At 39.1% G+C, this 139405-nt stretch overlaps 16 protein-coding genes and 1 pseudogene across 29 annotated transcripts in view; 7 read left to right on the top strand and 10 right to left on the bottom strand.

Annotated features, from left to right (window-relative positions):
- The window catches only part of LOC124404359 (transcriptional regulator ERG homolog), a 42536-nt gene extending 26959 nt beyond the window's left edge, over positions 1-15577 (top strand). For 3 of the 6 annotated variants that reach the window (XM_046878437.1, XM_046878438.1, XM_046878441.1), the window contains 4 exons: positions 4458-4517; positions 11472-11531; positions 12998-13274; positions 14031-15577. In XM_046878437.1, coding sequence (XP_046734393.1) covers positions 4458-4517; positions 11472-11531; positions 12998-13274; positions 14031-14364 — 731 coding nt within the window. In that variant the 3' untranslated portion in view covers positions 14365-15577. The remainder of the gene's footprint in view (positions 1-4457; positions 4518-11471; positions 11532-12997; positions 13275-14030) is intronic. The other 3 variants (XM_046878439.1, XM_046878442.1, XM_046878440.1) reach the window with 2 other exon arrangements.
- Positions 15578-20538: 4961 nt separating this feature from the next.
- LOC124404362 (telomere length and silencing protein 1 homolog) lies at positions 20539-22202 on the bottom strand. Of its 2 annotated transcripts, none has more exons than XM_046878444.1 (6): positions 22017-22202; positions 21765-21870; positions 21537-21685; positions 21236-21454; positions 21021-21154; positions 20539-20780 (listed from the first exon to the last, which is right to left on the bottom strand). In XM_046878444.1, exons 1-6 carry the CDS (start codon positions 22133-22135, stop codon positions 20614-20616), a joined length of 894 nt encoding a protein of 297 aa, XP_046734400.1. In that variant the 5' UTR covers positions 22136-22202; the 3' UTR covers positions 20539-20613. The 2 variants fall into 2 exon arrangements, with proteins under 2 accessions (XP_046734400.1, XP_046734402.1); XM_046878446.1 differs by having other exon boundaries at positions 22022-22193.
- A 647-nt stretch (positions 22203-22849) lies between these two features.
- LOC124404371 (YEATS domain-containing protein 4) lies at positions 22850-24121 on the top strand. 2 transcript variants are annotated; one of them, XM_046878457.1, is made up of 4 exons: positions 22850-23009; positions 23166-23447; positions 23674-23752; positions 23828-24121. In XM_046878457.1, exons 1-4 carry the CDS (start codon positions 22962-22964, stop codon positions 23998-24000), a joined length of 582 nt encoding a protein of 193 aa, XP_046734413.1. In that variant the 5' UTR covers positions 22850-22961; the 3' UTR covers positions 24001-24121. The 2 variants fall into 2 exon arrangements, with proteins under 2 accessions (XP_046734413.1, XP_046734412.1); XM_046878456.1 differs by having other exon boundaries at positions 23572-23752.
- Positions 24122-24284: 163 nt separating this feature from the next.
- On the bottom strand, positions 24285-25505 carry LOC124404646 (testis-specific serine/threonine-protein kinase 3-like). Its single transcript, XM_046878980.1, has 4 exons — positions 25317-25505; positions 24823-25225; positions 24477-24749; positions 24285-24388 (listed from the first exon to the last, which is right to left on the bottom strand). Exons 1-4 carry the CDS (start codon positions 25503-25505, stop codon positions 24285-24287), a joined length of 969 nt encoding a protein of 322 aa, XP_046734936.1.
- A 68-nt stretch (positions 25506-25573) lies between these two features.
- Positions 25574-28605, bottom strand: LOC124404370. Of its 2 annotated transcripts, XR_006928998.1 has the most exons (3): positions 28186-28605; positions 27398-28101; positions 25574-26235 (listed from the first exon to the last, which is right to left on the bottom strand). XR_006928998.1 is itself a non-coding variant. In XM_046878455.1 (2 exons), exons 1-2 carry the CDS (start codon positions 28267-28269, stop codon positions 27481-27483), a joined length of 705 nt encoding a protein of 234 aa, XP_046734411.1. In that variant the 5' UTR covers positions 28270-28605; the 3' UTR covers positions 25574-27480. The 2 variants fall into 2 exon arrangements, 1 of the variants encoding a protein (XP_046734411.1); XM_046878455.1 differs by having other exon boundaries at positions 25574-28101.
- Positions 28606-28818: 213 nt separating this feature from the next.
- On the top strand, positions 28819-32743 carry LOC124404332 (ATP-binding cassette sub-family F member 3). 2 transcript variants are annotated; one of them, XM_046878382.1, is made up of 9 exons: positions 28819-29027; positions 29113-29218; positions 29529-29724; positions 29883-30223; positions 30529-31018; positions 31098-31321; positions 31427-31794; positions 31884-32104; positions 32190-32743. In XM_046878382.1, the coding sequence occupies exons 1-9, from the start codon at positions 28955-28957 to the stop codon at positions 32343-32345; spliced, it is 2175 nt and encodes a 724-aa protein (XP_046734338.1). In that variant the 5' UTR covers positions 28819-28954; the 3' UTR covers positions 32346-32743. The 2 variants fall into 2 exon arrangements, with proteins under 2 accessions (XP_046734338.1, XP_046734339.1); XM_046878383.1 differs by lacking the exon at positions 28819-29027 and having other exon boundaries at positions 29113-29213.
- Positions 32718-37434, bottom strand: LOC124404354 (formin-like protein 3). 2 transcript variants are annotated; one of them, XM_046878431.1, is made up of 5 exons: positions 37292-37434; positions 36822-37002; positions 36188-36498; positions 35408-36038; positions 32718-33569 (listed from the first exon to the last, which is right to left on the bottom strand). In XM_046878431.1, exons 2-5 carry the CDS (start codon positions 36979-36981, stop codon positions 33457-33459), a joined length of 1215 nt encoding a protein of 404 aa, XP_046734387.1. In that variant the 5' UTR covers positions 36982-37002; positions 37292-37434; the 3' UTR covers positions 32718-33456. The 2 variants fall into 2 exon arrangements, with proteins under 2 accessions (XP_046734387.1, XP_046734386.1); XM_046878430.1 differs by having other exon boundaries at positions 32718-33572; positions 37292-37431.
- A 1861-nt stretch (positions 37435-39295) lies between these two features.
- Positions 39296-40779, bottom strand: LOC124404376 (LITAF domain-containing protein). Of its 2 annotated transcripts, none has more exons than XM_046878462.1 (4): positions 40623-40779; positions 40121-40249; positions 39698-39854; positions 39296-39602 (listed from the first exon to the last, which is right to left on the bottom strand). In XM_046878462.1, the coding sequence occupies exons 2-4, from the start codon at positions 40233-40235 to the stop codon at positions 39497-39499; spliced, it is 378 nt and encodes a 125-aa protein (XP_046734418.1). In that variant the 5' UTR covers positions 40236-40249; positions 40623-40779; the 3' UTR covers positions 39296-39496. The 2 variants fall into 2 exon arrangements, with proteins under 2 accessions (XP_046734418.1, XP_046734417.1); XM_046878461.1 differs by having other exon boundaries at positions 40121-40252; positions 40623-40778.
- A 636-nt stretch (positions 40780-41415) lies between these two features.
- LOC124404377 (transmembrane protein 258) lies at positions 41416-42348 on the top strand. 2 transcript variants are annotated; one of them, XM_046878465.1, is made up of 3 exons: positions 41416-41536; positions 41778-42017; positions 42160-42348. In XM_046878465.1, the coding sequence occupies exons 1-2, from the start codon at positions 41534-41536 to the stop codon at positions 42015-42017; spliced, it is 243 nt and encodes an 80-aa protein (XP_046734421.1). In that variant the 5' UTR covers positions 41416-41533; the 3' UTR covers positions 42160-42348. The 2 variants fall into 2 exon arrangements, with proteins under 2 accessions (XP_046734421.1, XP_046734419.1); XM_046878463.1 differs by having other exon boundaries at positions 42109-42348.
- Positions 42349-42510: 162 nt separating this feature from the next.
- LOC124404352 (tumor susceptibility gene 101 protein) lies at positions 42511-45184 on the bottom strand. Its single transcript, XM_046878423.1, has 8 exons — positions 44970-45184; positions 44596-44680; positions 44336-44401; positions 44040-44203; positions 43823-43943; positions 43482-43711; positions 42996-43351; positions 42511-42912 (listed from the first exon to the last, which is right to left on the bottom strand). Exons 1-8 carry the CDS (start codon positions 45021-45023, stop codon positions 42726-42728), a joined length of 1263 nt encoding a protein of 420 aa, XP_046734379.1. The 5' UTR covers positions 45024-45184; the 3' UTR covers positions 42511-42725.
- A 15396-nt stretch (positions 45185-60580) lies between these two features.
- On the bottom strand, positions 60581-63780 carry LOC124404645. The gene is made up of 5 exons (XM_046878979.1): positions 63561-63780; positions 62922-63220; positions 61598-61879; positions 60989-61150; positions 60581-60886 (listed from the first exon to the last, which is right to left on the bottom strand). Exons 1-5 carry the CDS (start codon positions 63778-63780, stop codon positions 60581-60583), a joined length of 1269 nt encoding a protein of 422 aa, XP_046734935.1.
- A 5-nt stretch (positions 63781-63785) lies between these two features.
- LOC124404338 (cytosolic endo-beta-N-acetylglucosaminidase) lies at positions 63786-71272 on the bottom strand. 2 transcript variants are annotated; one of them, XM_046878394.1, is made up of 8 exons: positions 70915-71272; positions 70389-70841; positions 70102-70273; positions 69718-69936; positions 69081-69466; positions 68816-68989; positions 68615-68718; positions 63786-64189 (listed from the first exon to the last, which is right to left on the bottom strand). In XM_046878394.1, exons 1-8 carry the CDS (start codon positions 71166-71168, stop codon positions 64137-64139), a joined length of 1815 nt encoding a protein of 604 aa, XP_046734350.1. In that variant the 5' UTR covers positions 71169-71272; the 3' UTR covers positions 63786-64136. The 2 variants fall into 2 exon arrangements, with proteins under 2 accessions (XP_046734350.1, XP_046734351.1); XM_046878395.1 differs by lacking the exon at positions 69718-69936.
- Positions 71273-74649: 3377 nt separating this feature from the next.
- On the bottom strand, positions 74650-83737 carry LOC124404363 (annotated as a pseudogene).
- Positions 83738-85380: 1643 nt separating this feature from the next.
- LOC124404644 lies at positions 85381-97407 on the top strand. Its single transcript, XM_046878978.1, has 16 exons — positions 85381-85453; positions 90016-90420; positions 90568-90938; positions 91010-91232; positions 91307-91526; positions 91617-91879; positions 92744-93121; positions 93187-93560; positions 93632-93854; positions 93896-94148; positions 94240-94432; positions 95073-95559; positions 96017-96390; positions 96465-96687; positions 96762-96981; positions 97072-97407. The coding sequence occupies exons 1-16, from the start codon at positions 85381-85383 to the stop codon at positions 97370-97372; spliced, it is 4581 nt and encodes a 1526-aa protein (XP_046734934.1). The 3' UTR covers positions 97373-97407.
- On the top strand, positions 92499-94634 carry LOC124404343 (UDP-glycosyltransferase UGT5-like). Its single transcript, XM_046878405.1, has 5 exons — positions 92499-93121; positions 93187-93560; positions 93632-93854; positions 93929-94148; positions 94240-94634. Exons 1-5 carry the CDS (start codon positions 92647-92649, stop codon positions 94538-94540), a joined length of 1593 nt encoding a protein of 530 aa, XP_046734361.1. The 5' UTR covers positions 92499-92646; the 3' UTR covers positions 94541-94634.
- Positions 97408-107282: 9875 nt separating the features above from the next.
- LOC124404642 lies at positions 107283-138874 on the bottom strand. Its single transcript, XM_046878977.1, has 8 exons — positions 138840-138874; positions 136072-136151; positions 134341-134428; positions 133025-133197; positions 120460-124070; positions 119630-119952; positions 110362-110365; positions 107283-107296 (listed from the first exon to the last, which is right to left on the bottom strand). Exons 1-6 carry the CDS (start codon positions 138872-138874, stop codon positions 119692-119694), a joined length of 4248 nt encoding a protein of 1415 aa, XP_046734933.1. The 3' UTR covers positions 107283-107296; positions 110362-110365; positions 119630-119691.
- Positions 114052-118173, top strand: LOC124404361 (serine-threonine kinase receptor-associated protein). Its single transcript, XM_046878443.1, has 5 exons — positions 114052-114511; positions 115230-115528; positions 115619-115848; positions 116425-116561; positions 116951-118173. The coding sequence occupies exons 1-5, from the start codon at positions 114394-114396 to the stop codon at positions 117157-117159; spliced, it is 993 nt and encodes a 330-aa protein (XP_046734399.1). The 5' UTR covers positions 114052-114393; the 3' UTR covers positions 117160-118173.
- Positions 138875-139405: the final 531 nt, after the last annotated feature.

Below are 139405 nucleotides of genomic sequence, written 5' to 3'. Positions count from 1 at the left end.
GATTAATTATTCAAAAGGAATACGCGTAATAAATCGCAAAGTATTCAAATATCGAGATGAAAAAATGTGATGATTCAAAGCTAGGATTGTTGGAATATATTTAACAATTCTAGGACAATTGTTTAGATGCACTCAGACAAATCTAAACTCAGAGATTTTCTTTGGCATAAGTAACAAGAGTATATTTATTTATTTATTTATTTATTTACAAATGATCTATACATGAGGAAATGAAGAAAAAAAACAGATATAATATTTGTTACAATTGAAAACAGACATAAGATAAAGAAATTAAGATACAAAATAAAAGACAGTATAGTTGAAACAAAAAAAACAACAATCAAAGACTCATAGAAAATTACATAAAATTGCTTGACCAAAACAAAAAAAAAAAAAAAAAATTTGCATAACACAATAATAGAAAGAAATGTTCACTTAACGGTATATTGTTTTGATATTTTTGTTTCTGATAATGATCTTAAAATTCTATTTGTTTTGAGAAGTAGGTATTTTATACGTTGTATGTTTTGTTCTTTTTTTTGCAACAATATATCAATAATTCAGTTTCTCTTCAAACCTTACATTTAAATAAAAAAATACCTTCCTACTTTGCATCTGACTTGTCAAAATCTCTAGCAAAGAAATACCGGTCGAAACAGTTTAGGAACGATTTTCAATAACGTCAAAGTATCCAAATTACCAAATCATCGTGATAACAACCAATGGCTGAAACCTAATTGTTTATCAGAGTTGAATGTTTAACCTTAATAATTATTCAACGTATAGTTTTAATGCAAAGTAGTATAAAATACCACACAAACCAGCACATGTCGTCAAATTTACGTTGCTACATCTTCGCAATTTGTAAAACAACAACAAAACAAAAAAAAAAACAACCTTAGAGGAGAGGAAAGGGGGTTAAAATCGATTTCAGTAAAAATGTAATGACTATAGCTGTTTTATTGTATTACATACCTATACATACATACATACAAAATTTTTACAATTATTTTGTTTCATTTCATATCTTGTTTAACATCTCATTCGTGTTTATAGTCTCGAGTTGTAAAAAAAAATGGCCTAATTTTTAGGGTGTACAGTGTTGATGTATATAGTTTCGTACGTATATTGGGGTACGTAGGTACACTTTTCGTATTACATAATTTTATGCAGCAAGCAACGTTCCCTTTACGACAAGCTGCATAGATTTTAACATATTATAACACGTAGAGCCTATCACGTGATTGTGATTCGTATCTAACTGAAATTCAGTGACTGATTATTTCTACAGATTGCGACCCAGATACAAAAGAAAAAAAATAAATAAATAATCCGTCCCTTTGATCATACCAGTGAAACAAATTACGTACACGTTTCTGCAGATCGAATAGCGATAAACGTATTCTCGTATAACTAATACCGGAAATTACTACGTTGATTCGTTGCGGTACGTACGATTTTAATACACACAAAAACTCCAGAAACCTAAAATTGAGGTAAAGTCAAGTAGAGAAAGAACGAGAAAAGTTATAAAAATATAAAAAAAATAGACATAATAATTCAACTTATATGGCGAAATAATTCTGCCACAATATTGTGAATAGAATATATATATACATATATACTATATTGCATAAATGGTGATCATTTGTACACATAACGCCTATTAGCACGCAGTGATCGATGCTCTGATTTTCGAATTAACCTTTTAAGGGGGTTAACGCGGATCACTGACTTTTCACACTGGACCAATTTATGACTTTTCCGGACGACGTAAGCAGCATAATGCATCATATGCAGCGGCGGCGTCGAGACCCCCGAAAAAGCTACCCCGACACACGACCCTCTGAATTCGGTCGTTAGCCGACGCTTCATTCGCTCCTAGATAAGTAGATACAGAATATGATATCTGGAAGGCCGTTTGACCTTGGCGTGCCCTCTGCAGAATCGGTCGTCTTCGTCGTCATGAATGCGAAATCAAAGCTGGATCATCTCGGCTGCAATAAAAAATTGGCGGAATCGTTTCTGTAAGGGGTGGGGGAGGGGAGGGAGAAAATATTACCACGTGGTTTTACTTTTCACAACCGAAATCAGACGAGGCACGAAATTTCTTTCCCCGATTTATTGTTCTCTCGTCATTCTGGGACTCGTGGTCAGACAATCATTTCCTTTTTGCGATTCTTGTACGTATAAGGGTTGATTTTTACCGCCGCACTGTCCCGAAATAGACCTTCGATTTTTACGACCCCATACACGAGCCGTAAAACCGGACTTTCGGCCTACGTGTCGAAATGAAATACGCAAACACCGTGCGAGAAGACCAAGCATCGATTTTTTGGCTTTCATTTTATGCATCTAGGAGGGAAATGAAATCATCAATTTTATTTTTCCGGTTAGTGTGTTGTGCGTATCTTACACCGACTGTGGAAATCGAATTTTCGAAATATAGCTGCACTCGACGAGCTCGAAGAAGTTCTGCAACCGTTGAACCAAAATATCGAGAGGTTTTTTCAAACAGCTGATGGATATTAAAAAAAAAAAACTCTTAACTCACAAAGAAGGTATCCAAGGACTATATTTCCTTGGCAATACTTGGGATTTCTTTTGCAATATGTTATAGTAGACAAAAAACTAAACGATGCGTATTTTTTTTTTTTCTTTTATCTGTCGTTAAACACTTTAAGAGGGTAAACCCACCCTCCAAATTACGGCATGTCAAGGAGCGATTTGGCAGTTTATTTCTTTGTTTTCATTGAGAAAATTACATTCGTCATTTCTCGTTATGAGAAAACTTTTCCACTTGGATTGGTTAAAAAATATCATGTTCTTGGCGGTGAAATTGCCAAATCGCTCCTTGACATGCCTTACTTTGGAGGGTCGTTTCACCCCCTTAAAGTGTTTAATGGCAAGTAAAAAAAAAAAAAATTACATATCGCTTAGTTTTTAGTCTACTATAACATAACACAAAAGAAATCAAATCGGAATGACGACTTGAGATACCTTCCTTATCAGAGTCCATTTCATATTACTAATTCTAACCCCATTAAGCGTATACTGCAAAAATCATAATTCCACATGATTTTCCCCCGCCATTAAAAATCTGACTGCAGCAAGTAGTTTCGTGATCGTGAAATAATCGGTCGATCATACCTCCATTACACATATCATAATCCCATAAGCCCGCGCGAACCCATCGAGAAAAAAGTCAAGTGGATCACTTGAAAAAATATTACAGCCGTAAGGATTATCCGGATTTTGGTATTCCCCGTAGAAGAGAAAGAGAGAGAGAGAAAGAGAAAAAAAAAGGGAAAGAAGAGGAAATTTCTTATGCCGTGGCGGTATTGTTATATAGTTCTCGAGTAACTGCACCCTCCCCCTCGTCGCAACACGTGAAATTCGAGGCTGTATTAATGGACCGAAAGAGGCAACTCGGAGGGGGGATGAATCGGACAGTGTTTGCTTCGAAGGTCACCCTGGACTTTAGCCGGGACTTCGGTAGCCGGGAAGAACTCGGCGTTGCCGTCCTCTGGCACCGCGTATGTACACACTAGGGTACGAGGGGACACCCCCGGCGCGCCAATATCTGCCAAATGAAAATATATCTGTTGGCAAACATGCCCCCCGGGCTGACGAGCTCGAACCTTGGGAAAATTCATAGACAGAAATTCCCGAGTCGTTGGGACTCGTTCCTCTTTCACCCACGCGTCGACTTATACCATGAAACAGCGATAACAAAGATCTTCCAGCACTTCGGAGACTTCGTGAAGTCTTGACCAAGCCTGCAGTCGACATTGGTTGAAGAGAAACAGAAAGGCACTTTTGAAGCCAATCGTGAGTACCTACGCAAAGTCTGCTCGATCGGTAACTCAAAGTGAACTATTAGGTACAGGTGGTCTGTGAAATGACTTGTTGTTGTAGTCAAGTAATGGTCAAGAGTGGCTATAATATTGGGGTAACTACGATTTTGTTCACCCTTATTTCCAGTGCGCTATTGGAACTTGGGAGTACTGGACCATATTCTTTTTTTTTTTATAAATTTCTTTTGATCTCAGCGTTTTCGAGGACGTTTTAGGTCGTAAGATTGATGCTACTTTGACTTCAGACTTGTCAACCGTCACGATTCGATCTCAAGTGACTAGTCACCACAGTTGAGAAGCTTGGATCGAGCTTTCCGAATAGCAAATGCATTCGGAAGATGCGAAAAGCGAGATTCAGACGTTTTTTAAGCAACCTTTTGACATAATCCAATGGATGTATGAATTCGCCTAAGAACTGAAATATTATCGTGAGGTTCAATTTTTCACAATTTACTGATCAGTCGAAAAATCCACTCTAATATTGACAACGTAAGAATTTTATTTTGGCCTATTTTCAGACAGTTGATTTGTATACAGAGAATCTTACATTCTAGTACATTGTTTCTATTAATAATTCCATTTATTTTTACGATGTTTCAGATGCCAGCAGTTCGTACAAAGGCGGCTGGAGTCACGCCGCTTCACCAGCCCCTGGCCAGGGTGAGTTTATTTATCAACACGATTATGGAATGCATTTTCGTCCCTTTTGGGACTTTTCCTTTCCACTTCTGGTATTGTATAACCCAATCGTTTATACTGGATTAAAATTATTAGAATAAAAATGTCAAAATCATGAGTTCTGAATTCGATTCACGTTCTCGTCTGAGTTAAAATTGATACATATCTTAAAATTAGAAGGACTCCGAAAAGCATGCAGCGGAATTTTGAGGTCGAATATGAACGGTCTGGGAATTAGTTCGCGAATCGAGTTTGGGCGTCGCGACGTCGGGTGGGGGCGATAGGAGTCTCCGGGGTTTCACCGAGTCGAGTAGGGCGTGGGCGTCGCGACGCTTTGTGGCGCGTTCAACCGCGACCTCTTTGTCGCGGAGTGCCTGAGGCATGCAAACGGGTGTGGAGAGAGACGCCTCGGCGAGCGAGGAGCGCCGGAGGCTGCAAAGCTGTGCCCTGTTGAAGGCACAACTCGCAATCACGGTGGAGAGATCAGAGCTGCAAGCCGCGGGGCAGTTTGTTATAAACAGCTTCCACCAACCCCCGTTGCTCCTCCTCTCCCTTTGCCTCTGCAGCATTTGCCGCATGCATTGGAGGAGCGAGAAAGGGCGAAATGACGCCAAAGGACGTACCTCATCCCGTGTCCTGGTCCTGCGTTGTTGTCTCGCTGACTGCGTTTACACTTTACAGAGCACACCGTTGTGGCACCCCCATCTCGCGGTCACTGAGCTTATGAAATTAGACCCGTCGCGGTTGCCCGGGGCGTTGCCACCCCAGTTTTACACCCTGGTGACGGGTTCGACGGTTGGTTCTATCCAGAAAAACAATCGACTGTCAAAGACAAACACCGAGGACCTTTTTGAACGTAAAGCTTCCAAGAGGATTTTCAACTGTGAAATTATGTTTGCTAGGGCTAAGAAGCAACTCGGGTCTTCATCCTTCTGATCAAACTACTAGACTGCACACTGTTTTTGGATACAAAGACACTTTTGGGAATATAAGAACTTGATGAAATAATTTTGACGGGTTGACAGTTCTGATCCGAAGAAGATATTCTACTTTCGAGGTAGTCACTTGATTGGAAACTAGAAAATTCAGCCACAAACCGACGACAGTAATAGGATCACAAACATCCCGAACATCAGCAGGATTCCAAAGAGACTTTTTCATTGTTCTCAGTTACTGAAAAGCATCGTATAATTGAAGTTCAAAGTGATCTTCTCCATCATTGCCTCCGTGAAGTTGTTGAACTACAATAACGGAACAGGCAACAGTTAACCTGGGTTAATCCGCTGAAGTTTTGGTTTACCCCTGACATAATAACTCTGTAGAAATCTATTACCAAAAGTCAAGTTGCACCTGCGAGGTGCAACGATGAAGTTTGCGGTGTTTAAACACCGGAGGTAAATATGCACCCCGAATAGTGTGGACATCCGTACGCAGGGAGCAGGTATCCGGGTGTACAAAAGCAGGGTGTGCAAAGCGTTGAACAGTACTACAGGTAAGAGGGCGCCTAAGGTCAGGAAGTTGGTTGAAGCAAGCTCGCCCCGAGTTAGTGGTGTACAATAAAAAATGGGTAAGAGTGGCCGCGGAGCAGTCAGGGGTCATTCGTGGGGTCAGAGGAATCGAGGAGGGTAGAAGGAGGTTGGACTACTAGCGTGACTTCTCGACCCAAGTCGAGGCCCCAGAGACCAAGCAGAGTCGGTTCACCGTTGTACAATAATTATACGCCCCACGTCGACGCGTGCCTCGCTGACGGCTTACGCGCCTCATCGCGTATCGCGTGACTATCTTACCAACTCCTGGGTAACGATCGGCCCCTCCGGAGTACCGTCGACACGGAGGAAAACAGCCTTGGCTAATCACGCTTTTCGACTTCTTGGGAGGTGAACACTTTGTCTCCGCTACCACCGCTCTATGCCTTGTATGTTGCATGGCAGACCATTCCTTTGCTTGGAATCATCATACATCACACCATCCCGCAACGAGCTCTGCACTCGACCCTCATTAGTTGACGTTCTGATGTTCCATTGCACGTGGAAACTAATGTGGTTACGAGTTTGGTGAATCGAGAGTTGGGCACAGTGTTCCAGTTCGAAATGCTTTTGTGAAAACTTCTTTTACATGCATACCATGAGAGAACAGAGTTTTATTCTTCTGCCGTTCTTTACTCGCTGATGTAGCGACTTTGATCGACGCGCGTGAAGCTCTTGACGAGGAGGCTGGATACCTTTTTGAGAGAAAACAGATTCCTCTGCTCTTTTATGGAAGCATTGGAAAAAGAAGTTGAAACGACAAACGTTATATACGTGTATATATATGTGAGACAATTTCCAGAAGAACCCCTCTGTTCAGCCAATCGAACGAACCAACCGGGAAAGTAGGTATATATGTACACGAATGTTTCGGCTTGATTCGTTCTCAAATCCTATACACAGTCCGAAAGATTCGTCGACGCTGTTACATGCCTCTCTGAAAGTGACACGAGTGGCGGATATGGCTGAGCTTTTTACACGCACTTAAGCAGCAACGGATCGCCTCATTCTCATGATCAATCAGACGTGCAAATGGAAACCATACCGAGTCGTGTTTCACAGTTTGAAACATAATTCCAGGCTCAGGAGGACAAGTTCCGTCGACAAGTAGGTATGTACATCTATTTGCGGGATGTTTCACACGAAGCAATTCCTTTGCGCAAAAACTGAAGACCCCAACTACAGATGAGGGATGAATGTAGCTATCAGAGTCCTTCGAACCGGAGTTGGCTGATCCTTCCAGGAGGAAGGAAATCGTCGGAGAACAACACCGTGGAGTGTAACTCGGGCAGGGGGATGACGATCAAGTCGAAACACAACCGACGATGCGTGAACGTGTCACGCATTGGCACGTGGCCATGTGTGTACTGGTGAAGACATAATACAGTCTCTCCCCCATATGCTCACGCATTCGAGCCATTCGAATTGGGGGATGGCGACGCGTTTCCTTCGCCGTTATACGTCACGCGCGTACCGCTAGCTCTACGCACCGTTTCCCACTGACTTGTTGCCCGATCCGTATCCCCCGACTCCCTCAGGATCGCGTCGGAGCCCGGCAGTTCGGAGCCCGCACTTCCTGCCCGGGGGATGGGAATGGGAATGGGGATGGGGATTGCGGACCCTGATCGAAGGGTGCAACGTCGCGTGCGTTTCGTCCACCCCGCCTCTATCTCCTCGTCGCGTGCGTTAAGTCTAGTTACTCACTTAGCTCTGTACTTATTGCTTATATATGTACCATGCTTCTACTGCACCGTCGTGATTTGCACCCTGTAACCAGGGGTCGCTTATGGGTCCTGGTCATACAGTGTCTGCTCAGGATTCTGAGGCCTAAGGTCGTCGGCGTTTTTTTTTTAACCCCATGCATTGAAAGTTCAGTATTGAGCTGAGAACTCCTTTCACTCACACATGCAGTGCCAATTTTCTACAATCACAGTTTGTCCATGGTAATAATGATTGTAAGATAGAAATGTGAAGATCCTGCGTAGATTTTATTTCAGTTTAGTAGAAAATCTAGTGTTCTTGCAAATCCTCATAAGGTTCTGGAAAAGTTTCACCATTTTATTAGTTAAAGATTACTGGATGTCTGGTTCTGTTACTGTAACCGTAACAGATTCACGCACTCAATTCTTCAACTATTTTATTTTTAAACGCTTCACGGCTCGCCTGGACCGCAGCAGCAACAACCTGTTTCAGTCTACAAGAGCAATTATACCAGCTCCTGCTTTTCTCTGCCTAGTAGTAATTTTCGTTTTTCATCGCAGCTGCACGGCTAACGTTTTCACAGTATTTTTCAACGTTATAAGTACCTACTTATTATACACTAGAGCGTCATGATTTGTACAGTGGATGGTTAGCGGGGATTGTAAAAGCCGGAGGGTCCGCCGGTCTGGAGGTCGAAGTTCATATAACTCGGTCGTCCTCCTCCTCCTCCCCCCAGCGGTTAATGTGAAATTCTCGCTTTTTAATTATTCGCGTTTTTATTATTCATTCTGCTCGTGACCCTCACCGGCCTCTTTCGCGCTTCGATATATGTATTTTCATCTGGATTCTCATTCATATTTTTTCTTTTCTCATTTTCGTGCGGAGGATTTGTTACGGGTTTTTCCTGTTTCTCTTCATACACACGTCTGGATATCACGAGTCTTGAATTTTTCACGTTCATTTCATCCTCCTCGTGGCTTACGTCGTACGTTGTATACCGTCGTACCTCATACATACACGCTGGCTAGCCACCTCACTCACGGTCTTCGTGACTAGTTCAAAGCCCCTTTGACTCACGGAACAAAGATTTCAACTCGTCACAATAGCAATCGTAAAGCGGAATTGCGGCTCGCGTTCTAAAGGGGTTCCCCCGAAGTGGATCGCCCCCGCAAGCCCGCAACCTTCCATTCCCCCAAAGTTTCGCTTCGCCTCTGACGCGATCTCAACATTGAACCATGTAATAACTAACTTTTAATAGCTCTGTTTTTTGCCCAGTTTCAATCGAGACGTGATCAGTATATTCAGTCCCAACTAAATGTAGAATTTTAGAAACCGCCTCTTTTGCTCATTGCTTCGTTCCCGAACGTCCATCACTTTCCAAATTTTGAAAAAAGCTATTCCACCTGCGGATCCATTCATGGTATTAACCACAATGAATATACAATGAACGAAGGGCAAGGGTGGATGCTTTAAGGGTGGTTTCAGGGCAGGTCCAGCCTTTCGAAAAAGCACAGTGGCATGCTCGTCCGAATCGCGAAGGTGAGCGAAGATGGTGATACAATTCTCCAGTGTGAGAGTGAGCCAAACGAGCTAGTTATCCCGACAAGAGAGGGAGCTTGGAACATTGTGCTGTTGGAAGCGTCGTCTCGAAAGTCGAAGGGGCGGCATTCGCGCGGAAGGACAAGGTCCTTTGATCCTGCGGCGGTAGGAGGCGAAGGACGAATTTTGGAGGGAAGATAGGAGCAGGGTGCAGATCCGTCCGGGTCCCAGACGCGTAACCGGATTACTCCGCCCCGCGTAATTGCTCGTGAATGCAGGACGAGGATCCGAACGACAATGGGAATGTCACGGCAGCTCGGGGTGTCCAGGAGTCGGTGGTGCCCTTGGACTGGGGTTCGAGGAAGCCCCGCGGCTGCCCTGATTGCGGCGGACCCCCTAGGCGCCGCTCGACCTCGAGGAAGACGGCGTTTCGTCCGTCCCCCGAATTCCCAATCACGCCCGAAATCAAATTGTTTAACATAGCGGACACCAACTGCTACTTAACCGTGACATCTGCCCGTTTCAATCCCCTCGAATAGAAACAGCGCGATTGTTTTTATCTCGGCGTGTTATTTTCGATTCAAATTACTCCTGCTGCAGCACAGAGAGAAAATAACGTTAGGCTATAGGTATAGTCCTGATAATTACCGCCCACGTCTACCTATACAAAAACAATTTTGCCTTGTATATTCTTGTTACAATATTCGTCCGGAGTTTCTGTTTGTCCTCCAATTCCAGCCTGCAGTACGGATCGTCAGGAAACTTCCTCGACGTTGAGACCAAGGTCTGATCATTCGGCCGTAGCGCAATCATCCGTAATTAAATTTAGCTCGTTTTCTCGTACGCGGTGGGCAGCGGCTTATGCCAGAGTTTATTTCGTCCGACTCCGATGACTCGGCTTGACTGAAGAGGTGCTCTCAGTTCCTTCGGATTCCCTAACAAAGAGAGAGATAGAGAGAAAGAGAGGCGGGTCGGTTTGATAAGGCAGTTGTAACTGTAGAGACTCGAGAGCAATCGGACTCCTGGTAGTATATACGTGACGTCGGAGGGTAGGAGAGAAAGAGAAAGCGAGATAGAACCGAGGAGAAAAGCACTCAGCCGGTGTTTGCCTACACGGAAATCCTCTCCGGCAAATTCTGCCGCTCGAGTGGGTCATCTCTTCATCTTGGTCTTTACCGTTTACCTTAAACCCTCCGAGTTCTCTGATCATTCCCAGTTGCTCAGGTGCTTGACACCATGAAAAATATCGTCGTTCCATGAAATTTAAGTGAGCCAGGTTTCGATTGGTATTGAACACTGTTTCGGTGACAACGCTTCGAAATCGGAAGTATCAAGACGATACCTGATTAAGTTTCAGAGTCTTGCAAAGACAATTGGCCATATTGTGTGGTTAGGAATTTTGGCTTCCGTTACCAGTAATATTCCGCGTCAAAGTTGTTCGCATAACATGATCACTGGGATATCAGTCTCTCCGCGTATCGCCGGAAGGTACAGTTTAAACTAAACCTCGACCAAGGGTGTTGACCAAAGTTATCTCGACTGTTTCGCTCTGTCGCTTCGCCATACATACCTACTCTGGAAATCATGCAGGGAGGTATGAGGCAACGGGCTCAGCTGCTGTCGACGGATACTTACAATCGATTGCACCCAAACAAAATACCTTCTTCCAACCCAATACCGCCATTCCTGCTCCAGAATTCACCTCGAAAATCCTATGTCTCTAATCTCTTCGAAGAGTATGCGACACGCTACCAGTGCCAGAATAATTCCCCTTTTGCAGATTGATCGCACTCGTTTTGTACGCGGAAATTCATTTCGCCGATTCATTCCTCTCGTACATAATATACGACTTGCGTTGGAAAACTGTATACATTCGTACAAGCCACATTAAATTCGAGCACACAGGCATTTATGAAATTCATAGTTTGCATGAGCTTGCCGTGCATGTAATTGCCGCTTATTCACCTGTAATTTTCGCTGCTCCGCGTAATTTTTTCACCTTTCATTCGCGATTCATTCAGAGCGTAAAAAATTGACCGTGGTCCGTTAATGTTTCGATTCGGCATGTATTATTCGCGATGGCGGATGACGATAAGAGCCCAAATTGCCGAAAGAAGTCTAAAACAGCCTTGTCAATGTTCTCAACGCAAGTTTTTTTCTCTCCTTTCAGGATACGGCAGTAGTCTTTCAAAGTCTACGCTCGACACGCATTCGCACCTCAGACAACCCGGTGAGTACACTCAAGTAGTAAGCCTGCAGCATACACAGATTCGCATATTTCACCCAACATGCAGGGTTAGCATCAAGGGGGTGGGTAATAGCCACAAATCACAGCGGTGAAAGCAAAGTGAGGTAATAAAATTCCGTTACACAAAGATGGGCTCCTCCCGCGGAAAACGCCTTCGAATACGAAGCTCACTCGCACACGAATCCTTCGCTCTTACACACGCGCAAGGGCGGGTATTGGAATCGATATATTTCACGGCTATTGCTTGTGTAAATGTGCAGCAGTCGGGCGGTAGTCGCAACTCCGAGCTCCCCGGTGCTCGAGACGATCATCCTGCAGGCCTTGTCCCTCCTCGTATCCACCAGATAAATGGGAATGCCGCCCCTCGATCCCCGCCACCACCCCCCGTCCATTATTAACTTGTAAGTGAATTACCGTTCGATCAAAAGGCGATCAAAAGGCGATCACTGCTCGCATTCACGGGGACCGTCGACCCGGCTAGTCGACCCTCGGCCTAGTCCGTCCTTGTATCACGGACTGCAGTTTACAACAGTCTATAAAAACTTGCAAGAGTTAATGGTTAGACAGAATGGACAAACTGGTTGTGCATAGGGACTAATTCCTCGTCTTACAGTCCATGTCGATTTCATGATTTTTTCCCTAGATTTGGTTACTTTTTAGGGTTTTTGGTGGGGAGATTTTACCGTCTAGCGGTTGGCGAGAAATCTGGTGATTTTTGGATGACTATAGTACTTTGGTGCGTAAATATTGTGCATGAATCGCACTAAAAATTGGTCTCTCTTGCTCATGCTTGACTTGGAATTATCATTTTCACTTTCTCTTTTTGGGGAGCACGCGAGTTACCCTCCAACGTGGTACAAGATATAACCCAAAGATGTTTTCCTCGTCGTCTTTCCAATTGAAATTATTACGAGCCAAATGAAGTCCATTCTATTGTAGGGCTGCTATTATATCCTTTGTGTAGACTGTAGGGTGCTCGTCGAGCTCGTCGAGCCACTGCACCGTGCACTGATGACGCATTGTAAAGCTTTTAAGGGCGATAGCCACCAACGGTGGCTCTGCGGAACTCTCTAGCTCCGAGGGGATTTCGCTCCGGTTTCGCGAGCCACGGAAATGTAAGAAATATGTCGCCGTTACGCCGAGAGAAACGTTGAATCCTAATTCGACTGAAATTTCCTAGATTCGCGACTATACGTTGATCGCTAGGGATATTTTGAAATAAACGAACTGCTTCTCACTTTCAACCCAACTTATAACCGGGTCGCAGTTTCTTCATTTTTTGCGTTTCCAGGAGTTTTTCTCAAGGTTGAATCCCATTTCGACTGAAATCCCCTAGAATCGCTGCTATATCTTGATCGCTAGGGATTTTTTTAAACAAACGAACTCTTTCTCACTTCCAACCCAGACTTAAAATGGGGTTGCATTTTCTTTATTTTTCGCGTTTCCAGGAGTATTTCTCACGGTCGACATATTTTGGTATGTTCCAGATCCGTACCAAATGTTCGGAGCGACCAGCAGTCGTCTGGCCAGTTCAGGCTCGGGGCAAATTCAGCTGTGGCAATTTTTACTGGAGCTATTATCCGACTCGAGTAACGCTGCCTGCATCACGTGGGAGGGTACCAACGGTGAATTCAAACTGACAGATCCGGACGAGGTTGCCAGGCGGTGGGGCGAACGGAAGTCGAAGCCGAACATGAACTACGACAAGCTTTCGAGAGCTCTCAGGTGAGTGACGATCAACCGATGGATCCCAAAATAGCGGATCAGACACATCGTCGTTGAAAATTTTTATATTCCATATCTTTACTCGACCTAATTTTCAGGCGTTGTTCCTTCAGAATTATTAGTTACTTCAATAATCGATAAATGCAAGGATCGATTAAGTTTACAAGAAATTGCATCGGTCGAATCAAAGAATGCAGTGAATGTTTTAATTATCTCAGACGATCGCGTGAGGCTCCCTCGGTCGAAAAAAGTAGGTTTGATTGTTCCGAGTTGTGAAATAGTATATTTTGTAACAAGGAGGCAAACTCGGTCTTTGCGGGTCGAGCGTAAGTTTGCAATATGAGTCGTAGGTGAGCTGAGGACGAATATTGCATATACGCTAGGCGAAGATGCCGTCGCCTCCTGCTTGCACACGATTATTCATATGAAAAGAGTACGATACGCGTTTTTTCACAAAGCATAAAATTGAGGTTAGGGTCGTGTAATGTCAGATTTGTTTGCGACAGCGCATGCGCAGGGTACAAAAAAGACCACTTTTTACTCCTAGGACTTAAAAGTGGTATTTTCAGTACTCCGCGCATGCGCATTCACAGTCTCACTCTACCGTGATAGAAACGGTTACTTTGTGTACGGGAAAAACGCGTAAAATATGCTGACGTATATCCTCGAAGCGATTCGTCGAGTTATCGTCACAATATAGATCCATCTACAAAATCAAATTAACTTACGAAAACCGCTGTCGTTGAATGATTTCAGGTACTACTACGACAAGAACATAATGACGAAAGTTCACGGCAAGAGGTACGCCTACAAATTCGACTTCCAAGGTTTGGCGGCGGCGACACAACCGGCGGCCGCAGATCCCGCGGCGTACAAGTACCAGAGCGAGCTCTTCATGTCTGGCTATGGCCACGCGAAATTGAACCTGATGCCGCCGCCGGCAGCCTCGGTCTCCGTCTCGGTCCCCGGGGGCCTCTTCCAGTCGGCCTCGAGCTACTGGTCGAGCCCCGGGGCGAACCTCTACGCCGGCCACCACACGGCGAGCGGCCACGTACCTCCGCACCTTGGTACTTACCCCCATTACACATGACCCACCGCCGAGCACTGGGGCGCTCTTGGAGCCCCGCGCTGATTGTGAGTCGAGCCCTTGATGGCGCCGCGCCACGTGCCGCAGTGTCCTACCCTGTGCTGTGCCATACCGTGCCATTGCCGTGATAACTCATAACCGCCAGTCGAACCTGCACCCTTTCCACCCTTTCCACCCTTGGACCCATCCCCTCCCCATCCTCGTTTGTTCGTGCAGAAAATTCCCCCACCCCTCCGACAACCACCGAAAAAGATCCTCGAGCCGGATCTTGTGCTGTGTAATTGTTATACGTATAGTATTACATATAGTATTATATATAGCTATATGTATAACGTGCAGACCAAATCTCTGCGATCGTATGTGCACGCTGTATGATAACACAGAGACTTCGGCTTCTACACGCGATTCACTCGCGATTGTAAGGACGATTTAAAGACTCGTTATATTTTACTGCGCTGTACTACTCTGTACGCGTGTAATGCGTTACCAGTGAGAAATTACCGACGCAACGTCTTGTAAATACACAACAAAATCTCTGCAGCGCCGGGATCCGACGGACGTCGTCGACCGTCGCCCCGCGGGCATCGCTAGTCTTAAGTTATTATAAATATATTGTGTGTATTATAAAGTCTCTTTATTTATTTCCGTTGATCGTTTGTATACCTGCAAGGGTGAACCGTCGTTCGGTGTTCTCAAATCCGAGGGCTGGTCGGCTAATCGCGTAAACGCCTGTACCGTGCACTCTAATTCCGCGGTTCAAAATTTTCAAAGCCAAAATGTATAATTGAAAAATTACACAGAATCACCTTGTCGTTTTAACGAAAATTCCTAACGAATCAATTCTCTGCTCCATATAATGTTTCACCTTTTACACGATACTTCTGTATTATTGATGTTCAAAAAATCGTGTACATTTTTTTTTTATGCAGTCCCGCGCGTAATTTCAACAGGGTCAGAAGCATGAAGCTTGGACCTGCAAGAACCAATAGGTATTATAAAAACACTACGAAAAATATCGAGCGACGTGTTCACTTCTGAATGATAAGGGAGAAGAAAAAAGGAGAACAAAGAATAGAAGGAAAATGATTAAAACATACCTCTGTCAACAGAAAACAAAAAAAAAGAAACCAAAAAAAAAAATCGTAAATTCTAAGTCGTATATTGTACCATATTACTACCATAAGTATAAAGTGCGTAAGCATTAACGTCATAATTAGATACTAAAAACAAAAACAAAATCAATATATATTATATATGTATGAGTCATTTCACGTCAAATCGCGCACTTTTGAAGCAAAATTTACATCAACGGTTCAAAATTTCACAAAATTTTGTGAATGTATTATTTTTGCCCCTAGACAATTTTTCTGAATTTTTTTAAATTTTGGTGTCAGTATTTTCGATCCGGTGTAACTCCGAAAATATTTACATTAAACTTGGAAAAAAATTAAGGGGGATTCCTCTCGAGTCAAAGGCGAAAAGTTTTATAAAATTTGAATCCTCGATCTTTTCGAGAGTGTGTGGTTTGAGGTCAAATGACTCAAATATAAATATTTTAACGCGCTCAGGGAATTTCTCGGGCTGGATTTTTTAGACGCACATTCTGGATGTATTAATTGAAAAATTTATACTCGTACTGCGGAAATATTCGACTTCCGATCCGGGGAATTCCTGTGCGACACCAATGTAGATAGGGTGTTTTCATGTGTAGTGTATTTAAATATAAATTATATACAATAATAATAATTATTATTATTATTACTATAACTAAGCGCGTAGCGATCCTAGTCGAGTGCGTGAGAGTTTGCGCTGCAAGAACGGTGAAAATAATTAATAAAGACAAGTAAAAGGTGTGCGTGAGTTAGTTATATACATATAAATATGTGTATATATATGTGTGTGTGTGTGTGTGTGTATATATGGACGATATACATACGCGTGAGAGTCAGCGAAATAACATTATACTTATTATTACTATTATTATTGTATTATTGATATGAGTATTATTTTTATTATTTACCATGTGTTAATTACTATTATTACTATTAAAGTGTATAGTATACCTACATTAACGATTAAGAATCAAACCGCAATAATTATTTTACGGAGAGCGTGAAATTACGAGGAGAAAAGTGTCTACTATAATGCAATTGTATAATATACATGTTCGTTTCGTTCTTGTTATTGTTTGTTTTTCTCGACACTCCTGTTATTAAGCTTATTTGTTTCTTTTTTCTTTCTTCCTTTACTTTTTTTCTGCGCCGGATGTCTCAGTTTTAAGCGTAGGATACGATACGTTAGGTAGATACGCAGCCCTCCCGAATGACGAAGTAATCAACGATCGAATGAATTTTAAAATGCTTATTATTTATTTATACTTTTAATATTTTCGTCAACAAATGCAGGAATGTCCAACGTCAGATCTTTCGACGACGACGACGACGACGACGACGATGATGGTGATGATCATGATAAGTGTAACTTGTGAAACGAATACGTGTAGGTCGGGTGGGCTTGCCGTTGTTGTTCTTGTTGTCGTGCGCTTGTATTAAAGCCGCCATGTTCTAATTAAATGAGCCGATGGGGTTGTATCAGTCGTCGGCAAAATCAATGCAACCTATATCTCTTCTATCGCGTACCTCTTCTAATTTTGTGCTGTATAAAATTCTGCGCTTTGGTACGTAGGTAAACCTAGTAAGGAACGTAGAATTCGACTATTTTCCACCATTTTAACGTAGGTTTAGTCGTTCAAAGTTTTTATTCTATGTTCTGTGTTCCAGTTTCCGGTGCGTCGTTAATAGCCATCCACTCCGCACATTACGCACAGCGATGTCTTAGGAGAAATCAACATTTTTCGGTTAGAAAAATTGGTTACAAAAAACCATCATCATCTGCTCACGCGATCTGTATTTCTTTTTCCCAGAAATTTTTCTCAAACAAAATTATTGCAACAGTTTCAGTTTTGTGAAATTTTTACACGTGTATCATTGTTTGTCGTGTACTTGGAAAAAAAAGAAATTTCTGGACTAACAGTTGTGAACTATAAGGTTGTAGGACTGAATTTGAACTTCTTTGAAAGAAATATTCTTTAACACTACAAAATGACTGGTCTTCGAAAAATTGTAATAATAGAAAATGTTTATACTAATATGATGTGAAAATTTTTTGATATTGAGTAATTTTCGAAGACCAGTCATTTTTACTTGTTTGGTGAAAATAGCTTCGTCTTAAGCAAGCAAACTATTAATTCGATCGTTATTTTGATTTCAAGAGAAAATCCAAGTTATCAATACTTTTGACGATCATATAATCGTCTCACAATTGCTCTCTCCTTTCTACATAGATTTCCAAAAAATCATTTCATACAATTAATCAAAAATTCATTTACCAACATCCGATTAACATACTTTAAATTAACTTTTCAGCCGCGTCAAGTTTGTTCCATAAATTTTCTGCTTCAACTTGGTGTATTGAAGAGCTAGTGCAAAAAGTGGAAAAATCTGGATTCACTCTGCGTGCATTCTCCCGTGAAAAACAATGATAAGGTATCACGCCATGAACTGCAGCATCTATACCTATATGTACACATACATACACGGTTAGAAAAAAAACGACCCAGCAAATCCACAAAAATTTCTGGGTTGATTTAACCGTTCAACAATATATTAACAAGTGAAAAAAGTTACAAAGTCCAAATTAAACGTTGATATGACAATTTAAATGTTAAAATTGCACTAATTCGTATCAAATTTACTAACAGAAATTTAAAAAATAATTCACATCAAACATAAAGTGGACCTGTAAGTGGAACATCATGCTTTTTTGAATTTTTATAACCGTCTATATTGTATTGAAGAGTCATCATCAGGGCTTCTGCCTACCTGGCCATAGACTATCATGGATACCCGCAGCGCATATTTATGCATAGCTGGTATTATACACAACGTGGCCGCGACCCTCATCGAGAAAGGGATTCCCATTACCCGGTGACGGTGCGGCGGGGGAAGACAGCATAGCGAAAGAGGCGCGCAAGCGGGGTTAAATGAGGGTTGCCATGGGAAACGCGACGGTGTGGGACGTACGGCCGGAGGACGGAGGGCTGGGGGCGGGACCAACAGGAAACCTTCGGCCGGGAAATTCGCGGCGTCGCCGAAACTCCGGCGGAGGCGGCGGAGGTGCCTCAACGGCGGCTAATCGATTCCGCTACCAATCAGAGCCTCGCTGCCGCGGCGCGTTCCCTCTGCCTCCATTCCATTTCCCCTCATTTGGCCACCCCCGGCGAGTCCTCCACCTCCTCTGTCTCTGCCACGGTATCCATCCTGCGTCTGTGTACCTACCTACGTCTGCGCTATTTTATTTTTTATTTTTATCTTTTTCTTTTTTCTTCCTTTTTTTCACTCGGCTTGCTTTACGTTCTTCTGCAACCCTTCGCTTTCCTATCATCCCTCACTTATATATACTAAATTCGTTTTCCACCAAGCGCAGCAACGTGTATAAGGCGAGACCTCAGACCCACCTCCACGATCCCATGCATCGTATAAATACTTTGGTGGGTACACAAAAAATTAGCCCTGCTATATATCACTACATTTAGTGAAAACCTGCATTTGCCGGCTGAGATTTCACGACTGCGTGAATGTGTAGTTTTCTTTTCTTTCTGTTTTTTTTTTTTTTTTTTTTTTTTTCTTTTAATTATTATTATTCTTATTCGACTCTTCCTTTTATTACTTGTCTTTTTTTTTACGCTTTTTTAACCGTTGTATCGAATTTTTATAGCAAATTCCTTCACTTTGAAATGGTAGACTGTATATAGACGCTCTGATGAATACTAACTCGTTATGCTCTTTGACCGTTTAAAGTACAGGGTAGGTTTTTACTCATCATGTACGATATATGTCTTCAATTTTTGCTCCTAATGTCGTATATATTTGTTTGAACATTGTGGAAGCAAAATAATTTTTTAATCCCAAAATCATTACAGGTTGATCAGTTTTCTAGCCGAACATATCGAAATGAATCCTAGCCGGTGGCGGTAAGTAGTGAATTCAGCGTTTAGTCAGACGGAGAGGAGAATTACGACACGGACAAAGTAAAATCGATAGGAAAGAATTTTAAGCCTGTATTTAGCGATATCGATATTTAAAATACCTAAAGATTGAACCGCAATGTCAATGTAAATCTTTCACACGTTACAACTTTGTTGAAATGATAGTTTTTCAGGTCTTCTCTTCATCACCAGTAAAATCCTGCTATACGATCGCTACTTCTGTCTCAGGACTTGAAAGGCGTGTCAGATTTAAAAACACATTTATCATGATATTTACCTATTGTATATTGATTGTCATAATCAATTGTTAGTTCCGTTACGTTAACAACTCAATTTTTCAGAATCCTATGTGCAAATTTTGAAAAATAATGTTATTGCGCTTAACTCAATCGTTCAAAGTCTAATATGTACTCCAGAAGAAACTCCTTTACAGTTAAGCAAAAATTTTTATCTTAAGAAAAACGTGATTCGAAATTATCTTGCCGTATGATACCCACCGACTAGTGGTGGCCACTAAGCTAAAAATCATCGATGCATCGATTAATCGAGTCCATAAGAATAACCGAACACTGTTTGATTAAATCGGTAAAAATTAATCGATCAATCGATTATTTCGTTGTTTTTTTAAACAGGGCATTGGAAATAAAAATTTTATGAATTACATAGATATTTTTTTAATACTTCATAGTGTCGTTGTACATATTTATCAATTCCAGGTAAAAACATTGATTTTTCTTTTACTAATTATATCAAATAGGTAGTAAGTAAGTAAGACAATGATATAAATTGATACTTTAATACCATAAATTGATATTGTGTTACGTCGTTTGTGGAAGTAAAAAACAGAAATCGATTCTGAGAAGTGATCGAGTCGGTCGATTACTCGAATTTGAAAAATAATCGATTATACTCGATTGATCGGTAAAAAAATAATCGATTCAATCGAAAATCGATTTTTTTCGTCATTCCGGGCACTTCGAGCACTTGGAATCTTATTATTATCACCGATCGTCTCACACGTGAATAACTTATTTGCAATGGTAAAAAATTGACAGATCGCCTGCGGTTTTGTTTTCTGACGTATGATATGGATGAGTTTTCTTGACAGGAATGAAATGCAAAATATTATTATAATATATATTTATCCTGGATTTAAATCCAAATGTACAGCAAATACATTACACCTAGTGTTGTTTAGTAAAAGTTTAAAATCTTCGAAATTGTTTCTTAAACCGTTCGTAATGATAATCGTCCGTCGCCTTTTCTCCATTATCTTTCCGCTTTCCATTAGCATCGTCTTTCCGAGCTGCGAGTCTCTTTCTTTCCTCAGCGTCTCGCTTTCCCTTCTGTACATCCGAGTCTTCGATATTGACTGTAAAATTGTTTGAAAGAAAAATTACTGTTTATTTTACATCTCATTAAAAATGTATGATAGAAATCATATTTTTATGCGACAGGCACAAAATTTCACAGATACACGGAATATGCGATGATTCTACTAGTCGTTACTCAAATTCTTTGGAACCTGCATTCATTGATTGCGGTTCAAATCAAATTTGCATAATTCGACTGTTCAGTGAAAGTATGTGTTCTAAATTTTGAAAGTATTTACATCTATTGTGTTGAACGAAATTAACAGCCATGTTTGTGGGAACGAATTGAGAAGGTCCATCCTTTTTCCTGTGTCTTTCCCAGAGCAGTTTAAGTTTGGCTTCTTCGGTAGCTTCTATATTCCGTATCTTGGCTCTGAAATACATTATTTTAGTGATACGACAAAGTATGCCAGAGAGAAATACCTAGAACTGTTCACAAGGCGATTGTACTCACTCTATCCCTAAATCAACTTCTGGTATACCAGAAAGCATTTGATTGGAAAGCATTTCCTCGCTTCTGTTAGCTGAACTTTGTCGCAAGTGTTCAGGTACAGCTTGTAGAGCTGCTTCTTCCGGTGAGCAATAACTACCTCCGTCTCCATCACCATGGGCATCGCTTGTGCTGGGATTTTTATTTTTACGCTTCGACAACTGTTCCTCAATGTATTTCATCCTGAATTCAGTTAAAAGTCATTCGTTGAAAATTTTTAAACAATAACACCAATTGTACTCGAAAGAGATCTAGATTCACGCACATTTCTTCATCTTCATCTCGCTTATTTGTTTCAGCACTAAACTGCGTGCCGATTCCAGTATCATATGCATCGTCCGGCTGCTTAAGCTTCGTATTTTTCAGTGCTGCCATATTCACCATTCCTCCATTTTTAACGTTGAAAGGATCAGACTGAAGTATGAATTCGAGTTCAAAAAAGGTATGCATTGTCATGTCTGACTTATTCATTGAAATCAATCAGTCAACCTACCGTCAAATCTGCAGTCACTTTTTCGCCAAGCGCCAGTCCAGCGATATTAACACCATGGGGTCGTTGGCGGAGTTTTTGAATAGTTTTCATCTCATCTAATCGATCTCTGTAAATTTTAAAGCTTAGCATTAACGTGGTTATTTAATTTCTTGCATGTGATCAAACAACAGAACGTTGTTATTAAATAATTTCGAATTGATTTTGTATGTCCTCCTTAACATCCAGATCCAAAATATGAAAACGAATTCGTACCTGACCGTCTCTCTTTCACCATCAGAATCATCATCAGAAGATCCAGTTCGTTTCCTTAACGATTTAACTTTTTTCTTCTTAAATTGTATCTTGCTAGTCGACTCCTCAGTACTTGACATTGTTTCTCCAGTCGTTTTTCCTTAAACCAAACTAATTATCGTATTAAATCGTTGTAGCTTCTTGTTTATGAGAAGGAATTTATTCAATGCAATCTATAATTGCTGTACTTTTGCCTTTTCAACACAATAACATAACCATTTATCAATGCGTCAATTTAGTGCTTCGTATTTTTTGGTTGTGTTATTTTTGTCTTCACTGTAACGTAGGTTCATCGAACTAATTTTTCTACGGCAAAAGGATGTCGGTAATCGTTCTACACTTACCTTAAGAGCATGTTACACACTACCATAGGTAGCTTCGCAAGTATACGGAGAGTGTGGCGGAGGAGTGAGAGAGAGAAAGGTATATACCCGTTTATAATCTGTCTCTCTTACCGTACACCTGATTGGTCGATGCGTTTCGTCTCAGCCAATCAAATGCAGAGTGAGAGAGACAGAACATTCCGAGTATATATGCCGATCTCTCATCACTTCGGCAACAGTTTTCGCGATGTGACAGCAGGGGTGGGTACCTCCGGACCAGTAGATAATGCAGAGCGCATTTACCACAAGGAACAAATTCCTTGTATCGAAGAAACACGCCTGACACAACGGGTAGCGGCAATTCTGTGTAACTGCAGGCCGCGTTCTGCGCATTCGCCCACAAATGCGTATTACGAGTATGCGCACAATCAGAATTCAGAACTGTCTGAACAGTGAACAGTGGAGTTTGAACTGTCAAACATTGAAGAATGCAAGGAATAAAAACTACTCCGTAAACGCAGATTTTTCACTAAATAATTATAATCCGACTACTTATTAATTATGATAATAACTGCTTCAAATTATGGCAACAGCTAGTGAATTTGGACCAGATTCAGGTGGAAGAGTGAAGGTAGGAATCTGCCTTTATAACCTACAAATTTCATCACAGATGTGACAGATCAACAATACATTGTGTGGTATAGGATAGTGCAACGCGCATTCAAATTTGTGTCGTGATCTAAGGTTTGCACTGTAACTTAGCTATGATATCTGCTTTTCTCTACAGGGTCTCACCATCGTGAAACCCATCGTTTATGGAAATGTGGCTCGATATTTTGGCAAAAAGCGAGAGGAGGACGGTCACACGCATCAGTGGACTGTTTACGTTAAGCCGTACAATAATGAGGATATGTCGACATATGTGAAAAAAGTTCATTTCAAACTACACGAAAGTTATAATAATCCAAACAGAATCGTCACCAAGCCACCTTACGAATTGACTGAGACAGGATGGGGAGAATTCGAAATCGTCATTAAGATCTACTTCCACGACCCAAACGAGAGGCCGGTATGCCTATCATAGATATCTAATTTTAAAAATTTTGAAAATGATGAATTCTGTACTTTGTTTGAAACACTGTTGGCCTTGTGTCTTCCGTTGTAATAGTCCGTATACCTTACGTTTATTGCAGGTGACTATTTATCATATATTAAAGCTATTCCAATCAACACCAGAAATACAGTTAGGGAAAAAGAGTTTAGTCTCTGAATTTTACGAAGAAATAGTCTTTCAAGATCCAACAGCTTTAATGCAACATTTGCTAAGTTCTTCCAGGCCTATGACACTTGGTGTGTGGCGCCATGATAATGATTGTGAGTGTAATTATTACAAGAATAATTTTTTTATAATCATGTGTATTTGTAATGTAATGACTATTCAATTTGTAGTTGAAGCCAAAAAACAGTCGACCCTTCAAGAGATTATGGAGGCAAAAAATAAAATCAGGGGAGAAGTAACAGAGCTTAAAGAAAAATTAACCTTGGCAAAAGAAACTATCGCCAAGTTCAAGGAAGAGATTGCTAAAATATCCAAAACAAATGGAGGTTTAAGTATTAGTTGATGTTGACAGTTATTTTAATTATAAGATTGAATAACAATAGTTTTGTAATTGTACTGTAACTAAACTAATTGACAAACTCTTCTGTTATTTTAAAAATCGTTTAGTACTTTCTTGTATAACAGCATAAATAAGGGTATAAAATAATATTTACAAAAAATGTACCTAAAAGAATAAAAACTTAATCAACGCCACATTGAAGTGCGATTGATTGATAGAAAAGGTAACTAAATTTCATAAATTTACAAAAGTAACTGCCTACTTGGATATTGAATTAATGGCTCTATTTACAGAATCACGTAATACAGTGTTGGAAGGGTGACGCAACCAGGTTGATCTTGCCACTTGTCTGATAGTTGCACGTCGTGTAACATCTGGTTCCAAGAGATGCCTATTGAAATAAGAAACTACTTTAATTTAGCTAATGAGATAATTAGATCTTGAAATTAACAATAAAATGACTCACGAAATTAATTTACAGACTGCTGAGCCAACTTGAATTTTCTCATTAAATTTGATCAGTCTATTTGTCTGCGCTCGAATCATGCTCGGCATATGTGCATCGTCAAATGGCATTGACGCAGTCAACATAATGAACAAAATGCAACCAAGCGACCAAGAATCGTACATCTTTGGATTGTACATTGTTCCTTGTAAAATTTCTGGTGCGGCATAAGCTGCACTACCACAGAAAGTGTCTGATAAAATTCTGTGTCCTTTATCGTCGTGACACCATCTGGCAAATCCGAAGTCTATAAACGCATTTAGCAATTAAATGCTATCAACAATTGACTAATACTAAGATTAGAGTTAATATCGAATTACCAGCAATTTTCACATGATCCTTTGTGGTCAACAAGACATTTTCACATTTCAAATCCCTGTGAGCAATATCCAGCGAATGTAAATGTTGAACCGCGGACACTATCTGTCTGAAGAAATGTCTTGCCCTAGATTCAGTCAGAGCACCTTTTGCCCGAATATAATCCAAGAGATCACCTCTCTCGCAGAAGTCCATGAAAATGTAAACATGACGTGGTGTGCTCAGGACATTCAATACTGTAACTATGTTTGGATGCCTTAATCCTTGCACCATCGACAATTCGCGTGGTAAGAATTTGGTGACAAATTCATTGGATGCTTTATACTTGTCGATGATCTTGCAGGCAATCTTTTGAATGTGATTTTTTCTGGCCCGTTGATATACTATCTTGAAAATCCAAAAGTGCTACTTTTTTTCAAGACTCAATAGTTTATATATGTTTTTATGTACATACGTGACGGAACGCAGATTCCGATTTTTGTTACAACGTACATACTTTGACTTTGCAGTAGGAACCTTCTCCTATAGTCTTTCCAAATCTGTAACCCTGATCTTGTAGATGTAGGTCAATAGAATTAGAACTAATGTCTTTAAGTCTGGGAGATTCTACTTGGGAACTCGATGGCCGTAAAGACATTTTGGTAAGTAGCCCACTATTTGCCTTGCTCCTCATGCAGTGCAACATTATTGGTCACTGCTTACTGTTTATGGAAATAAATAATAATATCATTGAAGTGAAATGAATGTAAAGGATTTCGTTCAGAACATGTTTATTTAAAATCAGATCTGAATTATCAAATAACTTTCAGTATTTATTGTTCTACCTCACCTTGTTCGGACGCTATAATATGAATGTCGTGTCCCATGCAAGGCCACACTACTAAAATTTTTTTTTTACTGAAAGATGTCAATTGAGACAAAATCTTTGTCTGCTACAAGATGGTCATTCCATTACAAATTAGAGTAATTTCGTATTTCTTAATAAAAGTAATCAAAAGACTTTAACCAAAATTCATTGAAGAAGGTGCTCTTTACAAAAAATTACTTTCCATGATTAACAGTTGAATTGATTGACAGTATTACATGATGTTAGATAGCTTCATGCAACTCATTTTCTATTTTTAAAAAGCATATGTGGTAATCAAGATAAAAAGAAAATTGTTGATTTACATTAATGGATAAGGATACAATTGCAAGCCCAACGAGAAGCTTCTTATAGTATATACATAAATGAATTATATTTTATTTTGTTATAAAATTTACTGTCAATATAATAATCTCTATAAGTCTATTAGGTTTTTCTAAATTAAAAATTAAAATACTTGATGTAACTTAACTCGGAATTATTATTGTATATTATTCAATTAATTACAGCATAGGAACTGTCAAGATTCTCCATGATTTGTTGTTGCATCCTCAGGCATGATTTAAAAGATATATGTATATATATATATATTTAAATGATCTATTAATTTTCATGGTATTTTTATATGAACTTTTTAGCCAGCGTTCTAAATGCGAAGTAATATTGGTGATTGATTTATGCGTGAAAAATACATCCAATAGACAATGGTGGAATATGACCAACAAATGGATGAGAAGAATTATTTTTTCAATTAAAAATATATATATAATTCAACATTATGCAATGATTAATTTTACTCACTTGATTAAAAATTGATTACATTATATTTATAACGGATTGCAACATTTAAAACTAAATAGATTCTAAGGCAATAACAAAGATAGGATCAGTTATTTATTTTATACAAATATGATAAGAATAATGTTATTGCCTTTAATTCATATTTCCTGCTTTGAAGGAAAGAAATTGTATCTCACATTGATCAATATAGCTAATGCAATTTCTAATTCTAGGGTATTGGAATGGATAAATTATACCCAGTATTATGTGTTCACGTACAAGGGTACGTAAGTTTAACATCAAGACTTGTGTGTGGAATACCATATCGTTCCGAGTATAAGCCGATCCCTTATACAAGACAACCCTCAATTCTGAGATAATATTTCGGGGTGTTCTTCTTATTTAACCATGTATAAGACAAGAACAATTTTGGCAGGTGCTATCAACGACAATAAACCTCTGCGAACATTCGGAAAAATACGGTATATAATATTGGGAAGTTTGTTTCTTCCTATTTATTTTCGTACTAGCGATATAAAAAAATAAAACCAAATATCGATCTAAACTATGAACTATAAAATCTATATCGTATTACTATAAAACTTTGTTTTACAATTCAGAGTCATATCGTTGCTGGAAAATATCTCTTAGAGATATCTAAATAATTTGATAGTGAATTAGTGTGACAAGAAAAAAAATGAATTCCAAGTTGTTAGCTAAAAATTGTTTAAATAATTATCGTTAACAAAGTGAGGAAAAAAGCTGATAATCCTGTACTGGGAATAGCATGATAGGATTGATTGATGTGAATGATATGATTACAGAACATGCATTAGCAACTATTAATACAAGTGTTGTCTTCAATTAAAATCGAAAAGTTATGAAAAGGTAGTCAGTGATTGCACGCAGCTAACGTAAAGTACCGTATGTACCCAGCCGTTTGCCAATATAGATGTAAAATAGAGAAAAACGAGTACAATAGAAGCAACACGATAATTGTTAATTCAAACTGATGTCAACCATAGTCTACGCTGAGTGCACTGAGTCCTTTCTTCTTTATTGCTTCGGCGACTGCTCGTTCAAGAAAATCCTGCTGCTGATTATTCTCATCTCCTTTGTCACCGACCCAGCAAGCATTTTCCTCGTCCTGCTTTAAACTTCCGCATGTTTCATCGGCAGAAGCAGCGGATCCGGCCAAGTTGTCTGCTTTGTTTTTTTGCTCACTGCTCAAAGGACACGTGCATCGACCTTGCTCAATTACTCCGTCCTCCCGAACCCAATATTCATTTACCGGGTTATTGCGACGGGCAGGAGGATCTGCACTGGGGACATAATTTACGGTCGGTTGTACCAACCCATGATTTTGAATGGCCATCGCGACTGCCCGGTCCTCCATATCATCGGTTCGTGGATTGAGGCGAGGATACATCTCGTTGAACGGTAGAGAGATTACATAGTTTTCTAGCACGCGGTTTATCGTGTTGTCTACAAAACCTTTTGCCACTTGTCTTGCCTGCCATTTCTTGAGACGTTCTCTGGCTCGTGTTTCAATCTCATTGTTTTCCTCTTCCTCGTAATTCTCCTCTCTGCTTGCATTTCCTGCAACAATCTCTTCAGTTTCTATCTCTTGTTGATCCTGAGGAAAATAATTACGAATGAACAACACGTGCTTGAAAAATTGTGCTTCGAGTTAATTGTTTACAGGCATTTTTATACTTACCATTTGTACACGATCTTTATCTCCGATACGCAGTCGTTTAGTGGGCCGTTCATCGGTGTCCGACTCCTCGGCGTCTGTTGCCATTATTTGTTTACATATAGTCGGATAGAAGAGTGTTGAGACAATAGTCAAAGATGCACGCCAGTTTATAAGAAAACAAAACAGTGGGTACTTTGTAACCGAATAATATTGACCAAGCCCTAGAAAGTTGGAAAAAAAGCAAACTTTCACAGACGTCGACACATTATTTTAACGCGCATTATCATTCTCTTGTTGAAACGCGAATCCTGAGTCCCACCACTTCACATCACTTCATAGAAACAAGTACATAATTAAGAGTAATTAAAAACGTACGCGGTACCGACAGATTGCTGTATTATTGATATACACGCCGAACGAACGGAACACGGGAATTGGGAAGCCCACTACCACTTTTTGACAGTTCTAAAATGGCGAATCTGGTCATACGATTAATTTATAAATGATACAATCAAGAAAGTATGTTTCTGTTGTACGGTCAAGGAATTACGGTATGAAAAAAAATTATTTCATGCGTAAACGCTTGGCGGAATTTATTCTAAATAGAAATCAATATTCTTTAACAGTAGTTTGATACGCGGGGCTATATTTCTTCAGTCCCAAAATTCAAAATGGCGTGAACATGTGTTCGTGAGTTTGATGGTGCTACAGTTTTGTCGGTTTTTTGATATAACGTTAGAGTTAAATAATTTATTAAGATATCGTGAGGCAGAAATATAAACCGATCACCATGGCCGCTTGTGGCGATTATATCAGGACTGAATTTCCCTCTATAGATGACGATTTGTATCAGTATGTCGAAGGTACGGTTTACCAAGTTAACCTAGAACCGATTTTATATCGTCTCGGCAAACGGCACATTCATATAAATACGCTGAAATTTTTCAGGCATTCTCGACAGTTCTCGAGATGACTTCGAGGATGGCGACGAGGTTTACGAAGCTATTGGTGAGGTTTTGCACGAGGTAGCTGATAAGCCTGAGAAAGAGGTTAGGTCGGTAAAATATTCCGTTAAGCTCGGTGCAAACCACGTCAAACTGTGGGTGATCTTTGAATTTTATCGTCAGTGATTTCCCATTTTTATCTGAAAATTTCAACGTTAAATGCATATTGAAAATTCCAGATTGGGGTCAAATTTTTTGACACCAATTACTACTACATAAAAATGTCATCCTGACAAAAAAAAAAAAACTGTGGTCTTTGCCAATTTAGTTGTCAGAGTATCTGTGATAAGGTTTACATCGCTGACAGTAAAATTTGAAATGAACCCTGAAGACAAAATCATAATCTGGATCATCTTGCAGAAAAATATGCAGGAGACTATTGGCAATGTTAAAAGGGACGTCAGATGGGGAATTACATGCTGGAAATGACAAACGTAACAATGGCGTGAACAAAGTATTAAATGCTCCAGTTAATTTGGGAGCAATGGCCGCAACCCTTGAGGATCAAGTTGAAGATATCAAAAGTATTTGGGTTACAACCAGGGATGATGGATCGGTAATTTTTTAAAATCACACTCAACTGTTAATGAATTTGTAAAAAAAAAAGAAAATCTTGCATGTATTCTAATGATTTTGAATGGATCTATAAATTCTTGCCAGCACATTTTTTATAAATTTATACTGAGTCAGGACCTATTCAAACTCATGTTTTAGAAAGTAGATGCTAAAAAGTTGGAAAAGGCAGAAGCGAAACTGCAACAAAAACTTGAGAAACGAGTTGGTGGTGATTCAGGATCTGTAAATCGAAATGTCAATGCGACGGTTGCATTGGAAACTGCCAGTGCTAGTCAAATGACCAGTAAGAAAGACAGTCGAATGGAGGGCAAAGGTGGAGTCAATAAAACACAGGATATCCGAATAGAGAACTTTGACGTGGCATATGGCGATCGAGTCCTGCTGCAAGGTGCTGATCTAACACTTGCATTTGGTAGGCGTTATGGTCTTGTTGGTAGAAATGGTCTCGGAAAAACAACTCTGCTTAGAATGATATCCAGGTAAAATAAAACAACCAGTGGTCCCTGATATTCTTGGAGTAACCTGAAATTCATAATTTCTTGACATAATAAGAAAACATTCACAAGATTTACTTGTCTGATTAAAATTTCTGGTACTCTGTCTGATTGATTACTTTTTGCAACGTACGAACTTCATTAGTTACTATGAAAACAAGCTGCAAGTGTTTACCGGTAAATCTTTTCTCATTCATTTTAGTGTCTTACGTTACTAAAATCCATAGGATCACTGTTTCATGTAAGTCAGAAAATACTTATCATCAATATATTTTCCCCGCTTTCCTCAGCAAACAATTACGGATTCCTTCACATGTACGGGTTCTTCATGTAGAGCAAGAGGTTGCGAGTGACGATACCTCGGCGCTACATTCCGTGTTAGAATGTGACCATGAGCGCAGTGAGTTGCTTAGCCGTGAAGCTGATCTCCAGTCAGCTTTGGATCAGGGTGGAGGTGATTCTATTGGTGAAGAGTTGGCACGTGTTTATGAAGCCATGAGGTTAGCAGAAGTAGATAAGGCTCCTGCGAAGGCAAGCGCCATTCTTTCAGGTCTCGGTTTCTCTGTCGAGAGGCAGGCATGGCCCACAAAATCTTTTTCTGGTGGATGGCGCATGCGCTTGGCCTTGGCTAGGGCGCTATTCTCAAGACCCGATCTTCTGCTCCTCGACGAACCTACCAACATGCTTGACATAAAAGCCATTCTCTGGCTTGAGAAGTATTTGCAATCCTGGCCCACGACTCTTTTGGTTGTTTCTCACGATCGAAACTTTTTGGACACAGTATGTATCAAAGGATTCAATGAACGAAATGTATCTTTATAATTATGCTAATGAATCTTTGTGATACCTTTGAATATAGGTACCGACAGATATCCTGTATCTAAAAGCACAAAAAATTGAAGCTTATAGAGGAAATTACGATCAATTTGCAAGGACAAAAGGCGAACGGGAACGAAATCAACAGAGAGAATTTGAGGCACAACAAGCCAAAAGAGCCCATGTACAAGAGTTCATTGATCGTTTTCGTTACAATGCTAATCGTGCATCCAGTGTTCAAAGCAAGATCAAGATGCTGGAGAAATTGTATGTTTTCTTCTAACAAAATCTTTGCTGTACACTTTTTGCTTATATTTTCGTTGCTTGTTTCTTAGTAGATCGGATATTAAATGAAGTTTCAAAAATTTTCAGACCTGAGTTGAAACCAATGGAGAAGGAGGGAGAAGTTACCCTTCGTTTCCCAGAAGTGGAAGCTCTCAGTCCTCCAATTCTCCAGCTGAACGAAGTTTCATTTCGATATGACAGCAGTGGAAACAACGCTGATTTCTTATTCACTGGTGTAAATCTCACAGCTACTTTGCAGTCGCGCATCTGTATAGTGGGAGAAAACGGAGCGGGAAAGACAACGCTTCTCAAAATAATTACTGGGAAATTGAGTCCGACACGCGGCACAGTACATCTTCATAGAAACTTGAAATTCGGATATTTCAGTCAACATCATGTGGACCAACTAGATATGCGTGTCTGTCCTGTTGAACTACTACAAAATCACTTCCCAGGTACATGTTACCCAATTTACGATTCTTGCCGGAAACCTGAGTTGTAAGATGTAAAGTGCAAGTTGACCAAAGAAATTATTTTTTTTCAGGGAAACCAATTGAAGAATACAGACGAATGTTGGGCAGTTTTGGAGTCAGTGGAGACTTGGCATTGCAAACGATAAACTCATTGTCTGGAGGTCAGAAATCAAGAGTGGCTCTGGCTCTTATGTGCGCAGCAATGCCAAATTTCTTGGTACTTGACGAACCCACGAATCATTTGGATATCGAGTCTATCGAAGCTCTTGGGAAAGCACTTGAGGTTTATCAAGTACGGTTGACAATCATTCATGAAAGTAAACTAAATTGCTTGTTCCATGCGTTTGAAGTTTAACAACATTTATCCAATTTTTCAGGGTGGCGTCATATTGGTATCGCACGACGAACGCCTTATCCGTATGGTATGTCACGAGCTATGGGTGTGCGGTGATGGTGGTGTGCGATGCATTGAAGGTGGCTTCGATGAGTACCGCAGAATTATAGAAAAAGAACTTGAGGCACAAAAGTCGTGATTGGTTGACGTTCTTTACGACCAATCACTCGTGCCAACCAAAAACCAATGCACTGTGCTTCATAGTGAACGCACTTTTCAATCTTCGTTTCCGTGGTTAATCTTTCTCATTGGTTGTTAAAACTATTTTTGATTGGCGATAAAATTAGCAGAATTACAGACAACAATTCTGCATAAAACCTGTGTAAAAGGCGACACTTGATAATGAAAATTTCATAAACGAATTCGAAGAGCATAATACATAGGTACTTGAGAGTCATGGGTTCATGACGTAGGTAAGACAAGCAATCAGTCACGTTTCATACTGAGTTTGGGGTAGGTTGGCTATCGACGAGAAATATATACAAACAAAATATATAAAAAAAAAAGTAAATTAAAAAAGTAAACTTATTATATTATCGTTGCTGTACATCTAATTTAATAAATCAATTATTGATCACTCTGCTAAAACAGTCCGTCTAATTTAACCGCCTTACCCAAGGGTTTTATAATTAAAGTATTGTAAGAAAATGTTCACAATTAAAAACAGGTAAAATATTCACATTGCACGGTTTAAACTAGAAATGAAATCAACTAGAGAATCAAAGTTAACAGATCATTGAATAATCATTTAGTATTACTAAGTTTTTTGAATTTTTAAAACTTTACTAATGAACATGAGCTCATTCAATGTAGTGCAGAATTAGTGACTAGACAACAGAGTGCATTAGTTTAGTAGTTTCTAATATTGTAGTTAATTTTTATTAAGTTGACTGAAACGTAAGTAACTGCGTTTTTTTTTTTTTTTTTTTTTGTTTAAATAAATAATTTCAACAGTACTAAAGTAGCTGATGAATTTGCGGAGGATATCAAGATAAGTTTTGACCATTTAGCATTGATATACGTATGATTCTAAAATTCGAAATTTCATTTAGCGCACTTACCTCTATCCCTCTATAATACAGACTCTAACTTAAAATGGTCTATTATTGATTAATACATTCCGTATCTTTGTAATGACCGTAACACAATATCATATTGGGAGATAAAAATGAAAAAAAAATGTACATAAAGATCTTACTGTCGACTGTTCGGTGAAATAGACGTATGGAAGACTAAATTTAGTGAAATATTTAACAGGCGGACGAAGCTGCATCGCGTGGCCACTGTCTTTCTCCATGAGTTGAATTAAGTTGAAGCATCGTGTTGGGGGTTGTTGGCGGTGGAGCAGGAGCCTGTTGTTTAGCTGCTGTAATATCCCGACATTGATTCATTGATTCATTCCTTAAATTTTGTTTCCTTGTCAATCACCAAAACGCCCATTACAGCTAAATACCCATCAAATTATTTACAACTGTATATGCAGCATGCAATTTTGAGTTAAATAAATGTGTGCTCTCTAAATACAGAACAGTCATTCGGTTAGGTGCTATATAATTGAATTAGTAAAGATTATTAACACAGTTATACATTTATCATTTTTTAAAGTATTAACTACAGCCCATTGAATGAAACCAATTTACCGTACGCACAAGTCAAGTTTTGAAATAAAACTTCGAATTCAATACATTTTGTATTAGAGAAATTATTAGTTGTGTTATATAAAATTATTTTGTTGAAATAAAGCTGCGTTCAATATTAACATCTGATTCCTCGATTACCTTGCAACACTTCGCGAGAAGAGAGAACACCTCGAAATGCATCGCAAGAAGAGAGATGCATCGCGTTTCGAGGTAATTGAGAAATCAGATATAAATACCGAACGCACTAAGTATATGAGTGAAAACTTGAATAATGGAAGTGTTAGTTGGATCAGATATGCGGCATGTTATGTTAATAATTAAAACGCACTAGTTATTTACAACTTAAAAGTAAACACTGCAGATCCACTACTTACTTGAAATCTTTCCTATAGAGATGTGAAATCAGACAATGATAGTGAAAATTGAAATAGTTATAGTACGGCTTCGTTTCCCATCTTCTTTCTTATCTACTGATACCGAATAATACTATATTACCATGCACATGAACGGAAATGTATAGAAAGAAAAATCAGTCAAATACTAAATTGTGATCACTGTAACTGTAAATATGAAGTATACGTAGTTTTGAAGAAGTTTGTCATCGTACAAGTTTTGCCTTGTTTGTAGTTTAATGTAACAAATATGAATCTGTATATTAAATAGAATTGTACGGCTTCATCTAATATGTATCATTGAAAGAATCAGTAACATAGATATATTGAACTGTGTAATACTAACAATAGTAATGGCAATACGAATCTACAAATATTATTGTTATTCCATTAGAACAGAACAGGTTTGCTTTTCTCTCATAAAATTATATCTTAATAGTTTCCAAATCCACAACGATTTGTGATGAAAGAGGTAAGGCACGTTTCAGTTTCTTTGTTTTTTTTTTCTTAATCTACTCATGGCTCTCGAAATATTCAGAACATTTTTTTGAGCACCCTTTTTTTCTTTTCTATAATTATCAAGACTATACATTGATCGTTTATTTACTAAAATAAACGTTAAATCTACCATATCTTCTGGCATCATTTTGCATAAATGTGTAGTACGATCGCTAGATGAAATGGTACAAATCATTGATTGTCCCTTGGTCGAAAAATTTCTGGTTTCGCTACTCTCATTAAGATCAGTGATTAAATAATGAATAGAAAATTCTGTCACGAACCATACGATTTTTGTGGACCATCCATATGGACAGTTGTATTACAAATGCAATACCACAAACACTCAATTTTGAATATTGCTATTTGTTTAGTTGAGAGAGTCTAAACACCAAAAGTAGTAAATAAAAATCGCCTGCGTTACCTGTCTGTGCAATAGCATGCAAAACGAAGAATAGAATACTAATGAATACGTATAAAGCTGGTAGCGTAAATTATATATACATATAAAGTGTTATACAAGCTCCAGTGATTAGTCAACAGCAGGGTATTATAATTCTGATAAGCAGCTAGACGTGAAAGGACAAGTCATGCATCAAACTCTGAAGAATGACGGCTAAGATTGAAGCCAAGGATAGACTGTGGACTGAAATTTCTGGGGCTGGTCTCACCGTTTCTGCTATTGTAGACTTTTGGGAATCCCTTGAAAGGTTCTGGAGGTGGAAATGTTGAGGCAGAATGAAACGTGTCGGCGAATCTTGTCTCAAAATCCAACCAGCTTGAAGATTGACCGTTACGCATCATCGAAGAACCTCTTGTGGGAGGCGTTGGTGGAGACGGAGGGGGTGGAGCATGTCTTTGATGCGAATTGCCAGATCGATGAACGGGTGGCGGCGGGGGAGGAGGCATGCTAGGTGCAGCTGTTATTCTAGAGGGAGGAGGTGGTGGCGGTCTAGTGACGGGTGGTCTTAAATGACGAGGAGTTGGCCTGGGAGGTGGAGGTGGATGTGGATCGTTCAAGCAATCTTGAGATTGATGAAGAGAAGACAAGGTTGGTGCAAGAACTGGAGGAGTCCGAGGCACTCGCATGCTTTGGGCTCTTGTTACGCCTCCGCTAGATGAATGAAGACTGCTTAGATTAATCTTTTTTGGAGGTGGAGACGGCTTCTGTGGAGCAGCAAATTGAGGCGGTGACGGTTTCTGTGGAGCCACAGATGAGGGTGGAGGGGGTTTTGGAACAAATGTTGGCTTTCCAAACCCTCGTGATTGCTCTGAATTCGTTAAAGCTGAGTCAGATACACTCTGTAATCGAAGGATTGATCAATTTTAATGCTTATTGATGAGAGTTTGTTGTTTGGGATAGGTCACTGGAAAATTGTTTGATCGACAAAAACTTTTCTGAATAAGAATTCCACCATCCAAACAACGAACCAAAAAGACATAGATTATACCTGGAGTATTTGGGGCTTCTGTGTAGCTGGTGGAGGAATGGGTGGCGGACCCCTTTTGGTATTTGTATTTGCATTATTACTGTGTGTAACATTGGAGCTAAAATTATCACGTTCTGTAACATTTCCTCGATCCGTAACGTTTCCTCGCAGGCCAGTCGGTTTCAGCTTTGGCATACCACCAGCGAATAATCCGCCAAGACCCATTGGACCAGTGTTACTATTATTATTAATACTACTGCCGTTAGAGCTGGAGTTATTATTATTTCCACCAACAGATGATGAAATACTAGAGGACTCGCCTCCAATTTTTCCTGAAAGTAAAATGACATCAAATTCTCCAAGAAAATAAATTGGATTTTGAAATATTATACATGATTGAAATAATAACAATTTGTGGATTCACGAGTGATATAATAACACGAAACAAGATGTGCCATATATTTGTACAGACATTCCAATGCGAGAGTTCTACTTGCTGCCAGATATACAAAGAGTATCCCAGGAAACGGACCTGAGGTGACTCAACGCCTTACATCAATTGTCATCAGTTTACCCTCGATTAGGTGTGATGGGCGATGGAATTAATGAGATTTTCTTTGAATGAATGAAAATCTGTGAGTAGCTTAGACGATACCTGCAATAGCTGGAGCACTTTTGTCGACGGTAACGGTTTTTTTTAATGGTTTGCCGGCTCGAATTGATTGTAAGAGCATATTTCTGCCTTGATCGCCACCAGAATCCGATGAGACTGGTAACTTCATCATTGGAGGTGGAGGAGGCGGCGGGCCTGACATCGTTGAATTTTGTAGAGTTAACTGAAAAAAATATGAACCTTTGTAATAAAGATTTGGAGCAATTGTTGACCGAGAGAAATATCAAGGGATCGTGATGCTGACGATCTTTTGAATACCGTATGAAGCAATGTGACAAGAGTGATGATTTAATTAGGGTTGGGTCATTTTCCCCCCTACAAGGATATTTAGGTTAGAAGCGACTGAGGTTCTATGTTTTGAATACCGTGCTTGTCGGGCGTAAATTTTTAACAGGTGAACTCGAGATGATATACTCAACCAAAGGGCAAATATATTATTGCTGGATAATTACCGTTAATTCAAATAATATTGAACCACTGCTCCGTCAAGTATGCATAACAAAATTATATGCTAGATAAAACAGCGATTTCTGACAGGCTACGTTGCATGTGTCATCGCTATCGGTAAGAAAGAGCAATCCAATTTGAATTCCATACACGGACTGACACTAGCCATTGACGCGAAACAGCAGCAGCAGATAGATTACGTATACATTTTTAACAAATAACACGATTATACTTCGCCCACATCGAATATTTTGATTGTTTAATCTATTCAATTATTCTATCCCACGTAGCGAATTGGATTTATTTTCTCTTGACGCAATGCAAAGTAAATTGTGAAACGCGTATGGGCGTATGTACATTTTTTTTTAAAGAGAATTTTCAGCGGGTACACGAAAATATAGGTACTAATATTGATAATTGGTTTATTAAGTACACCAAGTATATGTATATATAATTTATATATTTTTTTTGTATTAACGTTTTTACAAAAAATAATAACAATTTTATTAGTTGTTATTAGTGTAAAATGGATAAATACACGTAAGCAATGGACAATGCAATTTGCTTTAGTTATCCTTATATCGCAATACCTTACATAAAATGTCGCTGTATCCTTTGCTTCTTTGCAATAATGTCAAATAAGACGTGGATAGCGTTTCCAGTTTGTGCTCCACTGAACACTTTCAAATCGTCACTTAGAAATGTAGAAATCATTCAACTACATTGTCCGTGATTATTATATTAAAGAGACAGTTTTCGCTTGAAAGGCACTCACGTTTACACATTTCTTACGAAATACTTGTTTGCTTTACTTTCGACATTACAATAAAATGAAAATTCATAACAAATTGTATTTTGCTAAAAATAAAACCACTGTTTCTTTATACCTCTCTTTTCGGATTTGATAAATCACCGCGGAAAAATAACAGTGCGTGTATGTATACGTACATACATACTATACATAAACATGCACCATTGTTTGGGAAAAAATGGTAAGAATTATCGAAAGTAATACAAAATTTACTGTATTATACTCTAGTCTTGTTAGCCACAGTTGACTCTGTTGGTTTTTTTTTTCATCGTGGAATGAGATAAAGCCCAACATTTGTGTAGGTGAGAAATGGCACATTTACGGAATTATAACGTAATTGACATAGTAGATTTGTAGAAGAATATACTTCAATATTGTAATTAGTTTTTCTTTTATTCTTAGTGTGTCGATAAAAAAAAGTGTGTAATGTAGCTATAATATTAGGTATATTGGCTATATTACATCCGATATGTATTATTCTCTGTGTGCATACAATAAAATTATAGCATTCAAGTGATTGAAAGATAGACAAGTCAGTATCAGTCAGACCTGATACATGTATCACTAGTGTATTACTTATATTGGTAATACAATGAAATAAAAAGAAGCAATCGTCTATAATGTGAGAGAAGAAATTGCCTAATGGCATAAAAATAACAATTGCGAGGAAATGTAGAGTTTGCAGTTTTTCGAGTAGTTCATTATACCTAATTAACATGTAACGACATGCAGTTCGTTAATTGTATTTATCAAGCCGAACATCAATGTTAGTAATAGATAATAGCGCTACATTGACGAACTCTTATTTAAAGTCCATTAAACGAGCGGCAAGAAGGGCTATATAATGAATGTAGAAATAAAATATGTGACTATTTTGTACGTAAAGCTACTGACCTACTTTATTTTAATTTCATATTTAATAAGCGAGATTAGGTAACTTTTGCAAATGATTACTTGAAAGAAGCTGCCTTCAATATAGGTATCTATAGCAACCAACAATAGCTTAACCACTTATAATTGTTCAAATTCTACAAACATTTCGTATAATAATGTACGTGCGAATCACGTATGTTCATATCTCACTTCTCCGAGTCAACGTATTTGATATATTGTTACAACCTGCTTTGAATTATACAGGGTAGCGACGATTTTTCTTGAATGAAATTCCCTGACTTTTCCCGATAGACGAAAGTCCCTGACTATTTTCGGCTTTCCCGGTCGACCGCGACCCTGTTATAGATATGTAGCTGCGAAATTCTATATGTGCTGCTAACTGCAGCAGTACTTTTAGCTACCATGCTTGGATATTTTACCTTTACGTTTTTATTTTACTCGTCTTATATTATATATACCCTCTGTCAAAATGCAGCGATTAAAATTTCACTTTTCTGTACATCGTTTATCTTCGATGGCGACCTAAGTACGCCTTGCAATGCGGACAGCTGTGATGAACATCCATGCATTCATCAATGCAGCACGGAATTAGACAGCATCCTAACCAGCATCTAAAAAACAATCCAATTAAATTTGAATGTTGTAAATCGAGATAACTCCAGACGTTCATAACGTTTTAAAACTACTTGAGAAAAAGATAGTGTACCCGAGTAGTGCGATAATGACTCCAGAAATATATGCAATCATTCCAGGCTCTGTTTTGGTTGCTGTATCGATCTCAGTTCCACATTGAGGGCATATCATATGTGTCGGATGCGGTCCAACCGGTACAACTGTTGTAACTATAGTTGGACCTCCTGCAACTGTGAAAGGAAAAAAATGCTAGTTTGAAGTGTTTGGACAACTTCGTTCTCATATTCAATCATCACAATTGTTCAAATAATTTCAACATAAAAGTATCGTAAGTTTGCAAGTAGTTGAGAGAAGAGATATGAGATGTCCTATTGTTGATCCTCAGAGATGAACAAGGCGTTTTAATTTTGTGGCATTTGAAATATGCAGATGAAGTTATAATAATAATTTTGAGGTCATACGTAACGGTTGCATACAGGTTACATTATTGACTCACACGATTGTATTGGTGTATAAGGACTGGCAGGTGGTACACCTCCCACACTTTGAGAATAGGTAGGCGGTGCAGTCGGTGGTGGTTCATATGGAGGCGGTGGGCCGTTCTTATTCATTTTGGTCAATTTAGCTGCTGATAAAAAAAGACGATATGAAATAATTTCCGATATTATGCTGCGTGCACCTAGATACTAGGGCTTCTAAGCTAGGGTCCAAATATAGATGACCTAATTAACAAATTTATATGCCATAGACCCGAACTCAGTGTTAGACTGCAGATGAAGTCTACAGAGAATCAAAGAAATGTCTTATTTTTCTAGTTAGAGAATCTTCAAATATAGCGTATATACATATGTATATCCAATACGTCACTGTTCGACCTTGATTAATTTAACATGACTTTTAAATAATTGAACGTTACAAATGTAAACGCGGGCATTAAATAGGTATGCGAAATTTGTATTGACTAAAATAGCAAACAGTTTGAAAGGGTTATTACTTACTTCAATTGCTTTGTAAAATCTTCAAGCAAAAGTGCAATCACACAGTCAACACGAGATTGCGTCAACTTTCCTTCTTCTTCTTGGAAATCGCACGCGTGATTCGATGTTAACACACGAGTGTTGTTGCGTGCGAGTGTGTATGAGAAAAAAATGTGCGTAGTGATCACCACGGTGTATGAATAAAAGGTGATTTGACTGCCACGACGGCTTATACTCCGCATATGAAAACATGTAAGACTCATTATTTTACTAAAGTCCCCTGATCCTCCGCCAGGCGTCGCACATGAGTTATCCTATCTCTGTCCAACGCATAAGATCAAACAGAGAAACAATGATACTCGAGTTAGGTTTCAGTATGCAACTCCGAAAGTATCCAGCGCGAGTTGGACTTTAGTCCGAGGTTAGACCACCTCATATTCTAACACCGTGGTCATCACAAATATAAAACATTGGCTAGCGTCGCGTATCAAGGACTACTAACGTTATCAAGTATTAATATGCGTGGCGTGGTAAGTACTGTAGTTCGATGATTCTGAGTGCTGTGACCTTAGAGTCGGTAAGGCAGGATATTGCGCACTACATATAATTCCATATTTCAATAAAATGAAGCTAAATCGAGTTCTAGTTTCACGTTGGCATAAAAAATATAAAAATCGTCAAATACCGAGGTTAAATTAAACAATTACCTTCATTCGAAGATCATTATTTTCAGTGGTATTTTCATTTTTCGATATGATCGAAATCCTGTAATCTTACTTATCGACTGTGCAAAAGTCTTCCATAAAGTGACATCATCCACGGGCTAAGTCAGTATTAAGGGTCAGGGGACAATCTACTATCAGGACAACCATTGGTACAAGCTACATGTCTAGTACTACCGGTAGGCCACGTCAAAATATACATCCACTAAAATGGTAAGAATATAATTTGGTATTATTAGGTACGTCGCTGTATTGCAAACCGTAATAGCGCATGTAATTTAAATATTATATTTTTTTTTCTCTCATATCCATTGCCAGAACAGTTGAAAACTAATTTTTCCCGTATGGCAACAACCAATAACCAAGCAGTTGAACTGTTCCATTAGTAGTTCTAATCGCTTCATCCGTGCTTTTGGTTATTCGTTATTTTATTCTTACTCGTAATATTTTGCAGATTGAAATCGAGTCCATGACGAGGTACGTCTCGCCGATAAACCCAGCCGTGTTTCCACATTTGGCTGTAGTCCTGTTAGGAATCGGTATATTCTTTACCGCATGGTTTTTCGTGTATGAAGTAACCAGCACCAAGTTTACCAGAGACATATTCAAGGAATTGCTGGTCTCCTTAGTTGCTGCAATATTCTCCGGATTCGGTGTACTGTTCCTACTGCTTTGGGTCGGAATTTATGTTTAGGTAAATGTTGACAGTATAAATATAGATATAAATATAAATTTAGGTTCTTGCCCATACGAATATTTTAATCCTGATCTGCGTTTGCTTTCAGTGATGGATCATAACCCATTTTGCTACACCAGACATATTCAAATTTCTACAAGTTGAACAGTGACTTGCATGTGATTCTTGTGACTTCAAGGAACCGCGCTATACATCTGTAACATTCCGTTGAACCAAAGTCATTTTTCTAACTATTTATAATAAATATGGTAAAATAGATTCGACTGTGTATTATGGCACAGACTCTTGACACCTCATACAGTGTTCCTCACTTCTGTTTTTGACAAAAGAAATAAAAATATATAAACTGTAATAAAAACGAAATAAAACACTGTACATATTCATACTAAATGTAAATATATAGTTTACAAATTTTATTCTCAAATATATGTCGACTAAGAAGTTGTAAGAATCGTAAATTTTTGTTTGAATTGAACCATGTGGTTTATGGTCATTTCATCAGGACTTTATTTTATTACAGAGTTATTACTTTTTATTTGTATTCATTCTGTGGTATAATGTTATCGATAAATTTTTTTTTCTTAATATACATGGTACGTCGTAAATAAATCTTTGTTCGCATATCTTGGTATAACATGTGTAGGTATAATTAATTACATTTTAAAGCCAATAGTTCATCATCTCAGCACCAAGATCAATTTCTATTCATCCTGCCAGACCAGCCTTCTGTCTGCAACGCAACATTAGTGCCCGGAGCATAAATTGCCGACGTGACAGCTGTCGAACTTGCTTCAAAAATGCTTCTAAATCTATGATCCCTCCGCGCAGCCCTTCTCCAAGATAATAAATCGCATCTTCGATAGCAGCTTCCTCCGCAAAGGCATTCAGCATCCTTGATTGGTAAAAAAATGCTCAGTTTAAATTACAACAAATCTATACGGTATACAGTCGTAAGAACAAATCAAATATACATACTGTTTGTACAAGGGAGCAATTGTCGTTACTGCTTCGTCAACATCGATGGTTTGATTGTCGGAAAGTTTACTAATTTCTCTTTCCAATTCGCTCTCCTTTTCCTCGAGTATATTTATATTTTTCTCAAGTTCAGATTTCTCCCGATTCAGCTTGTTGAGCAATTCCTCTAACCGAGCTGATCCGCTCGCTAGTTCCTGCTCGGTGCGACGCAGAGTTTCTAGTTCTGCTTCTCCCTGAGATAACTGCTCACGCAAACGGCGTCTTAATTTATCACCAACAGCGGACAACAGAGACTCTCGGATATGTTCCTCGGATATCGTATCTGTGTTGCTAGAATTTCCAGGCACCCTCGGCGACTAAAAGATTAGAAGTTTCGAAGTAGGGAGACATTATTACCAAATAATTAAGCAATCAGTGAAAAAACTTTTTGCTGGTAAAATTAGCTGACACTCCAATTCAACTACAATAAGAATTGATGTGACATACTGGTTGTGTGACTGGCGGATATGGCGTTGGGTAAGAACCCGGGAACACGGGTCCCCCGTAACTCGATGTGCTACCGGGGTATGGAGTGTACCCAGGATATGGCATTCCAGGTGTTCCAGATGTTGGATAAGGTGGATAAACGTTACTGCCAGTTCCGTACTGTGAAGCGCTAGGATAAGGTGGAAAACCACTAGTAGAAGTTCCACCACTACCGGGAACTGGCATGAAGGCTACAATATCATTACATGGATTAAGAAAATTTAATGAATAGCAGAGATCAGATATTTGTTTTATAACTGAACAATAACAAGATTGGATATTCAGTTTTTATTGTAACTCACACTGTACAGGATACGGCGTTGAAGAAGTCTGATTGTCGTTCTTGGGTTTAGCATAAACTGGTGGCTGTTCTCCAAAAGTTATTCTCATCACTTGAATCAAGCTTAACAAATCTGATTTTTGCTATAAAAGACAAGTTCTTTGTATTTTGTGCAATTTTAGATATTCTGCTGCTAATGTGAAACACAGAATAATTGAGTAAATACGATTTTTACTTACAGGGACCCATTCGTGAAGATAAGGAAGGTAAATTTTTCCATTGTGATCCACATACATGCTGACCTTGATGTTCATGTCTGCTGTAGGCTTAACGTAACATATTGGTGCGTTATTGGGATGGGTATCCATCAACCATACGCAGATAGGAATGTTGTAGACATTTCCTATAAGGAAAAATAAAGAAGGACCACGATTTTGTAACGCGACAACCAAAACTGTAGCTTTCTATATGTATGAGTATTGTAAAGATAATAATAGGAAGGAATATTTTAGGATTGTCAACTTGATAATTATACCTTTATAAGTAACTGGTATCGTTCCTTGTAAGCTGAATAATTCTTTGCGTGTTCCATCCGTGAATACTGTGAAATTGAATCATAAATGTTGAAAAATATTAATTACAATTTATTGTGTGTCACTGAAGTGATCGAACTTTAAATTGTCTATTAGGATTAGCAGAGAAAGCTGCTGAAAGTGAAATTGGTTTAGCAAGATCAAGGAGATTAATTACTGAATATAATTGAAGAAAATATTGAACATATTGGAAACTGCGTACCATACGGCTCTACTCTATACTGCAGAGCAAAATATTGGCTGAGTACGCTGACAACATCGCGATAGGTGAGGTCGGGATGTTGATACTGCGAAAGACGAAGTAAAATATGATAAATTTGCAAGGCTTAAGCACGCTGATCAAGTGTTTCTTTGTTGAATGAATTTCCAAATCTCTAAATCAGTTTAGCACGGGTGGTGAAGATTATAAAAACTTATGCAGTATGAATACAAGTCAATATCTGAATCGACATGGCACAAGATCTTGGGCAAAACTTGAGGGATGTACTTTGAACTGTATTTCTAGATGATTTGAAAGCTATGAAAAGTTGGCGAATATCGGAGGGCGTTGGTCTACGAACAAAAAATGTTATTAACTTTTGTTAAGCACTGCCTTATCTTCCCTTCGTTGATTTGAGTCATTTTCACCATTTAACCTGTAAGTGATGAAACAATGGTGCCCACTCGGTTTGTGTTGAGTAATTTAATCAACGCAACACAATACCGAAATATTTTCTTGTAATAGTTTAACCACTTGATAACTATACTAAAACTAAAATCGCAGGAGTTCTTCAAATCGCTCCCGTTGATGTTTTTCGTACGTAAATTGTGACTCAATTGCTTGAATGACGTTTCAGCGCCAAGGTCCATAGATGTGGTACATGATTCAGGTTAGCATGAACACTCCGTTGTAGTTCCTCAACGTGATGTCACTAAACAAAAGTTCACAAGAGCAGTCTAAAAAATTCTCTCACTCCAGGTGAGGCTGTTATCAATAAGATACGTGACTAACAAATCAGAGGTAGATTATTTTACAGTTGAGCAAATGAGGTCTCAAATTAAAACATTCTTTGGAGGTATTAGGCACTGTTTGTACAGCCTATCTATTCGGTTGAATCGCACCCATCCTAAGGCTTCTTGGGTAATTTTAAATTATCAATGTCATCATGAAGATGGTGGGTTGGATTCTGGATACACCGGAAGACCGAATGATAATTTACGGCAGATTTTTTGTCGCTAGTGAATACAAGGTTTTTAGAGGCAAACCAGAACAGAAGTGAGAGACAGTTAGCGAAGGAAGGAAAGTGCGAAAGAGAGAGAGGAAGAGAGACTCTGTTTTCGAGGGGTGGAGAAGAAAAATCACAAATTGGAAGCTGGAAAGTTGCAGTCACAGTTTATTCAAATTTCCTTGAGTCTGGTACAAGTGTTCGTGTGTTAGTGTATACTGACTGTAATTTAACAATGTACGTGTTTATTAGAGTTTAAATAAAAGACAAAAAGGCATGCAAGAAATTGATTGAACGTCGCGTAGGAAATCTGACTATTGTATATAAGGACAAATGTGTGCAATATACATGACCTTGTCCATAATGTAAGAAGTATGATACCAGATAATTAGTATTGTAGTTTGAGAGTATAGTTTTAGTTTCAGCCAGTGTACGGGTGCTATGCACCTCTGCAGAATTTGGTGTGTATGGAATTGTATAATAATTATTTGATGTAGCGTGAATTAAAAGAAAGAAATAAACAAACGTTTCCTGGTCTTCGTTCAGCTGTTAGTACAAAATGGTTCTGAATGTCTTGTAAGAATTCTTAGGAATACATTTAAGCTTGAGAAGGACACTTCATTCAATTCTGACGCAGAAAGTATTGAGCTTTGAAATTTGCAGAAAAAGTAGGGCGGACCCGTTACATTTTTAGTATGAATTTTTTGAGCGTAGTCTGATTAGGATACGAGGGAGCGATCAAGTGTTAAGGCCGAAATGAGGAAGAATTTGTTATGTGAATTTTGCAGCTGCTGGAATTTCCTCCATACTGTGTGTGCTATTGGTCCGACGCGCGTTTTCACGTGTTTTCTAAGATCCTGGGGGTCGAATAACTCTAGAGATGGTCATACAAATCGATTCCAAGACCAAAAATTTTCGGCTCCGAAAATGACCAAAAAAGTAAGGCTTACCCCTTTGGATTTTTGGCGGAAATTTCGACGACTTTAAAAAGTGCTGCAATTAATTCGTTAGGGTACTATTCCGACGTAATTTTGCGAGAGAAATCGATTAACCGCAGTCCCAATACGCTGCGATCAACGCATCAAAAGTTACAGCGGAAAAACTGGAAATTTTCTTCGCCATTTCTCTGCTGTTGGTCCGAGGCTCTTTTTCACGTGTTTTCTGAGTTCCTGGGGGTCGAATTACTCTAGAGATGGTCATACAAATCGATTCCAAGACCAAAAATTTTCGGCTTCGAAAATGACCAAGAAAGTAAGGCTTACCCCTTTGGATTTTTGGCGAAAATTTCGACGACTTTCAAAAGTGCTGCAAATAATTCGTTAGGGTACTATTCCGACGTAATTTTGCGAGAGAAATCGATTAACCGCAGTCCCAATACGCTGCGATCAACGCATCAAAAGTTACAGCCGAAAAACTGGAAATTTTCTTCGCCATTTCTCTGCTGTTGGTCCAAGGCTCTTTTTCACGTGTTTTCTGAGTTCCTGGGGGTCGAATTACTCTAGAGATGGTCATACAAATCGATTCCAAGACCAAAAATTTTCGGCTTCGAAAATGACCAAAAAAGTAAGGCTTACCCCTTTGGATTTTTGGCGAAAATTTCGACGACTTTAAAAAGTGCTGCAAATAATTCGTTAGGGTACTATTCCGACGTAATTTTGCGAGAGAAATCGATTAACCGCAGTCCCAATACGCTGCGATCAACGCATCAAAAGTTACAGCCGAAAAACTGGAAATTTTCTTCGCCATTTTTCTGCTGTTGGTCCGAGGCTCTTTTTCACGTGTTTTCTGAGTTCCTGGGGGTCGAATTACTCTAGAGATGGTCATACAAATCGATTCCAAGACCAAAAATTTTCGGCTTCGAAAATGACCAAAAAAGTAAGGCTTACCCCTTTGGATTTTTGGCGAAAATTTCGACGACTTTAAAAAGTGCTGCAATTAATTCGTCAGGGTACTATTCCGACGTAATTTTGCGAGAGAAATCGATTAACCGCAGTCCCAATACGCTGCGATCAACGCATCAAAAGTTACAGCGGAAAAACTGGAAATTTTCTTCGCCATTTCTCTGCTGTTGGTCCGAGGCTCTTTTTCACGTGTTTTCTGAGTTCCTGGGGGTCGAATTACTCTAGAGATGGTCATACAAATCGATTCCAAGACCAAAAATTTTCGGCTTCGAAAATGACCAAAAAAGTAAGGCTTACCCCTTTGGATTTTTGGCGAAAATTTCGACGACTTTAAAAAGTGCTGCAATTAATTCGTCAGGGTACTATTCCGACGTAATTTTGCGAGAGAAATCGATTAACCGCAGTCCCAATACGCTGCGATCAACGCATCAAAAGTTACAGCGGAAAAACTGGAAATTTTCTTCGCCATTTCTCTGCTGTTGGTCCGAGGCTCTTTTTCACGTGTTTTCTGAGTTCCTGGGGGTCGAATTACTCTAGAGATGGTCATACAAATCGATTCCAAGACCAAAAATTTTCGGCTTCGAAAATGACCAAAAAAGTAAGGCTTACCCCTTTGGATTTTTGGCGAAAATTTCGACGACTTTCAAAAGTGCTGCAAATAATTCGTTAGGGTACTATTTCGACGTAATTTTGCGCGAGAAATCGATTAACCGCAGTCCCAATACGCTGCGATCAACGCATTAAGAGTTACAGCGGAAAAACTGGAAATTTTCTTCGCCATTTCTCTGCTGTTGGTCCGAGGCTCTTTTTCACGTGTTTTCTGAGTTCCTGGGGGTCGAATTACTCTAGAGATGGTCATACAAATCGATTCCAAGACCAAAAATTTTCGGCTTCGAAAATGACCAAAAAAGTAAGGCTTACCCCTTTGGATTTTTGGCGAAAATTTCGACGACTTTGAAAAGTGCTGCAAATAATTCGTTAGGGTACTATTCCGACGTAATTTTGCGAGAGAAATCGATTAACCGCAGTCCCAATACGCTGCGATCAACGCATCAAAAGTTACAGCGGAAAAACTGGAAATTTTCTTCGCCATTTCTCTGCTGTCGGTCCGAGGCTCTTCTTCACGTGTTTTCTGAGTTCCTGGGGGTCAAATTACTCTAGAGATGGTCATACAAATCGATTCCAAGACCAAAAATTTTCGGCTTCGAAAATGACCAAAAAAGTAAGGCTTACCCCTTTGGATTTTTGGCGAAAATTTCGACGACTTTCAAAAGTGCTGCAAATAATTCGTAGGGGTACTATTTCGACGTAATTTTGCGCGAGAAATCGATTAACCGCAGTCCCAATACGCTGCGATCAACGCATCAAAAGTTACAGCGGAAAAACTGGAAATTTTCTTCGCCATTTCTCTGCTGTTGGTCCGAGGCTCTTCTTCACGTGTTTTCTGAGTTCCTGGGGGTCGAATTACTCTAGAGATGGTCATACAAATCGATTCCAAGACCAAAAATTTTCGGCTTCGAAAATGACCAAAAAAGTAAGGCTTACCCCTTTGGATTTTTGGCGAAAATTTCGACGACTTTGAAAAGTGCTGCAAATAATTCGTTAGGGTACTATTCCGACGTAATTTTGCGAGAGAAATCGATTAACCGCAGTCCCAATACGCTGCGATCAACGCATCAAAAGTTACAGCGGAAAAACTGGAAATTTTCTTCGCCATTTCTCTGCTGTTGGTCCGAGGCTCTTCTTCACGTGTTTTCTGAGTTCCTGGGGGTCGAATTACTCTAGAGATGGTCATACAAATCGATTCCAAGACCAAAAATTTTCGACTTCGAAAATGACCAAAAAAGTAAGGCTTACCCCTTTGGATTTTTGGCGAAAATTTCGACGACTTTCAAAAGTGCTGCAAATAATTCGTTAGGGTACTATTCCGACGTAATTTTGCGCGAGAAATCGATTAACCGCAGTCCCAATACGCTGCGATCAACGCATCAAAAGTTACAGCCGAAAAACTGGAAATTTTCTTCGCCATTTCTCTGCTGTTGGTCCGAGGCTCTTTTTCACGTGTTTTCTGAGTTCCTGGGGGTCGAATTACTCTAGAGATGGTCATACAAATCGATTCCAAGACCAAAAATTTTCGGCTTCGAAAATGACCAAAAAAGTAAGGCTTACCCCTTTGGATTTTTGGCGAAAATTTCGACGACTTTCAAAAGTGCTGCAAATAATTCGTAGGGGTACTATTTCGACGTAATTTTGCGCGAGAAATCGATTAACCGCAGTCCCAATACGCTGCGATCAACGCATCAAAAGTTACAGCGGAAAAACTGGAAATTTTCTTCGCCATTTCTCTGCTGTTGGTCCGAGGCTCTTTTTCACGTGTTTTTTGAGTTCCTGGGGGTCGAATTACTCTAGAGATGGTCATACAAATCGATTCCAAGACCAAAAATTTTCGGCTTCGAAAATGACCAAAAAAGTAAGGCTTACCCCTTTGGATTTTTGGCGAAAATTTCGACGACTTTGAAAAGTGCTGCAAATAATTCGTTAGGGTACTATTCCGACGTAATTTTGCGAGAGAAATCGATTAACCGCAGTCCCAATACGCTGCGATCAACGCATCAAAAGTTACAGCGGAAAAACTGGAAATTTTCTTCGCCATTTCTCTGCTGTTGGTCCGAGGCTCTTCTTCACGTGTTTTCTGAGTTCCTGGGGGTCGAATTACTCTAGAGATGGTCATACAAATCGATTCCAAGACCAAAAATTTTCGACTTCGAAAATGACCAAAAAAGTAAGGCTTACCCCTTTGGATTTTTGGCGAAAATTTCGACGACTTTCAAAAGTGCTGCAAATAATTCGTTAGGGTACTATTCCGACGTAATTTTGCGAGAGAAATCGATTAACCGCAGTCCCAATACGCTGCGATTAACGCATCAAAAGTTACAGCCGAAAAACTGGAAATTTTCTTCGCCATTTCTCTGCTGTTGGTCCGAGGCTCTTTTTAACGTGTTTTCTGAGTTCCTGGGGGTCGAATTACTCTAGAGATGGTCATAAAAATCGATTCCAAGACCAAAAATTTTCGGCTTCGAAAATGACCAAAAAAGTAAGGCTTACCCCTTTGGATTTTTGGCGAAAATTTCGACGACTTTGAAAAGTGCTGCAAATAATTCGTTAGGGTACTATTCCGACGTAATTTTGCGCGAGAAATCGATTAACCGCAGTCCCAATACGCTGCGATCAACGCATCAAAAGTTACAGCCGAAAAACTGGAAATTTTCTTCGCCATTTCTCTGCTGTTGGTCCGAGGCTCTTTTTCACGTGTTTTCTGAGTTCCTGGGGCTCGAATTACTCTAGAGATGGTCATACAAATCGATTCCAAGACCAAAAATTTTCGGCTCCGAAAATGACCAAAAAAGTAAGGCTCACCCCTTTGGATTTTTGGCGAAAATTTCGACGACTTTAAAAAGTGCTGCAAAAAATTCGTTAGGGTACTATTCCGACGTAATTTTGCGAGAGAAATCGATTAACCGCAGTCCCACTACGCTGCGATCAACGCATCAAAAGTTACAGCCGAAAAACTGGAAATTTTCTTCGCCATTTCTCTGCTGTTGGTCCGAGGCTCTTTTTCACGTGTTTTCTGAGTTCCTGGGGGTCGAATTACTCTAGAGATGGTCATACAAATCGATTCCAAGACCAAAAATTTTCGGCTTCGAAAATGACCAAAAAAGTAAGGCTTACCCCTTTGGATTTTTGGCGAAAATTTCGACGACTTTCAAAAGTGCTGCAAATAATTCGTTAGGGTACTATTCCGACGTAATTTTGCGAGAGAAATCGATTAACCGCAGTCCCAATACGCTGCGATCAACGCATCAAAAGTTACAGCGGAAAAACTGGAAATTTTCTTCGCCCTTTCTCTGCTGTTGGTCCGAGGCTCTTTTTCACGTGTTTTCTGAGTTCCTGGGGGTCGAATTACTCTAGAGATGGTCATACAAATCGATTCCAACACCAAAAATTTTCGGCTCCGAAAATGACCAAAAAAGTAAGGCTTACCCCTTTGGATTTTTGGCGAAAATTTCGACGACTTTGAAAAGTGCTGCAAATAATTCGTTAGGGTACTATTCCGACGTAATTTTGCGAGAGAAATCGATTAACCGCAGTCCCAATACGCTGCGATCAACGCATCAAAAGTTACAGCGGAAAAACTGGAAATTTTCTTCGCCATTTCTCTGCTGTTGGTCCGAGGCTCTTTTTCACGTGTTTTCTGAGTTCCTGGGGGTCGAATTACTCTAGAGATGGTCATACAAATCGATTCCAAGACCAAAAATTTTCGGCTTCGAAAATGACCAAAAAAGTAAGGCTTACCCCTTTGGATTTTTGGCGAAAATTTCGACGACTTTCAAAAGTGCTGCAAATAATTCGTTAGGGTACTATTCCGACGTAATTTTGCGAGAGAAATCGATTAACCGCAGTCCCAATACGCTGCGATCAACGCATCAAAAGTTACAGCCGAAAAACTGGAAATTTTCTTCGCCATTTCTCTGCTGTTGGTCCGAGGCTCTTTTCAACGTGTTTTCTGAGTTCCTGGGGGTCGAATTACTCTAGAGATGGTCATAAAAATCGATTCCAAGACCAAAAATTTTCGGCTTCGAAAATGACCAAAAAAGTAAGGCTTACCCCTTTGGATTTTTGGCGAAAATTTCGACGACTTTGAAAAGTGCTGCAAATAATTCGTTAGGGTACTATTCCGACGTAATTTTGCGAGAGAAATCGATTAACCGCAGTCCCAATACGCTGCGATCAACGCATCAAAAGTTACAGCGGAAAAACTGGAAATTTTCTTCGCCATTTCTCTGCTGTTGGTCCGAGGCTCTTTTTCACGTGTTTTCTGAGTTCCTGGGGGTCGAATTACTCTAGAGATGGTCATACAAATCGATTCCAAGACCAAAAATTTTCGGCTTCGAAAATGACCAAAAAAGTAAGGCTTACCCCTTTGGATTTTTGGCGAAAATTTCGACGACTTTCAAAAGTGCTGCAAATAATTCGTTAGGGTACTATTCCGACGTAATTTTGCGAGAGAAATCGATTAACCGCAGTCCCAATACGCTGCGATCAACGCATCAAAAGTTACAGCCGAAAAACTGGAAATTTTCTTCGCCATTTCTCTGCTGTTGGTCCGAGGCTCTTTTCAACGTGTTTTCTGAGTTCCTGGGGGTCGAATTACTCTAGAGATGGTCATAAAAATCGATTCCAAGACCAAAAATTTTCGGCTTCGAAAATGACCAAAAAAGTAAGGCTTACCCCTTTGGATTTTTGGCGAAAATTTCGACGACTTTGAAAAGTGCTGCAAATAATTCGTTAGGGTACTATTCCGACGTAATTTTGCGAGAGAAATCGATTAACCGCAGTCCCAATACGCTGCGATCAACGCATCAAAAGTTACAGCCGAAAAACTGGAAATTTTCTTCGCTATTTCTCTGCTGTTGGTCCGAGGCTCTTCTTCACGTGTTTTCTGAGTTCCTGGGGGTCGAATTACTCTAGAGATGGTCATACAAATCGATTCCAAGACCAAAAATTTTCGGCTCCGAAAATGACCAAAAAAGTAAGGCTTACCCCTTTGGATTTTTGGCGAAAATTTCGACGACTTTAAAAAGTGCTGCAAATAATTCGTTAGGGTACTATTCCGACGTAATTTTGCGAGAGAAATCGATTAACCGCAGTCCCAATACGCTGCGATCAACGCATCAAAAGTTACAGCCGAAAAACTGGAAATTTTCTTCGCCATTTCTCTGCTGTTGGTCCGAGGCTCTTTTTCACGTGTTTTCTGAGTTCCTGGGGGTCGAATTACTCTAGAGATGGTCATACAAATCGATTCCAAGACCAAAAATTTTCGGCTTTGAAAATGACCAAAAAAGTAAGGCTTACCCCTTTGGATTTTTGGCGAAAATTTCGACGACTTTAAAAAGTGCTGCAAATAATTCGTTAGGGTACTATTCCGACGTAATTTTGCGAGAGAAATCGATTAACCGCAGTCCCAATACGCTGCGATCAACGCATCAAAAGTTACAGCCAAAAAACTGGAAATTTTCTTCGCCATTTTTCTGCTGTTGGTCCGAGGCTCTTTTTTACGTGTTTTCTGAGTTTCTGGGGGTCGAATTACTCCAGAGATGGTCATACAAATCGATTCCAAGACCAAAAATTTTCGGCTTCGAAAATGACCAAAAAAGTAAGGCTTACCCCTTTGGATTTTTGGCGAAAATTTCGACGACTTCGAAAAGTGCTGCGAATAATTCGTTAGGGGACTATTGCGACGTAATTTTGCGAGAGAAATCGATTAACCGCAGTCCCAATACGCTGCGATCAACGCATCAAAAGTTACAGCCGAAAAACTGGAAATTTTCTTCGCCATTTCTCTGCTGTTGGTCCGAGGCTCTTTTTTACGTGTTTTCTGAGTTTCTGGGGGTCGAATTACTCTAGAGATGGTCATACAAATCGATTCCAAGACCAAAAATTTTCGGCTTCGAAAATGACCAAAAAAGTAAGGCTTACCCCTTTGGATTTTTGGCGAAAATTTCGACGACTTTGAAAAGTGCTGCAAATAATTCGTTAGGGTACTATTCCGACGTAATTTTGCGAGAGAAATCGATTAACCGCAGTCCCAATACGCTGCGATCAACGCATCAAAAGTTACAGCGGAAAAACTGGAAATTTTCTTCGCCATTTCTCTGCTGTTGGTCCGAGGCTCTTTTTCACGTGTTTTCTGAGTTCCTGGGGGTCGAATTACTCTAGAGATGGTCATACAAATCGATTCCAAGACCAAAAATTTTCGGCTTCGAAAATGACCAAAAAAGTAAGGCTTACCCCTTTGGATTTTTGGCGAAAATTTCGACGACTTTCAAAAGTGCTGCAAATAATTCGTTAGGGTACTATTCCGACGTAATTTTGCGAGAGAAATCGATTAACCGCAGTCCCAATACGCTGCGATCAACGCATCAAAAGTTACAGCCGAAAAACTGGAAATTTTCTTCGCCATTTCTCTGCTGTTGGTCCGAGGCTCTTTTCAACGTGTTTTCTGAGTTCCTGGGGGTCGAATTACTCTAGAGATGGTCATAAAAATCGATTCCAAGACCAAAAATTTTCGGCTTCGAAAATGACCAAAAAAGTAAGGCTTACCCCTTTGGATTTTTGGCGAAAATTTCGACGACTTTGAAAAGTGCTGCAAATAATTCGTTAGGGTACTATTCCGACGTAATTTTGCGAGAGAAATCGATTAACCGCAGTCCCAATACGCTGCGATCAACGCATCAAAAGTTACAGCCGAAAAACTGGAAATTTTCTTCGCCATTTCTCTGCTGTTGGTCCGAGGCTCTTTTTCACGTGTTTTCTGAGTTCCTGGGGGTCGAATTACTCTAGAGATGGTCATACAAATCGATTCCAAGACCAAAAATTTTCGGCTTTGAAAATGACCAAAAAAGTAAGGCTTACCCCTTTGGATTTTTGGCGAAAATTTCGACGACTTTAAAAAGTGCTGCAAATAATTCGTTAGGGTACTATTCCGACGTAATTTTGCGAGAGAAATCGATTAACCGCAGTCCCAATACGCTGCGATCAACGCATCAAAAGTTACAGCCAAAAAACTGGAAATTTTCTTCGCCATTTTTCTGCTGTTGGTCCGAGGCTCTTTTTTACGTGTTTTCTGAGTTTCTGGGGGTCGAATTACTCCAGAGATGGTCATACAAATCGATTCCAAGACCAAAAATTTTCGGCTTCGAAAATGACCAAAAAAGTAAGGCTTACCCCTTTGGATTTTTGGCGAAAATTTCGACGACTTCGAAAAGTGCTGCGAATAATTCGTTAGGGGACTATTGCGACGTAATTTTGCGAGAGAAATCGATTAACCGCAGTCCCAATACGCTGCGATCAACGCATCAAAAGTTACAGCCGAAAAACTGGAAATTTTCTTCGCCATTTCTCTGCTGTTGGTCCGAGGCTCTTTTTTACGTGTTTTCTGAGTTTCTGGGGGTCGAATTACTCTAGAGATGGTCATACAAATCGATTCCAAGACCAAAAATTCTCGGCTCCGAAAATGACCAAAAAAGTAAGGCTTACCCCTTTGGATTTTTGGCGAAAATTTCGACGACTTTAAAAAGTGCTGCAAACAATCCGTTAGGGTACTATTCCGACGTAATTTTGCGAGAGAACTCGATTAACCGCAGTCCCAATACGCTGCGACCAACAGATCAAAAGTTATAGTCATTCAACGTAAGATATACTTGATTCGTCTTAGATATCTGCAGTCAATGGATAAAAATTTGGGATCGACAAATGTGAACTTTGGACCATGTTTTTGAGGAGGTGAAAAAGAAAATTCACAAAAATACAGTAATAAAGATTTCAGTCATAGTTTATTCAATTTGCTTTTATTCTAGTACACATGTTCATTTGTCAGTGTATAGTACTGTACAATATGGTAAATAGTGTTCAAGTAAAAGACAAAAAGGTACGCAAGAAATTGATTTAACATCGCATTTGAAATCTGACTATTATTTATGGAAAAATAAGTTCAACATATATACATTATCTTGGGCACAATGTAAAAAGTGTTGTATAACATAATTATTATTGTAGCGTATATAAGTATAGTATTAAATTACGACTAGCGTACAGGTGCAATGCACCTCTGCATAATACGATGTTCACTTAAATGTATCATTACTATTTGAAGTAGCATATGGATTGAAATAATGAAATAAACATTATTTCGTATTCGTCCAGTTCCTTTTCCTGGTATGCCTTGAACGTCTTTTTTCAACCATCAGAAATACAAGCAGACTATGTACGGGAATTTAAATCAAATCCGACGCAAAAAGGTTCGAACTCCAAAAGTGGCCGAAAAAGTAAGGCAAACCCCTAACCCCATCCTCCCAGTCCATTATTCAACAGTTTGAGAACGCAAGAATAATAATTAAATGAGACTTTGTACCGACGTAATCTTGCAACAGAAATTGATTGCGTGTAGGCTAGAGTTATTGCATGTAGCGAATAAAACGCTACCGTCAGAAAACCAAAGAAATTCATCCGTACCCCTACAGCTGTTGATCCTGTCCACGGTTCTGGATTGTCTTTTTCCATTTCCAAGCTTCCAATTAGTTCTGAAATCGATCCTCAGATAAAACGGTTTGCTCTTCGCATAGCAAAACAAAAAGTAATACCAACTATAAGCCGTTTTTCCATCCATTTTTAACAGATTTTCAGATTCGCAGCATATCGATTCAATATTGTGAGAAGAATACATTATACACAATCATTTCATCCCATTACTATGGAATGAAGAATGAAAAAACATTTGCAAAAAATATATTTAATATTATTACGCATACTCCGACATAATATTCATCAAACATAATACGTCAGTTTCAGCAGAAGTAATAAATCCTTCAAATGATGTTTCACCTGTTAGCATCATGTTCTTCTCGTGTTTTCGGTGGAGATTGAAATACAGTCAGATGTTACACTTTCTAATAGATGCGTTTTTTTTAATGACGGGCTGCTGCCCCGATTAACCTTCGCAATATTTTTTGGCACAGTATTAATTTCGCCGCGCAGTTCTTCAAAAATTCCTAAATATGGCGGACCATCTCGATGAGGGATTCCGCAAGATCGTACGTGACATTACCGAGGATATAAAAAAATACCCAAAAGAAGGTCCGAGCCTCAGTACTTCACCGGAACACTGAACGCAATTATAGGCTACAAACTAATTATGCATTAACTGATTCATCCAGATCGAAAAACGGTAGCCGGATGGCTGCAGCAGGTAGGCAAGGAGGTCCAGACGGATGCTGATCGACGAGCTAGAAATGAATACGGTCGTTATTTAAGATACATCGTACAGTCCGGCGAGCCTTTGCCTGACGAAATGAAGCCGGCTCTTTGTTCGCAAGACCTCTCAACGGCAGTCCCCAAGTCTGGAGTACGAACTTTTCTTATCGTAGTTCTTCACGTTTTCGGAACCTCACAATTGTCTCCTCCATGAAATTTTTCCCCTATAATATCGATATACATGAGAAAACGAGATGAATTGGTTTAAAAATTTTCGAAACCGATTACATTGTCATTACATCTCATAGGATACGTCCTCAGGGTGATATATGAACTAAAAAGTACGTTGATTATTCGTTTCAGAAATCAGTGTGCCCTAGAAAAGATGTCATCGCGCAATTGCAGCCTGGTGTGAGTTGCACGTTATTTAATTATTTAATCTGTCTCCCTTTCTGCAACGAAACATTCGCCATGCCCGATTGCGCAAAAACAGCTCTCTGAGTAATTACACACCGTATAATGCCTATACACATAATGTAATCTCTACATGGCAGACTGACTTGCGGGGAATAGCAAAGATTTGCGAAGATGTACGCAACGGCGAAATAACAACTGCTGCGGAATTTGTATATGCGCTTGCGCCATACGTATCTGACCGTGGGATGCTTTTTCGAGAAATTTTGGACAGAGATCTCAACTTCTTTCGTCATATCGTCGACGAGACGGTTGATCGAAGGGTATTGAAATCCATGAATTTATTACGTCCTGTCACTATATAAGATGCTTGTTGACGATCTCTACGGTCATTCCTCGATCGATGCTCGAGTGCCCCGGTGAAAATAATATCTACGATTTTCTACGAATTTTTAAGGAAATTCATACAAGATTGTAAGTGTTCATAGTTTCTCAGAAAAATTTCTAGATTTGCGAGAAAATTTGTATTTTCTCAGTACAAAATCTACAAATTACTACAGTTTTCAAAGAAAATTAATACTTCCTTATGAAAAACTGTGCATACTTACAATTTTGTATGAAATAATATGGAACGTTACAATTACTGTAAAATTTCGTATTAGTAAAAATTTTCACCAGGGTTGTCAAATGGTTTGGTTTGAAAATGTAATCACTGCTCTATTGGAGGATCGGTGATGGAATTACGGTGGAATTGCGGTTTAGGCTGAGCGAAATTATTCGTTACGAATTAATCGGTTTGATTGTGCGGTAAACGTGGGAATCGAATTTCACGTTGCTGAACATTATTTCGTCATAACGAAATTGCGTTCTCATTATCGAACAGTAGCTGCAATCAGTGATCTCAGATATTCTTTTGTATTAAAATTGTAACGGATATTGGAAACGAAAGTGGAACCCGTAGGTTCGTTACGCTAAATCCGCGAAAATCGATTCCTCTTGCGAATAATCGCAATAAAATTCAATTCTGGATGAGCTGTAACGGAATCTTGCCGAAATCGACTAATATCATTTTCGTTTGAAACAGGTTCAGGACGAGGCTGACGTAATGATGCACACCCAGAATGACATAAAGCAAAAATTTCACTCGTTAACAGATGCGATGGTTCACAGAACGATGAAAATCCGGCAACGTCTTTTGGAAATATCTCCGAAATTCGATTGGGCAAAACACGGGAAGAACAAGTCAAAAGTGACGAAACTCATCAAAGTTGTAAGCCGATATTAGTAAACGATAAAGAGTCATTTATTAGTTTCAATTCGACACTTCAAAATGTCGAATTGGTAAATTTGTTTTAGATTAGCAATAATAAAAAAAACGCTGGACTATATAATTAATCCTCGTTCATTCATCAATTTATTAAACAGGACCAGAAACGTAAGGGAGTTCACGCGGATCCAAACATATTGGACAAGCTACTTCATCAAGTATTCATGCGGGGACAATGGCTTAAAAAAGAGTTAGCGCGCCTGCAGGAAGAAAACGCAAACTTGAAAATGTTCCTTGGAAAGTTTCGTGTGCTAGCTGCTGAAAGAATGGAGCAGGAGAGCCACGTACCCCGGATGCTCTGCAAGGAGAAGCACTTCCTAGAGCAGGAACTCGAGAGTCTTCAGGAAGAGTATAGTAAAAATCTCGAAATCGTAAACGCCCTTTACATCGAACATCATCGATGTGTAAAGCCATTACCAAGTCAGACTTCAGTCAGTGACTGGTGTGACTAATTTAGTCCTGAAATATTGAAACCTAATTATTGCCGTTACTTGATAAAGTATCATACAGACAAATGGAACTGGATCTGAATACAGAAGACGACAATTTAACAATTTTAATATATTTACAGACATAATTAGTGTACTTTTTATTTTACAAGTAATTTATTAAAAAGAAAACTTAAATTCGGAATGAAATACGCTCCCTTGTTTGAATTGATACGTATACAATCTGCATAACCGTTTCATATTTGGAACTGCTTGTATCTCATCGAAACTACTTAATCGGGAGGTGATTCTGTGCTTTTTCATGAAATACAAAAACGAAAATCTATTTGATTAGTTTCGTTTTTGATTCATTTGCGAAAGCGGCAACCAACATGTATATATATATATATATATATGTATAGCACCACCTTAACGAAGAAAATGCAATTTCTCGATTAAGGCCCAAATTGTTCAAAAGTACCCAAATCCAAAACAAGTACTCCCATCAAGTACTTGGGTCAATTATTTCAGGTAACTTCATAACTTCTACATCAAACTTTACATGCGAACCTCGTTTCCTTTACAAACAGTAGGTATATATAAGAATAAGAGGTTGCCTTGGTAATTAATTTCAAATTGCACGTTATATGGCTGCAAGTCATAACAATACTTTTATATCCAACTCGTTGAGCATATTGCCTAAACTAAAGTATGTAAGTCGAGTAACATCACATGTAGAATCATACATATACATATGCATAAGTAATAACAATCAATAGACTCTTAATAGTTTTTACAAGTAACAAAGAATAGATTACATTTGTTTCATTTGTTTCTATTTTTTTTTTTTTTTTTCAAGTTTTGGCAGTGGGAAATGATTTAGAACTAATTAGGCATAATGATTGCATCTCTATACCATATCCAAAAATTGTCTACTATCCATTGCGGTTTTGAATCAATGAGCTTCACACGAAAAATATATTTTCAAATAGGCATGACGCACATTTAAAAAATATTCAAATGTAGCCTTTATGCTGCATACCCATACATAAAGCGTCATGAGTAAACAGTACAGATGAACATTTATCAGAATATATTACATTCAAAACTTCGATTCTGGCAATGTTGCAGGAGAATTTCTGGCAGCTGAGCTAATTTCACTTGTGTTGCTGCTCAAAGCTTTAGATTTTTTATCCGGATCCATGGCGATTGAAATAAATTCTTCCGACATTTTTTTGTCCAGGCCAGTATATGTCTGAGACAAATCAACCTGATCTGTACCTGGCAAAAAAGCTTCAGCTTTTCCAACTTCTTGCTGTGACACGGGAGATACTGGCTTTGTGCGATGGTTTGGTAAACTGTTTGATTCATGTTCTGGCATTGCGTATCTCTTTCGCTTGATGCGTACCTACAGAAAAATGTTTTTCAACGGTTTTCCTAAAATTAGTTTCCAAATGCATGATGCAATACTTGGTAAATTTATATTTCAAGTACATAGAAATATGCTTACCATTTGTGGATGGTAATGAGGATTTGGTGGGTAGATCGGACCTCTTGGCATTTTACAACAAGGTGCAGGCATGGAATGATACATGGAATGTGGAGGAAATGTCCCTGTTGCTGGTATAAATGTGGGATATTTTTTAGGTACCGTCGCCATGCCGTACGGGGCCTACAATACAAAATGAGATAAACTTTTTGAATTAAATAAGTAAAAGTCATAATGAGTAAGTATGGAATTCAATAAAAGTGAAGGGCTCTTTTCAAATGTCAAATAACTTAAACACTTTCGTTATTTATATAATTAACTGAGTGCATTCTGGCATAGAAAATACGAAAAGAGAAGAAATTTCCCACTGTAGAAATATTACGCAGTGAGAGATTTCTAAATGGATTAGCTGCAGGCAAAGATATTACAAGTTTCTCCCAAGCATCATTCTCAATCTTAGGATTCATGGGATGAGCGAACTTTCTAGTGTGTCACTGACCTACCTTCCCCCATACCAAAACAAATTCTTTTCTAAACGCTCACAACGATAATTTCTTTTGAAGATTGTATAAACTAAACCCGTATACATACTGATATTTGTTAGAGAAAGGACTGCACAACTATACTCACCGGTAACACGGGTTGTACAGACATAATGGGCTGTACCAGATATATCTGCTGAGATTTGGGATGCGATGAAACCCACTGGTGTACCATGTTGTGCGTTTTCAATTGACCCTGACCTGAGATAGGCGGAGAAGATCCTTTCAAGCAGCCGCAGAGACGGGGCGCAAGCTTAACGCAGCTGTACCCAGAGATGAGTAATTCGATGAGGCTCGCTATCAGAAGACCAATGCTAGCCATCAATCCTGCCCATCTGTGGTCAACACCCATTACAGAGTCATCGTCGTTCTGAAAAATAGATCTCATATAATGTCGAGAACTTGTATCACGATTATGAACCATTGCGGTTGAGTTGTAAGATTGGTAAACCAAGTGATAAACATTCCGTGCTTTTTATAATACTTTGAATACTGATGTAGGTGCACACACACGTTTTTGATTCGAATTAATATAGAGAGTAGAAAACGTAAATGCTTCATCCGTGAATCACGACTATTTATGACTATAATCATCCTAATCTCATTCCTTGGATTTTCAGCATAATCGTAATAGCCATATTTTCAATAGTAAATATGCGGACCTTGGCATTTGGCAATGAATTAAATGTAAGTGCTTGTCCTCCTGGTGCTCAACTTTCTCTTTATAATCATTCACACGTGTGCTGAAAAAAGATTTAGAACTCAAACTGTTCGCGTCTGGTTTTTATGGTGTTAACTTTAGAAATAGGTCCCTCAATATTGATTTTAACATTTCCAAGAAGCACAGAGCAAATATTAACCCGTTCCATTACCACGTTTGAAATTGGTATCTCTAGAAACCCGTTACAAGCTGAACAAACTTGACTGGAAGATCAATAGTTAATCCACAATGAAATAACCCGTAACATGTAGGATGAATTATAGTTTTCCCACCAAAAAATGAGCCGTGTGTGAACAGGTTTCACACTCTAATTCAATGCAACGCCCAAATTTCATTTGAAATCAGGCTAAACCATCTCCTGAATATCACATAGGTATATGCGTCAGGGTCCACCAGATATTTAGGCTAATTAGAGTCAAGACACTTTCGTTCTTAATTAATACCACAGTTTATGATCTAGAATTTAGTGTAATAAATTATTCATTATTACCACAAGTGAGAAGAGTTTAAATTCCCAGGAAATATACGTGGCAGGTGTGTTGCGTGTGTTTCAAAAGTACCAGCCTTGTTATTTTTAACACGGCAATGTGTTTACACGTGCGTTTAATTACTTGAACAGTTGACCCAAGATTTATTGCCTGGCATAAATTATACACATAAAAACTATGCCAACAACTCGCTAATTGCTTACCGTTGTTTCTAAAAGATTTATCTCAGGACTAGCCCTCTGTGAATCCCTTACGACAGAAGTGAGCGCTGTGATTGCAGCCATGTTTGAAAGAGCCAGTGCTATCAAACTGGATGCCAAATGGGCAGAAGAGAAGCCCGAGTATTGAGGGCTCTCTTTATTAGCAGAAGTCGTCAAAGTGGCGACAACCCCTAAGGCACCTGCGACCAGAGCTCCAGCTCCTGCCCATAGTCCTGCTCCTGAATTTCCCAATGAAGCTCCGTGCACCAGGACCAATACGCCGAAAACCACCAGAATTACACCTGACAAGTTTTGGAATTCATAGACCTCAAATTGTCAATTACAGGTATGGATAATTTACGAGGTTGAAATTAGTAATGTCATCGTAACGAAACGTTGTGAAAATAACTACTATTTTCTTACTTTTACAAAGATTTTCAAGGAACTAAGATTTCGAAACGTGAGTAAGTTTTGTTTTATGACAGTTTGCTGAATTTCAAACAATTCCAAAATGGAGAAATAACGGTTTTTCCTCAGCATGAATCGTTACGATAACATTAATAACTTCAATACAATGATAATTTCATTTCGACTTATCCATCTCCTCAACTGCTAAGCTGTACAAAGATTTTGATAACTTACCAAGTAGCAGCTGACCGCAGGACATAAGCATTAGTAAATTCGAGTCATCCTTAGTTTCGGTTTCTTCTTGTTTTTTCGAAATTAGAACTTCTTTGGAATGTTTGGACTGCATTGTGCTGCTCGTTTTGGAATCCTTTGAGTCCCCTGATAGTTTTGAGTCGTTTGAATTTTGACTCCTCACTGTTAAGTCTGCTTCCATAGTAGTATGATTCTCCGTCATGATTATTTTATTTGACTTATTTACAAATATTGTATTATGCACAAAATAGCAGATTTTAAATTATCTTTTCATTGTATAATCAAAAGACATGTATTATAAAGTCGAGTCCCTCAAATTTTTTTACTCTCTTTAATATGAATTGTTTTACAAAACTTTTGTATATAACAATAGTCAATTAAAATTGTTTGCAGGAGATAGTTTATTAGTCAAACAACATCTGCTGACCTAATTTTGCTTGGATTAAAAGACAGCCGGGCATTCGAGTTGAAGCGTTTAATATCACCGTACGGTTGAGTCTATTGTAAGGCAATCAACAAAAACTTCAATAGGTCACTGTCACTTTTCTTTTTAACTTCCTAATAGTTGATGTCAGATATCAACGTTCCCAAGTCCTGGTTATCACGATAGCCTGAAGATGATTAAAATTTGTAATCATTTATTCGAAGTATCAAGATGCAAAAATATATTAATTTTTTTTCTTTAATTTCTTATTTAGAATAAACAATTGCACTGTTTACTGTTAAGCACAATAAAAGGGTTCTATTTTGGAATAACTTTGCGCGGTACATGTTATAACTCTTTCCTTTTTATTGTTGAAGTGATCTAAACAATTACGCTGATTTGAAATATTTTCAAATTTAACACTGCGCAAGAAACAAACTCACCAACGTTGTCATTTTAAATAACAAACAACAGTCACATCACTATTAAATTGTTAAAAATAAAATTGGCGAATGATAAAATAAATTTTATAACAAGCAATTCAAATGTTTAACAGAGCGTCAGAGTTGTCTTTAATAAGAGAGAAACTTTGTCTGATTGTGAGGAGTAAGTTAAGTAGCTCGTGGTAAGCCTGGTCAGTGACTGGCAAGGCACAGGTACCAGAGAGGCATGGGCTTAATAAACTATACTTCAAGATACAGCAACAGGTACAGTTCATGCTTTCGAGTCTGTAGTTTCTCTCTACCTTTCTACAGAAGCATCCAGAAGAGAAATGTAAGGAGCACCGTTTTAAGCTAAACTGTCCCTCTATAGCTGACTCAAACATTTTGTCTTATTTCAACTATTTTTGCTATCGCATCCGCTACATCAAATAGAAAAATAAGAGACCATTTATTATTTATTGTAAAATTAATTATCCGCCATTTTAATCATAATGCTGGATAAAAAATTGCAAATATTCTTATTGTTGGAAATAAAAAAAAATAAAAAAATAAAACAATGTTCAATATATGTGAGTAAATAAAATTTACTAAATCCAATCGTACCAATAAATCACGAATGTGATTACTTGGTAAGATAATGGTACGAGAAAGCGGATGGAATTGATTTGATTGTAATTTCTGATGGAACAACAATTAGGTAGATTGGATATTCAATGTACAATTGCTCTTACTTTCATTTATCGATATCAAAGCCGATGTAGAATACCGACCTGGCGTAAGTTGAAAAGCTGTGTAATTTTGCATGTATACTATTACTTGCATTCTGTATTTTTGTTATTCAATTTTTTATATGGTGTATTTTTATTTTCTTAACATGATACTTGCTTAGGTCACTTTCAAATACGAGTGGTCTGGAATTCCAGCCGACATTATTTCAACAAGAATTCGTACATTAGACTCATTTCATTCTCTTTTTTAGCCTTTCGTCATTCTCTCTCTTGCGTAACATCAAATTATCTCATCCAGGTATTCTTTTACAAGAATGACCAGTTTTTAAAAATTCGTTATGGAAAGTAGAAGAGAATTGCGTTAAATTTACAATGTTTCGGTTTGTCATTGCAAGACACCAGCATGAAGCACTTGAGAGGGGTCAGCGGACCATAATAATTGGAATCAAACAAAATGAACAAATACCGTAACAAAATCTGTTGTGCACTGTAATGACGGTCATCCATAAATTACGATCATCGGCTGTATAAAAATATACAATATATAATAATTGCTAAATCGCGCGAATAGCCCAGACGTATAATGAGATAATCTCTATGTGTGAATGTACGCTACAACCGTCTAGAAAGCTCTGGACCGTGTCTAGTTGAACATAATGACAGTGAGCTGATAGACAAGCAGGAAAGCGCGAATATGTTAAATAACACGTTACTGACTGACAATTTCTTGATATATTCTCATACGCAGGTGGGCATTTCATTTATTTACTGACGATGAGATCACGAGAAAGTTGAGAAAAAGGAGAAGAGCTGGATATATGTGAGTTCTATGACCTCTGCATCTCTCCATTTAGTATACATGATAAATGTATATCATGTGCATAAATTTTTCATACGATTTTTGGTTGGAGGAATATTAACATGAATATTTCTACAGTGATTTATAGTATCGAGTATACAAAAAATGAATTACAATATAGTAGCGTGTTCTTTAAATTTGCCAATCGGAAAGCACGGATGAAGATGAATCCAAGAGATTTTAACACTTTCAAAATCGATGATACTTCCTCAAGTACTGCTTTAATAGGTTTTAACATCAGGGAAATGAATCGATTTACACAGTTCACTATTCCCGATTACAAGTTGTGGATTAAAACGGTGTGACTGAAATTAAATGAAAGAACTAAACCCAGACATGAAAACGTCGGATTGGAATATCTGCGCGGTATGGTCTGGTGATGAGAGGTAGAAGACTGGTGGAAAACCATAATTATGCAAGCTTGCTTCCTGTCCCCTATGTATAATATATGTCTACCTAAACACACATGAGAGAATCTCTGTGATCGAGATGCAATCTCAGTCCGCAATATAGTAATTATGACACGATGTGTAAAATTTTATAATCTCGTGTCCGACATGCTCTTACTGTTTTATGGTCGCCCACATTGCGTATTATACAGTTAGCATTACCGTTACAATAACGTATTATTTTGCAACTACGTAAAGTAATTGTGATTCTCTCATTCGTTTAACTACTTGAGATTCATTGAATCAACATCTGAATATATACCGACAAGTTTCATCTCAGAATTCAATAGCGCACAGAAGTGAATTAATAATTCGCTGTGCGAACCTGTGGACAATTCAATGGCAGCAAGTATTTTTGTTTAAAATTCAAAAAATCATCAACAAAATTCTTGCATTAATTTTATTCCTGCTTGGTAATTATTTACTTTAAAAAAATGTCGAGATAATATTTACTGTTGAGCATAGCAGACAAAGTGTTAGGTATACTATTAAGATTATTGACAAGGCTGAAGTAGATTGCCTTGACCACGCAGCAAACGAAGGAGGCTGATCTCATCGCATAAACATAAGAGACAACGACATAGCGTTAGAGGTTGAGCCACTGAATTATGAGATTCTTACTCGAGGAAGGGATAAATTCCTGTTGCTTATACCATATAGATATGCTTTTTTTTTAATGTAACTTTTTCCTCCAAGTTATCCGATATCATTCAGAGATTTGAAGTGTTTGTCAATTGTGCGTCTAACATATTTAAAAGTAAAAATCAATTTGCACCACTCTTCGAAATCCAACAAGAAACAGATAAATTCTCACTACTAAACTGTAAGCTGCTCAATATATCTATATATAACGAAATAGTTTATATTCAAGGTACACGCAGGTGCTCCAAGTTAGCTATTGCCGGACCTGTTTCACTCCGTGAGACTTGAATATCAATAAGCTATTGAACTCTCGAATTACAACACAGCATATTATGCTTAAGTGTAATATGGGTCAGTTTGAGATTGTTTCCCAGCAAAATATGCATGCCAAAGGAGACGTTTAAGTGTGCCGGCAAATTGTAAGGACGTATAAACGCTCGAGAAATAATATCAAAATTGATATCTGAGTTTCATTTGTGAAGAAAAATTCTAAGAACCCCATGCTGATTGTTCGATCGATTGATTGTGCAATGAATAACAGGTATTGAAATTTCTAAAGTGAAATTAGCTCTTGATATGCATCGAGCTTCGATTATGATAATTCCTGCGGAGCAGCATTCTTGAATGTTGCATGTCATTAATATGCTTAACACAAATAACTCTGCAATACCACGTGAACCTATTGTTTCTCTGCACTTCCTACATGAAAAATTTCCTGTTAGCTAACCGGTTGATCTAATTTGCTAAGTACATGGCATTGGAATAGCTAATTTCAACCTGTAAGTACTTATGTATATACAGTGCTCTGCCTATGTACATTTCTACACGTTCTCGAAATTGTTAATTCTTTAGAATGAATAAGATTGCGCTGGTAGAAATGTTTAAGCCATTGAAGTATCATCCTCTTACTAAATACATCGATGTAACAAATGGCATGTAAGTGTTGTTACTCAACGTTATTAAAAGGGGACATTTCCTAGCTGTTTAATGTTAGAAAGTATTAATTTCAGGGGTAGTAAGAAAAAAAAAAAAATAAATAAATAACAGAGAATGACAGTGCAAGAGACAATAAACGCTTCCTTTTCTTTCGTTTTTCACTCCATCTTTTTTACGATAAATTAAATGTCAGAAGGCCACAAGATATGAGGTATTGTGTGTCTCGTGTTCATTGACTCCACATAAACACAAGCGTATGGTCTTCCTTTCACCGCAGTGGTTCTCAAGCCTACTATTACAAAATTTGACTTTTGTTCTATCTATTACGATATTTAAAATTGAATGAGAACCGAGAGCTGAAATATCGCATGATGTAATACACCTGCTATGTGTGCCTTGGTTTACATAGGCATGCGGAAAGTTTTTTTTTTGTTTTATCTCGTTTTGTTTTTTCTCTTTTTTTCGTGTCCTCAAGCTCGAATACATTAGAATACATCATCCTGAGGTTGGCGGTCATTCCGTAAAAATGAGGAAAAATAAGACTTTATAACTCACCAGCTTGTTTATCCTGGACAACAATTTCTCCCAGTGTTATTCGTCCTTTCTTCGATGCTGCTACTCCAATCTCAGTAATCCTATCAAAATTCGTGATGTACAAGCTGTAAAAAAATTTAAACATGCCATTTCAGTATAAATACATTATCAATCGCTTTTTATACATGTAGAGAAACACAGAAATGAATAAGTATTTCGCACTTTTTTTTCCAAGCATAGTTCAATTCCTCCGTTTGATATTTACTGACCAGCTTTAAATTCCCATTATTGCTTACAACGAGCAGCAGCTCACATTGATCTTGTCCGCATGTCTCCATACGGTAGACGATGCTAACTTGAATGCCGTGTGAAGAAGTGACTTGAATAAGAAATAGCCTGGAAAAATGAGGTAAATTGATCAGTGTTAAATCGTATTACTTTGTAGTGTACAACTAAAATTAATTTCGGGTAATCGCTAAGGTCTTACCTATGAAACAAGCGAGGGTTACTTGTGATTATTTCCAGACACCCTCCACCATTGAACGAATAACTGCTGCAATACTTGAAGTAATTCAATTCAGAGTCAAGAGTTTTGTCCGTAAAAACAATGGAATGGCCGTGTACTTTTACAAAGCTTTTCTTCGTATCGTACACGATGTCCTCGACTTTTTTTTTTAAATCTGATTCCGTGCTTGCAGCCTGCCCTGCCGCAGTCTCGGTTTCATTTTTATTCAGTATATTCGACGCTGGCACAACCTTGGGCTCTGTTATTTCTGGTTGGTTTAATATTTCAAGGTGCGGCGAAGGCGTTGATATTTGAGGAGACTGGACACTCAAATTGAAGAAGGGTTTACCTTCAGAATCATTTGCAGACTGAAAAAAATTGCGTATTCGATGATTTCCTATGGTTGTTTCATATATCAGTCCCACATGGTAACTGCTGCCTTCCTGCCTGATTTCCATCATCAGGGACAAACTTTGAGTTTAATTAATATTCCAAATACGAAATATTTTGAAGAAGTTCAACGTGTCCAAACATGCCAGACGTTAATTGAATATATTATTGGTGCTAATTCAAGAGCTACTGTGATTATTAACGCTTCGACTTTACTCAAACAACACACCTGATCTGGACGATAATTCGCTAAACCAACTCCCAGACAAAATGATGTTCTAAATGTCTCGTTATCGTATAGAGGTACGTGGATGTAAAGATAGGAGAAAAGTTGGGCCCAAAACAAATTCTCGGTATCTACAAATATTGTTGGGCCAAAATATTCGTGGGTCCATCCAGGTGCGAATATGGCCACAGACAGATCGTGTTCTCTTATCTTTCGCAATGCCTATATTGAATAAAAGCCTGTGTTAGACGAATATCTTAAATTCAATTTATATGAGGCGATATTTTCTTTGAAAAATTTTAAGATAATGAGAAAAGATCAGCTTTCGTCGGTCAGCGGTAATTTGAAAAGTGACATTCATTCCATGGATCGCTATATTTCATTTACATATTCAGACTGGAATCCACCTCCGCCAGGACAGCCTCGCCCCCAGACATCCAGTCCTACATAAATGTCTCTAACACGATTTCCCGCAACTGCGTTATTGTGGCTACTGGCTAGGCCTGAATCAGTCCAATTGTAGTTTAAGAATATGCCGTCACACACCTCAAAAAAGCATCTGAAATTACGAGTAAAATAATTATAGACAAAGAAAGAAAAAAAAAAAACAAAAAAAAAAAAAAAATAGCTAATGCATGGAAGCAATTGGAGTGGAATGTACGCTCGATTCCTACTTGTTTAAATCGTTCAGCTCATTCTGCCACTTGAGTTCCCCTTTCATAGTAACGCTATCATACCAAATAACTTCCGAACCTTCAATTGCAGCGTGGATATTGTCAGTAAGGTATTTGACAAAGAATATTAATTTGTCCACATCATCTTCGTCGATCTTATTTTCCACGTTAACTAGCCACCCATCGAATTTGTAAAATGTGGCAAGAGATACCAGAGCGTCGGCAAATCTCTTTATTTCTGCTTCGGAACTGAATATTTCTTTCCATATTCTCTCACCATCTTTCCACTCCGTTATAACCGTTCCAAGAACTTTGACACCGTGAGTATGTGCTGCGTTGATCCAACCGTAAGGTGGTATGGTCACTAAGTGGTGGCTGAAATAGATGAAGCTGTCCACTCCGCTCCAGTGGTAAAAAACGTACGAATCATGGGCGTCCGATCCAAAGATGAACCTGGAACCAGTCAAATCGAGTTATCATACAGCAGGCGTTATAGCGCTTTATTCTGAACGATCAAAGTCAATACCTGTCATCGAGATAGCCGCCTTTCATATCATGACACACAAGGGTCTTCGGTTTCTCGTTTCGGTTACATTTGGTCAACGGTTTCGTCACATCGTTGATATCTATTCCCGAGTAAACATATTCCGCCGATTTTCGCAAATCTCGGATCTCAGGCCAGAGCGTTAAATTACTCAAGCCGGCATAAAGCTCCTCCAGAGTTTTAAACGGTTTTGAGGTTAAAACTTGACTGGCTTCGTTTTCGGCGTTACTCGACATGACTGATCTATTATTATCCTTTATAAAGCGATTCACGGGCAGATTCAGCTTGTGAACTATACCAGGCAGAAGTGAACACGGAAAATCAACTTATAAAATAAGGATAATAAAGTGACGTACGTCAAACCGCAAAACAGCTGATTTGTCGCCTGCTAAGAATTGGTTACGCCGGTTGCAGATAGTCAGGGGTTTAAGTACGAGTCGATGTAATCGCTACAGGTGTCGCAATTCTATTTCGTCTTGCAAATTTATATCGACTTGCGAGACACCCAATTAGAAAGATGCACTTTTCAAATTCAAATAGATTATTTTATCCGGTTTTTTTTTAAATTGCTTTATCGAATCCGTATGTAAAAAGTTTCCGTACAGAAAAAAAAGGAAAATATATTTGATGCTACATTTATCGATTTACTGATAATGATCGCTACGTTTGAAAACACTTCAAATTCGTACCAAGCTTTTTATGCTCAGCTTTAATACAGGGTCATATCTATATGATGTACCATTTATTTACGAGTACAAAGTTTTATAATTAATTCAAGAGGGAGGTTTAATCGAGCTGAAATTTTCCCCGGCGTTATATGCGCTGGCTGCGTAATAAACGGCAGTGTAATTATTTGCAATACTGCTTTAGAAATGAGATAAATAACGCGGTTAGAGGGAATGGGAATTGAAAGGTTGTTTCAGGAAAGTTTTTACGAATATATAGGTAAATACGTATATAATTTACCGATGGTATATAATAATACCTTCTCCAGCTGTGCAGATGCAAACTACAAAGGGAAAGCCGCGAATGCTGTCTGTTAACGTGCACGAAATGCAACCATAAGACAGGCATCAATAAGACAGACGTATACTTCAAACTTTCGCGCCTCTTTAAAAGCACTGCACTATAATTAACAGGCACAAAAATATCCAAAGAATGCGTATTCTGCACATCTTTCATTCCTTTCCTCGTCAGTTTAATAAAAACGAACAATGTGCGATGTGCATTTAAAGGGAAATTCGACGACATAAATACGTTAATGCTGACATGATTGACATCTTTATACGCAATGTGCAGAGCTTATAGAGGCGCGAAGAAATGGACGCATAAGAGTGAGGAGAGGAGAGAGCGAAAACCGAGAAGTAGAAAAGAAAAGCAAACTATTATCTCATCTGTGAGTAAAGTTTTAATTGCTTCAAGCGAGCTTTAATCTACCTGAAACATTCCCGTTGTGTTATCCCCTTGAGCAAATACGCTCGCGTACTCTTGTGGTTCATACTTCCATTATTTCTAGTGAAATGAATGATGAAAAAAATTAAACAAATACCGCTAGGAAAGTCTTTGTTATCTCGTGACACGGAGCAATTACGATGATAAAAAGAAAGTGAACTCGCCGCACCGTCCAGAAAAGATCTTCATGCACGGTAAACTTTCGCATTTTCATATCTGAATGTATGTACATACGTCGTCAGAGTTAGATATTTATATTCTTCTCTATATACGTGCACGTCGTTTTATTTGGTATATAATTTCAGCTTTCAAGTAATAAAAAATGTATATTAGAAGAGAAAAAATACGAAGGATCAATTATATAGCAGATCAGGCGTTATCAGACGGTGATTTAAGCTGTAAAAATGTGTTTTATTACATTGCAGCTTGATTGAAAGGACATGAATTCATATAAGATATAGGTAGGACATACGCGAGATGGAATGAAACAACTCTATTAGAATGACTGGAAGACGTATGAGATCATTTATGATGCTTACTTAAATTTTATAACAACAACTTAAAATATATAATTATTAAGTGATATGATTAATCAAAATCGGACTACGTTAATACTGCGTACACATAACATTAATTTGTAATAATTATTCAGCTGCCAAAATGGTCCCACGATGTTTACATAGCTGCTCGAATCTACTGCGCAATATTTATAATCTTTTCTGTTAATGACCGCACGTTACATAACTTCGGTATAATATACATATATGTGATACAACTTATTCAAAATCAATAAGTCAATACATGATCACATGAGAATTAAAATTATTTATACAATGTTAATATAATCATCTATATAGCTTGTACTGTTCAGTAAAATATATATAAACGTAGGATCAGCACCGACGGCAAATTAAATTTATTTACGTATATATAATATGTATGTAGCAACGAAAGGAAGCGATTATACGTAGGTGTATATAGTATATAGACGTTAATGATGAGATTTGTAAATTTTCAGATAAAAGTTATTTTTTTTTTTTCTTCCTTTTTCGTTTTTTTTCCGTGGCAAGTAGTGTGTGTATATATCACATTTGAGTCTACCTATAGAATACTTTGGTATTTTTCTAGGTTTCCTGATCTCTACAACATTCAACGTCATGTATTATAATATGTAAATGTATATATTTATTACGATAATGTGTATGTATGATTTCTTTCAACCACGATAGTCATTTCGATATTGATGAATCATTATATAATATAGTGTATATTATACACTTTATAAGTTCCATTTTATAATGTCATTACACCTATCCATTCTTCTACACACCAAATACTATAATACTTTTCTGTGTACGTATATTTATTGAATATATATTTCGCATGAAACGGATCAGTAAGGTTTATCATATCGGTATGAATTTGAGAGCTGTAAGATTTTTGCCAAATAATTATTTTTCTATAGGCTGAAAATTCATCGAATTACTTGCAATATAGAATTTGGTGAAGTTGGAGTGGGAAAAATATCTGTACTGATCTACTTCGTGCGATCAATAATTATCTTGATCGTTATTATTGTTAAGTTAATTATTATTATTGATAGTTGGTTCTCAGTATGTCTGTATATATTTATAATATTCTATTATATCAATATATATGTATATATTTAACACTATATATTGAATGTAAATTTCTAATACAACTTTGTTATGTAGGTACTATAATATACTCGTAATATTATCATTATTGTATACATATAATTATTCTTTAAATTTAATGTCTCAAGTTATCTTTTCAACGAGCATTTTGATCATAAAATTATAATAGTTATTATTATAGAGCTCATGCGGCGTTGGCAGTAACTATAAATATGTATAACAACAAAGTCAACCACAAAGGAAAATTCAGATATGTCATAAATATTCAAATCTATTTCGACTATTTTGGATCAAATAAAACACGAATTAAAAATATTTCAATTCATTTCCGAGATAATAATTCTTGGAAATTAAGACAGAGCTATAAACACAATTTAATATAATACTAGACATATCGTATAACCTGTTTTTGTTATACACGTATATTATATGCGTACGTAAATGAGTATTGCACACGTAGGTAAATTACGATATGGCATCATGATATGGGTAAAATTTTCATTCGCATCGATCATATTATATTATATGTATATATAATATTATAATATATGCTACAGGTCTCAAAAGTCAAAAGTCAAAAGGATTTTCTAAAAATTCGATCATATTATCCTGTACTTGTCTCGTTTTTCTTTTTCGTTTCACCTTTGTCTCTCTCTCTTTTTTTTTTTTTTTTTGATGTTAAAAAAATCTAGGCTAGACGTTTCTACACTCTACGAAATATATCTATCTATGTAGGTATTTACGTACGATATCAGTATATATGTATTGTATATTATTAAATTAGGTTTCAACATTTATTTTGATCAGATTTTTAAATACGTTTCATTATGCGTATTTTAATTATACGGAAATTTAGATTATTGTATCATTTATCCACAATTTTGTTTCAGTGACTGCAATTTTTCTGTAATACAATTCCGCATAATTATCGAACAGGAATGGAAAAGGGGCATTTTTTCTGTTCCTATTTATTACTTAAGATTTGCCATACAGAATTTATATTCTGCCACATATTGAAAGCAGATATGTTCACGGTTTAAAATCCCTGATCATTACCACCAAACCGCCAAAATCCTGTTTAAAAAATCTCGTCCATTCCTCTGGATAGGTCGACCCCAGCTCCTGAAGGAGGCTGCAATAGCGGGACGCAGTCCTGAGGGGAACACTCGACCCGACCAGCGGCTCCGCAGCCGCATTGCACGCAATTTCCGGTCGAGTGTGGCAGTGCTTCACCTTCCTTGTACTCCACGCCTAAGCAATTAGAGGAAGAAAAAGAAAATTTCAAAATAAGTAGAGCACAATTGCATATTGCTCAATGAAATTAATTAAAAAATAATAACCTCAAAATCAATATGGCCGACCTTTATTCGGTTCAGCTTATATTTTAGCTATATGATCATTTCTGGACCGACCGAGTTACCAAACGCTGTTTCACGCGAAAGAAATCGACGGAAAGAATTGCTTGTCAGAAATTTTACCGTCACCGAAGGCATAGGTTTAGCAAATTTAGCTTGCAAAATTTCATCAGCAAAAAATGGTCAAAAGAGAACACAACGAGAGACGCAGTAACGAATACGATGATCATCTCTTCAACTGCGCTAAGTATACGATTATTCAATATTGACAAAATCTTAAAACGACGTAATGCGAAGAACAAAAAAATATTCGATTTCATTATTTTTCATTGGATATCGCGGTTTACGGTTTTTGATTTCGTCATATTTCGACAATTATGCAACGTTTCGTTAAATTAGATTCTCGTGGGACATAAAAAGATAGGAATTCATAAAAATAACTATTACTTGATGGATTCACGCTTGTTTAATGGCTGCACACTATATGACGTACTAGCATGCATATAACGCGTCAGCTCAACATTAGAAGATTTCGCGTAGATTTTCGCGCCGAGCCGTATGAAATTGGAAATGCATGCATTTACAACAAAATTACATCGGTTATCCAGCGTTTTATTACCTGCAACTTAAACATATACCTATAAGACATTCCTCACCGGAAACTTTCACGAATATATACCTATAATACGTACGTGTACGTCGTCGGTACATACAGGTATGTATTCTTTGCTTTGACATAATCGCGCGACTCGTGATTTTACTATGCAGCAGCTGTCTTATACTTCGGAACTCTCCGTTTCACAGGCACCGTTTACATTATACATACAACATAGCCGCGAAAGTTCACTTCAAGTTATAAGCTAATGCCACGTCTCCGATTATTTCAGCCCCTTGAAGACAGACGATTATATTTGGCGTCAGCCCTTTTCAGTTTCGATCCAATCTCGACTGAAATTTGAGGCAAGAATGATGAAATTCAAAATGGTGGATAGAATATAGCAAACATGAATGGAAATGATCTGTTTCCTGACGTTCTTCGGGACGCTAATTCTGAATGTCGTTTCAAAATTGTGAGATATAAAAATACGGTTGACCAGACATCGGAATATTCCAAATATGTGCAAAATAGAGCTTCGTTATCGGGTTTTACTTAACCATATTTGAAGTGGCATTTTGAATCCATAATTTCGAGCGGTGACAGAAGAGCAAGATTTTTGCTGAACCGATATAAGTCTCAACTTACCCATAACGACGCAGGTTGTTGGAAGTGTGCTCTGCGTGCCAAAGTCTTGATATGTTGAGTTTACATCCATGTACCCCTCTTCTTCGATCATTTGCGCCGCTATTTCCGAGTTCTCAGTTGTCATTGTTTCGTTGTCATCAGCTTCTAAGGTCGCAGCAGTGCCGAGGGACGAGTTGACGCTCAAAAAAGCCCCTGGAATCTCGGTGCTCTTTAAGCTTCCGTCAAAGTTCTCAAAGTCTTCCGGTTCCGAGTGGAGAAGGCAGTCCTGCCACCAGCAATAAACTTCACCGGCAACGCAGAGGCAATGCGAACACGGATCACTTGTTGGTATCTGTGCAGGCACCGACGATAAGTGTTAGGCAGTTATATTTTATCGATCAAACGGTTATACTACACCGCATTTCAAGTTATTTATAGACTCACTCGCTGGTATGCAGACTTTTAATGAGGCTGAAGTTAGAAACGTTATCGCAATGATTTACTTTTCGGGAAAACCGTTATTTCAAAATTGCAGGGATGTCTGAAATGCGATAAATTATAATAAATAAGCGACACTTATTCATATTTTAAAGACTTAACTACTTCAGAGTCATTATAATCTTGCAAAATAGTAATTTTTTACCTCAATGTTTCGTTACGTTAACGTTACTATAACTTAGTCCTCGTGACTTGAAACTATAATTCGCAATGACTCGCATCTGTTCGCGATGTGGTAAATTCTTTATGACATTTTACACCTTCAATTCTTGATTCATATTGTTTGTATATAAGTATGTAACCGATTGACAAATAGTGTTCTCTGACTTTCTCCTTCATTGGAGCGGGTCTGGTTGAACAATATGGCTCCCAAAACTAGGTTACCTTACATTAGGTCATCGGTTTAGGTCAATTTTATGAATATGAGGATGCAGAATACTATGTGCAGGTTGTCACATCCAAATTATATCATTCTCAATGTATTTATCGTAAAATATGCGATGTTTAACTTCTTTTATTATTAAATGCGACTCGGTCGAAGCAGCGTCACAAGATGGCGCCTCCAGGAAATTTTATTGCTTTAATTCTTCGTAAACGATGAACAAAAACACACGCAAATCTCAGGTATGATAATTAGGTTCCGTATAATCTCCAATAGACATTTTGACTTGAAGACTGAAAATTCACCGTTTCATTTCAGAATTACTAACGGTTGTTCGAACGGTGAATTTTTCGAATCCTGCAAGCATCGCCGGCCGGATACGGAGATAGAATTACGTCTAAGGGGTAAGGAAGGAGTGCAAGGACCTTGCAACTGTACGTGAATGCGGCGTATATAGATATATAGCTAGGCGCAGGGGATTCCCAGGGGCCTTGGAAAGGACGCGGGTACGGTGTCCTCGCGTTCCGCTCCGAGTTCATTGACCCGATATATCGCGAGCGAGCGCCAATGCTCAGGACTCTCAGAGTCCCGTCGAGTTTACGTTGGGGTTTAATCGCGTTTCCAAATTCCACGCGTACGAGATCCGCAGGGTCGGCTGAACCACCGGCCTCCGGGTCTCGTCGGTCCTGGGATAACTAAATACCAAAGCGCGACCCGCAGCCCTAAGTGCACTACGTGCATTGAATTCGCCCCACCCACCGAAGCTTCACAGATTTTCATTCTGGATTCCAGATTTCAGCTATCATTACCTTAGATATACTCCTGATTACCTACTTTCCAAATCTCTCTTCGTACATGGGAGTACTTTTCTGTGAAACTTGCCACTTAACGCCAGTAGATAGGCAATCACAGCTTCATTTTAAATATGTAGGAATCGTAGGAATGCATATGGTAGCTTCGGTTGCCTATCAACTGGCGTTAAACGACTAGTTTCACCGAAAATCTCTGATACTTTTTATTTCGTTTAATATACGTAGAATACAATGTCCAATTATTACATCGTTCTCGACGTCTTGTGCACGTTTTAAATTACTGTTATTTGTTTCTTCATTTTTTTTGTTTTTTTTTTATTCTCATTCTTGCCCCGTTTTTTCTTCTTTTTTCGGCGAGGTGCAAAATTCACGGGCTAATGTGAAATTCTATGTTATGTGGGTATAGAAGCGGCAGTGTTCGCACCGTGCCGCGGGGTGTGATAAGGCGGATGAAAAATATGTTTGAACGTTAGCGGCAGTTATACAAGAGCGGTAATTTAAAAACGGAGTGAATCCAGCGTATAACTTCCCTCTCGCTCACGCTTCATTCTTTTCACAGTTTTCGTTTTTTTATTTTTATTTTTTTTATACTTTTTTTCGACGTTTATTTGTATTCTCACCACCGAGCTTTTCAACCGCTCCGCCAGTTATACAATGCATTTGGCCTAGTGCCACACTCATCATTTTTCACCGCACGATAGTTTGAATGAAAAAAAAAAGAAAAAAAAACCAAAATATAACGGGCAAACCGGGGAACGAAAACCAAGAATAATCATAATAGTAGTAATGATAATAACAATAACAATAAACATAACAACAGCAGCGATAAATAACTAAAATTTATCCAGAGGTCCGTGATATTTCGAATACGCAGGTGATCATCATTCGCATAGTTCAGTTTATCCATCTATCACCAATGCACTATACATGCATGCGTATATAGGTACTGGACACACCGCAGGTACAATAATTAATATACGGGTTATATTCTCGATATATGCGCATAAAATATGAACCTATGCATATATCCATACTGTAATTATAAGCGACCGCTGCACAGCTTCGCGGGATGACATGAAGAGGTGCGAAAATGGTTTGTTAGAGAACGTAAAAGTCGAGAGGGAGTCGACTCGTTACCGCAGATAAAAATAGTTGGAATACCTTCTACAATATAGTTATATATGCATATACAGTACGTAAGAATCAATCACAGTTTTCCCTACTTTTTATTTTCCGGATAGTTATATATTATATGTATTATAATTTTTCGTAGATTTCTTAAGTTCTTAGCAGAGATTTTTCGTATGCAGCATATGCTGAGAATGTTTAGTCTGGGCCAGTAGTAGATACGGTGGATAAAATTGGACAGTAATATCACGAGATTGCAGAATGCATTTCAGAGTGCATATTTACGCGCATATAGGTAGGTACATATATCTATATGAAGTTGAGCTCAAGGTATGAGGTTTTGAATGAACCCAAGAATTATGTAGAAACTTTCAAGAAAACTCGCGAAGGTTCGCGCGTACGTGCCAAGTTATTTTTCTTCGTATAAAATTATGCCGCATTTGCGGACTGAAGAAACGATAATTAAGAATTGTTTTTTCATCCTATTTCGTGGATTACACGTGATAGATGTACGCGATCGATGTTCTAAATACTTCTTTGTGAATTTAAACTTTGCTTTAATACCTGCAACCTGAACTACAGGGAAAATTGATTTAAGATTTAACCCGGAAATCTGTATCTCATCCACGTAGAGTAAGTACATCACGGGCGGTAGTTACCGGAGTCTTTATATTAAATTTACTCAGACTTGCTTCAGTGCAACGGAATCCCACGAGATTCGCCCCAACTCTCACATTGCCGACTTCATCTGCACCGCAATCTTTTTATCTCAAATCCGTTTATTGGGTAATACTATATTACGTGGACTGAACGAGTACTGGCAAGCATGTACAAGGAGTTTTCTGAGAAACAGACCGCTTTATGTCAGCGGACAGTCATCTTTCGTATCCTTAAATATTCAAAATGTACCTTCGGTTGCTTATCTGCTCCCGCCAAGTGGCGACTCTCACAGTTATTATTATAGATATACATTTACAAAAAATGTATCGAACAGACTGATGTAGGTGTAATAAAAGCGTATTGTAATAGGCGAAAATTTTTTATCCGGTATGAAAAGCAGTCATTATACGGGTTACGGTTACCCTTGAGAAATATATTGCAAGCTCTTACTACATTCCTGATCTATGGTACTGCATATACTTCGTCTTACCGAGGTCCTAGGGTACATAAAACATTCAGTATATATATTCTGGGTGAAAACTCTTGAGACTGAGGTTTGCTCGGGTTTTACGACCGCGCGTGCTGTGCAGCGCGAAGACGTCGTTTGGTCTCGGTAAGTTGTTACTCCTCAAGGAAGTTTTACTCTGCTTTCAAAGTTGCTGCGCATAAGATGATGCGGACAAGATGCAGACTGTGCAAGAAAGTCGAGAAGCACGCTATGTCTGACCTCGGAGCCAATCATCAGGGTGGGTATCGATGTGTTCATGAGAGAGACAAAGAGAGAGAGAGCGAGAGGGGGGAGGAGGGGGAGAGAGAGAACGTCTCTAACTCGTTTGATCGTCCCGGTGATTAACCTGACGAAAATGACGAGTCTGTGAACCGTTTTCAGGACGTTAATTAATTCAACCTCGATCAGACTGCAGGACCCCAGTCAACTCTTTGATCATCTCCAGACTTTCTCTCTTTTTATTCAGAATATACAGCTTTCAAAAATTTCATTTCCGCACCTTTTACTCTCGTTCTCTCCACGTGCTGGTCCAGAATTTTTTTTTTGTTTTGATTCCTTCGCTACAGGTAAAGAAAACCGTTAAATCACGTAGGAGTTCGCCCGGTATACCGAATTCTAGCTGCATATGCATGGATGTAGCCCGAAACGTTGTGCCGAAACCGTTACGTTAGACGGATCGAGGCGAACTTACCGTTTGACTATGGGTGTAGGTCGTTCCTCCAAAGTAACACTTTTTTGGTACAGGTTCTTCGGTAGATATTTCAACCTCGTCGTCGGTCATTATGTCGATCTCACCCAGCAGGACAGCGTCCGTCACGCTGGCTGGTGCTGAAAGCAAATTGTCATCGGTTTAATAGCGATTGAGAAATATGTATATGGCAGACATGGAATAAGAGAGTGAAGATGAAATGAACGATTAAAAATTTTTTGGTGAGACAAAAAAAAAACCTCTCGCAGCCACGAAACACTTGCAGTCTAGTGAACGGGACTACAAGCAAGTCCAATAAGCACTTTAACTGCAGCACATACATGTGGTTCTGAACAAACACGGCTTAGGCAAAGCTGTGTAAAAAGCCAGAGAAAAAAAATTAAGGGGACAAAAAACAGCTAATGCTACATTTACGTTTCGGTCGCCGATGGAAAACAGAGGAACGAGACAAATCAAAATACACGGCGCGAGCGACGTGTGCAGTAAGCAATCGAAAAAGCGACAGTGAAGGGTCAACTTTGATCTCGTATTTCGTTCAACGAAATCTGAGAATTTCTGTATTCTATTGAGAAAGATAACTTTTCGTTTTTCGGTAATACGTTCGAATTTCAAAATTGAAACGCCTTTGTCGCCCAACACTGCTCTCGCACGCGCGTAATGCGAAAGGTATAGACCAGGCGTCTGCAGACGAAGATCCGGGCACGTCTTACTAGATTATTGTGCAAGGTGGGTACAATTCGTACAATTCGTGCCATGTGAATAGTAACTGATGTAAATGCGACGCACGTGCCTGCAGCGTAGCTACGGCAGGTTGGGAGGGTTGGAAATTTATGGGGAGGAAAAAAATTGGTCCGTAATTTATATTTATATATATTATAGGTATATATATATAAAAGTGAGAAAATGAAAGGATATATAGGGAGCAGGTATGTACACACATAAGAACGTTATATTCTCGGGATGCGAGGTGAGGCATGAACATTTGTAAGGATTAGAATGCCCGATCATTTGTCACGCAGGATGGTTCAAGCCGGATGCTGCTGCACAGCCGGCCGTCAAGACGGCCTCATCGTACGTCTTACTTCAACTACCGATCTATCATAAATCCATATCAATTATTTTTTGTGCCTCGAGTCGTACGGACAACATAAGTTGATATTTTATCAATCATCAATTATGGGCTGCACGAGCGCGCGAAGTGAGATCCTTTACCTCGTGGACTATCGCAAATAATCATGTTTCAACCGTTCAACGGGAACTCGAGTTTTTTCGATTACAGTAAATCGAAGCCAGCGTAATTTTAGTAGCGAGTGCTCTACCCGACTCGTTCAGAAACGAATCCCAGCTAGAGAAAAAATTGATTTACCAAGCTCTCCTTGCTTCCCCGATCGAGTTATTCTCGACGGTGCAAGTGGAAACTTTAAATATTTCCGATCTCCTGCTACATAAAATAATATAATTTTTTCGCAAGTATAATTGCAGTAATACAAAAATTTTATAACTCAAGAATCAGTGTTGCTTGATTCGATATTTGATTCATCGACTGTTTCATCCAGGACTTACTGCATGACTTCATCTCTAAACTCGTTATTCGGTATTCTGTAGAAATTGAAATACCTGTACCACGAGTTTGCTGTGAAATTCGTTGCTCAACGCCAGCAGATATGCAACCGAAGCTACATAACGAATATGTATAACCGATAAGGATTAGCTCTGGTTGCCTATCTCGTGGCGTTGAGCAGCAGGTTTGACTGAAAAACTTCCGTGACATCGACTAGATCAAACGCATCGATATAAATACACATTAACTAATCGATTGGAATGAATTTTTTCGGTGCGTTGATTACGCGACTATACAAAAGCCCTCGGTGCACGACGTTCTCTAAATCTGCATAAAAACTGCGTGACTAAATTGATTTACCTTTCAGAGATAAACCATATGTATGCATACGTATACTGCAGGTAAATGTGTACCCAAATAGATAGGTACATACATATATACAACTAGTCTCTGGATTCTCGGTGTAAAATTAGGCGATAAATCAAAGACGGTCCTTTCAATTGCTTTCACACATACAATCCGCGCGTGGGTGTGTGGGTAGGTGAACAAACGCGCGGTATGCTCAGCAGCTCTGCATTCGATTATGTAATCACACGGGGGTGGCGATGGGGAGGTTCGTGAACGGGGTTACACACCGTTACATACACTTTGCATACTTTGGCGACTTACACACTCGCCGAAGGCTCGAACCGCTCGGTTCGGCTTAGTGCAGCCTTACCAGCCATTATATACCTCGAACTACCACCCGGTTGACTAACGACGTTAGGCTGCTGAAACCGGTGCAGCGACGACACTCCCCCGCCCCGTTGGCCGTACGAAACTGGTGCCGAACCAGCTACACACATGCAAACACCCACGTAGTTTCGACGCTAATGCCATAACGTCGCACACGTTGTACGACGCGCTTAAGCTGCCTCAAGTAGCCCCTTTTCCCCTTTTCCCCTTGATGCATGGGGGTGGGATTCGCGGGTCGTCAGTCGGCCCGAGTCGCGGGGGTGGGAATGGGACTGCAACGGACTGTACGGCTCCCGCGGACGGCGTCGAGGATCGATCCTTGCACCCACAATGCGCGGCTATATGCGACGAAAGCCGGCGTCGTGCAAAGCGGTGACCTAAGTTTTTACATCCCCTACGATAGATATTCTCCCATTACGTGGACCATATAATATAGATTTTTGGCTGTTTGAATTCAGGGAAAAAGTTACTTAATGCAGCAACTTTCTCTTGTTTTTCTCTTTTTTTTATTTATCGCCATAGTGGTTTGTTTTATTAAGCGAAAATTTTAGACGTTCAAAGTGTTAGTAATCAAAGTTTAATTTGTTTGTTTTCACAAAATCCAAAAGATCGGCTTTTAGCCGGGACTTTCAGATTCCATATAAGCATATAATTTTCTCCGAATGACGTCTTTTCGAATATTTTTCAACTGTTTTTGCTCTCTTTGGGTAAAAAATTTGATTTTTAGGAATCAAAGTTGTATTATTTTTCACATTATTCACGTTTCATTATACTATGCAAATGGATATTTTTATTTGAAACTCGACGCAGACAAATATCGGATATCCTGTAGTAAATAATTCTGGCTACAGGTATAAGGAATCGTTTCGTATGATTATACGGCTCTTAACGTACATTACGGTGTTTCGTCCGGAGGCAACATTTATTTCTTTTTGGATTCAACCTGAAAGACTTGTACATAAATATAGCACGGAAATCCTCGCGAGAGGATTCCTCTTAAATCCAATTTTAAGAGGTCTCTCTTGGGACTCGAAGTTTTCCCATTTAAACGTACAAAACGGATAAGATATCATTTTTTTCTTTTTTTTTAAATTGTTACATAATTTTGTTACAAGAATATCCACACAAACAGACACAACTTGTAAACCGTTTACTGTTTCCGAAGAACTTAATTATCTGTAAAATGCTTCCAGGATCATGTCTGTATTATTAAATGCGGCTGAACGGTACGTAGTTTCAAGAAAAGAAAAGAAAAAAAAAATTACATTTGTTCCGTGTTATTTAAACGGAAAAACTTCGAGTTCCAAGATAGACCTTGTAAAATTAGATCAAGGATATAGGTATATCCATCCGTGAATATTCTTTCTTCGTTATTTACAACAAGTTTTTCAACTCAGAGGTGATGAAGAAAAAAAGACAAGGCTGCTTCCAAATGAGAGACTATACAATTTGAGAAAAAGGAGAAGAAAAAATGTGGGATAATGGAGAAAAATCGACCACTTCGTGCATCGCCATTAAAACTTACAGACCCTTTAAGGTTAGCGTCGTATAGCATTTGATCAGTTTTCCTCATGTATTATACCTATACATATAACATATACCCCATCAGCCGAACGTGACACACGCCGAGGCGACGTCGCTTTCTTATAAATCGTTCTTATATAGGTATACAGGATACATAATACGAAAAGGGCGCGGGAATCTAGTCAGCGAATTTTTAGACTATTGTGCAGATCGCCGGGAACCGTTTCTCTCAAATACGTAGGGTATGAGACGGAATGCGTATACATTCCTCGGAAAAACCCTGAGGAAGCTGATTTTCATTTTTTATATTCTGCCGTGTAGGTTCGTACGTACCGGAGTTCGAATGTGTATTATACATATTTACCACACGCGACGTATCGATGTTGGGTTCAGGTGCTCCTGAGCTCTTGAAATTTTGGTTCAGTGTATCGGTCGAATTGAAACTTGCGCTGCTGCGGTGCCGCGGGAATAAGAGACGATTCTTCAACGCTGTCCTCATTTTTCACTCCCCGTTCTAAAGGGACGGAAAAACTCCGCAGAGTACCTACGTCGCGTCGATCGGAATAAAATTCACTGGAATGATTTTTTATCTCCCGAAACCGACCGGTTGAAATTACAAAATTTGAGAATATTTATAATACATTATACAACTCGTTCACCCTGCTCATGATCTAAAAAACGATGTTTGTCTGATTGCTTTTGTAAAGTCGAAAATCTCACTTTGACGCCTTCAGATAGGCAACTGGAGTTTCAATTTCTTATCTTGGGTGCGAAATTGTAAAGCCCGGTTGCCTATCTGCAGGCGTCGAGGTGGCTTGTTTCCACGCTCAGGCCCGATTTATTCAATAAATGTAATACTGCCGATACGAAATAACTCCAGAAGGTAAAAAAAAGCTCTGCAGCGAAGTCGTCGAGAGATGATAGTTCAGGTTTCATGTATACAAGCATGCAAGACATATAGAGCCTCGTACCTTGTGCATAAATTATGAAAGGGTAGCGGGTGCAGAGAGTGTGTCTATTTTAGTGCGACTCTTTTTCCTTCTCTCTCTCTCTCTCTCTCTCTCTCTCTCTCTCGCTTTCCCTCTGTTTCACTTTTATACGTTACCATCATATAAACACAGCTTGACTCATCCGTTCTCAGCTGTAGACACACATACTTTAAACGGAAAAACTTTTTCAACTCAGGATTATCCCAGCGGACAATTTTTTTTTTTTCTTCTCGTAGCTCAAACATTAAATTCTGCCTCTTTTATTATGCGCGCGCACACACACACACACACACACACGAACGTGAAAGTTTCCTCGTACATGTATTCCAAGTTGCACTGAACATGGAACGGAATAACTTATTTGCAAGTTCGAAAGCAGCACAGCTTTTCGGCATCAGATTTCCAAATTATGCGTCACCACATTTTTTTCCACATCGTAACCCGACTCACGGTATACGTATATTATTTTTTTACACCTAAAAAGAATAAACGCCACTTGATCCATGGCGAGCTTTTAAGGTACCCACATAACTTGGTAAACATGGAGGGGGTAAAACAAACAGAGATAACGTGAAAAAAGGAAATTGCCATAATTGCTACATCATGCCGCTTTTGTCTACGTTTTGTTTATTTTTTTTATTTTTTTCTTTCAAACACCTGGCGTCGCGCCGTTTTTCCCACAGCATCATAGCCTCTCTCCATTTTTCAACTTCCACTGTCACTGATCCTCCTCGAGCCCTTGATCTTTGAGGCCATATTTGATGTCTCTAAAGCTCAGAGCGTTCGCCAGCTACGGCGGGTGTAAACTAGGATTTGCCACGGAGTCTGGCTGTGCAGCCGATTCGCGTCTCTTTATGATTCCCGCGTCTTTTCCGGGGTTTATCGGCGAAATGACGCCACGGTCGCTGCAGGAAAAAGGGTGGTGGCAAGGGTATCAAAACCACACTTACGTACACGTATGCACAGACTCACATGTGTGGATATAACGAATTCGAACATATAATACCGCCCAGCTCCGTGGCTTTTCGAATATTACGCTTGCATTTCTTCTTTGCATGTTTTTTTTCTTCTAAGTTTTTTTTTTTCAAACCAGCCCGTCGTCTGGGTGAAATTATTATACCAAAGTCACTGAGATTTCAGAATTTTTGAAATAAATTGAGGTAACAATGAAGGAAGTATTTAAATTACACGCGCAGTTTTAATTATCCCTAAATTGGCGTGAGTTGCATTTTGTAAAATTATACTGCAGTTCTTAGCAGTGGCAATAGCACTCTGAAAAAACAAATAACAATAACCAGTCGCGACGGAATATAACGAGGAAGCGTAATGCCTCCGCGGCTATACAGCCAAAAAGAGAAGAATTAAAAAAAAAAACAAAGTTGGAAATATAACGACGGAGAAGAAAGGGCAACCAGTGTACCTGAATTATCAGTGGGTAACGAGTATATGCGATGTTCTGTTCGTATAATGACGGAGATTTAATTATCCGTAGGGCATTGCTTAAGGTTATAATATATAGGTGACAACTGCGTTGATCGTGATTAAACGTGAATATAGCTGGTAATACGTGCATAAATGCATGAGGAGGTATTTTAATCGCAATATGTTGTGTAAAATTACATTTCACAATGCATAATTGTTGAAATTTTGCGGTGAACCATGCCGAACTACAGCTGCAAATATCGGAATAAATTTATTCCGACAGTATTGAAATTAGTTGAATAATAACGCGGATAAGAGCGCGAATCAAGCGGGTAAAAATCAGGTTAAATGCATAATGTTGCTATGATGTTGTAACGCAAAATGTTCCGGCCATTGGCTCGAAAACCTCATCGGCTTGACTCACCATTTCCACCCATTGAATTCGAGATAATATGTGTACACCTAGATGTGTTTGAGATAATGTTACTTCCAGCGAACAAGTTGTTAGAAACGTTAAACTCGTACCCCTAAAGCCAAAATGAAAACGAGTAAGTTCGTATTTCTCGTCGAAGAAGACGAACTTTTTCCAAGGATGCATGGAACATACACGGTTGAAACAAAATATAAAAAACGGGGATTTCGAAAGAGTAACTGAAGCTAATCAATTTTAATCTAATCTAAAAATGGAACTATTGTAAAGTGAAACGTTGACATTTTCATATGACTGTGTGTAATTTTTTTCTCGTTCAGAGTTTATAATACCAATGCACTGGTTTCCGGTGTAAAAATTATGAAGAAGAAAATTAAAATTTTAAAAAAGCAAAAAAGTCTGAGGAGCCGGGAAGTCTGACTAGTACCGACTGAATCCACTTGACGAGGTTTGCGCGACCGCACAGAGTCGTAGTAGGACTACTGCAGGGCGAACCATACACCGACGGCTTCTACTTATCGCTAAGAGTCCGCAGGTTGTTTAAGTCGGTTCGGGACGTTTCTACTTGCGTGAGTTAAACCCGAGTCAGCACTACGGGCTGACCCAGATAGCCGTTTCCACTCGAGCCAGTGGCGGCAGCCCGCCATACACGTGTGATAAAGGGGCGGCATACCCGCAGGCGACGGCACTACACGGAATGAGCCTTACTAATTAAAAATCCTCACACGACGTGCTGCAGGTGGAGAGAATGAAGAGTAACGAATCGGTGCGAAGTGGGTAGGGCAGAATATCTTCGGATAAGGTGAAAACGAGCTTTTTTAGATAGCGGATTCGAGTCCCGCGGTATTTAGGAGCCATTCGAAGATCTAAATCTGAGGTTCTCGGCCAGGCGGAAGGTCGTTACAGGTGAAAAGAGAGGGTGGGAGGCTAGGAGGGGGGCGCGCATTGAGGTGAGCAAAAAGTGACGCTTTATGATGAATGTCCTTGGGGGATAAAAAGAGGCTCAATTCATAAATCTTGAGGCGTTTATATCTGTTCGGTTCGCCCGGCGTTTCTCATCCCGGTTTTTCGCCGTTTACGGTGTTTTCGACTGTCGAAACCAGCGCGAGGAATGTTTCGTTACATTATCGGGATATTCGATGGGCAAGGCTTTGCGGATAGACCTATTTGTCTCGTGGACGCTGCTCATCAGTTCTGCCTGCACCAGCAGCCTTGTTGATTTCAAACCAAATATCATTTTGAAGGGGGATATTTATCACTGGCTACGTCAGTTCCATTGTCTGACCAATGCTCACTCACCCGGCTCTAAACCCCTTTCATTAATCCTCGAAATTTAATTAAGCCACCAGCTGATATTCAGACCCCTGCAATCTAGGTATATCTGGCACACACAAGGAAGACACGCGGCTATATGGCATATATAGCTTCTTGATCATTTGGCAAATTTTTGTTACAGATGGAGAAAAACTTCTTCCTTAAGTTATTGTCCGAATCATTGAATGATCAGATGCACTGTAACAGTTATCGCAAAATCATGGAACACCACCGGTACGATAAGATTTGTGCAATCACGTGAATGCATCGTTAACCTGAGAGATATAAGAGCGATAGATTTAATCTACTGATTAGGAAATGCATGAGATACAAATAAAATCGCAGTGTAGTTGCGCGATTGATAGTAAAGTTAGTCTGCGAAAGTGCATATATGCGTAACTATAGATTGAACTCCATACACCTTTCAAACCCAGAGTTAAACAGCATTTTCTCTGAATCGCAGAAAGAATAATTTCGAAAATGCAATGAGATATCCTGGGGCAAAGATCAGAGTACGAAATTCGATTTCGCAATATCTGCATTCGAACGATTGATTACGCGAAGCATTGGACATACTGCATGTGATAATGACGCCGATACGTTGAGACTTGGTCAGTTAACACGTCAACCGAGTATAGAGCGGATGCAAACATGTCTCGAAAGTCGATCGCACCTTTTCTATTGATCCTGACTATCGTGATTGTTTGTAACAGCGGAAACGGAGCGCGAATACTCGGCATATTTCCGATGCCCTCCGTCAGCCATCAGGTTGTGTATCGCCAACTGACCCTGGCTCTGAGGGATCGAGGCCACGAGCTCGTCGTCGTGACGCCAGATCCATTGAGGAACCTAAATCTGAAGAACTACACCGAGATAGACGTGAGCGTCAACTACAACTACTTCACTTCAATGAATCGCATACATGCGAGAAAAACTTCGAGATGGACTGATTGGATCTGGCCGATCGTTCCCAGTTTTCTGAATAGTACTGAAGAAGTCTTCGATCATCCGGAATTCAAGAGGATCTATGCACCGCAAAGCGGGGAGAAGTTCGACTTGATTTTGGTGGAGATTTTTCACTGGCCAGCCATTTTTGCATTCGCGAAACGTTTCCACGCTCCGGTAATCGGCAAGTGACACAGGTTGATAAATAATCATACTAATGATAAGTGTCCATACTTTACATGATCTGTAAACTCCTACCTACACAATCGATTTCAGGAAAAACACCATGAAAAGACGTTACATGATTTTTTTGTGAATATTTTTTACGAAGGTATCGCGCCTCAAGGACTGACTACTAACATTCACTTCGCCGTTAACAATCCCTTGATGATCTCTCACGAATCAAATTGGGACCAGGGTGCGGCAATTTTTAAACATTTGACGTTTTGGGAAAGGCTGAAGAATTTCGTTGCCGTGTGGACTTTTATCTACTGCTATGATACGGAGTACCTGCAGGCACAGCATGCCATCGCGCGAAAATATTTAGATATCGAAGTTTCAGAATTACGTGATCTACAGAAAAACACAAGTCTGATATTCGTTAATCAGCAAGCAACGATTTCGTACACCAGGCCAAATATTCCCAAAATCATTGAAATCGGTAACTTTCACGTTTCAACGAAGATCGAGCCTCTATCAAAGGTAGTATAGGTACAGTCATCCATTTTTCACCTTCTAATGCACACGACTCACATAATTTTTCTCTCATACAGGATCTTGAGAAGACTCTTGACGAATCCAAACAAGGATTTATATACATGAGCCTTGGGTCCAACGTGAAGAGCACCATGTTGGACAAAAAAACACGCTCAGAATTTATCGGCGCGTTTTCCAAGCTTCCCTACACGGTAATTTGGAAGTTCGAGGATGATTTTCTTCTCGGCAAACCAGACAACGTAATAATAATTAAGTGGGCCCCGCAGCAGGCGATTCTAGGTATCTGAATATGCAAAAAGCATTTTAAACGAATTCTACAAATCAAATGCACGTCACCTTACGCATCTTTTCAGCTCACCCAAACCTGAAAGTCTTCATGTACCAAGGAGGACTCCAGAGCACCGAGGAAGCAATTTCTCACGGCGTTCCTGTGATTGGTTTTCCGGTGATGGCCGATCAGGACATGAATGTTAACAAAATGGTGTCTCTTGGTGTGGGAAAGAAGCTGGAAATCACTAACGTAAACAGGGAAGATCTGATTGAAGCAATACAATCCGTTGCGACGGACGGCAGGTAAAGTAAAATTTTCACCGAAAGGAATCCGATACGCGGCACACGTGACTGAAGCATCAATTTCATGAAGAGGTGTCCGAAAATTTTCAGTTACAAGCAAAGGATGCTAAACTTGCGCGAACTGCTGAACGACAGGCCGTACGATTTACTGGAAAACGCAATTTGGTGGACCGAACACGTGATTCGTCACAGAGGCGCCCCTCATTTGCACTCCAGCACCGCCGACGAGCCGTGGTACCAGCGCCAGGATATGGACATCATTTTTGTCATCACCGCCGTATCTCTGATAGCCTCAATTTTTACGATATTCATTTTTTATCAGTTATCAACGTGTATTATTATCGCGTTGAGCCGTAAGCGATCAGTCGACAAAAAGCAAAAGGTAAATTGAGAATAGCTGATACGGAAAGCAATGTTTCCATTCTTGATAAATTCAGTTATTCATGCACAGATTAATGACACTACAATTTCGAAATTGAATAATAAAATTTCGAAAGTGAAGATAATAAACGAACAAGAATACGAAAGTGACGATATTTTGTAAACACTAACACTTACATCGGTTGTTCATATCATTATTAGAAATTCAAGAATTTGGAAAGAGAAAAAAGAAAAAACTAAATTATGTGACATATTTCGATATCAGAATCTGAATTATTCGAAATCTTACATAAATCCGTGTCAGACGGCAAAAAGTTGCTGTCAGGAAATATTCTGTATCGACTTTGTAGAAAGACTTGCCACAGAGTCTTCTCAAATTTTTGCAACTGAAAGCAAAGCTACTAGAGTAGTGTAAAATATACGATTACGTTCCTCTGTAACATTCACGCACGAGACTCGTGCCTTTCGACAATGCCAGTATCCACTTATCGCAAAAGCACGTTCAAGCTTGAGCTGAAAAATAAGATATTACTGCAATTACGTCTATGTTCTGTAAAAACGAGGATACGACCTTGACGGCGGTTGATTACACCAAATACGCAGAGGAAGGGATGAATATGCAGCGTCATGTTTATCTAAATGAACCTTCAAGTAGATGTAGTACAGCGTAAATTCAGGCCTCTAGTACACTTTCAGACGTGGTGAGTTATCGCCTGAGAGTGATCGACAGTTGACGAAAATGACGAGAAAGATCATCGCACTAGCCGCACTTATTTTTCTCGTGTCGATTCTGCACTGCGGAAACGCCTCGCGAATACTTTGCGTATTTCCATCAGCCTCGGTCAGTCATCAGGTAGTTTTTCGCGGATTGACCATGGCCCTGAGGGAACGTGGCCACGAGCTCGTTGTCGTGACGACGAGTCCGGTGAGGGATCCGAATCTGAAGAACTACACTGAGATAGACATCAGTTTTCTTTACGAGCAGAATTTCACAACGAATTATATAGAGCTGCGACGAAACGCGCGCTGGATTGATTGGTTCTGGGACGTTTCACCGATCCTACATTTGTTCGGTGAAAAAATCTTCGGACATCCAGAATTGAAGAAGATTTATGCACCGAATAGCGGTGAAAAGTTTGACTTGATGTTGATGGAGACTCTTTATTGGCCGACGTTTTTGGCTCTCGGTAAACGATTCGACGTTCCCATCATTGGTGAGTGTCATGTTTCATAGTTATTTTTTAGTCAAATCTGACCATGGATGTTGTCTGCTGTTAAGGAATCACGTCTTTGGGTCTTGCTCTGAACCTTCAATACTCGGTCGGGAATCCGGTACTGACTTCTCATCAATCGAACTGGGACCTTCCAATAAAGGAAACGTCCGATTCGCCGACGCTTTTAGAAAGGCTTAGGAACTTCTACGACGTATGGAAGTACATTTACTATTACAACACGGAGTTCATGCCTGCTCAGCATTCCATTGCAAAAAAATATTTGGGAAACGAGATTCCAGAACTTGGTGAAATCGAGAGGAACCTCAGTTTGATTTTCACCAACCAACAGGAGCCGATCTCGTATCTTAGACCAACCGTACCCAACGTTATTCAAATTGGTAATTTCCACGTGGCGAAGAATATCAAGCCTCTGCCGAAGGTATTATGGGTATTGTGTTGGGGTTTTCACCTCGCAATACACGTGACTCACATAATTATTCTTTCACAAAGGATCTTCAGAAGACCCTTGACGAAGCCAAACAAGGATTTATATACGTGAGCCTAGGATCCAACGTGAAGAGCACCATGCTGGACAGGAAAACACGCTCAGAGTTTATCGCCGCGTTTTCCAAGCTTCCCTACACGGTAATTTGGAAGTTCGAGGACGATTTTCTTCCCGGCAAACCGGACAACGTAATAATAATTAAGTGGGCCCCGCAGCAGGCGATTCTAGGTATCTGAATATGCAAAAAGCATTTTAAACTAATTCTACAGATCAAATGGACGTCACCTTACGCATCTTTTCAGCTCACCCAAACCTGAAAGTCTTCGTGTACCAAGGAGGACTTCAGAGCACAGAGGAAGCGATTTCTCACGGCGTTCCTGTGATCGGTTTCCCAGTGATGGCCGATCAAGACCTGAATGTTAACAAAATGGTGTCTCTTGGTGCCGGGAAGAAGCTGGAAATCACTGACGTGAAAAAGGCCGATTTGCTGGAAGCGATACTGTCCGTCGCTGGGGATAGCAGGTAACGTACAATTTTATCCGATGAATTCGAATACGCGACACACGTAACTGAAACATCAGTTTCATAGAAATCGGTTCAACATTTTTTTCAGTTACAAGCAAAGGGTGCTAAACGTACGCGATCTGCTGAAAGACAGGCCGTACGATTCACTGAAGAATGCAGTTTGGTGGACCGAGCACGTGATACGATACAAAGGTGCCCCTCATCTCCATTCTAGTACAGCCGACGACCCGTGGTACCAGCGTAGCGATATGGATATAATCTTCTTAATTGCTGCCGTATTTGTAATATCTTTGATGTCCGTTTCAGCTGTACTTTATAAGTTCTTATTTTACACTATGAATATATTCGTCAATCAGCAATTAGTACACAAAAAAGAAAAGCTTAAATGACAATACATCTATACTCATTATACGCGAAAAAAACTGTTTTTATAATTGTGTTTGCAAGTATTTATATCCAACTGATTCATGGAAAAGCAAATAAATGAAACTAACGTGGAAGAAACTGAAAGATATATTATTATATTGTAAGTAATACAAGTACTAGCTGATAACCAAGCGTTACGGAATCACGTGTAATTGCACGCGTATCTTACTTAGTCACGTGATGAAGAATATTTGGTGTAAAGATAGGGTTCCACAACTGTATCTATAGTTCTCTAGGTTATCTAAGAATTAGAATCTTGATGCAGATTCGTCTATGTACGAAACTGACGACTACTTTACATTACCTACACAATACAATCGAAATCTATATGCATGGTCGGTGATCATACCGTTGCCTCACGATGACTTGGAAGTATTTCGAGTGATTAATAGCAACGCAAAAGACTTGCGTGTGTAAAGGCAACACGACGACATACTACACGTTAGTTGGAGACGCGGCGAACTCTGGTGTTTGTACTAGTGAAGAAAATTCGAGCGGTCAAACATGTCGCGACAGTTGGTGTGCAAATCAATATCGCTGATTCTTCTCGTTACTGCGTGGGAGTTTGGAAATGGATCGCGAATACTCGCCGTATTTCCCTCATCCTCGGTCAGTCATCAGATAGTTTTTCGTGGATTGACCCTGGCCTTGAGGGAACGAGGCCACGAGCTCGTTGTCGTGACGCCGAATCCGGTGAAGGACTCGAATTTGAAAAACTACACAGAGATAGACGTCAGCTACATCTACAAGGAAAATACGTCGTTGGACCTGATAGATGTGCGGAGAAAAATGAACTGGGTTGAATTCGTTCGTATAGTGGCATACACGTTTCACGCGTTTAGTGAACAAATCTTCCAGCATCCTGATTTTAAAAAGATCTACGAGCCAGGCAGCGGTGAAAAGTTTGACTTGCTGCTGATGGAGACACTTTATTGTCCAGCATTTCTATCGCTTGCCAAACGGTTCGACGTTCCGATAATTGGTGAGTCCTTGTGCGGTTAATTGTTTTACAGGGGTTTTTCGAGTAAACGACACAGTATGTTGAGTTGCCTATCACTAAGGAAAATAGATATCGGTAAAGCAGACCTACCAACCTACCTACAATTATATACGTTTAGTACTTATATAGTAACTTTAATCAAATCAAGTCATATACACGCGATCACTGAACGCTTCAGCACAGGTTATAAATAACGAAAGAACTGCTTGACCAAATCCACACTACTTGGCAACACAGGCAGTTCTAGCTCGCTCGTGAGGACTTGAAATGCATTACCTACCGATAAGTCGTACCGATATTTATTCCCCTCAGCGGTAGGCAACCCAACATACTACGGGATTTACTCGGAAACACTGCGTATGGTTTAAAACTGTAACGTTATTGTCAGCGTCGAGAGGTGGCTTTTAAAGGCAAACTGTATATTTTTTTTTTTTTTGAGGAATGTCGTCCCTAAGTCCGGCCCTAAACGTGCAATACTCTATCGGAAACCCGATACTGTCTACACATCAATCGGTTTGGGACCTGCATAGAAACGAAATGTCCGATCCACCGACGTTTTTTGAGAGGCTGAGGAACTTTGTCAACGTATGGAAATACATTCATTATTTCGAGAATGAGATCATGCCAGCACAACATGCTATTGCGGAAAAATATTTGGGAATCAAGATTCCGGATCTTGGCGAAATCGAGAGAAATCTCAGTTTGATTTTCGTCAACCAACAGTTGCCGATCTCGTACCCCAGGCCAACCGTACCTATCGTGGTTGAAATCGGTAACTTTCACGTTTCGAAGAAGGTCGATTCTCTGTCGAAGGTATAGGTGTAGGTACTATGAGCTTCTCACCTCGAAATGTTCGCGACTCATTATGTGATTCTTCTCTTACAAAGGATCTTCAGAAGACTCTTGACGAATCCAAACAAGGATTTATATACGTGAGTCTAGGATCCAACGTGAAGAGTACCATGCTGGACACGAAATCACGCTCAGAGTTTATCGCCGTGTTTTCCAAGCTTCCCTACACGGTAATTTGGAAGTTCGAGGACGACTTTCTTCCCGGCAAACCAGACAACGTAATAATAATCAAGTGGGCCCCGCAGCAGGCGATTCTAGGTACCTGAATGTGCAAAAAGCATTTTAAACGAATTCTACAGATCAAATGCACGTCACCTTACGCATCTTTCCAGCTCACCCAAACCTGAAAGTCTTCGTGTACCAAGGAGGACTTCAGAGCACTGAGGAAGCGATTTCTCACGGTGTTCCTGTGATCGGTTTTCCGGTGATGGGCGATCAAGACATGAATGTTGACAAAATTGTGTCTTTTGGTGCGGGAAAGAAGCTGGAAATCACTAACGTAAACAGGGAAGATCTGATGGAAGCAATACAATCCGTTGCGACGGACGGCAGGTAAAGTAAAATTTTCACCGAAAGGAATCCGATACGCGGCACACGTGACTGAAGCATCAATTTCATGAAGAGGTGTCCGAAAATTTTCAGTTACAAGCAAAGGATGCTAAACTTGCGCGAACTGCTGAACGACAGGCCGTACGATTTACTGGAAAACGCAATTTGGTGGACCGAACACGTGATTCGTCACAGAGGCGCCCCTCATTTGCACTCCAGCACCGCCGACGAGCCGTGGTACCAGCGCCAGGATATGGACATCATTTTTGTCATCACCGCCGTATCTCTGATAGCTTCAACTTTATCTCTGATCATTGTGTATCGTTTGTTAAGTTACAGTATTAACGCTTTCAGCCATCAAAAATTACCGGTGAATAAAAAGAAGAAGATGTAAAGAGCTAGTTATATTTCACCGGTATAGTTATAATTAAAAATCATCCATAAATGGTAACATCTTTTTACAAGAGATATATGACGCTACCCAATGAAAGATTAAAGAAAATAAAATGTTGTTTACCATTTCACATGAACCTCTGTAACTCGAATACTGCGAAAAGTGCAACAATGAATCGCGCGTTGTCAGTTTAAACAATCCTTCTTAAACTGGGCGATAAATAAATGAACCCCTTGAAGCGAGTCAATCGAGCCGCTAGTCGAGTCCTGGGTGGTATTAAAATCCATCGCTAAATAATCCCCGCCTACATTGTATAATAATCATATTTCGAGCGCTCTGCTTGCCTCAGCCGTATTTCCTGAGTGTTATTTATTCCTTGTGTTATAATGTTATTACCGTTAAAATCTCCGGAGGTTACACGCCGCGGTTAGAAACAAGCGGTAGTTGGTTCTGCCACGAAACCGTCTTCAGGAATAAGGAATTTTTATTTATTTCGAGGAATGAAGGGGGCTTTGGAGTCTCGAGTTTAGGTTTCGGCGCTGGATGGTTTCTCCCTTGGCTGGTTGTTCAACCTGCGGCAGTCTGGCTTGTTTAAGGAAGGAGAAGTAGGTGCCCCGAGAAGGCACTTAACTCCCGTTCTAATTACTGCAACACTTGTAGCACCCTCTGCCCTTCTCAATGCTTCCTGCCCTTCCCTTCATCTATACACTTGCCCATTATCATCGTTTACCCATTGTCCACCACTCCCCCTTCGATTGATTTGAAATTGATGATTATACCATTTTCAGAATTTATTGATAACTCGATTCGTTAATATTTGATTCGTTCTTGATTTACATTTATTTTCGTTCTCCTATCTACTTGATGGTGAAAAAATCTTCAAGGTAAAGGACCTCACTTTATGATAATATGTATCACGGTTTACAGGTATGTGTTATAAATATTTACACTTTATAGTTGGAAATTTCAATCTTCACTGACTGAGGATGAACGGTTGATGAACAAGATAAAATTGTTATTCACACGGTGAAAAATGAAGCGAAACATTATAACTATGTATACAAGATTCAATCGGGTCATAATTAATCTGCGTAATCGTTTTTCCAAAGACTTTATGGGACAGGCAGCAGACTGTAGGTGAAGTTGAGAAATGAAATACTGAAACAAGGGGATCAGGGACTCTCCTGTCACCAGCAGCCGAGTCCCCATGCACGTAAAAGACGTTTAATTACGGAAATTACAGGGGCGTCGAAAGCTCGGGTGAAAATTTACGCAACTCGTTATTCGAAGGTAACCGAAATCACGTAGGTCACATCTATTATACAGTGTGCACAGGGAGTTTGATCCGTCAACCCTTTCGAACAAGGGTTACAGGACGTGTGTCGAAAGTATGGAAATGACCTAATAGGAACCAGCAAGCCACCTATTTTCATACAACAACGAAAACGATCGATGCGTAACGTTTTTCCTTTTTCCCTCGTGTTGTAACTTGAATTTAAGATAGTTAGACGAAGGTCCGATAGACAAGTTAGACACAAATGTGTATGAGACGTCCTCTCTAGATAACCAATTGTCTATGACCGACGTCAGTCTGCGTTAGTTCGCAATAAGACGCGTAATTTAAAACGATGTCAAAACCTGTTACTCATTAATAAATCTTATTCGTTGTAATATTAATTCCTGTGGGATTTTATTTGAGCCAGACGAGCGAGTAACCTCTTAAACGATATACAACACTCGGATCACTTTTTTTTTGCAGTTTTATCTATTCGTATCGTGATATTATCGTGCAAAGGTAATATCGTCGCAAAGATAATTTTCAGGTGTACTCAATTGCACCTTCGTGTCTACAAATAATGAAGTTAATGAGCCAACCCGTAACGCGGACGATATTTTAATATGACGTGCAAAAGTTGCATCAGTATAATACTGGGAAGTATCTGAAACTGCAGAGTCACACGCGACGGCAATGTATGGTATAATACACTATTGATGCAAATGATAATCCTCTCGGTCAATATAATATCCTGGAAATCCCTTTTCCGAAGAAATTCAATAATGTTCTTTTGCTCTTGGTTTAATCAAACCCGGGGCCATTCGTTCGTTCATTCGTTCGTTCGTTCGTTCGTTCGTTCGTTCGTTCGTTCGTTCGTTCGTTCGTTCGTTCGTCCGACAAATTTCTTCAAGTGTATCGACTATATACGCAGCTGGCGAATCAGCCGATGCGATAGAACGAACGAATTCGAAGGACGCTACTGCCCTCGAGCGACAAATATATCGATCTGCTCGGATATATTGGATAGCGCAGTTGAGAACCGCAAAACAAATGAACGCGGCGGTCGGTTCAGGATTGGCCATCAACCGAGATGAAAGGATATTAACCAATCACAACTGCGGCTTACAAGGGCCGATCGAATTCCGTATACAGAATGAGCTGGCTACGGCTTTGAGCACGGTTTAACGCAATTCCCAAAGCCTGAGTAAACCTAATACCGGATGGCTGCACTAAAAGCCGCGTCTACGGTGAAATTAAGGCGTTTGAAACAGCTTGATTAAAAACCGCGACGCCTTTGCTGTGTGAACTTGATTGAATATAATTCACCCTGCGTCAAAGAAACACTTGAGCAAACTTTAAAAACGGTTCATTAGATTGCTCTTCTATACCGATCATACATATGAGTGAAACAAATAAAGAAATTTAAGAGTAGCTGGTAACAACATCTGATGCAAATATAAAAACTTATGGTTCGTGTTGTTCCTGTTCTATCGACTGATACAGTACGTAGATACATTTTTCAGCAAAACCAGTTAGTTTTCATACATGTATAAGGGTTGAAGGCACACGGTAGTGTTCTCTTCAGAAGACACAACGTGCGATTGTTGCCGAAGAATAGGTTATGTAAAAAGAAGTTATTGACCATCGTCAAGCAGTAAACATCCCCAAAATTTATGGTACATTGTATACGTATATGGGAGAATATTTGATATTTACATTTTGTAGGTACTTACTTAAGTAATCTTCAATTTCCGCGAAATAATGTTCCTTTTAAAGCAACAATTCCCTTTCGCTAGAGGATTGAAAAAATGTTTGCCTCGGGCAAAACAGCGAGGCGTGAGTAAACCTAAGCGTGATAACAGAAGGAAAGAAAGAAAGAAAGAGAGAGAAAAGCTGTTAATGAAATACTTTTGGGGAATGGCGTGTCTTTGTAGAGCTCGCTTTGAGGTTAAGCGAAAACATTTCTTCGCGCTGTATAAGCTGCAGTAACGTAAACGGCACGCCAAAGAGGAACGATTCCAGTTTTTGTCAGAACGCGAAAGGGCTTTAGGGCGGCTGCTTTCAATTCGCCTCATTCCACCAGCCCATGATGGATTGCTCAGGGTATCTATATCCGTCAGTTAAACTGGGGATGCGGAACGTTTAGCGTGTCCAAAATCGTTTCGCGACTCGCCCCTCTCGCTTCGACTCAGCACGTATAACTGCGTACATTGTTGTCGTTCCGAGTTTAAAACCGAACAGTTATGCGAGGGTCGTTCGCGTGGAAGTTACAGGTCAGAGGTGAAACGTGCAGGACGAATACGGCGAGTTGTATCCTTTTTGCGATTTACGATCCTGACGTGTATAATTAATTAATGCATGCCCAGAGATATGGGTACTTTGGCAAAATCATCTCCTCCACATAATGGACTGAGGGGTTAACAATAAGACGTACGTTAACGCATTAGCACGCGGCGAGATAACAATCGGAGGATCGCGGAAGGAAATTACCAGAGCTTAAGGACGAGGCCTATCCGATTAACCTACAGAGGGAGGGTTGCGCTTGTGTCCTGATCTCGGCTTCTGATGCAGATTCGGGATTTCAGGACGAACATATTAGAGGGTGCGAATGACGTGTACTACGTCATCGTCTACGCACCCTGATAAGTTCATTTCGAGATGAATGAAATGATTTTCGGTTCACAGAAGGCGCTGAGGGGAATCGGAGAAACTAATTAGATTAATTCAGATCCATTGAATTTCCCGATAAAGGCTTCTTCCCCTTCTTTTTACTCTTCTTATATTCTACTGATTCTTCTCCCTTGCAGTGTTACACGGCAAGGACCGCCGGCAAAATCGATTTGAGAATTTAATTACGAGGCCGAATATATATATATATATATATATATATATATACGTTCTGCAGGCAATATCGCTACACGAAACCTGCCCGATACGTATATATATACGTACAAGGAACTCGTTTTTGCTCGCATAAAATTCATGAGAATAAAAAAAGTATAGAAAAAAAATAGGAAAATGACAAAAAAGAGCAGAGCGAGTATCCAATTGATTGCAATGACGCCGTCGTCACACTCTTGCTATTCGAATTTGGGTTAACGCTCAACGGAATCTTTCATATTCCTTATACATTTTACCATATAAATCGGTATCCGATTTCTCGCCTGTGCCTAAAAAACTATACATACTCCAAATACATTTATCCCGGTATAAAATATACGCACACTCTGTATATTACGCGAGGATTAACAACTTTTTTTCATCCCTAATTTGTATGTAAATAAAAATCAGCATCCAAATATTTATTATATCAGTTTCTTCAGTCATTTTCGGCACATCACTAAACATGAATTTCTTTCAGTCTTCTTTCCTTACATCCACACTTTCTTCCGATCGCAATACGCTTTGCTCGCTTTTACTGCATCTCCTGCATAAAACGACATCTCTGAAGCACGAGGGGGGGGGGGGGGGGGGGGGGGGTGTCAGTGGACGAACTTATTGTTAGCCCGGATTCTCATGGCGTGCACTCGAGGCTGGATGTAAAATTCTGAAGGGTGAAGTAAAAGTAGGAATAGAGCAAAGGGTGACGGAGTGTACGTAACGTTACGGAAACAATTTTCATTTCAGCACCTGGCACCGCCTCAGGCTTTTACTGGAGATCCAAAATCTTTCGCGGAAGTTGCACAGAGACTTTAGCCTTCCGGTCTGCATCCAATCCCAGGGATAAAGGTACGTATGGGGTATTCCATGTCAAATTAGCAATCCGTGTAACGCACCCTCTTCGATTTTTATCTTTTTCAGTATGATTTTTATACTCGTTCTTGCAAAAGATCTCGGAATTTTATTCAGATTTTTTAGCGTCCGGTGAAAGTTGAAAAAACTCCAAAAAATCAACTCCGAATAGGTACGCCATTTATGAAAATATCAAAAAATTCATCCAAGATTGGACGATTTCAAATGTGATTTTTAAACACCACAGGATAATGGAATCTCAATATTTACGATTTTTTTCGTAAGATTTTAGTTTTTTCATGTGTTAATTGAAGTTTGTTTTTTTTTTGTTTTTTTTTTCTACTCCCTTTTTATTAAAAGGGGAGAAAAGAAAATAATTAATTACGACATGAAAAAACGAAAAAAAAAAAAAAAAATCCTTTTGGGTCGGTAAGAACACAAGACTTAAAAAAACGATCAACAATCGAACGGGGTGTATGAGAGACACGAACTGCTATCTTGACGTAGAATGCCCCATATACACGCCAATAAGGCACGTAAAAACAAACGCGTAAGCTAAAAACGTGATCCGGATTTCGCGTATAAAAACTGACCCCAAGTTTTGACGAAATTGGAAAACATGCTGCAAGGATTTGAGGAAATTTTGAAAAAATGTTGTGCATGTTTTCACAGGCGAGTTCTTCCCTCGTTTTGACTTGACGGTTGACGGTGCGAGACGCTGGATAGCCTTGCTGAAGGGTCTAATGGATTGGTTTGATATTTTAAGAATCGCCTCTCTTCGTGTTGCCGGTCTATTGGCTACGGGAACGAGTAAAAGCTACAGGCTGGAAGAAAACATAGAAGGTGCGAGCACCGTCGGGGGTCGCCGAAAGATAAATTACTTCAACAACGGAGCTGCCGCGGCGGCTTTCTCACCCATTAAATTACCCTTAAACCAGGGGGCCATTTATTCGCTTGGGTCAATCTTAAAACGAACCGGCGTCTGCCGATTGGCCGGTTGTCCACCGCACTGGCAGATTTTTTTCTTCCCGCGAAACAAATGGCTCTGGACGAAATATAAGTCGACATTTTCCCGCAGAGTTTTAGCGACGAGAAAAGAAACGGATAAAGCTGAAACTGCGTCACGGTAAAAACGAGGACCGAACGTCTCGTCTCCCGGGGATTTAAGCTCCTTTCTGAAAATGCACCAGGTGCACGACTGCGTCGAGCACTCAATTTTTACGGCAACCGCGTCCCACGATCACCACTTTGCAGTGCTCAGGATTTCTTATATCATTTTATATAATATAAATCCCCTGCCTCGGATCGATCGATCGTTAGTGTAATTACTACCGATTAACGTTTACTGCTTAATTCCTTGAACAGGTGAATAATTATAGGGAGCGGTTAGAAGGTGAGAACTTTCGGGAAGGAAGTGGGATTATAGATAAATTACCGGCATGCATGAAAGGTCGATAACAAATGTCGCTAAAATGAGATTTTGGTGTTCATCGTAATCGAAAACTAGATCAGTTGCCATTTCGTAATTTCACCATCAAATCTCATGGGACTGGGCTCAAAATGTGTGTTTCATCACCGCCGAGTGGCATCATACCGGATAGATCGATCCATTCAGTGTAACTGTGAAAATTTTGCCAATTTCTGTGGGTGGTAAGCAATCTATAAATTTTTTTTCAAAATTTTGAAAAAGTAAAAAGACGCTCCACTTTTTGCCAAGATAAGGCATTAATTGCCCAAGTTTCACTCTGTTCGCTTGAGCGGTATAGGAGTTTTGCTTCCCCGCGTTTTCGAGGTGTACAACGCTTCTTTATAAGCACCTTAAGGAGGTCCTCGCAATAAAATATACCTACCAACCTACGTACAGGATATGAGAAATGGCTTCGTTGTGGAGAAAGTCAAAGAATAGAGGAAAGAATCTCAGCGACAAAATCACGCCGCAACTGGAAGAGGAATGACGATCCGGAAACACTCGGTCTTATCTCGAATCCTGCAGCAGCAACGCGTTCACTCTCGTGGAATGAATATCCATCCTCGCTCAGCTGGCTTAGGTATTTGCGATCATTCGAATTAAATAACGCTATCGAAGCACCGCCGACATATTTCCCGCCCCGCGGAATGATTGACGTCACGGATCCATAACCGTTACAGGTTAGGTACGATACCCTCTCTGTCTTCTGTTATACATATACATATAAAATACAGAGCAGCCCTGCGCGCACGCGGTGCGTAAGTTTGTCGGAGAAAACTTAAGGGCCTAACGTTTCGGGTTTCTTCGTTTGTTGCGTACTATGTGTAGGAGTTAACAAACTAAGTTCCGGAACCTTGTTCGCTTAATCCAGTTGAAACTTTGTTGCTCAGTCACGGTATAGTCCTCGCACAGACATTCTGTTTTCAGAGTGGGAAAATGGCGGGCCTTCTGGCAAGAAAAAAGTATGTAATCGAATTGATTTACGGTCCTGATGCATCGGTTCGGATTATCCCAAACCCAGGCAGAGTTAACTTTGACGAATAAAAATGAAAAAAGGGTCATTTTCCGACGGTAATTAGTCACACAGGAAACTCTGTGACGTCACGAGATGACGATGGGTCTCTCCTACAGCCTATCCTTTCCTTTATCGATCACTTTATAAATTACCCAGAAACAAATATGGCTGGGTTTTTACTGGGATTATATTTTCGTGTTGATTTTCGGTTCCAGAGTATTTTAACCGACGTTTTAGTTTCCGCGCTGGCCTTGAGTAGGTGTGAAAATCAGTCGATTCCGCTGCGAGAGCAGCCTGGTTTTAAAAAAAAAACCAGGAAAGTGATTTTACTCAACACACTTGATGCGCAAACTGCGTCCGAACACGACGACGTAATCCACACATGGGTGCGGCGAGGTTGTAAGAGCGATACGATTTATCCCTGTTGAGTTTCGGGGGATTCCCATGGGAGCGGGAGGCTGCGCGGGGGTTTTTCGTTTTGATTCCGTGAGCCGAAAAGCCCGGCCATATATGATATTTCGGCTTTCCTGGTGAGTCGAGATTCCCGGGCGAAGCTTATTGTGTGCAGCACGCGCGTGTGTACGAACCTTATACAATAAAGTCCTCGCCGGGATTTGGAATTAAGGAGGAGCAGCCGCTCTTGAGATGATCGGCTCATAACCATAATCCTGGATTAAACGAGACTCGAGTCGGACTCATCCCTGTATCACCGAACACCCACCAGTCTCCCTTGACTTACCCCGCCACTTGCAGGCAGCCTAGCGTGCGCCTTTAATGTTAATCGTGTTATAATTTTCATTGAGTAATTCAATCTCGTCTCATCCTCTTCAACATCCGCACACACGTCTCTTATACTTGGCACAATATAGTTTCGGGGAAACTTATCAACTCCGTACTCCAAATTCGACCCCACTCCTCCTCCTCCACCTCATGCCCATCCTTGAAACATCAAACTACGCCTTCACCTCGGGCTCTTCAAGGATTTCTCGCCCTTACAGTCACGTGTCAAAATTTTGACACGTACCTTATCGTCTATGTACATTCCGCAGTACCAGTTACAACGGATCGCGGTATACCAAGTGACATAATTTCTGCCTGACTCCAGATTTTCTGTGAAACTTATCGTTCAACGCCAACAGATAGGCAACCGAAGCTGTGCTCTTTGTATTGCTAGCCAGTCAAAATGTAACTTGGGTTGCCTATCTGCTGGCGTTGAGACATAAGTTTTACAGAAGACTCCTGACGTGTAGTAAATTGCGGCGATTACGGACTTGTATCCAACAAGTTAAAGATTCAAATACAATTCAACATTCTAATTAAATTCTTACTTTAATATTTTCTTTTTCTTTTTCTTTCATCCCCACATTTCGGTAGAATTTTTAATCGACTGCCGATCATTAATACAACCGCATAGTAATTTTTCTATACGCAATGGAACAGGGTGTTGAAACAGGGTGACGAGAGTGAAAAGAGGGGAAAAAAAGACCGACGTCAGGTGCGCGGAATTTGTATATAACGGAGGAAAACTATTTGAGAGTTTGGGGGGTGAGGCAATGGAGTGGAAAAATTTTAAACGAGAACTAACGAGGTGGGTGGTGGGCGGGCATTGCTCGGGTCTTTATCGCCACTTTATACATATCTACGGCCTCATTGGAAGAGCTGCATACACTGTAGCAGGGGAAATGAATTTTCACGGGATGGTGCGACGTAAAATAGCGCGTGAAGAAATAAAATTTACTACAAGACATACCCGCAACCGGTTTTCATTCTCGCAACTCGTGTTGCGGTACTTCAGGAGTTCGGAGATGCAATTGAGCCAATTGAGGAATGGGGAGAAGAAGAATACAAGTCCTTTCGCGTACTTTCTGTTCTGCGCCACGTGAATCTGAATGGCTTCTCGAAGTACTTCCATCGGATCGACGCGGTGAACTTTAAGAGTGACTTTAACGCGACCTGATTTCTTGAGTGCTCGAAAGAGGGGCGGAAAGAGGCGCGCTGCTGGGCACCTTTTAACATTTAAAACTGCCCAAGGACCGTTTAACGGAGGAAAAGTTGAACTTTTCACTTATCGTTAGGCGTTTCGGGGGCAGCGACGCGATGCGACGCGGCTCGACGTGACGCGACGGCTGTGCAAATTGGAAATTAGAAAATTGACGGGTCCGTCAGCGCTGGCACTCTTTCAGCAGTGAATTTCACTTGATCGAAGATTCTATTTCCCCTCTGCAGGGGGTTCGAGGGTCGTTAAAATTTCTTCTCAAATTACGATCATCGTCATCATCATCATCATCATCACCATCGTCATCGGTATGATTATCACGATAATTTTTCTTCAGCCACGAAAAGCCCAGTGGATGAAAATCGCGGGCGCAATTTCGACGATATCCTCTCGTGGATTTTACAGGGGTTCCAGAATTCGAAGGCGAGCTTCGCTCCCTTCGATATATTTCACGTTTTAATATCGCTGCGTTGGTATGGGTATAGATATAGACACGAGTCTGCAGCTCGCGAGCACGAACCACTCAGACGATAACTCCTCACTCGCATCGGAGACAAAGAGAACCGAGAGCTATGTAGCAGAGTTTGGATGTCGAGGGTGTGTTTATCGCGATAGAGGAGGGATGGAGGAGATTTAAAACGAGTCTCTGTATGTCGCGGTAAAAGCGAGGCGTTTGCCGATGGCGCGGTGATCCCCGCATTCGAAATTCAAATTCGAATTCGATCTTTAGCTCAGGCGGCATAAACTCGATTGTTTGTAAATGATCTGTGCAAGCGTTTAGAGTCCCTTTCAGGCGTCGAGCGAGTTTCATCGCGGCAGCGTTAAGCGAATGGAGATGGAAAATTAGCGGACAATCGAACATCAGCGCGGCACAGCGAATATCGGAAACCGTTTTAATTGAATGGACGTAATCGGGGGATGAGAGACATTCATTTGATAAGCCTGCACAGACGTATGTTCCACACAGTCATCACCGCCCTCCCGATGTGCCAATTCCATTTTGCGATCGCCTTCACGCCTTGCAGCCGGCATAACCGTCACGCGACTATGCACTCGCATTTAATGTCGCTTAACGGAATCACGTCACGTCACTTGTCCTCCGACACTCGTCATAGAACTAAATATATACCAAGAAAAAAAAAAAATTAATGGAATACGTAAAAAAATTGGTCGAGCTTTGTAGAGATAGAGTGCGAAGAAATCGAATGTTTCCGAAAATATTTTTCTCAACTGCACCATCAAAACTTTCCATTCCTAATAATTATTGTATTTGTATATTATATATTGGCGGAATTATTATTATATTATTATTATTATTATTATCATTATTATTGCGAAAGTTCGAAGAAACTTTTTTACAATTTTAAATTAAACCACACGATATTTGATTTCACGATATCATCATTACGCACGTATCATTATTCTTAGTTTAAATTTATACATAAAGTACAATGCATTAATGTTGAAGTATCGTGGAAACTTTGCTCATATACCGCGTAAATGATTGATCTCATTCGGGCGTAAATCTACGAAATTACCTCGTGTCCCGGCGAAGCATGACGGGAATGAGAAAAAACGAAAGATGAAAAAAAAAAAAAACAGACCCTGGCTGAGTTTGAATATGATGTATAACGACGAGTTAAATGATGGCGAGAATGAACCTCTCGCTTATTCGTCATTGTTTACAAACCTTTGAAATGCCGCGAGTCTCGCGGGTATGTCATTAATTTTACAGGTGTATCAATATTATTCGGGTATTAACGGGAAACACCGAAAAAAAATCAAAAAAAAAAAAAAAACAATAAAACGGAAACTGTATGAACTTTTCAATTTTCCTCTTTTTCATAAGATAGGTATAATTAGTCAAAAGCCTAGACATTTTTTCGTATATCATCACAGAGATAGAACGAAATGCAATAACAATATGGATCTTTTCATTTTATCTTTTAAATCCTACGAAAACTCTCGCAATTCCCACAGCTCGGCCCCTTCGTCATTCAAGCTCAATCTGCCGCGGGATATAAGGTAAACTTATATACAATATATACACATATATACTGATAGGTATGTATACGAATTTCTACCCTTCTTCATTACCGTCATTATTTTATACTCCTCTACACTGGAGATTGTTTCCAACTATAATACACAGGCATTGGTATACATAGATATTATACCATATACACCTATGTATATATATATATATATGTGTGCAGGTATACCATATACTTCGAGTATTATCTCTAAGCGGAAAGAGTTTTCTATAAAAGAATGAGGGTAAAAGAATCCTATATAACCGAAGAGTGAAGTTTTCTGGGAAAAAATTCTATAACTTGCAAATTTTTGGACATTTAAATGTATATATATGTATATGTATGTATATATATATATATACATTAGGGTGGCCGTTAAAAAAAAGTTCATGCTCGAACTTGAAAAATCTTGATTTCACCTTGAAGAAAAAAGATTCTGAAAGTTTCAATGCTCTATCTCATTGAAACAAAAAAAAATTTGTTTTAATTAATGTATTTTGTTTTTATTCGTTTTCGTTATAAAATAAGACTTCATTTTTTCTCGGATTCCAATTTTTTTGAATTTTATAACAATTCAGAAAAAAAAACAAACAAAATAAACGGTAAACAAATAAATCTGGGATCAAAAATACTTTTTAATATCGAACATTTTTAATTTTTCATGGTGGAATAAACAACATGGCGTATAAGAAGCATAGCCTAGATGTCGGTGAGTGAAAATTTTTAAGGAAGACTAGAATAAAAATTTAACAAATTGAAATATATATATATTTTGTGGAGTAGAAGTAAGAGATAAATCGGCAACCGGTTCGTTGGGGGTTGGGGTCAAATATTGTTCACGTTCATTTGGACTCCCCCATATATTAAATTTACCAATAAGAAACATGTAATACCGATGACAAAATGTTATACAAGCGCAGAGAAGAAAAACGTTGATATTATAAAGAGGGAAAAACAAACGAGCGTTAAATTATTCATCGTATAATACATGTGTACGGTATGAATAAAGAAAGAGGACGCATAATAGGGTGAGACAAACGGCTCTGTTCCGCGAAAATGAACGCTCTGCAGAAGAAGCCGCAGTTTTTTGCCTTGGTTATAGCGCATGGCGCTGTTGAAAATTCATGTGCGGTCGCTTCTTAAACTGAAAGTTAATTTTCCACGGCTCTGATGTACAGCTGCAATACAAAGCTCTGATATACATATATCTTTATAACAAGCGCGGCTGCATAAATTCTGTACGATGGTTATGATGATAAATTCTGCAATAAGCGGGCGAATTTTTGAGCGTCTTTACAGAAGCCGATTGGAAAGATAATTATTACATGCGGACGGAAAAAGTCACTGCGGGTTGCCACCACGCAGGCGTTTCAACACGCGTGTTGCCACCCCGCAGGCGTTACAACACGCGTGTTCAAAAAACACAAAATTTAGGTTAAATTACTCGGTAGGTAAATGTGTTGTGCAACTCACCTCCGTAGCAACGATTTCCCGCCAGGCCAGCAACCATCAGCACAAACTTCACGGTCATAATCATATTTGCACAGAATGTGAGCCGACAAGGGAAAATAAATATGAGACACAAAACTAAAGAGAAACTACGATTCGGTCGGTTTTAGCTTTAAATTGGTTCTTTCGTTTCTTTCGTTTTTGAACGAATAACTTTTCCCGCGTAAGTTTGAACCAATTTCTCCGTACAACGTGAAACTGCACAGAGTTGTTATAATACCGTTTTCAAATCACTCGAATTTGTCCACTATTGAATTACGTTCGCAGATCTGTACATCGAATAGCTAATATCGTTCATTTATTTACTAGGTTTTTTAAATAATCGTGCACGCTTAGGAGGGGAGATTCGGCTGCAAGCTCCCCTGACGCGAGTCTAAGCCCGACTGCGGAGACGAGAGCTCGCCGCTTTCGGTTCTGCAATACAGGTCTCATCCCGTGTGTTTGTGTGTGAATTCGATCACGTGACTACACAATTATGGCGCGCAGGCGCTTTCAACCCTCTGCCTTTATGTTCTCGTCTCCAGAGGCGGCAACAGCTTTTTTCGTTTTTGCTTACAGATCCTAGTTGATTTGCCATTTGTCACTTTGATTTTCGTCCTTTTCACAATATCCGTTTCGAAAATACATATTTTCGTTTGATTCAACTAATCTATACGATTGAACGTTAATTAAGAAGGACGAAGGCTTATCACGTCGATTAGAGTTAATTGCAATATAAGTGAAATTTGAAAATTTGTTTATTTATTTATTTTTTTTTTGCTTTGTTTACACCATTTCAATTTTACTGTAAATACAATAGCTATCAGCGATGCTTGTGTAGCATTACTGGAAAAACCAACGAACATTGCAGTATATTGCAGGAGAACGAAGAGAATTTGCGGAGTCGCGGGGTGAAATTTTTGCACGCTGCTGCACGCGCAGCTCAGCTCAGCTCAGCTCAGCGTGAAAATAACTGACTGACCGGATTATACTTTTGATGTTTTATAACCGTAAGCCTGGTGAAATTTTGTTTTTCTATTTCGTCGTTACTCAAAACTCGACAATTACTCACGGTAGAATCATTTCGACCCCAACTGCAGCAGCGTTCACGAATTAATCTGAAAATTGGATCCGCGACCATTCGGCGAAAATGATTGTTTCACTGCGTTGACGGTGTCGAGTGTTGTAGTGTTTTTTTTTCATTTCGTCCTTTTTTCTGTTTTACGCTATGATTGTTGAAATTGCGTTCTTGAAATATTCCTACAAGCCCCCCGTGTCACGCACTTGTAAATTGTGTCGTTTACAATGAAAGTTGCGATTAAATATTCACCGAGTCAATACATCATGCGTCGTATGTTGTTATATGCGGTATAAAGCCTCGCGTCGCATTTATTCCCCCGCGACTGTAGAGTTTGCTCAGCAGTTCAATTTTGCTGTTCAATATTTTCGTCAGCGACAATTTTACGGGCGAAGGGTTAATTAAATTTTTTTTAAACTCTTGCCACAGCCGTCGCGACGTCTTAAGTAAACCTCTCACCTGTCGTATTTTTTCTCAACATTTTATCATTTTCTATTCATTCTCCACCGATCCTCACCTCGTTTTCTTTAAACATCCTAAAAAAGTAAAAACGCACGAAGAAGAAGAAGGAAAATACAAAAAAAAAAAGGTGGAATGGACCCGCGTAAAATGGAAAAGGACTTAGGTAAGAAAATATTATTCCTACGACGAGATGCAATGGTGTGAAAGAGTAAAACGCTCCGTAACGTGAAAACGGAACAATTTCTGTAACATAATAACTGCCGTTGATATAAATGTGTAAGGGAATAATTTTCCATCAATTTTCCACACCGATTCTTCAATTTACGATACATGAAGTACATATTTTCTGTTCGTTAATTAACTCTTGGTCTCAGATTCGCCCAAGTTATCAGCAAACGCGAAACTCATATATAAAATTTGCACGTAGGTCGGTGTGTTTTAATTAATATGAAGAACCTTGGAAAGAATTTCTATTGCTGTGAAGTCAGCCCCCCTCCCCCCTTTATACATATTTCTGCAATCTGGTGATACAAATATATCCTCTTTATCCATAAAATTGAGATTTAATTAAAACAGCTTGCATTCACGCATCGATGCCTGATTCACGATCTGATGTCGCGTTTCGCGGCGCTAATTAGATATCGTTATTATTCTACTTCCTGTTTTACTTTCGACGATTAGGCAGACTTTTGGAATATTTTTTATTTTTCTCACGTAAAAATGAATAGTCATAAAAAATGGCGATTGAATCGAGATTATTTTTGTTGGCGGTGAAGAGAATCCATAAAACGGATGCGACAGGTCATTATCGCAGATAGAGAATGACGCATATGAATTCTTGGGATTCTCGGGTGTATGCAGTATACGGTATATTCGCTTAATTTATATCCCAAATAACCCCAAACCTAGTTCATTTCTCGTCTAATTTATTGCAAATAAAGTTTCCCCGTACAGTCCTTCGAAATGAAGAACATTCTTCACTGGCCCGCGAGATATCAATGTCACCGTAATTTTCCGGCCATTCAAATTAAACCCGTTTTCACGCTCACTCGCATTTCAACCCTTGAAAGTTCAGGGGCGAGGGGAATGGGAAAAATGATAGGCTTATATTTCCACGCCTTGAGTGAATTCCCTTTGATGCGAACTACATATGTGTGGTACAGTGTCTCTGCAGTAAATGAAGATCAATTTTTCAATTTTATTTTTCAAGACACATCGGACTAAATCGAATGACTGCAGAAAAAAATTAAAGAGAACATCTACCGTTAAGTGAATTTTTTCGCATTATTCATACTATGGACGGTCGTTAATGCGCTAAAAAATTATTTACAATCATCTGTAAGGTTGATATATGCAATCGTTTAAAGACTGTGTCTGCTCAACCTTTTTATCGCCCGAGAAAAAAGTGCCAAAAATATCGAGAAGATATTTCCAAGTCCTTTTTCATATTATTAGACATATTTAATTCCTTAAAAAACTGGGCATCCATTTTTTTAGGATGTAACAAACGACTACAGCGCTGTCGTTCAATTCGTAAAAAAATCTTATGTTAAATAATTTTCAAAGGGCTATAAAACCTTCGTAAACGGACACAAAACTCCTGTATAATTATTTGAAGTTCGTCAATTTTTTATTTTTTTTTTTATTTTTTTTTTTTGCCGACAGGGGCTCCTGCAGACAGACAACTGCTATTACTTTTTGCGTTAATGTATATATGGTTGCTAGCCTCGAGGCGTAACGGGCAACTTTAAACTTTCGTAAACTCTAATCTCGCGAAATTTTTTCTCATTAAATGAACACCTGATCATCGTATACTTGAGTACCATAAACCGAAGCGGAAAATTATCGGAACAAGTTCGCCTTGGAATGCGTGTATAATCGTTGCAGTTTCGTTATTTAAAAATGTCACGTTCGAACACAGCCGACTCGCAGAAACGGGCTGACCTGGCCGCGTCCTTTCCTTTCGCGTTGTGTATGTGTCACGACCTGCGTTTTACTACCGGTTAAAAAATAAAAGACATACATGTAACGGTGGGGCGTCGAGTTTAAACAGAAATTTCATGGTCGTTGGCTCGCAAGACTCGCCGTTGCAGAGAGAACTGTGAGGCGGTGGAGGCGGCCATGATTTCCTGACTGAAGTCTGAAGAGTCTGAACTTGGCTGCGTGTCGCATCGAGTCGAGTCGAGTCGACAGTCAGTTGGTCAGTATCGCTTCGATTATTACCACCGACCGACGGTGTTTCGAGAACAAGAGACGATCGCACTGCAGAGTAAACTTCTCCGAGTGTCAAGACGGCGAAGCATCGTGTGCGAGAGGCCGTTGCGTCCCCACAGCGAGGAATCAACGCCGAAAAGATAACAAAAGTCGCAGTAATCTTAACTCTCGTCATTATCCGTTGATATTTAGTGCGCGCTTTGCGGCGATAGCGCGCGTTTCGTATCAACACGTTGAAATAAGTATAGATCATATATAAATGATGGCGAATTTGAGGCAGACACCGTTAACCTGTAGCGGGCATACGAGACCCGTAGTTCACCTAGCTTTTTCCGACGTTACGGAGTCTGGTTACTACCTAATTTCGGCGTGCAAAGGTAAGAATAAATAAAGCCTCGATTACGCGGCCCTGCAGCTCCGAATCAATCGTTTCTCTCATCAATCTGGAGTTGAATCATTTCTTCATCGTAATATTACGCCTTTTCGGTACACACTCGTCGGTCTTACCTGTCATTTATCTCTGTTATTTCGCACAATTCCTCTGCCTCTTCACTTCCTTACCCCTTCTCTTATCTTCCTTTTTAAACAATGTTTTATTTTTTTTCCCTCTTTCACGATTTGGTTGTCCATTCCATTCTGGTTCGCCTTGGCCTAGTTTCAAACGATATGCCCAAGGCCCAGGCTACACTCGTATTGAAAGACACATGTATACGGTGCATATGGACGATGCACGCTTTATGATACAAGATTTATCAAAGTATCGTTGAATTCTCGAATCGCCGATGAAAACAATTCATAAATTAGAAACCGAAAGTTCTATAGAAAAATTTTACGGCCTGTTAGTTGAGCCAAACAATTTCTATCTGCCTATTGTCCCTCGACGTGTCGCATGTGGGATGATCCCTCACATCTACGGTGTCTGACCCCGAACTAAACCTTAGAAATGCATGTGTGATAATCCCATTCCCCCACCTCTCTGAACTTCGCCTTTATTTTGTAGAGAAGAAATTACCACTGTATGGCTAAAATTTACAAAAAGACTATTTACAAAAATAGAAGAAAAATTGGTAAATGAATATGAATAATTATTTACAGATGGAAAGCCAATGCTGAGGCAGGGCGACACCGGTGATTGGATCGGCACGTTTGAGGGGCACAAAGGAGCAGTGTGGGGTGTTGCTTTGAACCCACAGGCCACCAGAGCGGCTACAGGTGCCGCGGACTTCAATGCCAAGGTTTGGGACGCGATAAAGGGCGAAGAAATTCACTCATTTCAGCACAAGCATATAGTCAAATCTGTCAACTTCAGTTCTGATTCAAATTACCTGTGTACTGGTTCTAATGAAAAGCTAGTCAAGATCTACGATCTAAACAAGCCGGAAGCGACGCCTCAAGTGAGTACAAATTTGTTTGGACTATAGAAATCCAAAGTAAATCGCAAAAGTACAACCTAATTACTAATTGCGTATTTTATTATCCTGCAGATATTTTCGGGCCACACTAGTGGGATAAGGCACGTAACATTCTTCAAAAATGATACCGCCTTGGTTACCTGTGCCGATGACAAAAGCCTGCGTTTGTGGGACAGAAACAACGGGCTAGAACTGAAAAGACTTGATTTTCCAGCTACACCTAGCTCGATGGAAGTCTCCAGAGATGGCAACATCATCACGACAACTCATTCTAACGTTGTCACGTTTTGGGACAGCAAAGAGTGAGTATTAACGCCATCTCCACCCTACTTGGATCGCAAGTTTAACTATAATTCTGTATCTCCAATTGTTGTGTGAAAGAAAGTTAATTTCTGAAGCTGTCGACGACACAATAAACCTCGATTTGCAGCTGTTGAATATTGTAGATTGCATTGTCTGAGATAAAATTAAGAGATAACGGTACATACCAAACATGAACTTTCATTACGCTGGATCGAGTGCAACAGGAACAAAAGTATTTGTCTTTAAAGATATCCAGCCATTTATGGACGTAGAAGGTCTGGTTCCGTGCCAGAGTGGACAGTTTTTACTTTCAAATAATGAAGACCACTTTACTTCCTGATCGGCAGTGTCCCTGGCTTGAACAGCCGTGGCCTAGAAGGAAGTTGAGCTCTTGTACATTTATTTTCATCTCCTCACAAAGAGAATTACTTGCAATTGGCACAGGCAACTTGTTTACAACACATGGAAGGACAATAATGCATTGGAATTTATTTTTTTTCCAGCGATAAAAGAAAAAATATTGCCATATTGAAAAGTGTGTATCCTATTTACCTGACTTGATTTATTGATTACAGGTTGACCAAGATCCGAGAATTTATCGTTCCTACTCAAGTGAACAGCGCGAGTTTACATCCAGACTGCAGCATATTTGTATGCGGTGGAGAGGATCTGAAAATGTACAAATTTGATTACAGTACTGGAGCAGAAATCGGTACATTATTTACCATTTCTCAATTTTCTTACTTAATATTCAAATACCTACTACAATTACAAATATTTCATCAAATTCGTCCCCAAGCGTATAAGTACATTTTCTGTTTACATACGCTTATTATTCATTTACGCAGCGGCAAAGCGCAATTAGTAATTCACTCATCACCCAAGTAGGTACTATTCATTGTAGTACCAGGAATCAACGGAATGACATTACAGAACTAAGGTCACAGCATTCAGCTTGTCCGGACATTTATAATCTAAGGCCATTCTTACGAGGCTTCAATTCTGTGCCTTATCTTCCCTTAAACTTTTGGATTTAATTACTTTTTAGACAACATGTTTTTCCACGATGTAATTTATTTGATTTTTTCCTTCTTTTTACAGAATCTTTTAAAGGACATTTTGGACCTGTTCACTGCGTCCGGTTTTCTCCAGATGGTGAATTATACGCGAGCGGATCTGAGGATGGGACGCTGAGGCTTTGGCAAACTACCGTTGGAAAAACGTACGGTCTATGGCGTTGTATCGAACAAACTCCAATGATTCCAGAAAATGCTGTACTCAATAACAAGCAAGAGGTCTCGGCAAGCTAAACCCTATATCTCAATTCATACCTCAGATGATAGTCTTGACCGTTAGATGATTCCAGGATGAATTTTGACGTGGGGATAAACGTCTGGCAACAATACAAATTCCAAATTCCGTGATAACAGATGCGCGAAATCCTTCAAAGTAAATTTTAGAAGAAAACCAAATTAAATATATAATTAATTTGAAGGTTGGTGTCTTCGGAATTGAAAATTTGCTCGTTATCAAGCATAAAAGTGTGAAACAGGAGAGTATGAAAAATGAACAATGAGAAACTTGTATTTGTCGGAATAAGTTTCCTAAAATTCAAAAGCTCTTCTTTTCATATTAAATATGCTCTCAAGATCTTTAGTTGTCGCGATGATCATAAAAGTTTATTGAACAACTATCAAGCTTCTTTACGAATTTTACTCATCTCAATATCGTTTCTATTAGAACGGCCTTTCCTAAAGGGTTGAGCGAAAAAGCGAATAAGAAGCAAAAGTGACCTTACGTTAACTCGTGTTATATCGGTGACTCTATATGAGAGGCTTTTGAACCTACGAGTTTGTATTTATTGATTTCTTTCACTCGAATGAGACTTGCAATATAGTTATAATGCCATATCAACTATATTGTACACCTTTTTTTTTCAAAAGCAAAAAAATAAAAGAAAACAAAAAAAATTCCCGTAATGAAGGATACTCCAAAGTGTATTTTCGCTTGGGGAAGCTTATGAAAAAATCTTCTGTACATAATATTCATACTCATATTTATAAGGTCTCGAAAATATAGTTGTAATAATCGTTTGTCTGTTTGTTCTTTCTTAAGCACCTCAATTATTTATACGAAGATATAACATAAAAAAGTTTAATAAACAAATGAAACAGCGAAATCATCTTAATCATTGAATTATATTCGTCGTTATTCGTTCATTAGGGATCTGTGATTTTTTTTTCGTTACCAAGAATACTATACGAGAATAGCAGTACTTGCAAATCGTACACATCCAAAATCTAATATCTTACAGCCGAATGAAATTATATCACATGACTGTGAAACGAATAAAGACAAAACTGATACCTGTTTATTATAAAAAAAATAAGAATTAAAATTTATTATTAATATACACATACACGTGACATACATATCTATGTGTATAGTGTTACTATGAGAATTTGTAGCGGCTTATAATTAACCGTGTGTATAGCCAGGTATACATATTATTTATACACACATTATATATTTATTTAAAAAAACAAAACAATAATTATAGGTACAAATTAAAATCTATACAAACAGCGTTCGTTAGTACAATAGAAAACGCTGTAAATAACATTATTATATATACTTCAATAACATATATATTATATATAAATTCCAGCACGTGTAACAACGTCCTTATTATCATTTTTATGAAGATATGATACTCCGGATTTTTTATTCTTAACCGGATAAAAATATTGTTGAAAAATAATGAAACATCATTTTGTGGCAGTATTCTGTAGTAGATGCAGCTTTCCTAACAAGCCGTCACGGCATTTTCCTATTGTTTCAACAATAATCACCGAAAACTTAACTGTGGGTACAACATTAGCACATGAAAAATGATTATATCCACAATTTTGCGTGATTATTGATGAAATTATGATTTTTTTTTTTTTTTTCTATTCCGCGTAACCACGCGGCGCCGATTTTATACCTACCGTCGATATCGTAATTGATTTATACACAGAAGTATAATATAGGTTTCAATTTTCTATAATAACTAAATACCACGGTATTATCTTCTATATTTACATTTCTCGTATAGGCAACTTTTTTATAGTTATAATATAATATATAGTATGTATGTCTATTTATACAGAAATAATCGATCCTCTTATCGAGTTCCTTTGCTGTGGATTTTTTTCAGGGCAATGACCGGATTACCAGGGATTAAAATAATAGTGATTGATAAAAAAAAAAAAATGCACAGCAATTTACACGGAGATTTAGAAGTCACAGATTAATATCTTCAAATTATCAACGGTCTCCCCAAATGATAACATATTACTGACTATGTGTCAGTTCTATTGTGGAATGAACAAGTTTCAGGATTAACTGATTCAAACATTCCCGTACAAATTTCGTGTATTACAGTTCTTATCAGGCAGTGGATAATAATAACGAAATATGGTATAACGATAACGGGATCAGTTATATTTGTACTCTACCTTTTTTTTTCGACGTCAAGCAGATGACCCGAACTTTTCGCAATCCACGTCACTGCGTACTGCCGATCTAGTTCCTGACACAATCTAACTCGAATGGAGATTCCGTCCGAAGAACAGTATCAAATTGCGATTTGCAGCGATTACTACGGTGATGATACCTAACGGACTGAATATTTCCGCGATAATGATGTAGCAGGGAATAGAATTAATTATCGTATAAATCCCCTTTTTTCGCCTTTGAGTATTCTAGCCTTTGTAGATCCATGATCCATGGTTGCGCCTTCACCATGCTTGATATTAAAAATTAATTGAACAATTGCGCGATTTGGTCGCGGCCTAGATTTAGCCAATGAACTGCGAGAGATCCGGCAGTTTGAAACCGTTGAACGTTGCCGGTGTTGGAGCGTTCCTCAAGTTGTTCCCCGGCGAGGGGAAACCCCGGAACGCGTTTGACGCCGAGAATTGCAACCTCGCCGATGCTTCCGATGCAGCCAAAACGAAACCGCATTGAGCCGTGCAGACATCGTCTCGAAGAATAGCTTCGCGAGAGGCTTCTCTGAGGAGCTGATTGCAGTCCGTAACACGCAGCGATGCACACTGGGTCTGAAATCGAACAATGCACGTGGTTAGCAGAGAGGAAATCTATTAGGGGTGCGTTCTGAAGTTAGCTGGCAGCAGTGAAAATTCCCTAGGACAGAGACAGAGCCACGCACGAACTGGCACGAACTTGGCAGCGCAAAGGAGATAAAAGATTGTTGACAGCATTGGGAGCTAATATCGGAATGAGCCCTTGATCGATCGTGAAAACTCGCTTATTGGGATTGTCATAGATGCTTAGAGCATATACAGTATTGCAATACGTCATCTAGTGGAAAAAAATGTAACTAATGCAAACAGGCTGACATCTGATCGTTGACCGTTTTTTTCCGTGTATGGAAAGAAGAACAGATATATTATTGATTATGTTTAATTGATTTTTGTGACATACGTAATATGAAACCCCAATAATTACGATTTGTCCCGATTAAAATTGAGAACTTAGGTTATGTGGTGATAAAGTGGCGCCGAGAAGCAGGCTCTGACGTCATAAGGACATTTTGCAATACTCACTCCTTCGGCAGTGCATACGCAGCTGGTGCAAGGCGTTGGGAATCCAGATTCGCCAACGGCGACATTACGACTGCCGATTTGGCATCCGTGGCTGGTTTCTCGCCACGCGGAAAAGTCCATGTGAGGCATAGACGAGCAGGGTACTCTGGGGTTAAGGAAGTTGCTCGGAAGATCGAACGCGGCGCGTTGCATGTCCTGGTGTTGATCCATGTTCTCGCATATCACCTTGGACAGCGTCGTCTTTCTTATCTCGGCCAATTGGTGCTCCGTGAACCGAATGTTGGGGTCGTCGGTCTCGTACCAGAACCTGTCGCACTTACGGGACTGTCTGAACTGTATGGCTATGATGCAGGCGAAGGTGGGCCCGACTAAACCACCCTGAAGCGGTCGCTCGCTCATACCGCCGGGGAATAGATCGATGTCATCGACCGACGCGTAGATCCGTTTAAGCCGAGCGATAACTTCCGGTGCCATTTCTCTGGAAAGGTCGTCAAAGGTCGTCGCACGTTTCAGATTGCAAAGTGCTCTGTAGTTGTTGTACGACGGAATTCCGTGGTCTCTAGCTCTCTGTATGTTGAGAGCGATCAAATCAACACCCGAGTGAGGGATCCTCCTGTTTTCGAAAAGATGATTGGTCACCTCGCCGGTTATAAATTGATCCAGAGTCTCCATAGGCGTGGAAACAAGGCCTCTTATCATCTCGTCAATCATTCCCTGGTCGTAGAGCATGTCCGGATTGAAGAAACCGTCGCGAAGCAAAATGGGCGGATCGATATTCTGGAAGTTGGAATCCATCCTGGGCAAGTGAGGCCTGAGGAGTGAGTGTCCGATCCTGAAAGCCGCGGCTGCGAATTCGTTCAGTACACTCGGATTGCACGTGGGCGAGTAATCCTTGTAGTATCCTTGTGGCAATAGTTTCAGACCATAGAGACTAACCGCGTTCCAGCCAAGTATCCTCGGCAGAAACTCGTTGTAAACCAAGTGCTGGAGCATGGCGGCAATGATCCTTCGCGAGTGCTGGAAGAGCTTTTCACCGTCCCAATGGGGGTTCACCTGTCTGAGACCCTCCATGATTCGGTTGTGCTCGCGTACCCAGAGAGTGTGCATAACGGCGAGTGCGGGCTGCTCGGAAACGCGGCCATCACCGCCGATGAAACAGTAGCCAGATCTCGTTTTGCATTCCGGATGAGTCGGCGTTTGCGGCAAAAGATCCTTGCCGCGGTTAGGATGACGTGTGATGTTCATTCGGCCGTTGAACGTGCGAAGAATCTGGCAGACGCAATCGTTTTCACCGTATATAACCGAGCCGTCGAGGAAGGCTGTGTTCTGGTTGATCTGTTCACGGGGTCCAAGCTGTTGCTGACCGGGTAGCGACCTCATCGAGGGTATGCAGAGTCTCGCCCCAGAGGAGACGTTCACGGTTGGATAGAAATGATCGCCGGGTGGTATGGGGAACGGATTACACTCCGGATGCACGGTGCGGGCCGAGTCGCAAGATCTGCAGCTCGGTATGGACTCGTGGAAGCCCTTGTGGATCGGAGTCATGGTCATATCGTGATCAACGAACTGTGCAAACTGCATTACCATCAGAGTGTATCGGTTGTGAAGATTGGATATATCGGGGTGAATAACGGTCGAGATGACCCTGGGGTTGGGCAGAGGTATACCAGTTATGGAGTTCATCCGCGGCTTCGATACGCCGTCTTCGTAAACGGGAGGCAGAAGTCTCGCGAAGGTGGTGAGGGCAACTCCCAATTTTGGATTGCGAAGATTGTTGCAGTGCCCGCTAAGGGTTCTGAACGGGGAGGTCGGATCGCAGGGCGAGGTGTCGGGCGGACACTCGAGTTCGTCAATGGAAGTCTGGCCTTGAAGGAAGCTGGAGATGTCGACGGTCTGCAATATGTCGCTGAACTCGTTGTTGGGAAAGCCGAGAACGTTGTCTGATGAGTCGAAAATTTGTCGTTTTCTTCGACGCAGTCCATGTGCCCCGTTTATAATCTCGTTTGTCGCGAGCTCGAAGAGTATAGAGGAATTTGCTAGAAGGAGGGCGTCTCTACTGGCTTTCGAAAAACTGGCCGCGGTACCGATCGGTGATTTCGGATCAGCCGTCTTCTGCTCGAGCCACGCGTTGTACTCAAGCTGTTTTCGCACCACGAGGTCCTGCTCAGCCTTCCTCACCGCGTTGGCTATCACCTCGGGGGTCAACTCGGAGGATACCTCCTTGGCGACAACGGAGGCCATTGAATTATCGGATATCGTATCCGGGGCGGGATGTTCCCGCCACGCGGCGAGGTCGACTATACCGTGTTGGTCGCAGTTTATCTTGACATTCAGGTACGGATCCTGCTGAATAAAAGCCATTGGTTGGATTTTTGCTATTCCGGTGTTCTTGCAGATGATACCAGCCAGCGATACTCGTCTGACCTCGGCCAGCTGTTCGGCGGTAAGACTGGACGGCGGTAGATCATTCTCGTACCAAAACCTGTCCGAGTTTCTAAGCTTGATAAATTGCTCTCTGAGCAAACATCCGAAGGTCGGTCCAACGGCGGCGGCTTCGGTAGGTTTCTCGAAGGTCCCACCGACGAGCAGATCGACATCTTCAGCGGTCGCATAGAGGCGACGAAGCGCATCGACGTCGCCCTCGCTCATCGTATTCTCGAAGTCGGTGAAATTGATCATGCGATCATTGCCCGAACAGTAAGAAACAAAATGCACGTAACCAGGCACCCCGTGATCTCTGGCCACATGGATGGCCCTCTCGGCCTCGTCCCAACCTGCGTTATCTCCGCCGGGAATCCTAAGGCTCACCTGCCGAGCGGGCTTGGCAAGAAGCTCTTCGATACTGACGGATCCGTTGTTGAGCGAGAGAAGCGCGCGCAGAGCGCCAAACGCGACGGAGTCAAAGACGCCACCGCGATTGGTCGACGAGTACCCGGAGTAAAACCCATTCCTCACCGGCTTCAAATCGGCGTTGACGAACGCAGCCTCACCGAGAATGCTTGGTACGAATTCGTTGATCGTGACGTGTTGAAGTTCGGAAACGACTATGCGCCGTGCCTCCAGGAAGATCTTCGCGTCCTCCCAGTGATCGTTAACCTCGGCGAGGCCGTCGGCCAGGCGATTGTGCTCGAGGAAGAGGGCGCGGTAAAGGGCACCGAGCGCCGTGCCGTCTCCGCATTTTTTGCAGGCGGCCAGGCTGACCCTTCCTTGGGAGTAGGTCCTGATGGCGTGAAGGTCCTGGTCGGTGTTCCCATAGAGATCGGAACCGTCAAGGTACCCGGACACGGCGTTCATCTGCTCCCTGGTCTCGAATTTGCAGCTGGTCGCGGTAAGGGTCGGCAGCGAACGGGTGTAGTTTCTGCACACTTCATTCGTCCCGGTTTCGCTCCAGGTCGAGTAGCACTCGGCGTGCTTTGCGCCGTTTACACCGCAACAATCAATCCCGCCTCGATTAATCGTCTCGGCTATGTCTCGCATCAATAATTCCGCCCACACACCGGTCAAGCTGGCCAGTCCCTCATGGTGTGCAGAGTCGCGCCGAAGGGAAGATACAACCTCGAACGGCATCGGCAATGCGTGAGTTCCTACCGACTGTCTCGGCTTGCTGATTCCTGAAAAACAAATCATGCTCGGTCAAATAATTGCTCGAATAATTCAGGGGAATTTTAATGCTACCGAGTTATTCTTGTTACGGTAATTTAGGGGCTGCAGCTACGCCTTGTTGAATGCAACCCGTTACGCAGTAATGCGGTTAGGTGAAATACCGCCTTATTTCATGCAACTTAGCACGCATCCGTGCTAATGTATTAGAGAATATATAGGCAGTAAATTGAAGCGAAATCGTCTCGATACATCCATTTGGTAAAGTATAGTTGATTAAGAATGAATCGACTCGATTTACAGGATATAGTATTTCCAGTGAAAAAGGTTAACGACCGGTTGATGATCGCATATTATATATAGCCGGATTTTTTTAAGCTATATTCTTCGATAATACTCTGGCAAATCAACCGCCAGCGAATGTTTAATCTGTGCAGTATGATAATTGAGCTCGTTAGAAGGATCTGATAAAACGATTTCGAACTGAATATCCCGCGGTGTTTTGATACCGCGTTTCAAAGTCGTTGAGTAATGTAGTCACGGGTTTGGCTAGCCTGCAATTAAAATGAAAGTTTGGAACATCTTTCGCACGAATTATAATCACCGCCACGCCGTTGCTTTTGCTCTTGCCAAAGTTACGCAATAAGCATCGGTTTTCAAATCCTGGGAGCAGTAGCAGTAGCAGCAGTAGAATTAACAGTGGCAGACTGTGACTATCTCATTATCGCTAAAAAGTGTTTCGTAAAAACTATGTACCAGACTAATATAGTGTGAAACGGAATTGCTCAATACGCGTCCTCGCAATAAATGCCAGAAAAAGAGGTAGAAAAAGAAACCGAAAAATGAAGCGAAATAAACAAATATCAGAGGTATCATAAAAATAATCAGTAGCTTGGCACATGCAAGAATCGTATATGACATCCTTGTACATATACCTCGATCCTAATTAAAAACCTTGCGAAATCATCAAATGATAAGAATTAAGAAGCAGCAAAGAGAGAGAAAGAATATATAGGAAATAAAAGAGCGGGAAAGGAGAAAAAAATAAGAAAAAACGAATCAACTTATTACGTAATATTTTCTAATTTAACATTCCTTGAAAGTTATAACGCCCTGCGCGAAAATTAAAAAATAAGTCCTCACGTCCCATTTGCAGAGATTCTTGAAAGGCACGTGACGAGAGCTTTATAACAACCGGTTAATTATAAATTATAAATTATAAAGTGAGAGGTGAAATTATGCAAAACACATCCGAGGCGACGGCAATTGCAACTCTGTAAGAGGTCCTAATGGCAAGCCGTGGAATGAAGATGAGTTTAAGTTGCGAAACAAGTGGACATAAAACAACAACGTTCCTAATTATCATTCTCAGCTAGCAGTATTTACTTCACGCCGAGTTGTGTGGTAATGAATTTGGTTCGGAAACAACGCCATTGTGTGTGTGTGTGTGTGTGTGTGTGTAGAATGCTGTAAAATAAAAACGCTCATTTTTCCCCGAATCGAATTAAACCGCTATCGATCAATGCCACGTTTCAAGTGAACGTGTGGAAATTTTCGTCTCTTTCAATCGAATTCTATACACAACGTTTGAATAATTTACAACTCCAGGTTAAGGCTACACCGACATTATACGGTCGGTATAATGTATAACGTATTAGGAATTGCAATCGCCTGTACTTTCCTAAAATCGTATATACACACATATAGGAATTCCATTGTAAATCTATGCTAATACCAGTGCACGGCGCTGCTGCTGTTATATCGTTGCTTCAGTGAAAGTTTACACAAATTCGATTAGAGAACGTATATCGCGGCACGTTTTCAGCTTGTCGTAAGACCTTTCGAAAATATTTTAGAATTTTTCCATTCTCTTTTCTCTTCGATTTTCATCACCTTTCGCAATTGTCTTCGCTTTGGAAATAAAAGAAAAATTAAAAACAGATAACTGAATACATCGAATCGATGAAACTAATCATAGTCCCCATTACGATCTTGCAGCAGCAGCAGCAGCAGCGAGTTCCTGTGCCGCATATAAAGTAAAAACCATCTATCAAAACGCCTGTTTATATTACAATCTAATTACTCTCCCACATAATCTTTTCATTTTATTTTTACCACATTCATTATATTCTTGGACAGTCGGTGTAATAATAATCTTGCCGCGAGTTTCACGGGGTTATTAGGAAATTCTATTCACACGCCCCCGTGTCTCGTGCGTGTACCGAGCTCGTACATCATCGTTACTGAATCTTCCATAATAATCCCTGCACGCATCTCTCGATACCTTTTATATACATACATAGATAGATATTATATACACATTACGAGAAGTATTTAATTTCTTCCGCGAACGGCCCATGCAATTCACTTTCATTGCCTCATTTCACTCTGTATACATACATACATACCATATACGTAGGCGTCTAATATACCGTGTCTATATAGGTAAAAAAATTCCATGTCGTAACCTCATTACACTTTATTTACAACTTCAAACGATCTTTGTTACTTCGTATGATCCAAAAATACCCGGAGTAACATGTTTACGTTAAATTTTTATAGTTTTCTCGATTTTACATTCGCCATATTGGATTTAGAAATGATCATTTTCTGACTTCAGATTCGTGATCAGCGATGCCAAAAAACCTCGAGTAACAAGTTTAGGTTAAATTTTTATAGCTTTTCAATTTTCCATCCGCCATATTGAATCCGCCATCTTGGATTCAGAAATGATGAATTTTCGGCTTTACATTCGTGATCAGCGAGGCTAAAAACCGCCGAGTAACAAAACTCAGGCGAAAATTTTTAGTTAAGAAATGTGAATGTCACTAAAAGGGTTAATTTCTTGCTTTTTATCGGCATTAACGATTTTCCCACGCATTTTATCCGCCTCGTCTCTCTTATCCGGTCGCTTGAATTATGCAGCTGAGGTTTTTACCGGTTTTACAGATCACGGTACACCGACAATATTCGCATTTATGTATATCCCGCAGCCCGATGCCTTCGCAGCATGTTTACGAAAGAATTAATGAAACTCGAAAGTTCTCCACAGTTCTATACCTACGCGCGGCTGTATTGCCGATTATTCAACGTTACACCCGGTTGCAGGTGTAACGTAAAATTTGTCCACCCATTTTCTTGCTCTCTTTTCATTGCTTGTTCCATTTTCCCAACCGGTTAAACCAACGCGAACGGTGCAAAAGATTATTGCCTGATTTATGTAATCCACGTGTAACCGTTCATTAATTCGTCAAAATTTCAATTTTATTCATCCAATTCGTTCAGCAGCTGCAGCCGAGTTTAAAATTTCACAGGAACTTTTTTCATCCCAAGAAAACTAAGAACATCAGAATATGATTTAGGATTAGGAACTGAAGTTGCGTTAGAAGTTGAAGAATGAAAAAAAATATATATATAATAAAATAACGAAAAGAAAACAGACAACGAGAATGAGAGTATAGACAAAAGATACCGGTGTTCCTGTTTAGCTCGTTGAACCACTCGGGAATGGAGAAAGTTTGCGATCATGATGGTACGAGAGAGAAAGAGAAAGAAAGAGAGAGAGAGAGAGAGAGAGAAAGAAAAGTGCCGGTACGACAGCTCAACAAATATGTATAAAGAATTTCACACATTCTCGCGGTAGAAAAAAAAAAATCACCAGGCACGTAAAATATCAGCAATGATCAAGGAAGAAAAGTACATTGAGAGAGAGAGAGAGAGAGAGAGAGAGAGAGAGAAAAAAAAATTAAACCACCGGGGTCAAGTGATATATATTTATTATATTATAAAGAGTTATTTTCATCGAAAGAAGTAGATTTTTACTTTCTTTTCTTATTTTTTGTGGTTACAATTATTAGCGGTCCATTAAGCGAAATTAAACGATTCGAGCATTTTTTTGCAGTAAGAATCAAAATGTGTGTGTGTGTGCGTGTGTGTGTTGTTTCTCACTAATCTCGACATTCGCAAAAAAGTTTCCGGGGAATAGGTAACATATGTTTATACATATAAATATATATGGTAAAATGTAGTTTAAAAAACTTTGCGAGTAAACATCATCTGTGAAAAAATGTAAAATTTAGTAAATTAAGAAGATCGTAATTATCAACGTATAAGTAGCATAATATCTTTGAATTCCGTTATCCAAAAATCGACTAATTATTTTGCAATGTTTTTCAACGTTTACAAAATTCTTTGTGACCGAAGTGTGAAAATTTAAAAAAAATTTTTTTACCGATCAAAGATAAAAACGAAAAAATTCAATGATCGTTCTGTCGAATAAAACAATATATATATATATAAGAATACATATTTGTTTTTTTTTTTCAAGAAAAACCGTTGCATTTTGTTTTTTTACAAATAAATTGATGGAAAAATTGGTGAGAAATTATTTATACCGTTAAATTAAAGTAGGTACACCTTGAGAAAATCGTGCGAAAGAAATTTTAATTGGAGTAAGTATATGTGTGTGTGTAATTACATTCAGGTGTAAATGCAGCCCGCATACACAATTCCCGGAAGTATTTTGAGGATCTTTCCTTTCAGTGCAACGCTAATTGCACTAACAAGAAAGGTGCAGTACACGTTGTTTTTTTTTACGTATACATGATACGATATAATCACTACAAAACTCTTCATCGACGACCTACTTTCCACAAATTTATATCCCCATACATACATACGAACATACATACATACACATCACACATCTATATGTATACTATACATATATTGTATCATTAATATGGTGTAACAAGTGTGAAACAAGATGAAGATTACATTTTCTAATCTCTTTCCCTAAATGCCGGGAAAAATTCTGAAATTTGTTCGTTAACTTTTTTTTTTTTTATCGTTAGGTAAAACGGAAATAATAAAAATTGCCCGAAGATTCGCAAAATTAAAATATGTACGTTCAACCTCGACGATTTAGTACATACTTGTCTAATTTACAAATTCTAATTTACTACAGTCGTTATTTATTTATTTATTCATTTTTTTTTTTATATTTACTACCAAAAACTCCACTTTATGCAATATTATGTTTTTTCAAATTAACGATTTAGGCCCCGTAATTTTTTGTAAATTTTGTCAGTACCTTTTCCCCAATTTCACGTAAAAATCTTTTTCGTTTTTAATCACTCTCTTTTAATTACAAATTAAAATCAAAATATTACAACGTAAATATCCAAGGTGGTTACAAATTTTTGGGAAAAAAAATTCCACGACATTCCCAGTTTTTCCAGTACCTACCTAAAAGTATTAATTTTCCCCGACATTTTACCTCTCAGCTCTAGTAAGTTACTAATAGTAAAACCTATAAATCGTTCAACTTACTGACTCTATATTCGTTTAAAATTCAATTCGAATTAAGAAAAAATATAACTTCAGTTTCAGCCGATTTGTTTTCTCGATAAAAAAAAAAGTAAACTTATTACCTCAAAAACTCATTTCTAATTCCCATGATAAAAATGTGACATTATCAGTTTGTTCCACCTCTAAATTAAAAATCCCCTGACACTTCCACGTTTTTCAAATTTTCCAGGTCGATGGCCACCCCCTGAATATTTCATAAATTTATATACATATACATACATACTATAAACTCTCTCACGACAAATTACAAAAACATTCTCGTTGTTGCATCCACGGTATAAGTATACGTACGTACAATATAAAGTTACATTTACGTCGTCAGTTTTATTCCGCATCACCATATATGATGATATATATAATACATACTACGTATACATAGTATATATATATATATGTATAATGAACTTTACACATCGCTTCTTGTCCTGAATTTTTTATGAATGAACGACCTTTCGGCTGTAGAATAAATGAAAATAATTGCATTGAAGCAGGTGTGCACTTCAAGGTCTATACACAACACATAATAATGCGTCGTCGTTCTTAATAATTTCTCTAGTATACATATAACTTCGTTTACAATAACACTAATTATAAGTTCATATGAAAATTCGAAAGGGTCCAGGAAGGAAGGAAGTAGAAAAGAAGAAAAGTGAATAAAAAATGAAAAAGAAAAGATCAACTTAAGAAAAAAAAAAAAAAAAAAAAAAAAAAAAAATAAGAAGAAGAAGAAGAAAAAGAAATCCTTTGCAACCTTAAGCGTCGTACGTCGTCGTCGTACGTCGTCGTTTCCCCCTGCAGATACCTATACCGAGCGAAAGAAAGAAAGACATTTCACTTATATTTTGAGGTCAGCACACGCGGACTCGCGAGTCTCGTGACCGCCGTTATTGGCTACGTGTATTTAATACGGGTATACATATATGTATATATATATATATATATATATATATATATATATATATATATATATACACACAATGTATTTGTGTGTGTATGGGGTATGCCGGCGAGGCGAACCCGCTTACTTACTTTCTTTGACGTTCTTACTTTCATACCTACTTTCGTTTCGTATCGCGCGTTCGAAAATAAAATCGACGTCGAACTTCGACGGACGATGATGTTGCTACTGCTGTTGCACTGCAACGACTAACCTGCCTTGCCCATTATTGCTGTAACGATCGATTTTTTTCGTTTCTCTTATTGGTTTGTTTGTTTGTTTGTTTGTTTTTTTTTTGGGGTTTTTCCTTTTTTTCTGTTTTTTTTTTTTTTTTTTTCTCGTGGTTTCGTTTTGTTCGTTTTTTTCTTCTACAAACCTGCGACACTTTCGTCGGCGATTACGCGATACGCGCGGTTGTTTTGAGAAGCGATGATGCTTTTTTTTTTTTTTTTGTTTCTGATTTGTTTTTCGCTTTTTTTTACGGGATTTTTTCTTGTTGCTCCTACAAACTTGTAACAGTTTCGTCGGCGATTTTACGTGATATGCACATAGTTGGCGCGGGGGACGATGATTTTTTTTTTTTTTTTTTTTTCTTCTTCTTTGAACAACAATTTTTTACAATCAGTATCGATCGAAAGCGATGGATTTTCTTCTATATCGTTTTTCTGTTACTTGTTTATTTATTTGTTTTTATTTTTTACACCCACAATTTCATGCAAACGATTTTTTACAGGCAAAGCTGTATCGAATATCAGGGAAAATTGATGTAGTACCACATTGGTGTAATCTAGAAGTCTGTTCTTACGATCTTTGAGGTAAAATGAAATTAGTCGATAATAAACAATTATTATTAGTAGGAAAATTTTGTTCGATAACAAAAAAATAAGGATAAAGAAAAAATTAAAAAAAAAAAATTTTGAAAAAACAACAAACAAAAAAACAAACAAATGTAAGTTATAAGTCAGGTGAAATACAAATAAACAGTATCGTAACGAATGAAGATGAAGATGAAGAAGAAGGAATCGGAATTGGAATAGTCCGATTGTCATTGGCATTTTTCAGTTGTAAATATCGTATGGAATGACCCTTACATATTCTCTACCCTGAAACGTCAATTCATTCACTCTCTATTTTCCTGAGTAACACACACACACACACACACTGGGATTATTGGCATTCAGGCGATGCGCCGATTTGTAATTTATATATATATATATAAATATATCGTGTATCCATGAGAAAAGTGCACACTTTATGCGCATGCGTCAAGACGTTTGAATTTTATTGGCCGGCAGTTATCACGTGATTTAACAGCCGGCGCAATACCAATCGCGACTGTCAGAAATGTCCCTAGGAGACCACAGCTAACAGTGGGTTCCTAGGGACATTTTCTCTGTCTAGGGACAGTAAAATTCAATAACAAATATATATATATATATATATATATATATATATATGTATGTGTATATAAAAATCTGTACACATATTTTTATCGAAAATAATCTATGGATAGACAGACTTTATAAAATAATGTTATTCTTTTAATTAGCCGGGACGCGTACCTGACTACCTACCTACCTTGTGCAATTCATGTATACTATGTATAGTATATATATATATAAACAAATGCGTGCTTAGGCATAGGTATGTCATATAAATTCCGACGACGATTTACGATTATTAGGCATTATAAGGTAGGATGCACGCACGTACGCACGCACGCACGCACGCACGCACTGGGATTTTCACTTTCCCTTCTTGACCCACTGCTCGCATGCCTGCCGCATTATATCGAACACGACATTCGTTTCTAATCGTAAGATATGCACAAAGTATGATTAGCATTTCCGATTTACGATCCGCTCTCTTCTTAATTCACTTATTTTCTTCCCGCATTATTTTAAAACAAATATTCCACTTCCGGCTTGTATTGATATTACGACTTATCTGTCGAGTTCAGATTATCAGACTTGTTTCGATCAATCAATCAATTATCAGATTGACAGTTGTTTTGAACAAGGATATGGTATAACGTATAACGGTGGTTAAGTTGGTGTTGTTTTTATTTATTTTTTATTTTTTTATTTTGTAGAATGAAAAGAAAACTTGGTAATAAATTTAGTAAAAATTATTCAGTAATTAATTGTATATTTAGATAAATGTTCAACATATTTCCTTGCGGTTTTTCTTTATATTTCTGATAGTGTACTGATAGCGTACTTGGATTTAAAAAAAATCCAAGATGGCGATACAATATGGAGGACGAAAATTTGAAATTCGATCGAATCCGGAGAAAAAATTCTGTCCAGAGGTTTTTGGGGTCGCTGATTAAGAATTTGTGATCAGATTTACAAAATTTAGTACGGCGAATCTAATCAGCGATCCCGAAAACCCCTGAATCGAGTTTTTTGACCGTATTCCATGAAATTTGAAATTTTCGTCCCCCATTTTGGACGCGCCATCTTGAATTTTTTAAATCTGATTTCAGATTCGTAACCAGCAACTCCGAACACCTTTACACGTAGAGATTTTTGACCGTATTCGATGTCATTTGAAATTTTCAGCCGCCATATTGCATCCGCCATTTTGAATTTTTTAAATCTATGCGTCCAGCAGCTAACGCAGAAGAGAAAAATGAAAAGCAAAAGAGAGACTCACCATCGGCATAGGCAGGTCCGATTAGCCTGAGCATAGGCGATCCTCTCGCACCCCAAGCCGGATGTCGAACGTTATTGCAAGCTCCGGATGGCGCCCGATACATGCTTGGTGGGCAAGGCCTTTCCGGTCGAACTCGACACGGCGATCCATCGGGTCCGATTCTGTCCTCCAGCCTGACGATAAGAAAGAAAATTAGGAAAAACAATTTCATAAACAATCTTTCCACAATAGTGTAGTATATACCGTACGTACAAGAGAAAAGTGCGCCTCTTATGCGCGTGCGTAAAGTCGTTCGAATTTTATTGGCCGAGAGAGAAAATGTCCCTAGACAGAGAAAATATCCCTAGACAGAGAAAATGTCCCTGGACAGAGAAAAAGTTACTAGACAAAGAAAATGTCCCTAGACGCCCACCGTTATCTGTGGGCTCCTAGGGACATTTTCTGACAGTCACGATTGGCATTGCGCCGGCTGCTCAATTAGGCGGTAACTGCTCAATTTTTTTAGTTTCGAAAGAAAAGTAAGACGAGAAGAAATCGAAAGTACACATATGTAACGTGTAACGTTTAATTTTATAACAATAACGTTTGTAATATGTATTGTACGAATAATTTTCTCTCAAAACGGATCGTCGAAGGCAAAAACGATGACGATAGTCTTTCCGATCCATCTGCTGTGCAGGTGCGTTCCATGAACAACAAAAACAACAACACCAAGAGTAAAATCAATGATACAGCCCGCAGCGAACTAAAGCTGATGTTATAATTATTTTTACGAACTACGGTACGAAAAGTTTTCCCCTGCACATGCGATTAGTCTAGGACCCGATGAGTTATATAATATTACGTATCTAACTAGGTACGATGAATTTTGATAAAAAAAAAAAAAAAACAAACAAGCAATTATTATACACCAGTATTTATACATGGTATTGCAGAAGTTTTCTCCAAAACTCGACTTTCACAGATTATAAAACCGTCTAATATTAATAAAAAAAAGTGTCGTGATAATTGCAGAAAAAGAAAATAAATAAATAAAATAATCACCTACTCATGGATATAATAATATATTAATATTGCAGTAAAATTTGATGAAAAAAAAAAACAGGAGAGAAAAAAAAAGGAAGAAACGATAAAAAAAAAAATCAAGTCAACAAACCAGGAAAAATTACGAATATATATTATATATATATACATATATGTGTGTATTCTAGAAAGTTCTCTCCATAATTACAGGGTAGTAGAAAACCCCGGTTTTAGGTATATCTAGATAAATGTGTATTAAGGCATGCTCGAGATTTTCAAGTTTATCAACTCACCAAGTACGGGATTGGTAGGCCTGTTTTTCAGCTTCCAGCGCCGCCACAGCCCTCGCCTGGAGATCGTTGTCAAGATTGGCGACGTATTCTGAAATTTGCGATATAAAAATTTATAAACATAAGACACACGTTCTATTACACAAATAAGAATAAAACGAATGTTGAAACATAGCTATAATATTGATATTAAAAAAATTTATCCTCTATCGATTGAAAATTTTCATTCCACGGTGTGTGTAAAAGTCGAATTTAAAAAAAAAAAAAATTTTTTATCTCTTAGTGAGAAAATAAGCGACAGCGAGAGAGAGAGAGAGAGAGAGAGAGAGGAACAAGTTTTTGCTGAAAGAAAAAAAAAAATAAAAAAACCTCGTTTCGGGTCAACGATATTAACGGGGCGGCATAAATCTCGTTATATGTGCACGTGACGCATGGTTTTTGGTGTAAAAAAAATTGCGTTATAACCGGTACAAAAGTTAAACAATAGGATCCTTACGCTAATTTCCATCATCCAAGTAGGTACGTATGAGTTTGCACGGTTGCATATATATATATATATATATATATATATATATATATATATATATATTATTCACTGTGTTTTATGCATATCTGTACAAGTTATGACCTCTCGTGGGATTCGTCCCACACTATTGTGTGTGTGTGTGTGTGTGTGTTTCTGTGCACAGCAATGGTAATGAGAACATTCGCCTGAATTTTTCACGTTTTCTTCTTTTCTCTCTCTCTCTTTTTCTTTTTCTCTCTCTCATCTCATCGGCTCGCTTATTCATTTATTATGTATACCTAAATACCACGCAATTTGCAATAAAAATTTTCATCAATGCCTTTCCCAGAATATATATATATATATATATATATATACATATATATAAATTGAACGTGAGAATTATATATTGCAAATTGTATGCGTATTTGTATAATACAGAAACGCTGCGTACCTGCACATTATAGAATGGATGATTTTTAATAACATCGATATTACATAATTAAAATTATTCGTGACAGAAGAAGATAAATTTTTTTTCTTCTAAAAAACCGCATGAAACAATAGTGCAAATTTTTTCTTATTTGCACAGTTTAGTTAATTTTATTTCAATTGCAATTATCATTGAATTTCTTTTTTATTTCTTCTTACGGTAACACATATTTTTTATCGAATTGATAATTTCATAAGAATTTTATTATTCTAGTCTGGTGCGAATTCTGGAATTATTATAAATGTAAATATTATTATTATTATTAATAATAATAATAATGAAAATACGAAAATAAGTACGGCATACAAAAATAACTTCGTATCCTACTTGTTAGACTCTCATTATTACCAGAGGTATGAATAAATTTTTATTCAAACGTTGCACTGAACCCGTGAATCGTTGATGACGATTTTGAATATTCGCAAAGTTATGAAAAACACGACGTATAATAATAATAATAATAATAATAATGCATAAAACAAAATAAACAATTTATGTTCGCGAGATTGTGCATTTATGAAAATTTTGAGTCGACAAGAATTGTTATAAAAAAAAAAAGAAGGTGAATGAAAAAATTTCCTTGCATTTATATGATCTATATCCGTGATATAGTGTAATAAGATCGTTCACTTATTACGTAGCAATAATAAAAAAAAAGCCGGGCAAATACGATTGTAACGTAATTAACGAAATAAATAAATAATAACTAATAATTTATTATCGTTGTTAAACTTACCGGAAACATTGTACTGAAAAACAGCTGGTGAAATAGCAGCCGCGATGTAAAACAGGGCAAAAATGAGGCCGACTGTAGCCCTGTAATCAAAAACAATAAAAAAAAAAACCAGAATTAAATAAATGAATAAATATAACCAACAGAGTGAATAACCGCGGATGAATAAACATGCGTATAAATAAATTTCTCCGATTAACTCGAGAGACGTATTATTATTTACCGTGAGATGCGATAATGACACGTTTGTTTATAACAATATAATACGTGACCGAGAATTTTCGCCAGATTAATTATCATCGCGTGGTTTATTCCGATCGAGCTCATTATGTAAATAAACAAAGCTCCGTATTTAGCTCGACTATCGTATACGGCTGTATAAAAAACAAAATCAAAATCATGAAAATAAAAAGAAAAAAAAAAAAAAAAAAGGAAAAGGAAAAGGAAAAGAAATTCATCCATGCCTGTATAAGTATAATAATTATAATGGCACCGTGAACATTTAAATGGACGATTTGAACCCCGTCGATGGGTACGTTGACACGCTTTCGAAATGACATTATTGATCACACCGAGATCCTTGCGCTAGAATTTATCTAGTCAAAAAACTTTCATCGATGATCCGAATCGCTTCCAGCGTCTGTAATGATCTAACTAATATATATATATATATATATATATATATATATATATATATATATATATATATATATATATATATACTTGTTTCTTAAAAATTAAATATTTCAATTGTAAAGATACATGAATACAAAAATATTATTAATGTTGATAACGAGTATCGAAAAAAATAAAAAATAAAAATAAATAAAGAAAATTAAGCCACGGGGGTGAGGAGGAGGGGGGAGTAAAATCGAAATTCTTTCCCGCAATTACTGTAATGGGATTTTGATTTTGGATAGATATTAATGTGTTATAATTTTCTTAACTATATATATATATATATGTATATATATATATATATAGCTGCGGGACATCGTTGATTCCTCAAAATTGAAAGCCTCTATTTGAGCTTGTGTTTTAGTGTGAATAGGGTTATTCGATCGTTAGCGTGAAGGTGATAATATAAACCGCCGTGTCGTCTAACTGGTTGAAAATCGAAAGTAGACATGTAGGTAGGTAGGTAGGTAGGTAGGTAGGTAGGTGAAGATACTTGGATCTGAGCAGGTAAGGTACAAGTTAGAACGGACGAATCGAGACGTAGTATAGATAATAGATATACATACACTTGAGGTTAGGAGGGGAAAAAAACGCTGAAACAAATACGAGATGAAATGTATACATTTAGATTGAAAAATAGTGCAAACTGAAACCAAACGATATATACGTACTCACGAGTGGAATAGAAAGAAATTTTTTTGGTTATTCTAAAAACGAAGAAATAATTTTAAACATCAAATTTTTATAGATATCTTCTTGACTAAGAATTTATCATAATTTTTACAAATTACAAATTCAGATTCGTGATCAACGATTTTTAAGTCCTTGGCTATCATATTACACGAAAATAAGACGATCTTTTTTTTCATTCTGAATCATTATAACGGATCCACTATTTTAAATTTTGGAGAGATTTCATCATTTTCATTTGATCGTCTAGAATTTTATCTAAGTAATTAAATTGAAAAAGTGCCTAAACGATCGCGGAGCCAAAATCTGATCGATTCTACCTTCAGAAAACATTTGAAAACTTTTCATTTTCCTGACGATTACTAGGAACTCCGTTTTCCTCTAAAAACAACGAAACTGTGAGTTAATGAAAAGAAAATTTGTTAGAATATCAGCGGTAACAAATCCGTTCTTATCGCAAAGAATTTAGAAAAAAAAAAGAAAAAAAAAAAAAAAAAAAAAAAACACAATCCATTTATCCGTTACTTAAAAAAAACTTGCAAAACAGCAAAAAAAAATAACACCGTTCTCTCGTCGAAACGACAGAAACTTTTCCCCCTTAATCGATTCAACCTCGTGAGAGGAACGAGTCGTGACTTTCAAACCTCTACGATCGGTCGCCTTTTCCCTTCATCGTCAAACGACCTACACATACCGAAGCATCCTGCCTCGGCCAACCACGTTTTTGTTACCAAGTCGGCATTTGTTGCAAACGATAAATATAACTCTTCCGACGATCTCTCCCGTGCACCCAACTCGATTGGGGTGAGAAGAGTGAGACCAGAGCAGTGAGAGGCACTCTAATGTCCCTCCTCGACTTCCTGTTCTGATCCGTTCACCCAGTGATCGCCATGATCACAGCCGCAGCAGACGCCGAAGGGGTTTTGAAACAAGAGACAAGACAAGACAAGTCCAGGGTCCTGGTATAAGCTTGGGCCACCGGTCCCGGGGCCTGAGGCAGCAACACACTTGACGAGTCACGTATAATGCGGACTGTTTCTCACTCCGAGACCATTTCAAGAAGGAACAACGCCAAGCTGTGTGTGTATGTGTATGTGTGTGTGTGTGAATTATGTACCTTTCATTTCACGGTACATTCGCGGTTAAATACGGTAGCCGTTCTCCGCACACAATTAATAATATATATATATATATATGTATATGTATATAATAGTATATGTATCTATATAGTTGTAGAGCAGGTAAGTCCAATGCCAAGGTGCAATGCCGACACACCTAGGTATTCTTAGGTATAGGTATATAGGTATACGTGTCGTGTAGTAGGTACTCGACTGCATGTGGATCGTGATTCTCTTTCTTTTTTCACCCTCGGGACACTGGTCGACAAACAGCGTTGTACCTACCTATCATTGACTTGGGAATCTAACGTGTCACGCATGTTGTCGATATGCACTCGTGCATTTGTTTTTGGGTTTCATAAAAAATAAATTTACGATTTTCCCCCGTGGCAACCGCGACTGAAGCTTGTTTAGATTGAAAGAGAGATTTTGTGGAAAGAAGAGCGTTCCAAGTTACGTGGATGATTGAGATCGTTTGATTTTTTACTTTTTTTCACATTTTTTTCGAATTCGCGAAGAAACGCGTTGCAGCATTTCAATTATTATTTCTTTCCTGATATTTATAAGCGACACAAAGATCACGATCCATAACACGAGGATTTATCGTTCGGGAATCTTATTCTCCTGAATTAAAAGTTCATATTGAATTTTAACTATTTTATGATGTTGAATTAATAATGAAAGAGTCGTCAGATCCGTTTCTCCGGCGTCAACTGGAAACTTGATATTACAAGTCTGGGTCTTTTTTGTAACGTAAATTGATGCTACGATCGATGTGAGCGATAGGAAAAAATTTTTATTCACAACGCTTCGTGATTGTGAAAAAATATATAAGAGTGAAAAATCAACCG

The sequence above is a fragment of the Diprion similis genome, chromosome 3 (genome assembly GCF_021155765.1).
Source record: "Diprion similis isolate iyDipSimi1 chromosome 3, iyDipSimi1.1, whole genome shotgun sequence".
NCBI lineage: Eukaryota > Metazoa > Arthropoda > Insecta > Hymenoptera > Diprionidae > Diprion > Diprion similis.
This window is presented reverse-complemented; position numbering and strand designations above follow the sequence as displayed.

What these genes read in the sequence shown, in the direction of transcription:
- LOC124404354 (XM_046878430.1), bottom strand. Translation starts at nt 36,981, where the DNA reads ATGTCAGGCCCGCCGCCTCCTCCACCTCCAATGATGAAGTTACCAGTC. An exon ending in AGAAGCCCCAAATACTCCAG is followed by an intron (nt 36,039 to 36,187) that starts GTATAATCTATG and finishes CTTCGATTACAG; the next exon opens with AGTGTATCTGACTCAGCTTT. An exon ending in AGTCTACAATAGCAGAAACG is followed by an intron (nt 33,573 to 35,407) that starts GTGAGACCAGCC and finishes GGGATATTACAG; the next exon opens with CAGCTAAACAACAGGCTCCT.
- LOC124404338 (XM_046878394.1), bottom strand. Translation starts at nt 71,168, where the DNA reads ATGTCGAGTAACGCCGAAAACGAAGCCAGTCAAGTTTTAACCTCAAAA. An exon ending in GAGCTGAACGATTTAAACAA is followed by an intron (nt 70,274 to 70,388) that starts GTAGGAATCGAG and finishes TCGTAATTTCAG; the next exon opens with ATGCTTTTTTGAGGTGTGTG. An exon ending in CGAATTATCGTCCAGATCAG is followed by an intron (nt 69,467 to 69,717) that starts GTGTGTTGTTTG and finishes AATTTTTTTCAG; the next exon opens with TCTGCAAATGATTCTGAAGG.
- LOC124404644 (XM_046878978.1), top strand. Translation starts at nt 85,381, where the DNA reads ATGAGACGGAATGCGTATACATTCCTCGGAAAAACCCTGAGGAAGCTG. An exon ending in ATTCGACGTTCCCATCATTG is followed by an intron (nt 93,122 to 93,186) that starts GTGAGTGTCATG and finishes TCTGCTGTTAAG; the next exon opens with GAATCACGTCTTTGGGTCTT. An exon ending in TCCGTCGCTGGGGATAGCAG is followed by an intron (nt 94,149 to 94,239) that starts GTAACGTACAAT and finishes CATTTTTTTCAG; the next exon opens with TTACAAGCAAAGGGTGCTAA.
- LOC124404361 (XM_046878443.1), top strand. Translation starts at nt 114,394, where the DNA reads ATGATGGCGAATTTGAGGCAGACACCGTTAACCTGTAGCGGGCATACG. An exon ending in AGCCGGAAGCGACGCCTCAA is followed by an intron (nt 115,529 to 115,618) that starts GTGAGTACAAAT and finishes ATTATCCTGCAG; the next exon opens with ATATTTTCGGGCCACACTAG. An exon ending in ACGTTTTGGGACAGCAAAGA is followed by an intron (nt 115,849 to 116,424) that starts GTGAGTATTAAC and finishes TATTGATTACAG; the next exon opens with GTTGACCAAGATCCGAGAAT.
- LOC124404376 (XM_046878462.1), bottom strand. Translation starts at nt 40,235, where the DNA reads ATGAATAAGAACGGCCCACCGCCTCCATATGAACCACCACCGACTGCA. An exon ending in TTATACACCAATACAATCGT is followed by an intron (nt 39,855 to 40,120) that starts GTGAGTCAATAA and finishes TTCCTTTCACAG; the next exon opens with TTGCAGGAGGTCCAACTATA. An exon ending in GTCATTATCGCACTACTCGG is followed by an intron (nt 39,603 to 39,697) that starts GTACACTATCTT and finishes ATTGTTTTTTAG; the next exon opens with ATGCTGGTTAGGATGCTGTC.
- LOC124404645 (XM_046878979.1), bottom strand. Translation starts at nt 63,780, where the DNA reads ATGACGGAGAATCATACTACTATGGAAGCAGACTTAACAGTGAGGAGT. An exon ending in CTGCGGTCAGCTGCTACTTG is followed by an intron (nt 63,221 to 63,560) that starts GTAAGTTATCAA and finishes AAAACTTGTCAG; the next exon opens with GTGTAATTCTGGTGGTTTTC. An exon ending in CTGTACAACCCGTGTTACCG is followed by an intron (nt 61,151 to 61,597) that starts GTGAGTATAGTT and finishes TTTGTATTGTAG; the next exon opens with GCCCCGTACGGCATGGCGAC.
- LOC124404332 (XM_046878382.1), top strand. Translation starts at nt 28,955, where the DNA reads ATGGCCGCTTGTGGCGATTATATCAGGACTGAATTTCCCTCTATAGAT. An exon ending in TTTGTATCAGTATGTCGAAG is followed by an intron (nt 29,028 to 29,112) that starts GTACGGTTTACC and finishes GAAATTTTTCAG; the next exon opens with GCATTCTCGACAGTTCTCGA. An exon ending in AAGCCTGAGAAAGAGGTTAG is followed by an intron (nt 29,219 to 29,528) that starts GTCGGTAAAATA and finishes ATCATCTTGCAG; the next exon opens with AAAAATATGCAGGAGACTAT.
- LOC124404646 (XM_046878980.1), bottom strand. Translation starts at nt 25,505, where the DNA reads ATGTTGCACTGCATGAGGAGCAAGGCAAATAGTGGGCTACTTACCAAA. An exon ending in GTTCCTACTGCAAAGTCAAA is followed by an intron (nt 25,226 to 25,316) that starts GTATGTACGTTG and finishes GAAAAAAAGTAG; the next exon opens with CACTTTTGGATTTTCAAGAT. An exon ending in TCAAGTTGGCTCAGCAGTCT is followed by an intron (nt 24,389 to 24,476) that starts GTAAATTAATTT and finishes TTATTTCAATAG; the next exon opens with GCATCTCTTGGAACCAGATG.
- LOC124404352 (XM_046878423.1), bottom strand. Translation starts at nt 45,023, where the DNA reads ATGGTGAAAATGACTCAAATCAACGAAGGGAAGATAAGGCAGTGCTTA. An exon ending in TAAGGCAGTGCTTAACAAAA is followed by an intron (nt 44,681 to 44,969) that starts GTTAATAACATT and finishes CGTCTTTCGCAG; the next exon opens with TATCAACATCCCGACCTCAC. An exon ending in ATCCGCCAGTCACACAACCA is followed by an intron (nt 43,352 to 43,481) that starts GTATGTCACATC and finishes CTAATCTTTTAG; the next exon opens with TCGCCGAGGGTGCCTGGAAA.
- LOC124404642 (XM_046878977.1), bottom strand. Translation starts at nt 138,874, where the DNA reads ATGCGTGACACGTTAGATTCCCAAGTCAATGATAG. An exon ending in GATTCCCAAGTCAATGATAG is followed by an intron (nt 136,152 to 138,839) that starts GTAGGTACAACG and finishes TTTTGATTACAG; the next exon opens with GGCTACAGTCGGCCTCATTT. An exon ending in CGGACCTGCCTATGCCGATG is followed by an intron (nt 124,071 to 133,024) that starts GTGAGTCTCTCT and finishes TTTGTTTTTCAG; the next exon opens with GAATCAGCAAGCCGAGACAG.
- LOC124404343 (XM_046878405.1), top strand. Translation starts at nt 92,647, where the DNA reads ATGACGAGAAAGATCATCGCACTAGCCGCACTTATTTTTCTCGTGTCG. An exon ending in ATTCGACGTTCCCATCATTG is followed by an intron (nt 93,122 to 93,186) that starts GTGAGTGTCATG and finishes TCTGCTGTTAAG; the next exon opens with GAATCACGTCTTTGGGTCTT. An exon ending in ATATCAAGCCTCTGCCGAAG is followed by an intron (nt 93,561 to 93,631) that starts GTATTATGGGTA and finishes TCTTTCACAAAG; the next exon opens with GATCTTCAGAAGACCCTTGA.
- LOC124404362 (XM_046878444.1), bottom strand. Translation starts at nt 22,135, where the DNA reads ATGTCAAGTACTGAGGAGTCGACTAGCAAGATACAATTTAAGAAGAAA. An exon ending in GGTGAAAGAGAGACGGTCAG is followed by an intron (nt 21,871 to 22,016) that starts GTACGAATTCGT and finishes TAAAATTTACAG; the next exon opens with AGATCGATTAGATGAGATGA. An exon ending in AAGTGACTGCAGATTTGACG is followed by an intron (nt 21,686 to 21,764) that starts GTAGGTTGACTG and finishes TTCATACTTCAG; the next exon opens with TCTGATCCTTTCAACGTTAA.
- LOC124404370 (XM_046878455.1), bottom strand. Translation starts at nt 28,269, where the DNA reads ATGGCAACAGACGCCGAGGAGTCGGACACCGATGAACGGCCCACTAAA. An exon ending in ATAAAGATCGTGTACAAATG is followed by an intron (nt 28,102 to 28,185) that starts GTAAGTATAAAA and finishes TATTTTCCTCAG; the next exon opens with GATCAACAAGAGATAGAAAC.
- LOC124404371 (XM_046878456.1), top strand. Translation starts at nt 22,962, where the DNA reads ATGGCAACAGCTAGTGAATTTGGACCAGATTCAGGTGGAAGAGTGAAG. An exon ending in ATTCAGGTGGAAGAGTGAAG is followed by an intron (nt 23,010 to 23,165) that starts GTAGGAATCTGC and finishes TTTTCTCTACAG; the next exon opens with GGTCTCACCATCGTGAAACC. An exon ending in ACGACCCAAACGAGAGGCCG is followed by an intron (nt 23,448 to 23,571) that starts GTATGCCTATCA and finishes CGTTTATTGCAG; the next exon opens with GTGACTATTTATCATATATT.